Genomic DNA, 141879 nt, shown 5'->3' on the forward strand with positions numbered 1-141879 from the left:
TCTGCACCATCTTTTACAGTAGAGGGATGTATTACTAAGAAGGAAAATGGGATTTTTTTCCCATGGCAAATGTTTAAGGTTTGTCAAAAACATGAACATTGAAAACCTGAAGATTGAGCTGACTTTCTTCTTCTTGTTGTTTTTAGCCAAATGTTTTCAGTTTTTGGCAACTGAAAGCCAAAACGTTTCCTCCGAAAATGGAAACGTATTTGGCTGAAAACTGGAAAAACTTGGGTTTTGGGTTTCTGATCAAAAGTTGTCAAGGAAAGCAGATACTGTCTGTAAACGTTTTTATTTAGTTGAAAATGCATATTCCATCAAAATGTTTTGACCAGCTCTACTAACTAGCAAAAATAATTTTGCTGAAAGATTTCGGGGAAAGACTATTATGGCCTGATCACAGTGGTCTCTTCTGGCCTTAGAAACTATGGATCTACATTTCTATTTCTGCATTTCTTAAGGTGCAAGATCAGAAAGAGACATTCACTGCGTTTTTTGGTAGCTTTGGGGGAAATAACTCGAATTCAAGTTGTGCGGCTGTGGGGTTCTTTTGCTGGAACAGAACATAAAACACCTAGATGCATTGGTAGACGTGGAGGGTAGAATATTTTAGGGCAGTGGTTCTCCACCAGGGGTACACGTACCCCTGGAGGTACGCAGAGGTCCTCCAGGGGGTACATCCACTCATCTAGACGTTTGCCTAGTTTTACAACAGGCAACATAAAAAGCACTAGCAAAGTCCGTACAAACGACAATTGCATACAGAGAATGACTTGTTTATACTGCCCCATATACTATGCACTGAAATGTAATTACAATATATATATTCCAGTTGGTTTATTTTATAATTATATGATAAAAGTGAGAAAGGAAGCAATTTGTCAGTAACAGTGCTCTGTGACACTTCTGTATTTTTATGTCTGAATGTGGAAGCAAGTAGCTTTTAACTGAGGTGTAACGTGGGGGCACGCGAGACAAATCAGACTCGTGAAAGGGGAACAGTGGTCTGGAAAGGTTGAGAGACACTGTTCTAGGGAACCTAAAGCAAGCATTAATCCCCGATTTACGTAACTTCCGAATTTAGGGTTTTAAATGACAGCATTTTTAGAGTGCTTCATGTAGCAAGAAAACACATGATTGTAAAACTATTTTAGAAATGTTTCAGAGTAGCAGCCGTGTTAGTCTGTATTCGCAAAAAGAACAGGAGGACTTGTGGCACCTTAGAGACTAACAAATTTATTTGAGCATAAGCTTTCATGAGCTACAGCTCACATCATGGGATGCATTCAGAAATGTTCACCTAGGATTTCTTCCTTGCACTTTTGTAATAACTGTTCACAGAGTGGATTGATGCTGTTGTGTTAGGCTTATCTTAAAGGAAGCTCAGGCCTTTATTTATTGATTTCCCCAACTAATTATAATTCTGACAATCACAGTTTCAATCCTAGTCCTTCTAAGTGGCGTAGCTTGAAGATGATGTGGATTAAGGATTGACTCGGTTTCGGTCTAACTTAAATCCAGTCATTACCAAAATCACAGGTGTCAGATGCTAATCTCAGTTACACCCATGTATATAAAATGTAACCCCATTATGATTTCACTAGTTGTTGTTGTTATTCCTACAACATGATGTAGAGATCCTGGCTGAGCTCCAGGTTCCATTGTAACAGACCACACCCTACAACCACATAATAAACAAGAAAGAGAGTAAACATAGGCACAAAGACAGAACACGAATGCCCAGGGTCACACAGCAGGTGAGTGGCAGAGTGAAGAATAAAACCTGTGTCTCCTGAATCCCAGTTTAATGCCCTAGTTATTAGCCCACAATACCTCTTAATGATCTGGTCCAGTGTCTCTCTGTCAATTGAGAAATGCCTTATATAGAGACATTGGGCCAAATTCATCCCTGATTTACACCAGTGCAAATACAGATTAACTCATTTGAAGTCAGGTTTCAGAGTAACAACCGTGTCAGTCTGTATTCGCAAAAAGAAAAGGAGTACTAGTGGCACTTTAGAGACTAACCAATTTATTTGAGCATGAGCTTTCGTGAGCTACTGCTCACTCCAGATTTAACTGATGGCAGAATCGGTCCAGTTTTCCGGTGAATACACAATGTTGCTAGAACGCATAAATGTTCAGAAGCAGAAGACGACAAATTAACTCTGTGCACAGCCTCTTTGCAAAATAGGCTTCTTTGAGAATAAATCACCTTGACATACAACAATCGCGAAAGAAACCTGTATCCCAGCAGCACAAACAACCCCGCAGGGCTGGGAGACACTGGAATTCACTGTCTTTCCAGGAGAGCTTTCCTCTGAACACGAGAGCAAGATCTCAGACTGGGAGGAAATTCTACTGAACTAGAAACCTGATTTGGATGTTATAATGTTACAGAGAAAAAAACCCCAGTCATTTTGCTCAGCCCAGAAATCTGAAAAGTGTAAGAATCCCCGCTCAGCGTAGACAAAATCTGAGATGTATTTGCATATAAAGGGGGTGCAGCATAAGACAAACAGGAAGGGAAAAGTTGCTGGGAGAAAGGCATGCCAGGATTCCAGTCTCAGCTGCCACTTCTTTGCCATATAGGACAGGGTAGGGCACAACTTTGATGGGCCTCAGTTTCTCCCACGTGTAAAATGAAGATCACGATCGTGTACTTTGCAGAGGTGTTGCAAGGATTCATTGCAGTGGTTAACATGCCCCACCCTGGGAGGCGCAGTGCATTTTTATCTCCCTTTAAAGCTAACGGGAGCTGAGAACACATGGCCCCTTGCAGATTTGGGGGTAGATCCACCAGCTGGTGGCAATTGTCGTGACCAGCTGAGGAGCTGCCCTTGGGACTTTACATTTGCAAAGTGCTTTTGAGGGTTTAAAGTGCTATATAAATGCCAAGCAAATTCAATTTTCTTGCAAACTGAAATATAAACCCAGGGCTAAATTTTCATACCCAGGTGCCTGAAGTCAGTCCCCTAAAGCCAGATTTAGGCACCTAAATAAAACGACCTGATTTTCAGAGGTCTGACTTCAAGCTCCCATTGAAATCAGTGATTGGTGTCAGGCAGAGTGAGCTCTTGCATTTTTAAAAGGACCACCTAAGAAAACCTTACTTAGACTCTAAAATATTTTTGGACTGGAAGCATCTTTTTGTTCTATATATGTACAGAGCCTAGCACGCTGGGGTGCTGAGCCATGGATGTGCTGTTGGAACACAAACTATTAGTTTATTATTAATACTGGAATGCCATCAAACAATGACTAAAGCAAATAAACAAAAGGCATAAAACCAGGACAAGATATTTTCAAGTCTTTTTTTTTTTCCTGCCAGAAGCCTAAAAGTATTAGGACCGATTCTTCTCTCCCTTAAAGAGGTGTCAGTGACTTCATTGACGTCAAAGGAGCTACAGAGGTGTCAAAAGAGAACTAGACCTATTGCTCCTTGTTAGGATGTACCACACTTGATGTCTGATGCAAAAACAACACCACAGACAGAAATGGAAGTAGAAGCAACCAGCTGCCCTTCTGGATGACATCACTTCCTGCTGTGTGCCTCTGTTTCCCTAAATGTAAAAAGAGGATAATGATACTGCCCTCCTTTGTAAAGTGCTTTGTGAGCTATAAGCTTGGAAGGACTAGATTTTTATCAGTAAATGTCGGTAACAGTCGACCTCACAGTACACACGCCAACCAACAAAATAATATTTTGATTGATAACCATCAGAATTCACAGACAGGCAGAGGAAGAAAAATGCAGCTTGAGAACTTATTAGAGTTTGATTTAAGGATAGTTACGTTGCATATTTAACCATGATAACGTTTTAACTTTTTGAATCTCAATGTCATTAAAAAAATATTGTGTGTGTCCCCCCCTACACGCACTCTCTGACCTCCACACAACTTCCTGCAATTTCTAAAATGTAAATAGATAAAAATAAAAACATGCTTAAAATCCATAATTTTGTGCAACTGAACATTTAAATTGAGAAACATTTTAAAAATGCCTAAAAATAGACATTGATATTGGTCAGATTTATATAAAAAAAATAGAAATCAAAGTCTGCCAAGCCTAGCTATAGAAAGGCCAGGTATTAATAGTATTATTATGAGGCAAACCGACACTTCTGATCTTTTAGTACCATGCCCTGGTAGCCTGATTTATGCAATCAGCCTCGCTCCTGATCATGCAGATGACAAAATGTGAGTAGAGGTTGACCCTCTGCAAAACAGCTGGACAATTCATGTTGGAAAGAAGGAGTGTACATTGCATTCTTTGCTCATGCAAACGTCCCACTGCTAGGTCAAACCCAACTCATGCTGGTGACTCAATTTACCTCAACAGGATTACTCAAGCGAGTAAAATGAGCAAGCTTTGGCCCTCAATCCATGACAATATTGCCCAAGAGAGGACTTAGTAGACACTGCGCGACCTTTCCATGCCTTAGTGTCTCATGCCGCCAGTTGTTTTACATTTTGATACTCTTCGTAATGACCCAGTGAATGAACATTATTTGGTGGTCACATGCATACTTACACGTTCCAGTGTAGTCATTCATTCATTAAAATAAAAATGAACATTTTATACTTTTTAATTCAAACTTTTCATGAATACTCACACTGTGGTCCTGCTGGCATAACTTGCTCCACTGGAATAAATGGGGCCAGATTCCCACCTGGTGTAAATGAAGGTAGCTCCATTGAAGTCAATAGATATACGCCAATTTACACTTGCTGAAAATGTGTCCCTTGCTGTTATGGGAAGGTATCTATTAATCTAAGACACTTTGGGCCTGATTCTCCTCTCCCTTTTACATCAGTATCGGTCCACTGAGGTCAGGAGACTCACAGCTTATGTCGATATCAATGAGAGGAGGATTGAAGTCTTGATATCGTCCATAAAGCCAATGCATGTTGGAATGGAATGCATGTTGCTATGGCAATGTCTGGACAGATCACATGGGAGCTGATGTCATTATCTTTGTCATAGATAACGTTACATTTTTAAATGTAACCTCCAGATATGTAAGCAACCAAGCTCTTTCTAAACTCTACACTCCCGTGATTAGAGCACCCCCTTGCTACAACTCAGCCTTATCCCTACCATTGGAGGTTTAATTAAATGATTAATTTCCTGATTTCTTACCTGAATGAGCTTCAGTTGTTAATGACTCACATAACTGGCAATAAGTGGCAACAGGAATGCTGGGGGAACATACATTGTGCAAGCATCAGGTTTTCTGACTGCAATAAAAAAAATCTGTTTTAATTCAGATTCTTTCAAGTTCTTAGGCAAAGGAAACTAGTTTTGGAAAGTTACCAACAGAAAACAAGCTACGATACGATGATGATGCCCCTAAGCCTCTAATTCTGGATCCATTATCTGTGCTGGCTGCTCATGCACCTAACTCTGCAAAAATCCAGCTCAAGACAAGGTCTCAGCTGCCTGCTTTCCTTATGCAGAGCAGTATCCCATTGAAGTTAATGGAACTAACTGCATAGCGAAGTACCATTCAAGGCAGACATGGCTGGCAGAATCTGGCTTATGAGTAATTCCACTGGCCAAGATTTTCAAAAGATTTTCTTGTGATTTTCAGGGGTTTTCACAATTTGCGATACCTTCCAGGGGACCGCTTTTCAAGAAACTGCTCTCTGAGAATCAGAGCCCCCTTAAACTGGCTCAAGTAGGGCACCCAAAAGCCAAAGTGACCAAAATCACCAGAAACTTCTGAAAATCTTGACCAGTGCGGTAAGCGCAATGAGAGCATTAACCTGAGTGAGGAGGTGCAGCATTGGACCTAAAACCAGAACGCTGTGAATTCCACTAGCAAATGTCACTACTGTGCATTGATGACTGGAAACCTCCTGTTGAATATTGTAATGTTGCAGATCAGCAGGTGAAAAACAAGCACAACAAAAACGCACCTTCACTCCTTTACTTTTAGGATTGACCCTGACTGAGAAGTCCAATAGAAATGAATAGGAAATGCTACCCTTTCTATACGTTTTTTTAAAAAAAAGATTCCTATAGAATTGAATAGATAATTCCATCCCTCCTGTATCATTTCATAGGGTGGCTCAAACAGACTGTAGACTTCTCCTTATGTACCAAATGCCATAGACCGTATCCTCCGCTGGTGTAGCTCCAATAACTTCAAGGCTGAAGAGTCTGTCTGACCCCATAAAAACAATGAGGAGTCCGGTGGTACCTTAAAGACCCTGTAGAATTTAAGTCATTTCTATAGACCCCTATTGATTTCATTCCAGTTCAAATCTACAGCGCTCTTCCTTAGGGAGCATTCACATATGATAATGCTTCCTAATGTAGTATCAGGTTTCAGAGTAACAGCCGTGTTAGTCTGTATTCGCAAAAAGAAAAGGAGGACTTGTGGCACCTTAGAGACTAACCAATTTATTTGAGCATAAGCTTTCGTGAGCTACAGCTCACTTCATCGGATGCATACTGTGGAAAGTGTAGAAAATCGTGTATAAAAAGATCTTCTACACTTTCCACAGTATGCATCCGATGAAGTGAGCTGTAGCTCACGAAAGCTTATGCTCAAATAAATTGGTTAGTCTCTAAGGTGCCACAAGTCCTCCTTTTCTTTTTCCTAATGTAGTATCGATTTTTTTTTTGGAATGAACGTGATGAACGTGGCTTCATCTTTGAAAGCCATTTCAACAGTCAATTGCAGCTCTGTTTGCCATAGCTAAAAAAAAAAAAAAATGAATTAAAGCTAAAAAAGCTTAAAGCTAAGCCTTTCAAAATTGCCTCGAGGATTTGCACACCCAACTCCCACTAAAATGATCAAGAGTTGGTCGTCTAAATTCCCAAGGAGCCTTTGAAAAATCTCTCTCTCACATACACACACATATATGCACACCAGTGCTGTAATAGCCGAAACTGGCATTATTGGTGTCTTTAGGTATGCAGATTTCTAAGCAGATTGTGTATCATGTCCTCTGCAATAAGAACGTGCAGCCCCTTTGCAATGTAAGAACCATCCCCCAAGCCCTGCAAAGACTTTGAGCATGGAAGTAACTTTACCGGTTAAAGTCAATTGTATTGTTCACGTTAATAGAGCAGCTGGTGTGGTCGTTTACAGACGCTAGCTCTGTGATAGTGGATGATCCAGCGACTAGTCCTGACACACAGGAGTAGCCTCTTCATGCCAAATCTCATGAGTCAGAGTTTCAGAATCAGGCCTACAATCTTGTTTAATTAAAAAAACAACAACCCTGCTGTGCAAGGGCAAGTAAGTGCACTCCGTTACTTTCTTGCCCACAAACAATGCATTTTTCAGAGCCAGGCGGCTACCTAGGTGTGTTTGACAAGACAAGTCGCTGCAAGGTATGTCAAGCCCATGAATGCAGCGGCTCAGCTCTGCATCCCATGCCAAGTGCTCCGAGCGGATAAAAGAAGCGGCTCCCAGCTCTCACCTCAGAGGGGTTCCATCTCCTTCGCTCTCTGCTCTTCTCCCTGCAGCACAGCTTCTATTCCTGCACTTTGCTCCCCACTCGTTTCGTTCTCAATTGAACGAGCCACCATGAGTCGAATCTCCATGAGAAAATCAACGAGCGGGGGTGGAAGCAAGACCTTCAGCTCAGGTTCTGCTGGCTTAGGTGGAGGTTTTGGTGGCGGCGGTGGTGGTGGCAGAAGCAGCTTCAGCTCGGTCTCTGTCTCTCGGGTCGGAGGAGGAAGAGCTGGCAGCTTTGGAGGTGGTGGCGGTGGCGGTTTTGGAAGCAGAAGCCTATATAGCCTAGGTGGAAATAAAAGAGTTTCCTACAGTACCGTCAGCGGAGGTCTCCGGAGTGGATTTGGTGGTGGTGGATACAGTTTTGGTGGAGGAGCAGGCTCTGGCTTTGGTTTCGGTGCTGGAGCAGGCGGTGGTTTTGCTCTCGGTGGAGGTGGTGGGTATGGGTTGGGTGGTGCTGGCGGTGGCTATGGGTTGGGTGGCCCTGGGTTCGGTGGAAGGGGTGGCCCTGGGTTTCCCATTTGCCCACCCGCTGGCATCCACGAAGTGACCGTCAACCAGAGCCTCTTGGCGCCGCTCCACCTGGATATCGACCCGGAGGTCCAGAAAGTGAAAGTGCAGGAGAGGGAACAGATCAAGACCCTCAACAACAAATTTGCTGGCTTCATTGACAAGGTGAGCACCTGTCCTGAATCCACAGGCTGCAAAGTATCTTCTCTGGATTGTTCAGTGTCTTCAAGAAAAAAAATTGAATGCTATCCTTTTCCATGAGCATGTGTTGCCTGGGCAATTTCTGTATTCACCATGGTTTATCCACAGGCGGTGGATTATTAGTATTAGGAGAAATCGCTGATTTAAAAACCAGGAATTTTTCTTAAATCTCCATTTCACGCTGCGGGGACAATAAACTGTTGTTTTTTAAAAATCCTTCTCAGCCTTTCACTTGATGATAAACTCTCCGCTAGTGTAATTCGGTGGAGCTCCATTGGATTCAATGGGGTTACATTGATTTGAAGTAGTTGTGAATCTGGGGCCAGATTTTCAAAGATATTTAGGCACCTAAAGATAGGCCCCTAGTGGGCTTTACAAAAGTACCCAAGTAGGTAAGTGCCTAACCTGCTTAAGTTCTTTTGAAAATCCCGCTTGCATCTTTAGGTTTCTAAATGCCATTGAAAATCTGGCACCTGGTCCCAAAATGCCTACATGAAAAGTACCTGTCATATCCTCCCTACTCCCATCTCTCTCTCTCTCTTTCTCGCTCTCTGCCCTGAACTGAACAAATCAACTTTTTTCTCCTCAATGGTTTTGTGAATTGTTTGAATGGGTTTAAGCACCTGCCCATGGGTTCTGTTTTTCCCCCAGGTCCGATTCTTGGAGCAACAGAACAAAGTATTGGAGACCAAATGGACTCTACTGCAGGAACAGGGCCAGACGACCATCAAACGGAGCCTGGAGCCTCTTTTTGACGCCTATATTAATAACCTCAGGAGGCAGCTAGATAACCTCTTGGGGGAGAGAGGAAGGCTGGATTCAGAACTGAGGAACATGCAAGACATGGTGGAGGATTTTAAGAACAAGTAAGAAAGTCTGCATTAAAATCTAGGCTATTGGCATGCATGAAAAACCAAGCCAGGCATTTCATACTGTACTGAGTATCAAAATGCCTTACATGGGCATCATGTGGCATTTGCTGCTACTCAAAGCAGATGCATACACTGAGCCAGATTCTGATCTTGGAGCATCTGGCTCTAGCTCCATTGAAGGTCAGTGGAATTACTCTAGCGTAACTGAGATCAGAATTTGACCCACTGATTTGTTAAAAATTAAACAGCAGAGGCTTTTAAAATTCATATTCACAAGTATAGTTGATGTGCAAAAATTTCAAAAGCACCGTAAGTGACTTAGAAGCTTAAGTCCCATTTTCAAAAAGTGACCTAGCACTTAGAACTAAGACCCATTGACTTCTGATTTTCAAAAGTGACAGGTACTTAGGTGCCTAAATCCTACTGGCTTTCAGTAGGACTTAGGCGCTTTTGAACATTTTACCCCATATCTAAAATGCCTTCTCTCCATCGCTCATATATACAAGACACTCTTAACCTTTGCATCCTATAAAGCATTAGGTAGCAAGACTGGCAAAGTGCCGATCTGAGAAAATTACACTTGAGGATCAGAAAAGTTTAAATAGATAGATGTGTTTTTAGGAATCTGCACATAATGTTGGCATGGTGGAATGGAATGAATTGGCTTCTAGTATTCATTTGTGTTTTTTGTATTTGTATCTTTCATTGGCTTTTTTAATGGTCCAAAATAATACAGTCTATTTTACTCATTATACTATGGTTTCTGGAGGATGGAAATACTGCATGGGAAATAGACTGTGTCTTATTTCAAATCCCACTTCGTTGCCTCTTTCATCTCATTCCCATGCCAAAATCGGATACAGAGTTGGCAAAAGCCTTCTGGAGACATCCAGATCACCTTTGCCGCAGCACGGTCAAGATAATGCTTCCTTTCTCCTATCTTTCCAAGACCCACCCTGCCTCTTTGATTTAGCCCTAAGCCATGAAGTTTCACAGAAGCATATTTTTAGCTTAACGAAGTGCTTTTGCAAAACTCCAGCTAAAAGATCTTGGAATAAATTGTACAGTTAGGTAGACAGGCTGATTTATGATGTATTTACAGGCATTTCCATGGCAGTTGCATCTAAAGCAATTAGTGACACTTGATAATGGGCCCTAATCCTGCAAAGATTTTAACCACATGCTTAACTTGATGCCTGGTGGGTAGCTCCACGGGTTTCAGCTGGGACTAATAAGAATGCAGAAAGTTAACCATGTGGGTAATTCTGTGCAGGTTTCGGGTGAGTAACCAACCAGTAGGTACCCTTACATCTGGGGCTAGATTTTAAGCAAGTGTGTCAGTTCTGATCTCTGTACTATTTTTCAAATGTAGACCCCTTCTTTCAGCAAGCCACAGCTAAAGAAAATTGGTGGTACTTATATGGCCCCAGGCTGCACAGCATCTGAGCAGCTCGCAGTTGTGAACGTGTTTATCTTAACACCCCTTCACTAGCAGTGCTAGTGTCCTTCTTAAAGATGGGGAATGGAGGCATGGAGCCATGAAGGATAACATTTTCCCAGTGCTTAAGTCACTTTAAAATGTATGATTCCATCAAAGTCCAAGGGAAGTTTGTAGCAGAGCAAGGATTTGAACTTAGGTTTCTGACCTCATGTGCCTGCACCCGACACACTGGACCATTTCCCTCTCAGGCAGTTGTAGGCGAAATGCTACAATTAGCCACTTCACGATGTGGATTCTGCTACCACCAGACCTGGTACCACTAGCTAAGCTTGGAGACACAGTGGTGAGATTTTCATAGGCACAGGTTGCATCTAGGCACCCAACGCCCATTGATTTTCAGTGGCAGTTGGGCCCCTAACAGCTCTGGATTTAAAATCCTTCCCCCTCTCCCCATGGCCCCTATCATTTGGAATAGGAGCGGCTTGCATCATAGAAATGTAGGACTGGAAGGGACCTTGAGAGATCTTCTAGTCCAGTCCCCTGCACTCAAGGCAGGGTCTGTGCCTTCTCCACTAGTCACTCAAGCTGATGGGTCCTGATCGAGCACTCTCTCTCAACAGATATGAAGATGAAATCAACCGGCGCACAGCTGCAGAGAATGACTTTGTAGTGCTCAAGAAGGTGAGTAGAGCAGCGTCACTCATGGGCCTGAGTCCGAGAGGCGTGTGGTACCCACAGAGTCCAACCAGCACCAGTGGGAGCTGTGGACCCCCCCAGCCCCTGCTCGACTGGGACCTGTCTGGGAATTACAGCTCAAACTGGCATTGGAATGTTTAGCAATACATTGTGGACGAGGTCCTCAGCTGGAGTAAATTGGTATGGTGTAATTCACCTTGGAAATGAAACCCCTTCAGGGCTGAGAGGAAGAAAGCCTCTTCCCTACTGGCTGCATGCTTGTTACACGGAAAACAGTGGCTGGTGGCTATGCCTAGTGGTAAATCTAGTAGCCCCGCCCTTACCCTCTTGCACCCTAAACCTTTGCCACCCCCAAATCCAGGGTCTCCGGGGCTGAGAAGGGCTGGCACAAGGCACTTGGCACCAGCTACCCAGAAACTGCTGTAGGAACTGCAGTCAGAACTACCAGGATGTCCCTTTCCAGCCTGAGAGCTGGCTGCCCTACCCCCGTAACTCTCCTTGCTCACCCTCCTATCCCTCTGCCCACACCACACCCCTAACATCCCCGCACCGATTGGCACAACACTGCCCCTCCCGCACCAAGTGGTACTACCTCAGTTCTGCTCACCTAGGACCATCCCTGGCCACAAAAGAAGGGACCGGCCTTGCCCTTTAATCACACACTTTAAAAGCACTTGTACATCACGATAGAGTGACTTCTCAGGCAATAACACTCTGCTAAGGCTGATGACAGCGGACAGGTGGTTTTTTTGCTGTTGTCACCAGCGCCCTTTGGCTGACTCTGTAGCTCGTCAGGATGTCCGTGACCTTTGTCTTCTTTCCTTTAGGATGTAGATGGCTCCTACATGAACAAGGTCGAGTTGCAGGCGAAAGCAGACGCGCTGGCAGATGAAATTAATTTCCTGAGAGCTCTGTATGAAGCGGTAAGCAGCTGCCCCCCACTGTTTTAGAAACTTAGAGAGTTCCCCACCCTACCGCACCAGGCACTGATGCCAATCTATGGTATTTGTATGGTCCCCTTTAACATGGGACCTGGCACCTCGTAGTCATCAGTGTATTTATCAAAATTTTCAATGGTAAAATTTCCAAACATTTTTGTTGGTTTCATTCTGCTTTTCGAGTTCGGTTTTTGAAAAGCCCCAAAAAGGAATGTTGGTTTTAATTCAAATTAAATCAAAATGGACCAAAAAAACCCAAAAAACCTTGGTTTTATTAGAGGTTGAAATTGTCCACACCAAAAAAATCAAAACATTTTGAATGAAAAATTGTTGCTTAACATTGTTTATGACTACTTATTACCTGCATTACGGTAGCACCTAGGAGCCACAGTCACGGACCATGACCCCACTGCGCTAGGTGCAGTACAAATGCAGAACAAAAAGAGATCCCCTGCCCCAAAGAACTTGCAATCTAAGTATAAAAAAAGAGGGGAAAGGCGGAGACTGACAGACAGACAGGGGAGCCCAAGGAAACAGAGAGACACAAGTAGTCAGCAGAATGGGCAGGGATCTCAGGGCACCAGCTGCCTCATGGGTGTCAGCTCTACATACAATGCAAATGACCCAGGCTTTGCATATCTTCTAGGAACTGAGCCAGATGCAGCAGCAGGTCTCCGACACCTCCGTCATCCTGTCTATGGACAACAACCGAAGCCTGGACCTGGACAGTATCATCAGGGAGGTCAAAGCGCAGTACGAGGAGATTGCCAACAGGAGCAGAGCTGAGGCGGAGTCTTGGTACCAGTCCAAGGTGAGTAACCAGGATCATGAGTGGGACTGAAGGCCAATAATGTTCTGGGCTTTTTTTATTCCTCTTATTGCATTCAGTTCCTCACATAGCACCATGGTAGCCAATGGGAGCTTTATCCTTGACTCTGACGGGTACAGGATCACATTTTAGAATGATCAAGTTTGCCAGAAGCTGGGAGTAGAGGACAGGGGATGGATCACTCAATGATTGTCTGTTCTGTTTATTCCCTCTCAAGTACCTGCCATTGGCCACTGTTGGCAGACAGGATACTGGGCTAGACAGACCTTTGGTCTGACCCAGTACGGCCGTTCTTAAGTTACATCAGGAATGGATTTGGCTCATTGCACACAGTAATAACAATAGTAAATGACTCTGCAGAGATTTTCATCATTAGTTCTCAAAACACTTAACAGTGGTGGATAAGTATAGTTTTAAATATGGGGAAACTGAGGCAAGTACCGTTTAAGTGATTTGACACTGGTTGCCCAAAGAGTCAGTGGCAGAGCCAGCACTAGAAGCCAGGTCTCGTGACTCCCACATTACTGTTTTAACCACTAGGCCACAGTGTCTATAGTCCTTGGGGTGCAAGGCTGGGAATGCTTTCTTTATCGTAGTAATTACAAGTGTGTCTTTGCTCTAGACGCAACATTAAGAATAAGTGGAAACACATTTGGGTTCCAAGTCCTGTGATTACTAACGCTAGATGAACACACAAGGCCCAGCTGTATACATACACCTTTGCCCTGCTAGTGTCTGGAGGCTTCTGAAGTACAAGACATAGGGCTCCCAAGCTATTTAAATGGATACTATCCAGTTCCTCAAGCTGCAGTAAGTAATGGGTCGTGTTCTCCCTCCCCCGCACCCTTATGTCTGAATATTTAGTTTGAGGAGCTGCAGATCTCCGTCGGGCGGCACGGTGATGACTTGCGCAACACAAAGGTCGAAATTTCCGAGATCAACCGGGTGATCCACAGGCTGCGGAATGAAATCGACAATGTGAAGAAGCAGGTACGGTGGAGCATCTCGTGACCTGGGGCCAGCTAGTGGTTGGGCGTGGAGCACAGGCCGGGGGCAGGAGGGAGCGTGTGCGCTGAACAACGGTTCGGCTGATGGGTTCGGAGCAGGGAGGTGGTTGAGGGTCATCTCGTTTTGTAAGAAATGGTGATGCCAGCCTGAAGGAAGTGTGCACGGGACGCTGTGCATTGCATACCAAGCACTCACACTTGCAAGGCCTCCATTACCGTGATAGCTCATGTCTCTCCCGAATCTCTAGCCACTGGCCCCTCCTTTCACTCAACTCTTCTAACTCTCAGTGGTAATTTTCTGGTGGTCCATGGAGCAGTTCTAGGCTAGTGCTCTAACCACTGGGCCATCCTTCCTCTTTCTTCCTCTATTAAAAACAGTAAAGCAGCTCTAGTTTACACCAGCTGAGGATCTGGCCACATCATGGCCAGAGGGACTCTACCCAAGATGCAATACACACTGCCGATAAGCTTGAGAACCACTGATATTGAGTACATATCTGTTTGCCCCTTACTTACACAAATTTGATTCACGTTAATGGAGGGGCTGCTGATTTACACCACTGTAAGTGAAAGGGGTCTCATGCCCATTCCATTCAGTGAAATTACTCCTGGTTTACAGTACTGTAAGCAAAAGAGGAATGACACCCAGTGGAGTTACTCCCAATTTACACTGGAGCATGCAAAAGAGAATCATACCCATTGACTTCAGTGCAGTGACTCCTGACTTACACTGTCACATGCGAAAGAGAATCGTATCCATTGACTTCAGTGGAGTGACTCCTGATTTGCATCTGTGCATGCGAAAGAGAATCATATCCATTGACTTCAGTGGAGTGACTCCTGATTTGCACAAAGGGGACTCATGCTAATGATTTCAGTGATCTGTTTATTACTCCAGGCTTACATGGGCTTACATGCCCAGAGTGAGCTTTCACTCTCACATTTGGTTACCCCATTAAATAATAACCACACTTCAATGTTCCCGGTTCGCAGTGCGCCAACCTACAAGCGGCCATTACCGAGGCCGAGGAGCGCGGCGAACTGGCCCTCAAGGACGCCCGAGCAAAACTGGCTGAGCTGGAGGACGCCCTGCAGAAGGCCAAGTCAGACTTGGCCCGCCAGCTGCGGGAGTACCAGGACCTGATGAACGTCAAGCTGGCCCTGGATATCGAGATCGCCACCTACAGGAAGCTGCTGGAAGGAGAGGAGAGCAGGTGGGTGCACGATGCAATGCCACCACAGCCCTGAGGCAAGTGAGCAGCCCAATTGCTCCCCTGAGCGCAGGATGCGAGATTGGAACCCTATAATTCCGGGTATGTCTACCCAGCAACGGCGAGGTGTGACCGCAGAACCCGTGCTAGCCCTGACTGGGCAGTGACACAGGCTCCCCACGTGGGTACGCACCCAGGCTTGGACTCAAGCGGCTAGTCTGTACTGCTGTGGCTTTGCTGCTATTTTTAATGAGCTGGGCTGATCAAAGCTGCCTTGGGTATGTCTATCACACATGCAGCATTGACACCTCCCAACTGCAGCGTAGACATACACCCAACGAGGGACGGAACAAAGGCTAAATTTTTGTGTGAGCAAATAAGGTGCCTTCCTTCATGTTTGCACAGCTCCTAGCGAACTGCGAGTGGCACCGGAAATATGTCCCAGTAATTAGAAGAAGATAGGTAAAATGCCGCTGTAATTGGAGCAGAGATGGGATAAGGTGCTGCAAATGCAATCCCATGACTGTGAGTACTGTGAGCTAGATTAGATGAGACTGATGTGTGATGCTTGACTGATGTTCAGAGTTTAAAGATGGGAATCCTAGTGCTGGAAGCTTTCATAAGGCTGAAAATCTAGCTGACAAAACTATATGTGTGAGGTGGGCTGGTGACTAGTCCCTCCTTTTTCATTGTTTTCATCCGCACTCTAAATGTTTTACCTAAACATCTCATCCGGACATTGGGCACATTTCAGCTGGCTCCAAAGCTGGCTGAACAACGGGAGAGGGAAAATTCACCAAAATTCAGAAAACTTCCAGTCTTCCCCCTTTCATTTTTCCATGGCCTTAAAAAAAGTTTTTCCCTGAAATTTCCAATCCGGTTGGCTCTAATAAGTAATGGAGCTGGAATTTTCAAAGGGAGTAGGTAAGGCCTTTTTGAAAATTCCAGCCTATGCTCCTAAATCAATTCAGACTCGAAATAAGGTGCAACTTACCTAGGGCCAGGGTAGATTCTCCATCGCTATAGGTCTTTAAGTCAAGACTGGGGGCCTTTCTAAAAGATATGTGCTGGCTCAACCAGGACTTATGGGTGCAGGAATCCCTACAGGAGATTCTCAGGCATGGGTTATCAGAGTAGATGAGCACAATGGTCCCTTCTGGCCTTAATGTCTGCAAATCTGTCTGTATCGGTCATTGGCTGCCTGTGAGTTGAGGGCGCCACTTACATCCTTTCCTTCCTGTCTCTCTCTTCCCTAACAGGCTGGCAGGAGAGGGAGTTGGACCCGTGAGCATCTGTAAGTGATTCGAACTCTGACCTATCATTGGCTTTTCCAAATGAAGTGGATGTCTGGGTTTGGTTTCCCTCTGGAAAGCACAGAGGTCTCAGCTGTTGTGCTTGTCGTTTTGCAGCGGTGGTCAGCTCCTCAACTGGATACAGCGCTGGAAGCAGCCTAGGAGGAGGATACGGAGGTGGGCTTTCCATGGGAGGTGCCGGAGGAGGTGGCAGCTACGGTCTCAGCATGGGAGGCGGAGGTGGCAGCTACGGTCTCAGCATGGGAGGCGGCAGCGGATTCAGCGTTGGCGGCGGTGGCGGTGGCGGATTTGGCTACGGAGGTGGGCTCGGCGTTGGAGTGGGCAGCAGTTTCAGCTCTGGAAGCGGAAGAGGCCTGGGTGGAAGTCTGAGCTCCGGCGGGAAGAGCAGCTCCAGCGTGAAAATCGTATCCAAGACCACTTCCAGCAAAAAATCCATCAGATAAAGATGAGGCCCCCAGCGATCCCTGCATGAATGAAAACACGTTTCCTAACTACTGAAAGCAAGTGCAGCCCTTAGAAATCCATTGTGTAAATAGCTGAGCTAAGCCCCTCACTCATGTCCTTTCACCTTTTCCCCGTGGATTGGGTTCAGCCAGGATCTTACCATGGAAATCAGGAAGGTTGTTGGCCAAAGCATTGGTTGCAATCTGTTTCACATGTGGGGTTCTGACCAGCACAGAGGCCAGACCGTATTCCTGATTCGGCACGTGCTTTATCGTTAATTCCCATGGGAATCGTGAACTTAAAGATGAGCTGAAGCGCTTTGCTGAATCAGGACCTGTCTGATCACCACGCCCAGTTAAATCCATCACTCACAGCTGATGGGAAGGGGGATTTCCATTTTCATGCTGTGCAAACGTGCCTAGATATATGTTGCCTGAAATCCCTTTCCTGTTTGGGCGTGTTCATTTAATTCACAGTAAAAAGAAAATTTGTAGCGGCAGCCTCACGAAATTCCAATCCGTCTGTTCTAGCCAAAGATAATAGTTACACGACACTATAATACGGTAAGATCTGTGCCCCAACATGCGTTCTAAGATGCGGGTGTCCTCCTTGCAACCAAAAACTATCTTCAGCGCTGTCATTTTCATGTGTGATCCGGAGGAAAAGGTGATTGCTTTTTTGGTGTATAAACTGAAGCACTGATTTCTAATTCTTTGTCCTCATGGCTACCGCCCCTTGACTTTCGGGCGTATGGTACCGTATGTCCAATAAACAGCATGTGTCATTTTTAAACTGTCGTTTTCCTGTTTTTTCCTCCCCAAAATATTCTGAGGTGTATTATCATAGCAACAAGAGGACCCCAATTGAGAGCAGGTCTCCATAGTAGGAGCGTCGCCAGCAGATCGAGGGAAGTGGTTATTCCCCTCTCTTCGTCACTGGTGAGGCCACACTTGGAGTATTGCATCCAGTTTTGGTCCCCCCCACTACAGAAAGGATGTGGACAAATTGGAGAGAGCCCAGCGGAGGGCAACGAAAATTATCAGGGGGCTGGGGCACATGACTTATGAGGAGAGGCTGAGGGAACTGGGCTTATTTAGTCTGCAGAAGAGAAGAGTGAGGCGGGATTTGATAGCAGCCTTCAATTACCTGAAGGGGGGTTCCAAAGAGGATGGAGCTTGGCTGTTCTCAGTGGTGGCAGATGACAGAACAAGAAGCAATGGTCTCAAATTGCAGTGGGGGAGGTCAAGGTTGAATATTAGGAAACACTATTTCACTAGGAGGGTGGTGAAGCACTGGAATGGGTTAGCTAGGGAGGTGGTGGAATCTCCATCCTTAGAGGTTTTTAAGGCTCGGCTTGACAAAGCCCTGGCTGGGATGATTTAGTGGGTGTTGGTCCTGCTTTGAGCAGGGGGTTGGACTAGATGACCTCCTGAGGTCTCTTCCAACCCTAATCTGCTATAATTCTATGAGCTCAGGCCTGCTGAATTTCAGGCCAGGACATTAACCAGAAAAAATCCTCCTTTTCCCCTGAAGCTGCACACATTTGAAGAAGTGGACAAAGAGGAGTGGGGCGGATAGCAGGCGCCAAATGTTTAGCAAGGTTTCATGCCTCAATGTTTATTGGCAGTGTCTAAACCATTATAACACCTCTCCCCCCCCCCCAAATCCTTATTTAACTGTGGAAATGCTGAAATACACCAATGAAACTCAGTGCGTTCAGAATAAGAATTTGTGGAATACAGTGGGAACAGGTGACATCCCCAAACTGGCCCTACCCTAGCAGACACATGCAATGGGTACTGTGGCTGGTCCTTCACAATGGGTACAACCCACCCCTTACCTTTCTGGAGTTTAACTTTATTTTTACTGAAGGCTGAGATTTTCAACTGGTCTTAGAGAAACTGGATTCCTACCCAGATCCCTCAGGTGGCCAGAAATCTCAGCTTAAAAACCTACAACATGGCTTCACAAATGTCTCTTTGTCCCCAAGCGCCCTCTAGTGGTGGCTTCTCAAGCTTTCGCTCTGCTCTTCCCTCTAGATCTCTCTTACCCCAGAAACACACTCCTCCTTTTAATGGTGCGAATGAGACCCACCCAGTCTGAGTACCAGGCTGACCAGTACAATAGCTCTGCAATCTGACTCCCAGTGACAACCAGAGAAGCAACAGAATTAGAAATGTTTGTTAAGAAGGAAACACTGTCCATATTTCATGAACATAACTGTATAAATGATCCATGGAGGGTAATTCAACCCTGTTGTCTGTGATCAGACACCATAGCCAACAACTTGGCTGTGGGACAGACCAAGGGGAAATTCCAACTCCACCAGGTATTGTTTACATTGCAATGGCAGGGTGCTTTCCAGCAGCATGGTTTCTAGGGCTTTGTTTTGTTAAGCGGAATAAGAGAATTACCCTCCTTCCAGGAGAAATGAAGAGATGTTAGACTATTGATGAACTAAGTGTTGCAAGAGCATATGGTCTGCCTTAAGTTGGAACCAGATCTCTTAGTCCTGTCGGCACCCCTGATCAATTAAGGTGGGGAATTTCTAAAGGGGCCTCCAATGGAAGCTGGATGCTTAATAGCCTTTAGGTGTCTTTGGAAACCTCAGCTTACACACAGAACGATTCCCATGTAGCTTTTTGCTTCTTCAACCCACCGCTAAATAGCAGGGATACCAAAACTGAGGGGGGGGCTCTTAGTGGAAATACCATGGAGGCTCCTTCCCTATGTAAACACACATGTGCTGGGATTGGGGGAGGTGACAATGGGACCCAGAGAGTCTGGAGCAGGTGCAATGGGGCCCAAAGGTGTTGGGATGCAGGTAGGAACCCCCAGGACCTGCCTGCCTCCCTCCTGCCCACTGAACCTCAGAACTTATCTTCACTCCCCTCCTATCCTCCCAAACCCTGGCCCCATTCACAGGGAGCTTTCACCCCGCCCCCAGCTAAATAGGTCCTGTTCATAGAAAGGAGGCAACAGTACTCCACGATGTATTTAGATTCCTGCCTCTAGAGCCTTCAGTCCTATGCAGAGCTGGCTTAAGAGAACAAATCCACCTTAAACTGGATAGTGAAGACATCGGGTTTTGATGGCCCCTAATAGCCACAGAACATGGTTCTGGAGATGAATTAACAGTTCCCTAAACTCTACAGAGATGTTCTAGAGGAGCGTTAACAAATGCTCCCACAAGAATCACCCCCTGTGACGCCCACTGGATCTGTGACGGACAGTCCACGGGCTCAGCTGTCATTGACACATTTGATCTCTTAAGGAAATACAGCCCCTTTTAAAAGTGGACCCAAGAGGAGTTTCCTTCCGGCTGAAATGCAGGTCAAACCCAGCCAAGAATCTCCTAGGGCTGAATTCTAGATGCTTAGGGCCTGATCCTTCATTGTCCTGCTCCTTGTGCAGTGATTTACAAAAGTGTGAAGTGAGTGTGATAACTGCAGTGAGACCCAGATTGCACGCTTCCCTGCAGAGCCCCCTAGCCTGCAAACAAGACCAGGAAAACCCCAGAGGATTTAGAGAGCCGGGAACCAAGCCGAGAATCATTTCTAATTCTGTTATTTTTCTGGTTGTCACTGGGAGTCAGAAGCCGGGAATCAAGCCCGTAGAGTCTAATACATTGTACACATACTAGGATAATGGGAACACTCAGTTAATCGCTATACAGGCTTCTAGATGCATAGATTCCAAGGCCAGAAGTCCCTGTGATCATCCAGTCTGACCTCCTGCATAACCCAGGCCAGAAAAATCCCCGCAAATAATTCTTAGAGCAGATCAATGGAGGTGGTTCAAAGGAGCCTCTGAAATATTACAATCTACGAAGGAGGAACTGAGACTGCAGATCTGCAGTATGGTGGCCATGAATAAAACCTGTGGTTCTGAAGAGGGGCAAAGAGACAGAGGCAAGTTACACCACAGAAGGCTAAGTGCCAGCGAAGATTGCTGCCTCAGGAGAAGATGTCGTGGAGAGAGCAAGTCACACCTACACTTCAAAGCAATCTAAGAGCATGAGTGGCCTCCGGGTACCGCTGGCGGGCGGGGACATGCTAGCAAAGGAGTGGATCGCCCTGTTCCATGGTAACGCCCTGGTGGATTTCATCCCAGTTTGTTCCTTCAGGGAAGGAGGTTTTTTGGTCCTATGCCCCTCTGAGGTCATGTGCATCCTCCAGCTGCTCAGGAGCTTGTCACACAGTCCTCCCACGCCTAGGCAGTACCGATGGCTTGGAGACCTGGCCTCCTGCCATGATTGCCCCTGGCCAGGTCCCTACCACCTTTAAAGGGCTCTTCCCCAGTTAAAGGGAGCCCCCCAGGCTGTATTCCCTTCTCTCTCTAATTGCTACAGGGAAAGCAGGAGGGGGCAATGCGTGTCTCACTGCCCAAACCCAGCCCAACCCCTCTTCCATCTCCCTTCCGATCCATGCAACCCTGACCCAACGGAGAACGCCCTTCAAGGCATGAGGCAGAGGGAGGTTGTACTGTGAAATTGTCTGACCTCCCTTTCCCTGCAGGAGGGGTAAGATCCATGCTTGGATGAACGGATTCGTACCTGGATTTTGGAGGCATGATCTGTCCTGGAGCAAGGGTGGCGTCTCACAGACAGACTTGATCGCTGAGCTTCTGTGATGCAAAGAAACAGAAGGCAAGACTGACACACACACTTGTATGGCAACTGTCAGTAGTTTAGCCATTGACCCATCTCTGCTGTCGCTATGAAATTCCTAGGTGTGGCCTCTGACGGAGAGCTGCATTAGACCAGTCATCTTTCCTTTGATCTTCTCTTGCATGTCTATTAAACTTTGCTTCATTTAAGACACTTTTGAAAGAAGCTGGGTTGGGAAATGACATTTTTCGAGAGGACATAAAAAAATAATTTTCCAGCCAAATCTGAAAAAAAAAAAAAAGTTTAAATGAAGCAAAGCTTATTAGAAACGTTTTGTCACTTTCTTTGAAAACCCCCAAACTCCACATTGTTCGGCTTTGGAAATTTTTCTAGGAAAACTGAACTTCAAAAAGGAACTCGATAAGTTCATGGAGGATCGGTCCATCAATGGCTATTAGCCAGGATGGGCAGGGATGGTGTCCCTAGCCTCTGTTTGCCAGAAGCTGGGAATGGGCGACAGGGGATGGATCACTTGATGATTACCTGGCATCAAGTGTTTTGTTCATTCCCTCTGGGGCACCTGGCACTGGCTACTGTTAGAAGACAGATACTGGGTTAGATGGACCATTGGTCTGACCCAGTATGGCCGTTCTTATGTTCTCATGAACTTGCTTTGGTAGAAATTTCCATTACATTGAAAAGGCATTTTCTATCCAAAAAATATTTAAATGGAACATTTTCAACCAGTTCTAATTCTTTCATCTTAGTCTGCTCCAGGGACAGTCACCCTGCTCTATTCTCAATGGCTAAGACAACAAATTTCTTCTCCGTGACAAAAAGGGGGAAGGACTCGAATAGTCCTTGATGCTAAGTAGTTGGTCCAAAATATTGCCCATCCCCAAAAGGTGCTTGCTCCAGCCAATGAGAAGCCATGAAAGACTAGTTGAATATTAGTGATGGGAATGGGGGCCCCAAGGTTACCAGTCAAAGTGGTCAGGGATTTTTTGACAAAACATATTTTATAGAAAAATGCTGATCTGGTGGAACCAAACCTTTTCACAGAAAAGCATTGGATTCAAATCATTAAAGATAGAATATGATACATTTATGAATGGGATTCGTGACAGGGTTTTCTACGATAGCAAGGGGCTGGGCTCAATGCTCCTGGAGGTCCTTTCCAGTCCTCCATTCTGCATTCCTCTGAATTTTCTCAGCTAAAATTTTTTTTGAAAAAACATTTCTACATCATCACAATGTTCCAGCTGGACATTTCTGAAATGGAAACTCAGCTGTTTGGTGGCATAGGAAGCTCCGGGAGGGACGTGGGAGGAGTGGGAACGTGGCGTGCTCAGGGGAGGAGGCGGGAAAGAGGCAGGGCTGCGGCAGGGATTTGGGGAAGGAGTCTGAATAGGGGCAGGGAGGGGACGGAGTTAGGGCGGGGACTTTGGGGAAGGCGTTGGAATGGGGGTCGGGGCAGGGGAGGAGTCTGGGTGGGGCCAGGGGCCGAGTGGGGGTCAAGCACACACCGGCGTGAGCAGAAGTCGGCACCTCTGCTCTGGTTTCACCCCTCCGCTGGGGCTGAGAGGCAGAAGTGGTGGAGAAACCAGCAGGCCAGCGCTGCTTCAACTTAGACTTCCCCCGTGTAAGAGGAATTCTCAGCCGGTGGGATCGGACCAGTCTCTGCTCCCTTTGTATGGATAGTTTGGGACTAAGGTTACATCTACACTTGGAGCTAGGGGTGAGATTCCCAGCTGGCACAGACATATTTGCTCTAGTTCTCATTGAGCTAGCAGGCTAAAAAAGTATGCTAGATGCCTGAGTATGTACCCAAGGGATCCAGGTGGGTTTGCTCTCAGGGCGGCTAGCCTGTGCGGCCGCTCCCTGCAACCGCAGCTACATTACTATCTTCGGCACACTAGCTCGATGAGAGCTGGCGTATGTGTACACAAGTGGGGAATCACACCCCTAGCTCCAAGTGTAGATGTAGCCACAGAGGTTGGAGCAGGCCAGGGGAGGGTGAGGAGAACCTCACCTCTAAGACCAGATGAGCTCAATGGCAAAACAGATATCTGCTTCTGAAAGGTGGATTCGTTCATGTGGTGTGCATAATAAATTTCTCCAGCCAGCTACTAAGAAACACAATGTTTCGACAACAGTCTAGGGTGGGGGCTGCATTGTCATGATCAGTCACCCCAAACCTGTGGCTGCGGCTCCTTGCACATTACTTTTGCCTTTTGTCTGTGGCTTCTTCTTGGAATTCCTTTCTGATGAGTGACAGCCACACCATCCCCGCCCTATGGTAAATGCTGAATGGAAAGTTTCATTTATTTCCTTTTAAGTTGGTTAGAAGAGTTTTCTTTTGCAATAGTCTCCACCCCAGCTAGTATGTTCTTTGGCTAGAAAGACATGTTGCAAAAGTAAAAGGGGGTAACCAGTGAGTTTTGAAGTGCAGCTTGGTATCGAGGGCTGTGATTTTCAAAGAAGTCTATGGGATTTCAGTAGGTGATTGACAGATGCATAGGTACAGGGGGACTGGATGCAGTCACAAACTACTTCGGGCTCCTTATTTTTCACTCATCAGGGGAGGAAACCATTTAAACCTGAGGTCTTGATTCTCCACTGTTGTGCTGTTTGTGTGGTCATTCACAGTTGTGCAAAGTGACTACAATGAGGGACCAATACGCTGTCAGCAGCATACGTGAACAGAGAACTGATCTGGTATCATTCTATATCTATCAAGTGATGGGCGCTGTCTTTGCTGAAGCACTGGGGACCCTACAGAGCTAAAAGGATGAGCTGTTTCGCACACAAGCTGCTGTGATGATAGACTCATATCATAGAATCATAGAATCTCAGGGTTGGAAGAGACCTCAGGAGGTCAGCTGATCCAACCCCCTGCTCAAAGCAGGACCAACACCAACTTGATCCTGTGTGGATCAAGCAAAGAGGGGGATCTGTAACATGCTCACCAGTGGGTTACATCTGCACAGGTGCAACAGATGACCCTCAGTGCAAGTCAGATGAGAATCCGGCCCAGAATATTGTCTGCAAATCAAATATCCTTTGGGCTTGATCCTGCATTCTCTTACTTATGGGACTATCCCTTACTCATGATTTCTGGGACTATGAATAAGTCTACTCAGATGAGTAAAGGTTTGCAGGACTGGGCCTCAGAGCTGCAACGCCCGATTGAGCCACCTGCATTGCTATCCTGGCATACTCATTGGCGATATTAGTGCAAAGGCAAGTCTATGAGATAACATACCAATATGAGGGCTAGTCTGCATGGAGACTCAGTGCACGGCAAATTAGGGTGTCAATCTACAGCGCACTAGCTTGCCATGCACTAACTGGCCACATGGACCCTGCTACAGTGCACTAAAGTTCTGTTGTGTGCTTTGATCTACAGCTGCTTTCGGGATCTGGGCTAAGGGAATAACAGCTCTGGGGCCATGTCCTGCAATCGTCCTGGAACTCAAGGAGCCTGCTTCTCCTCTCACACCAGTTTTACATGGCTGTAACTCCACTGACTGCAACTGACTGGTACAAAGAGGCTGGAACAGGCCAGGGGAATGGGAGGGGAGACCCTATCTTAAAACGAGATTCACTCAATATCAAACAGGCATCTCCCTCTGAAAGGCGCAATTGTTCACATGCCCAGAAGCGCATCATGTGTAAATGTAAAAAGAATCAGGCGCCAGTGGGCTGCTCACATGAGTAAAGGTTGCAGAATCTGTCCCTTGCTTAACTTAAAAGTCCACTTTTATAGTATAAGAGGTGCAAAAAACGGACCTCATCCAGTGCACCAAACGCCCCAACGACAATGTGGGTGGAACGAGACAGTCGCTACACTCTCGAATGAACTCACACAGTAAAATGATAAAAGACAAAAACACCCTGTCACTGGTGGGTGACGACTTTTCACAAAGCGATCACTCCATATCTGACCTCTCAGTCCTCGTCCTCAAAGGAAGCCTGCCCAATACCTTCAAAAGACAAGCCTGGGAGCTGAAATTCAGGGTTCAAAAAAGAACTAGATAAGTTCATGGAGGATCGGTCCATCAATGGCTATTAGCCAGAATGGGCAAGGATGCTGTCCCTAGCCTCTGTTTGCCAGCAGCTGGGAATGGGCGACAGGGGATGGATCACTTGATGATCACCTGTTCTGTTCATTCCCTCTGGGGCACCTGGCACTGGCCACTGTTGGAAGACAGGATACTGGGCTGGTGGACCATTGGTCTGACCCAGTGTGGATGTTCTTATGTTCATAATTCTGGTAAACACCAAAAATGATGGACTCAGTAGAAACCCTGGTTTTATGTCTCATTACAACAATTTGTAACCCACAAAGGCTTTTGTCTAGCACTTTTGTCAGTAAAATTTTTGTCAGTCACAGGTGTGAAAAAAAACAGGCTCACGAGGGGCGGTTCAGTTATGCCGGAGGGAGAGCTCTGTAAGGTCTGGAGTTTAGCTCTAGCCTAAGGGTATGGCTACACTTGCAGCGTTTTTGCACTCTACGTTTCATCGATGACAGGAAACCGGTGAAAGAAAAGCGTTGGTTTGTGTACTCACTTAATTCCTCCGGCGTCAGAGCGTGTTTGCACCAGCAGCACTTCCATCGCCGATAAGAGCAGGGTTGTAGGGCAGCTACCCCACAGTGCAGCTCTCTCGCTAGGTCTTGTGGAAAGAAGGGGATGAGCGGAAGGCATTCTGGGTCCCTGCTCAATGCCCCGTGGTGCACTGCTTCCTAGCCCAGCCGCCCCATTACTTCCTTGTTTCTTTCGTGGCATGTTTAAAAAAGAAAACCCTGCTGTCTGGCTGCTTTCCCCGCCACATCTACCAGCAAAGGAAAAGGGAGTTTCAAACTTCCTGGGGCTTACAGCGGGAGGGGCGGACATCCCTTTACCTGGCGTCAGAGCAGCGGAGATGCTGGGCAGAGTGGTCACTTTTGGAACTGTGGGATATCCTCCGAAGGCCAAAAGGTGTTTACACAGGTAGAACGTATCTTCACTTTCACAACAGCGCAAAAAGAACAGCGGAAAGAGCTGTATGCCTCTTGTGAAGGTGGTTTTCTTTTTGTGGTGAAACTTCTGAGTTTCACCGCAAAAATGTCGTTAACAAGTATAGACGCTCCCATGGTTTTAGCGCAAAAAAGGGACTTTTTGCGCTTTAAATGGCAAGTGTAGACATTGCCTTACTCTTTGCCCTATGACTGCAGAGCTGTTAATTGCCCAGTTCGTTTTGAATGGTTTCTTGCAACATATGTTAACTCCTTATACTTAACAGTCTGCTCCACCTTGTATTTAGCTGTGATTACCTTTCCCAGACCCGAAGAAGAGCTCTGTATAGCTCAAAACCTTGTCTCTTCCACCAACAGAAACTGGTCCAATAAAAGATATTACCTCACCCGCCTTGTCTCTCATAAAAAAAAAATTAGACATTTAGCATTTCATTTCATTTTTCAAATAATATTTCACGCAATAGGTTTCAGATAAACAAAGATGAACATACATCAATATAGAACACAAACTCTTTCTGGGACTACAGGTGTCCCCCCACTGCAAGTTAGTGGGAGATCAGGGTGTTCACTACCATTCAGGACTCATCCCTAATTGTTGCACAATCCCATTATTACAGTTTGCAGATACTTAGCCATGTTAACAATAGAACTGGAGGTTTCCCAGGGGTATGTGCTTGTGAGATCACTCTGCCTGTATAAACAGATTTGGCATGAATCATATACTTCTTGAATTAGCTGGAATGCACATACTGTCTAAAAACACTGCCCCCGCCCCCCATGAATGTCAGCTTGAAACTGGACAAAACCCAGATTAATTATTTTTTCAATTTACCAGCTGAATCCACTGTGAATCCAAAAGCAAAGCAGGTGGCTTGCAGGAAGAGGAGCCTGGAGCAAAAAGCTGAGAAAGAGGTTTTCCATTGCTAAACCTCCTTATCATGTGCACTGAAAATCTAGATTAAAAGAGCCAAAGAGAACTGGTAACAATTGACTACACCCAAGTATAAAATATCAGCAGGTTGCATTCTAGCAGCTGCCATAAATAATGTTGCAAACCGATTTCAGTTCCAACCCCCTTGTCTTCACAAAGCATTCACCGCCTTTCAAAATGAGCCCCTTTTTCGCTTTCTGCTGCATGGTGACGCCCCAGCTACATCCCAGAAAATGCCAATTAAAGGTCTTCAGTTGTTTTTTGAGATTAAAAATATCCCAATTAGGCAAAGCTACAGCAAAACTGGCTGCAGTTTGAATGGCAAAATTAGGAAAGGTGTTTGTCCTAATTAAGGACTAGTGTCTTTGATTGATTGCGTGGCGGAGTAATGGTTTTAATTTAACAGGGACATGACTAGTTGAAAATGGCCTATTAAACACACTCAATAGACGATTTCCTTAATTTTACAGGTATGGCAATGCAATACAGGTGCACTTAACACACAGGCATAGCTCGTTATGGCCCAACCCTGTAAAACGCTGAGCAGCCACAACTCCCATTAAAGTCAATGGAAGAGGAAGGTGCTTAGTCAATGCCATACAAGTTCAAGCATCGGGGTGGCCAACCTGGGGCTCTTCAGAAGTTAATATGCGGCTCCTTGTCTAGGCCCTGACTCCGGGGCTGGAGCTGCAGGTGCCAACTTTCCAGTGTGCCGAGGGGTGCTCACTGCTCAACCCCTGGCCCTGCCTCCACTACACCCCTTCCCACCCCCTCCCCTGAGCCTGCCATGCCCTTGCTTCTCTCCGCTCCCCGCCAGAGCCTCCTGCACGCCAGGAAACAGCTGATTGGGAGGTGTGGGGAGGGAGTGGGGGGGGGCACTGATCGGCAGGGCTGCCGGTGGGCGAGAGGCGCAGGGAGCTGATGCGGGGTTGCTGACGTGATACTGTGGCTCTTTGGCAATGTACATTGGTAAATTCTGGCTCCTTCTCAGGCTCAGGGTGGCCACCCTGATCTATGTGTGTAGCACCTGGTTTAAAGGGTTTACAAATTCTTCTGGAAAACCCATCAGAGTTTATACGCTGTGCAATGAGAATAGCAGCAGATAAGAGAGTTTTTCGAGTTCCACAGAGCCAGCAAAGTGTCAAAGCAGCGTCAATTGCCAGGCGAGTTTCTCCTTCTTTGTTCCCGCTAAAGAAACAAAGACTGTACTATTTCAAAGCAAGCTAGGGGACATGTGCACCCGGTTTCCATTGATTTTAATGGCAGCTGTGGAAAATCTCAGCCTAAATACATATAAAATATCCCGAATGGAGTAACCAAGCTGCGAGATCAAAATGCAGTGTAGTTGTAGCCGTACGGGTCCCAGGATATTAGCGAGGCAAGGTGGGTGAGGTAATACATTACTTCACCTGCCTTGTCACTCAAAACTCAGGGCATTCAAGGCTGTCTCAGCAACATTATCTCAACCATTCTCCACTTATGGGCCCAGATGGGCGGCGAGTGCAAATCACCGTAGCTCCACTGACTTCAGGGAAGCTACGCCAATTTTCCCCCGCTGAAGTTGTGACCCACTGATTTCAGCGGGGCTACACGGATTTACACCAGTGGAGGGGTGTGGCCCATTGATGGCAGTGGTGCAACACCAGTTTACATCAGCTGGGGTTCTGGCATGTGTAGAATTTTCTATTCCTTTTATTTCTTTATTTTTTGCACATCAGAGAAATAACATAATGCAGCGGCTCGCAACCTGGGATGGGTGCGGGGGGGGTGGGGATGTCATGACTCCCAGGGAGATGGCGAACACTTGTGTCAACGATTGACACCATCCTACTATTCTCATACTCCTAAAAGGGAGAGAGCTCCTGGGTCAATCTTTGCTATACGGGAGGAAGTTCTTGCACTGTGACCCCATGGAAAGCATTGAGACATAGAGCCCCTTCGTGTATTCTTCGTCTCTGTTTTGAACGCATACTATAAAATACACTGTAATGCTGGGTTACCATTGCTGGAGTGGTATTACCTTCTGGAATTCCCTGACTTCTTTTCAGTTGCTTGATTTAGCACCCCGAACATTGCACCAATGTTATCTACCTGCCAGTAGGGCTGGGGGTTTTCAATCCCATACAGTTTTCCCAGCTTTTGAAACATTTTCTCTTCCCAAAGCGAAACCAAAAAGCCCAAGTCCCAACAATGTTTGTGAACTGGGGGGGGGGGGGGGGGGCATTGGGGGGCAGGTTATCCGTTCAGGTCCTTTCATTTCATTTGAAAATTTTGAATCTTTTTGTTTTGATTTTTGACATTTTGTTCTTTTCTTTTGAGTAGAATTTAAGTGAAATTTGAAAGAAAAACCTCCCCCTCCAGAAAACATTTATTTTCCACACTGTCCAAAAGGGCCATTTCCACACGTTGACCCTTTTTTAAAAAAAGCCATTATTATAATTTTGACAAGTCAACAATGTTGGGGCACAAACCCTTTCGGTGATAAATTCTCCACCAGCGGTACCTGCCACGTCTACCCTTCCACCATATCCCTCGGTTTTATGGTTTTTATATATGGACACATTTTCAAAAGAGCTCAGCATTATGGGTGCTCAGTCTTTTTGGAACTCTGGCTTTTATTTAGGCCGTCCGTGGGAATGAGCGCATTTGAAAATCTAGTTCCATGGTGCCAAGCACCAGGGTAACATGTAAGTCTCATGTAAAATGACAGGATTAAAAAATCTAGAACAGAACGTTTTATTCTCTCTCTCTCTGCTGCAGTGAATGGAGGAAATCCATTTTGCGTATGGAACATATTGTTTATCTTATAAATAAATTTAAATCTTATAAATTTATCTTATAAAATGCTAGCTTTGTGCCTTGAATAATACAGGTGAAAACACCTTGCTTTTAAGGTAGAGACGGGAGTGCAGGGTCTAGGCTTAGAAATGGCAAAGCATAAGGGCTGAACCAGTAGTATTAGAGCAAGGCATGTCAGCAGTTTGCTCTCTGGGCCCCAAATGACTAGCACATGCCGTGAACTCTTTGACACTGCCTTTCTTGTTGCCTACGCAGAGGCCAAAAGGCGACAGTTATTTCCAAACAACAGGAATGTTGCTCAGAAATGCAACTATTCCATTGCACAGGGGCGTGTCGGTGGAGTGAGCTCACTGTACAGAACGCTGCAGGGCACACCAAGCCCAATTAATCAGGAAGATCATTCACATCAGGAAGCCAATCCCAGTTCCTCAAGCACATAAAAGAGGTCACCTCAGCCCTTGAAGAACAGAGGTTCATCCTTCTCTTCTGTGTTCTGTTCTCTTCTCCAGAAACCTCACTCCTTCCTTCCTTCCACTACTTCCATTTTACCCAGGCCAGCTATAATGTCTCGCCAATCCACTGTAAGGTGCCAGAGTGGGAAACTGGGCTTTAGTGCCTCTTCTGCCATCATCCCAAACAGCTGCCGCACCAGCTACAGCTCACATTCTGTATCCCGGGCCGGAGGTTGCGGCGCTGGTGCTGGAAGGGTTGGTGGTGATGGCAATTGCTTTGGCAGCAGAAGCCTCTACAATGTGGGTGGATCTAAAAGAATCTCCATGGCTGGCAGCAGTGGTGGCTTTCTGTGTGGCGCTCCAGGCCCAGTTGGTTTTGCTGGCGGCGCTGGCTACGGATTCGGTTTCGGTGGTGGAATAGGCAGGGGCTATGGGTTAGCTGGAGCTGGGTTTGGTGGAGGAAGAGTTGGCCTCGGGTTCCCTGTTTACCCACCCGGCGGGATCCAAGAAGTGACCATCAACCAGAGCCTTCTAACACCTCTCAACTTGGAAGTCGACCCCACCATCCAGAGGGTGCGTAAAGAGGAGAAGGAGCAAATCAAGACCCTCAACAACCAATTCGCCTCCTTCATTGACAAGGTGAGCTATAAGATTTCATAGATATCTTGTCCTGATTGTTCAGTGGGGAGGAAAAACAATTGCATTTCCTTATCGGCATTGTCTGTTCATCCACAAACAGAGCCGGGGGGCGAATCTGGCATAACCCCACTCATTTGGGGCAGATCTATCAGTCCACTGCAGCTGATATCAGCATCTGGCCTGTAGAGGCTGTTACTGACTATCATCTTGTGTTGTTAATCAATGAGCTGTCAAATGGCCAATCACTGCCCATTTAAGCTATCAGGGAACCAGACCTCCAGACTTGAATTTTCCTATTAAGTTGGAAAGGTAACATTGAAACAATGCAATTACATGTAGGTGGTTCTTTTAAAGTCAAGGTATTTTGAGGACTTACTTACCTGACGGCATCCTGTTCATCTCTTTGTTGATTGCATCAGATTTGCCAGAACAAGCAGAACAGGACTATAACAAGAACCTTTACGTTTTTGTTGACCAATCAGCATGCATCTGTGGTCAAAGCAAATGTTAAACTGTCTTGTGGACCTTTCTGTACTCAGCCCAGTGAAGGGAAATAATAAATATTTTAGATTTATTTTCCACTTAAGGCATTAATTTTCCCCTGCCTTGTCCCATGTGTCATCATTTGCACCTATGCAAAATATGTGCAAAATGCAACTCATCTCTCCTGAGAATATAAGATTTTATAGCTATCTTGTCCTGATTGTTCAGTAGGCAGGAATATGGTATAAGGAACAGGGGAATCGGCTTCTAATTAGATTGCAATATGGGCAAGATCCTTGAAGTCAAATTTGCTACACCCATTTACACCAGCTGAGGATCTGGCCCTGACTATCTTCCTTGCGACTGCCAGTCTTGCTCACTAGTTCGTAAGAGCACAGTGAGAGCGGAGGGCACTCAGCATCTCTCAGCAAATGCTCAGTACCTTGCAGAATTGGACCCTAAACATGCATGGGAATTAACCTGGATTAGGGTTACCAGATGGCAACTGTGAAAAAACGGGACGGGGGTGGGGGGTAATAAGCGCCTATATAAGAAAAAGTGCCAAAAAACGGGACTGTCCCTTTAAAAATGGGACATCTGGTCATCCTAATCTGGATGATCCATATTATTGTAATACTTTTATGGAACCATTTAAGCATCTTCTGGATCCTTGTGATTTTCAGGTCCAATTCCTCGAGCAGCAAAATAGGGTGCTGGAAACCAAATGGAGCCTGCTGCAGGAACAGGAACAAAAAACCGTGAAAAACAACATTGAACCCCTCTTTGAAAATTACATTGGTAATCTCAGGAGGCAGCTGAACAACCTGATGAATGAGAGAGGAAGACTTGAAGGGGACCTGAACAACATGCAGAATGTGGTGGAGGATTTCAAGAACAAGTAAGTCCATCTCTCTAGCTGCTCCCCATCACCACAGGGTCAGGGATGCTTAAAAAAAAAAGTACATTTGCACTGTAATATCAATCCGATAAGGAAGGGACAAGACTAACAAATCACCAACTGCAAGTTCACTAGAGAGATACATCTTATAATGTGTGGATGCTATCACTTTCCCATGGTTAAATTGACAGGTAAAAATCTCTCTACAGAGTGAAGGGACAAGAGGCCCAGGTAAAAAAAGAAAAGGAGGACTTGTGGCACACTTGTGCTACAGCTCACAAAAGCTCATGCTCAAATAAATTGGTTAGTCTCTCAGGTGCCACAAGTACTCCTTTTCTTTTTGCAAATACAGACTAACATGGCTGCTCCTCTGAAACCAGGTAAAAAAGTATTTTGTGGATGACACATTAGGTGCAGAATCTACAAAGATTTATGAATGCAATTATTGGTCTGAGTAAAATAACTCACGTGAATTAGACTTCGGGAGACTGCATCCTGAAACTGTAAGGGAAGAAGCAGTGAGAAGGACTGACTGCCAGGAAGAGAGAAAGAGAACAGAAGGTTTTATCGAGAGCAGTAGTTCTCAGCCAGGGGTACATGTACTCCTGGGGGCACGCAGAGGTCTTCCAGGGGGGACATCAATTCATCTAAATATGTGCCTAGTTTCACACCAGGCTACATAAAAAGCACTAGCGAAGTCGGAACAAGCTAAAATTTCATACAGACAATGATTTGTTTATGCCACTCTATATACCATACACTGAAATGTAAGTACAATATTTATATTTCAATCGATTTGTTTTATAATTATGTAGGAAAAATGAGACAGTCATCAATTTTTCAGTACTACTGTGCTGGGACTCTTTTGTGGGTTGATGTCTGATTTTGTAAGCAAGTGTTTTTTAAGTGAGGTGAAACTTGGGGGTTCGCAAGACAAATCAGACTCCGGAAAGGGCTACAGTCGTCTGGAAAGGTTGAGAGCCACTGATCTAGAGTACTTTTCTATAGACATCAGTTTGCACGTTTTAACTGGTTTAGCATAGACATGCGGATCATTGCCTGAGTTATCCTGAAAACTAACATTCATGCTTAGCACGCACACAAAATGCTCTCGGGGAAGTGTATTCTATCAGGCTGCAATTATCTCCATCAGTTACTTGCCTACACAAACATTCCCTCTGCCCCATTCCATTAGGTATGAAGATGAAATCAACAGGCGCACAACTGCCGAGAATGACTTTGTGACACTCAAGAAGGTTAGTGGTGTTTGTATAATGCAAGCGTTATTATTGTTTGTCTTTCAGCAACACCTAGAGATCATTGTGCTAGACGCTGTACAGACACACAGAGAGAGGCAGACCTTTCCCCCAGAGAGCTTGCAATAGAGAAGACAGAAAAAGGGTGGGAGAAAGGGAGGATTATTAGCCCTATGGAACTTAGTCAGATCTGAGGGACTTGCCCACCATTACATAGGGAATCTGTGGCACACCTGGGAACTGAGCCTAGCTCTTCAAAGCATCAGCCCAATGCTTTAACCACAAAACCTCTCAGGTCAGCCATTCAGCCACAACACTATTAACAGCCATTAGAAAATCCTTTACATTTTTTCTCCTCTAGAAAATGAGTTTGGAGCCAATCATGTTGCCAGCCTGCTAATGAAAGTGCTTCGCTCATTGCAATCCATTACTGTCTTTCAGGATGTGGACAGTGCCTACATGAACAAGGTGGAGCTGGATACCAAGGTGGACTCCCTGACTGATGAGATCAATTTCTTGAGAGCCCTGTACGAAATGGTAAGTGCTAGCAACCCGAGGTCTCTTTCAGGGGGTTCCAAATTAGTTTTCCCAGCGATGTGCAAAATTCTGAAGCTTTTTTTTTTGGCAATGACATGGTCTGTCTTGACCGTTCCTGACAGTTGTTTGAGTGACAGCCCCTTACCGTAGGCTGGAGCCTCTGCTTATGGTACACAGTGAAAAGTTCAGTTGTCTACTCATGAGGAAAAGTCTCTTTGACTCACAGTTCACCCGAATATTGGCATGAATTGCAGGAACTGGCTCAGATGCAGCAGCAGGTCTCCAACACCTCCGTCATTCTGTCTATGGACAACAACCGAGACCTGGACCTGGATGGCATCATTGCTGAAGTCAAAGCGCAGTACGAGGAGATTGCTAACAGGAGCCGAGCTGAGGCTGAATCTTGGTACCAAACTAAGGTGAGTCACCATACAACAACAGAGGGTTGAGTTCCAATTAGCTGCACATTCGGCTGTCTACCACTATTGTTGTGCTTCTTGACTTGTGTCGCTGAGCATTCAGAGGTACCAATCAGGGGTGAAGTGGCGACCGATTGTGCACACACGTAATAGCATGCAACGCCTGCCCCCAAAGAGCATGGACTTTAACGTGACTTGTGTCGCTGAGCATTCAGAGGTACCAATCAGGGGTGAAGTGGCGACCGATTGTGCACACACATAATAGCATGCAACACCTGCCCCCCAAAGAGCATGGACTTTAACGTGACTTGTGTCGCTGAGCATTCAGAGGTACCAATCGGGGGTGAAGTGGTGACTGATAGTGCTAGACACTGCACACACGTAATAGCATGCAACACCTGCCCCCCAAAAGGATGGACTTTAACGTGATTTGTGTGACCCTTTGTATATGGCAGTATGAAGAGCTGCAGGTTACTGCTGGCAGACACGGGGATGACCTCCGCAACACCAAGCATGAAATCTCAGAGCTGAACCGAGTCATCCAGAGACTGAGGAATGAAATTGACAATGTGAAAAGACAGGTAGGGCACTGCGGAAAACACAGGAGGGTATTTTGTGTGCGGGTGCTTCATTATGGCAGTACCAAGCCTTAGGCCAACCTAACTCCTAAGATGGATGCAAATGCAACCCCATTAATTTCTGCTGTACCAGGACTGAATGTGGCCCCTTTGGTCTCAAAGTAAAAATGTCACTAGGATTTGACCAGACTTTTCTGCTCATAAATAAAATGAATCAATAATATAGGGTCAGAACCTCAGTGTCAATGAAGTCGATGCACTTTACACCAGCTGGCAATCTGGACTTCAAAGGGTTAAGCTGCATGATACTATCCCTAATGTTTCCCCTGGAAATGATTGCAAACATGTTAGATTGAAACACAGAGAGCCAAATTTTCAGAGGTGTCCATCAGCCACGTTCTGCTAAAGTTAATGGAGCTAGGAAGATTTACACCAGTTGATGATCTGTCCCAAACTGTAGAAAAGCTGATGGGAAGAGATGAGATGCTCATAGATTATTCCAGCTTGATCTGCACCCAGGCTGGATCAGGCAACTGCATACTAGGAAGGCAGAACAGTTTGACGTTTCCTATGGATCGCTGTTCTTCTCTACCGTAGTGCGCCAACCTGCAAGCGGCCATTGCTGAGGCGGAGGAGCGCGGCGAACTGGCCCTCAAGGATGCCAAGGGCAAACTGGCTGAGCTGGAGGATGCCCTGCAGAAGGCCAAGGGAGATTTGGCACTTCAGCTGCGGGAGTACCAGGAGCTGATGAACGTCAAGCTGGCCCTGGATATCGAGATCGCCACCTACAGGAAGTTGCTGGAAGGAGAGGAGAGCAGGTGGGTGAAATGCAGCACATTTATGTCCGGATTTTAACAGATGCTGAGCGCCCAATTGTCCAACTGAGGTCAATGGGAACTCCAGGTGCTCAGCATTTCTGAAAACTCCCCCCTGGAGCAACTTGTCTTTATGCTGGAATCAATTTAAATGTTAACGAAAAACTTGGTCAAAAAGTTTTGAAATCTGGATGAAATATATTTGCTATTTTTTTGGGGAATATTTTATGAAATTAGTTTTCTCTTTGTCAGCCAGTGTGTAGAGAGGTTTTGATTATTTTGAAATGTCAAAAAAAAAAAATTAAAAAACCCTGAAGGCTGGTCAAAAGGCTTCTGTCAAAACTTTTTTTTTTAGTTGGAAAACTGGGGGTTTTGGCTAACTGAAAATTTTCCTAGAAAGTGTCTGCTTTCCGCACAAAAATTCAACGACTTGAGGAAAAATTTCATGGACATTTTTCTGCTTATTTCAAGACTGTCTCTTGTCAGTGGACATCACCTGAATTCTTACTTTCCTCTCTTCTCTTCCCCAACAGGCTGTGTGGAGAAGGTGTTGGTGCAATGAATATCTGTAAGTCACTTGAATGCATATATTGTACAAACTTCCTTGCTTTAGACTCTGTAACAGTGCGGGACTCACCCAGCGGTGCCTCCTGCTGGTCCCTCAGGCAATTAGCTCTCCAGCCATTGGAGCGCCCTCTGCTGGTCGCCATCCCGCTCACCCCCGTGTCCCTCCTGGACCCTGGTGCCGTTTTACCAGGGGTGTTGCCCCCTTGCAATACGCCCACACGCTTCCTGGGTCTCCCCTCCCTGGGGAACCCCCACCCTCTATCCCCACCTTGCCTCAGCCTATGGGCTACTTCCAGTCACCATCTAGCCCCCTTTCACTGAGACCAACTGCAGTCTGTACAAGCCAGTCATCATAGGCAAGGGAGGTTTGGACCTGCTGCCTTCCTCTGCAACCCAGTACCTCTGTGGGGCCTTGAACAAAGGCATGCAGCCTGGGGAGTTGCTGGTCTGGAGCTCTGCAGCCCCTCTGGCCTTTCCCCAGCCCTGCCTCACTCTAGGTACCCTTAGGCTTCCCTGGCAGCTAGGCCCATCTCCCTCCTCAGCTAGAGGGAGACTGCCTGAGCGCCTGGTTCACAGCCCCTTTATACAGGCCAGCTGTGGCCTGGTTGAGGCGTGCCCCAGCTGTAGCTGCCTCCCCAATCAGCCAGCTTACTAGCTCTCAGCCCCAGCCCTCCCCAAGGGCTGTCTTTTGACCCTTTCAGGGCCGGAGCGGCTGACCACCCCGCTACAGTCTCCATTTGCCACTCGGTGGCCACCATTCCGTGAGATCTAAACACACAGTGCTTTCTTTTTGCAGCTGTGGTCACCTCAACTGTTGGTGGTGGGTCTGGAAACAGAAGTGGTGTCTGCATTGGAGGTGGAAGCGGTCTCGGCATTGGAGGTGGAAGCGCTGTCTGCATTGGAGGTGGAAGTGGTCTCGGCATTGGAGGTGGAAGCGGTGTCTGCATTGGAGGTGGAAGTGGTCTCGGCATTGGAGGTGGAAGTGGTGTCTGCATTGGAGATGGAAGCGGTCTTGGCATGGGAGGTGGGCTCAGTGTTGGAGGAAGCAGCTTCAGCTCTGGAAGCGGAAGAGGCATCGGCGGGTTGAGCCTTGGAGGCGGAAGTGGCTCTAGCGTGAAATTTGTCTCAACTACCTCTTCCACCAGAAGAAGCTACAAAAGCTAAAGCTCAGAATTCAAAGTCCTCACTCCGCGAATGAAATATCTCCATGGTTTCCTGATGCTGACACATTACTGACCTACGAATGGGACCACCATAATGAATAAGAGCAACGTTTTCTAACCTTCACTTTAGAAACCAAGCTTAAAAAATGTTGGCCTATATCTAAATTTTCCAAACGTTGCCTTGAATCAGTTCTTTTTTCAATCTTGCTATCTATTATCTCTCACGTAGAAACCTATCACCTCTATCCAACAAGAAGAGAAAGTACATATTTCTCCAAACAGCAGGACATGTGTGCTTTCCTCAAAAACTTTGAATTTTTGAAAGCTGAAAAGATGATGTTTTTGACAAACCCAAACATTTCTGTTAATTTTCACCCAAAAGTTTTCAGCCAAACATGCCAAAATCTCCCCCCAAAATGCGGAAAATTTGGTTTTCCTCCAAAAATGTTCAGTTTAGGGGCTACCTTTTTTCCCGTGAAATATTGAATTTTTCTGGATAAAAAGATGTCCCCATTTTCTGAACATCTCTGGTGATTACATAGCCTCGACAAGTCCTAGTGCAACTAATAAAACCACCTTCCCTTTCTCATGTATTTTTCTTTTTCTCCATACCAAGGAGTAGCTCATGGATTTGGATATTTTTTACGCCAAAGCTCAGTTGTGTAAGTTTTAGAATGGCAAGAGAACCGTTATGTTAAGCACTTTCTGAATAATGTTAGAACCAAGCACCTGATTATTATTGCTTGTCCAGATCTAATGTACATTTCAAAATGAGGTCTCTGAGTCCATTACAGGACACAATGGACATGGCTCTCTCTCTCCATAGCTTGGACACCTATTTATGTTACCCAGGTTATTTCATTATTCAGTTGTACAAACAGTTCCTTGTCTAGAAATTTACAACACAATGTGCTTTAGCTCATCCAAATTGTATTGAGTTCTGTGTGCAACGGGTGTTCCCAACTTGTTCGGCATTTGCCACATTTGTATTTCACATTGCACATAATTCCCACTGTTTTATTTCCAATGGACTTTGAATTGAAAGTTATCTGGCCTTATGTTGTATATAAAATGTGTCGCACTATTGTTTGTTCTTTGGGCTCAGGAGCTCGTATTGTTGGAAACTTCTCGTCACTTTCCAGTGTTTGTCTAATAAAATGCATATGTAACTTATTCTGCTGTCCAGACCTTTAATTAATGTTTAAGGCAAGGGTGGCCAACCTGAGCCAGAATTTACCAATGTACATTGCCAAAGAGCCACAGTAATACATCAGCAGCCCCCCATCAGCTCCATCCCCCTGCTCCCAGCGCCTCCCAACCACCAGCAGCCCAGCTGATCAGTGCCCCCCACCCGTGCCTCCTGATCAGCTGGTTCGTGGCATGCATGAGGCTCTGGGATGGAGGGGAAGAGCGAGGGCATGGCAGACTCCTGGGCAGGAAGAGGTGGAGTGGGGACAGGGCCTATGGCAGCGCCAGGGGTTGAGCAGTGAGCACCCCCTGGCACATTGGAAACTTGGCGCCTGTAGCTCCAGCCCCCGAGTCGGGGCCTAGACAAGGAGCCGCATATTAACTTCTGAAGAGCCGCATGTGGCTCTGGAGCCCCAGGTTGGCCCCCCCTGGTTTAAGGGAAATGGACACACATTTGTAAGGCAGTTTGCTGAGGGGCATACACATCAGGGCCAAATTTTGCTCTCCATTTACACTCTGTGAAATTCCATTGACGCCAATGTTTTGTGTATAGCAACAGAGTCGTCTCCTTTTAATTACTTTGGGAGTCCTCTAGTGGCACTCACTGTGTTCTATGGTTTTGAAGCCACCTGAAACCCGTTAACAAAGGACACCCCCCCCCCCCCGCTGCAGTGGAGCAGCATGAATGTAACGGAGGGTGATTTCGTTCAAACCGTTGGGTGTGGAGGAAAACTAAGAATTGGACAGGAAAAAGAACTTTGAGTTCCTTTGGTGTGAAAATGAGTTCCCAGCCCTGGAGGGCTTTGCTTGGTTTAGGTAAGATACAAATCTCTTTCAGCACTGGAGCTATATTGAGTGATCTCCAAATCCGTCCAGATGCTGGGTAAAATCTTGGCCTCATTGAAGTCAAGGGAATTTTACTACTGACTTCTATTTGTTCAGGATTCCTCTCATTGGGTATTAAGTAGTTTGAAGCTGAAAGGCTTGATTTGCCAGGGAAGGGCGAGGTGTCAGGGTGGTAAAGATTTCTAATCTTTCTCTTCATTTCATCTTCTGCCAATGGAGCTTCCCTCCCAATTGGTTCTCACGGGTCTGAAAAAACTTAAGACCAGATTTTCAAATAACCAACTGTTTTCCTGAGGAATTTCAACTCAGCATGTCCACGCTCCAGTCCAGTTTCATGTTTTGGGTTTTTTTTTTTTTTTTTTTAGTGAATCAGATTCAAAATGTTTATTCTCTAGTGTTTTGCAACTTTGGGTGAAGAATCAGGGTGAAGAATTTGGGTGAAGAATCAGAGCTCCCTGCTCTATCTGATTTACATTCACCCCGGTGCAAAGGCCCAGCAAAAAGCCCACGAGCAATTTAAATCCCCTTCATAATAGGTCTCGTGCTCTTCCTCTGTCAACGAGAATGGTCAGACAAAGAGAATTACCATCCTGCGGGAAATTCTGGCATTTCCATATTTGTTTTCATGCCCCAACAGTCCAAATGTAGGAACTTTTCATGGAACTAAAAGTTCTGAAAACGTTTCAATTTGAAAACGTTTCCATTCAACATTTTCAATAAAAACATTTAGTTTCCGGTCAGGTCAACATTAATCTCTGTGTCCACTTGAACCATTGTGGTGCCTCATGGGAGTTGTGGTTCCAAACCACTCATGACCCCTTTCTCCTATATGGGCCTTGCTTGCTGGCCAGACTATATCTCTCATGAGGCACTACAGTCTTTCCCTGATGCTGAGCCATTTTGAAATTTGTTGACCAACCCATATTCTACCCTCTGTGAGCCTGAATCCCTCCCCTTTGTTTGAGGAGAAGAGTAAGAAGAAGAGTCTCCAACAGACGTTTCCCTCTCCCATGGGTTTTTCCACAAGGAGAGACATGATCTAGCCCTGAGACAGAAATAAGTGTCAGCCAACACAGGTTGGAAGAGCGGCTAGGGATGAATGGGAGGAACTGGCAATGGGAAACTTCCTTTATAATTTGGTGAGGACACAAAATGAAATGAGAAACCTACTCAGTGAGAAAACTGACTGGCACATGCAGTGCAAGAGAAAGGAGGCCCATGTGCTGTTAATTGACAAATTCCAAAAGCTTGACTCCCTTGGGATAATTAACTCTGCTTTTATTCATTATTTTTAAAGGATGGGAAAAGGGACCTCGTGTCAAAAATAGCTATCTTAGTAAGATAACAATAACAACACCTAGTCCTTATGCAGTGCTTTTTCATCAATACACTGCAAAGCACTATGCAAAGGAGGTCAGGATCACCATCCCTATTTTTCAGATGGGGAAACTGAGGCACAGAAAGGCAGACAGTTGCCAAAAAGTCACGCAGTGGGCCAGAAATAGAACGGAGGTCCTCTGAGTCCCTGTCCAGGGTGCTATCTACCAGGCCATGTTGCAAAGACAAGGTAGTATACTTCTGGAGCTAAATTTATATCTCCGAGTTTAAAGTACATTTTAGCCTTAGATGTTTGGAATAGAAGAGGCTGATATTTTCAATCAGCTGGAGAAACTATCTGTCTAGTGTTTTACACTGCAATATTGCAGCGTCTGTCAACATCTCAGCGGTACACCACGCTTCATTGCTTCAGTTTTCAAAATAGTATCACCTTTATAGATTTTATGCTATGAGTAACACAGGGATATAAATCTAGTTGCCTCGTGCAAACAGATTTTATGGTTCACCCTATCGTGTAGATACAATAGCTGCAGGGGTTAGTAAAAATGTAATTCACTAACCTCATAGTAATTAGAAATGGAAAAGACCTATTAAAACACCAAGTTCAGCCTCTTGCAAAGGAAGAAGAGACTCCCCTGATGGAGACTGTGTGAGATGTTCATAGAATCCAAGATTTTAAAACTCAAAGGGAGCATTCTGGTCACCTAGGCGGCTCTCCTGCATAATGCAGGCCAGAGAATTTCACCCAGAAATTCGAGCATCAAGCCCATATTAAAACCCATATTAAAAACGGATATTACATCAGGGACACCCTAGCAAATCATGCTGGTCATGGGGACTGTCCTGGTTAAGGCCCTGATTCATTCAAACACTTAAATATGCACTTAAGTCCCTCAATAGGGCTTAAGCATATGCTTAAAGCTAAGTGTGTTAAGTGTTTTGCAGAATTGGGGCCTAAGAGAAGACACCATTTAAAGAGGTATATTGAATCCCCCAAATTTAAATGAAAATTACATGCTGGCCTGAATTAAAGGGCAAGAACTGAAATAACACTTTTCAGAGTAACAGCCGTGTTAGTCTGTATTCGCAAAAAGAAAAGGAGTACTTGTGGCACCTTAGAGACTAACCAATTTATTTGAGCATGAGCTTTCGTGAGCTTTCGTGAGCTCCGATGAAGTGAGCTGTAGCTCACGAAAGCTCATGCTCAAATAAATTGGTTAGTCTCTAAGGGTGCCACAAGTACTCCTTTTCTTTTTTTGAAATAACACTCTTTACTTCTCAGTTGTATTTCTTCTTTGTTTGGCACTGGAGGGCCAAACTCTGTTGCGACTTGAAGTCAAGGCCCAAACTCCAAGATTCAGCCCTTAACAAAAACGCAGGAACTCAGAATTTCCCACTTATTTAAAACCTAGTTAAATACCAGTTATTGGCTGGCAGCAGGGCTCAGTAAATTACACATTCCGCTTGGAGTCAGATGATCTAGGTTCTGTTCCCCAGCTCTGGCTGCGAGATTTTGGACAAGTTGCAAACTCTCTGTCCTTCATCGGGCCCCTCTGAAAAATAAGCATAACATCAGTGCCTCTTATCATTTCCCTTTTAAATATATTGATGCAAAATGCCAAGTACGACCAATTATTATTAACACTATCTGAACAGCTCACCATTAAGCCGAATGTATGACCATTCCCTCCTGGCATATCCACAGTCGTCATTATTTAGGATTATGAAGCTTTATGGACACCTAAACGAGCTAAATTGGTTCTCTGGGAGATTTCCCAAAAATATAGACATTCCAATGAAGTGCACCATAATTAAGAGGAGTTCATGTTACTACTAAGGAGAATTGAAGTGTGTGTGGGAAGCCACTGTCCTTGCTTCTGAAAAGGCTTAAGATGCCCTTTCACCTCAATGCACTAGGATATTTACTGGCATATTTGCCTTTATTGTACAAGGCCGTGAAAAGCTGTGCCCTAATAGTAGTTGGGGAACGGTTGTACAATATCATACCAAGAGATCTTATGAACAAAATTGTTGAGTGAAGTTCTACGGCCTGTGTTATGCAAGATGTCAGCCTAGATTATCATGGAATCATAGAATCATAGGACTGGAAGGGACCTCGAGAGGTTATCTAGTCCAGTCCCCTGCACTCAGGGCAGGACTAAATATTATCTAGACCATCCCTGACCGGCGTTTGTCTAACCTGCTCTTAAAAATCCCCAGTGATGGAGATTCCACAACCTCCCTCGGTAATTTATTCCAGTGCTTAACCACCCTGACAGGAAGTTTTTCCTAATGTCCAACCTAAACCGTCCTTGCTACAATTTAAGCCCATTGCTTCGTGTCCTATCTTCAGAGGTTAAGAAGAACAATTTTTCTCCTTCCTCTTTGTAACAACCTTTTATGTACTTGAAAACTGCTATCATATCCCCCCTCAGTCTTCTCTTCTCCAAACAAACCCAATTTTTTCAATCTTCCCTCATAGGTCATGTTTTCGAGACCTTTCATCATTTTTGTTGCTCTTCTCTGAACTTTCTCCAATTTGTCCACCTCTTTCCTGAAATGTGGTGCCCAGAACTGGACACAATACTCCAGCTGAGGCCTAATCAGCATGGAGTAGAGCGGAAGAATTACTTTTCGTACCTTGCTTACAAGACTCCTCCTAATACAGCCCAGAATGATGTTTGCTTTTTTTGCAACAGTATTACACTGTTGATTCATAGTTAGCTTGTGATCCACTACTGCAGTTGTCCCTTTGGCCCTTAAAATATCCGAAGCTACAAGCTGTTGAATTCACTGGAGTTGCTTCAGATTTATACCCAAGTGTAAACAGGGTCAGAATCTGAACATTATGAACAACTTGTCTTTCAAAACTTAAGAACACCATTCATCTGACCCTACTCAGGCATGACACACTTTGACTTCATGGTGGTAGCGATGCCTAAGGACTGGACAAGGACGGTGATCCCTGGAAGCAGAAGGGTGGCGAAGCCGGTCCGTTCTGAAGCAAAAAATGCTAATGGTGCTGTCTCAGCAGCTACAACTTTCCTACTTAATTCCCCTCAGCTTGGAAAATGAAAGGCTGTTTGTGCAAAGTTAAAAGCAAACCCTGAGGGAGCCTTTGGAAAAAAAAAATTTAATAATCTCTGTGGTGAAAAGTACAGGTTGGAAAATTCTGGTTAGCTTATGAGTTTATAGGTTGCGAGGATATTATGTTCCAGGTCAGCCCAGTGATTAGCGGGTTGGGAAAGATGGGCCACTGCCAGGCATACCAAACTGATTCATTCAGCCAAATGATCTGAGATCTTCTGTGACCAAGCCCAGCTCTTCAAACAGATAAAAAGGGGGAACACTCCAGACCCGAGCACAGAAGGATCTCTCTCCTCCTTTGCATCTCATCCCAACAGCTCCTCACGCCTTGCGATTGGAAGCCATGGCTCAGAAAACCGTCAGCATTAGGTCAGGTGGAGCCACTAGGAATTTTAGTGCCTCCTCTGCCGTTATCCCAGGTAGCCGAACCAGCTTCAGCTCCATTTCTGTTTCCCGGGGAGGTAGCGGAGGTCTGGGACGGGTCAGTGCTGGTGGTTTCGGCAGCAGGAGCTTCCATGGTCTAGGTGGAAGCAACAGAATTTCCGTTAGCGGAGGCTATCACGCTGTTAGATCTGGATATGGTTATGGATTAGGTTACGGTGGGGCTGGGTATAGGATTGGTGGAGCTGAATATGGGTTCGGTGGTGGATTCGCACCCGGAGCTGGTGGCATCCATGAAGTCACTGTCAACCAGAACCTCCTGGCGCCCCTCAACCTGGAGATCGACCCCACCATCCAGAAGGTGCGGAAGGAGGAGAAGGAGCAGATCAAGACCCTCAACAATAAATTTGCCTCCTTCATCGACAAGGTAAGGCATGATCAGCTTCATCCATGAAGCCTATCCCTGGCATGCATGCCATTGGCTAGTCAAGATGTGTTAAATGTTCTATGATTCATATTGTTCTCCATTATGAGTGACAAAATCTTCACAGTCAGTTCATATCTGGGTTTTCACTCTGCACCCTGGTCAGATCCAGGGCATTAGTTCCACCTGCTACAAGGATACAGTCCAGCCATGAAATATGGATTTCAATCCTTCATCATCCCGTCTCTCAGAGTTCTGTAACATTTGCATATGAAGTGCAAGATTCTTGACATTTTTTACTCGCACAATTAGCTGGGGAAAATACTTTTGTTCTTTAAAACGGACAAGTTAAAATAGCATTACCCTCTTTGTGAAAGCAGGCAAGGAGATTTTGTGCCATGGCTGGTCAATTTCCATTATGCATTTGCATGAGCATCTCTCTGAGCCTGTTTTCTTGCCAAAAAAAAATAGATTGTCTAACAATTTGCATAAGAGTATTGGTTGAACATGAAGTTTAAAACAAATTGTAGTGCCTCTCTTTTAAGTCCCACCTCAAATAACATCTGTTTATCACTTATTAAGCACCCAACAATGTGAATAAGATGTAAAGGAAGGTATGGTCTCAGTCCCAAGAGCTTAAAATGTAAAATGTTTACTGATGCTACAATGTTGTTGTCGCTGTGTTGGTCCCAGGATATTACCTCACCCACCTTGTCTCTCTGCTGGCACCAGAATATACACGCGTTTATCTAGACAGATGGCAGCAACTGACTATTAGCCCCCATTTTTCTGACTTGTGTGGTTGTGTATTAGATGTACATGCCCATTTAAAGCCATAATGCACGTAAGACAAAGTCCCGGACCAGGAGACCTTCACATCTAGTTCATAAGAAGTGCGGCTGAGGTGTTGTCTTTTTCCTGGTAAGTTGATGAGGCTACTTCAAATGCTTCAGTATTTTGTCTGATGGGATTTAGGTCCGGTTCCTGGAGCAGCAGAATAAGGTGCTGGAGACCAAATGGTGCCTGTTGCAGGAGCAAAAAACCACGAAAAGTAATATTGAACCCATGTTTGAGGCTTACATCAATAACTTGAGGAGGCAACTAGAAGCTCTTGGAGGTGAAAGGCTTCAGCTGGATGGAGAGCTGAAGAACATGCAGAACACAGTAGAAGATTTCAGGATCAGGTAAGCAAAACTGGAAGGAATTCTATTCTGCTACGCAATGCTCTGCTATTGTACTCAAATTCTTATGCCATACCCATCGGTGTAGTACTGAAAAACGAAGGCCAGGTCTGCACTACAAACTTACATCGGCATCAGTACGTCATTCAGGGGCGTGAAAATCCATCCCTGAGCGATGTATTTATACTGACCTAATCCCCGGTGTGGACAGCGCTATGTCAACAGGAGAGCTTCTCCCGTCCACACAGCTACCACCTCTTGCAGAGGTGGATTATCCATGCAGACGGGAGAAGCCCGACACACCTGCCCTGGAGCAGCTACACTGCTGCAGTGCTGTACATGAAGACAAGCCAAGAGGAAATAAAATGACACAATGTGCAGAACTGCGTATTCATGCACCCTGACTGTTATACCCTCAGCAGGTCAGTGGCAAAACTCTCACCGATTTCAATGGGGCAGGGTTTTTTCCCTGACTTTCAGAAGTCCCCAAAATTCCAGTTTAGGGACCCAATGCAGAAAAGCACTTAAGAACATGCTTGAAGTTAAGCTCTCTTCCTGAATCATGATGCTTTTCTGAATCAGGGACTGAGAGTGTGTTGTTATGAAGTCTGCTGGGGTCAATGCAGGAATTACTGTGTGAAATTCTATGGTTTGTGTGACTCAGAAAGTTTAACTTAATCATCACCATGATCCCTTCAAGCCTTGAAATCTATGACTCTCGGGATCTGTTTCCAGGGATGGACCGCACAGCCCCAAGGGTTCACTCTGGCCTCAAGCACACTCAGTGCTTCTGCTGAACCCAGCTGCCCTCACGCCCCCAGTATCGGCAGGCACGGGTTGTCTCTGAGGAAAGCACGTGCATAAGTGCTCTGCTGAACAGGGATGAATTGGAGCCGCTGTCCTGAAATTATCCCCCAGAATCTCTAATTGGCTAATGGGAAAAGCCTGTGGCTTGTTTCATGGTTGTACATGGAGGCGGGGAGTTGAAAGGAGCATGGGAGATGCTTGCTCTCCTTGTCAATTTTATTTTAGTGGGTTTTGGGGGGGGCGTTGTTCCGTTGACTTTTTAAACAAATTTGTCCCACAACAAGAAATACATACTCAGTTTGGCTTTTACAGAAATAGGCACACGCTGAATGAATTTTCCCTCTGTAGCAGCTAAGATACATACAAACCTATGCAGGCTGCCACTTTGTTCCATCATAACGCCCTCTAATGGCTGTTGTATTCCCGAGGCGGAGGTGTCTGAAATCTTTCCTTCCATGAAGAGTCAGGCCGGCCTGACTTGTTTTATTAGCTGCACAAAATCTCTCTTTAAATTGTAGCTCTTAATCTCCCCCTCAATGAATTAACTTATGATGGGCTGGGCAGCAGTCTGTGTTTAGTGTAAGCCTTTATACTCCCGCAAGTGCTCAGTGGTATCGCTATGTACTACCAAGCAGGAGAGTCAAATCCTGGACTCAGACTCTGGATTCTTCATGTACCAGAAACAAGCACTGGGCCAGAGTCTGCCCTCAGACCCCCTGCATTTGCGGCTCCACTGAAGTCAACAGAACGAAAGGCATCAGTGCAGAATCCAGCCCCTACTGACTAACGCAGGTGTGGCACGGATGAGCTCAACCAGGTCTCCTCCCACCCCTTCCAGCCTGAGAAAAGTTACAGGGATTACAAGACTTCTTTCATGCAGGATGGAAAATTAGAGGAGGATAAAACATGCCTTTAATGAAGGCTTGTAGGTTCTCTGATGACATCCTTCCATTGTCTGGCCCCGGGGTACCGTATTTGTAACTAGACTGGTCACATATGCCTGCCACAATACAGGCAGAAGATACACAACATCATCCTGCTGCTCCTTCTGATGTCCAAGGAGGCCTGTGCCCAGCTGGTAAATGGTCTATCAGAACAGGCTCTGTCAATTTCCTTGATAGCCACTGTAAATATATTGGCCATTAGTAGCAACAGCCCAGGGTATGCAAGGAAAACCACATGGCAAGGGCTTGGAGAGTGCAGGCAATGGCTACTAAACAGTTATACTTACACCAGCCGTAACAAGGCTCCTGTCTACCCTTCTTCCTGCCCAGGTACGAAGATGAGATCAGCAAGCGCACGGCTGCAGAGAATGAGTTTGTGGTGCTCAAGAAGGCAAGTGATCTCGATAAAAAAGGAACAGGGGACTTATTTTTTTAAAAAAGAATCGTTTGTATTTGTTTTACACTTACAAGCCTGAGAGATCAAAGGGCGCAGCTCTCCCCCCAATCCTCGCTGGAACCCTTCTTGTAGGTAGAGCTGGCGGACCGGTCTGCCTCTCCTTCTGCCATCCAGCCAGGATAATGATGGGCCTCTGGATCAGCCAGCAGCACCAGAACTTCCTCTCCTAGGGCCTGGCCCAAAGCCCAGGGGACCAGCTCCCAAGGGACACTGAGTCAGCCCCAGCTGTTAACCTCTACCCTGGCTGTTCTGCCACTTCTCAGGTTGACACTACTCTCATCTCTCCATGCATATTTAGAGCATTTACCCACTCCCATCCAGCCTGCCATGCGCTCCCCATCTCACACAGCCCCTGCCCAGCAATAGCTAGAAGTTAGCCCAGGAGCTGGGAGACCCAGCTTCAATTCCCTGCTCTGTTGCTTGGGTAAGTCCCCTAGGCCCAAATGTGCAAAAGGAGTTAGGTGTCTTAGGACCAGTTTGGGGACGACAAAACTCCCACCGAGCCCCGTAGGTGCCGAAACTCACTCTGCGCCGAAACGTTTGCTGTGAAAGTTAACAGATGTTCACTCCCGCTGGCCGCCTATCTCCCACCTAAGACCCAGAGCGATTCACAGTTCATTACCAAATAGCTGGGAAGGGAGACCTCCCTCCTAGCTTTTAGCCCACTGGTTAAGGGATGTGGGAGATCCCCAGTTCAGGTCCTCTCTCATCTGAGGGGGAGAAGTGATTTGAAGAGGGAACTGCTGCCTCTGAGGTGAGTGCCATAACCACTGAGTTACAGGATATTCTGACCTAGGACTCCCTTACTCTCTCCTGGTGAAGCTCTTGCACACTGGATTAAATAATTAGAGTCATGGGAGCAGGGCAACTGGCTCCTGGGGCATTCACCTCCCAGGTGAGTCCTCTACCCAGCAGGCTAGAGTCATCTACCTTGCAATTTATACCTGTGCTGGGGGAGAGGGGGGCAGATGGGATGTGGCGTGTACATACTCTAAGTGCCGCCAAAAGTAGGATGCAGTGTAAATACACTTTCAAAGAGTCAGCCGGGGCAGAGTCATCTGAGCACCACAATGGCTAACTCCTTTTGTGCCTTCAGGCCTTAGTGGCTCTGTGCCTCAATTTTCCAGCTGTGAAATGGGTATAGTGCTTCCCCATCTCATAGGGACACTGTGAGGATAACTCCATTCAAAGACTGCGAGGTGCTCCGTAACCTTGGTAACGGTGGCCATGTAAGTCCCTTAGGTCCTGAACAATCCAGGGGGCAATAGACAAAGGTGTGTAAGGAAGTTCAGTGCCCAGCGCCCATGGGATTTGGGTGTCTAACGCCCTCAGATTGCTTTGGAAATTCCATTCAATAGCTACAGGGAAGATCATGGGGGAAAGAGACTGTTTAGAGCCACTCTACATTTTGTCCACCGAAAGCTTTTTCATCCAAAAACCACAGAGATCAGATAGCCCATACATCTGGGTTGTTCTCCGGCAGCTTGTGTTTGGCCATGCTGGCCCTCATAGGGGAACACAGCTGTGCAGTGTTTGGCTAGACAGTCTCTGTTCCTATGTTTTCAGGATGTGGACATTGCCTACATGAACAAGGTGGAGCTGGAGGCTAAAGTGGATGCCCTAACTGACGAGATCAACTTCCTGAGAGCTCTCTATGAAGCAGTAAGGACCATTCTAATTTTCCCAAGTCTCCTGGGGCAAACCTAATGCCATTTTTCACCCCACCCACCCCAGAAGCCAACTTTACATCAGAGAGAATCAAACCACTCAGAGATACATGCTCATAGCCATGCATGGAGTTTACAGGGCTGTGGTTCCCTTTATGTTGGTGTTTTACCATGCAACGTTTCTGTGAAGAAGGCTCAAAACAGGAGAGGAGGAGAGATCCAGATCCCAAAATGTCATTTTTCTTTGATTTCCAGGAATTAGCTCATTTGCAGTCACAAATCTCAGACACGTCTGTCGTCCTTTCAATGGACAACAGCCGAAATCTGAACCTGGATGGCATCATCGCAGAGGTCAAAGCTCAGTACGAGGATATTGCTAACAGGAGCCGAACTGAGGCGGAGTCTTGGTACCAAACCAAGGTGAGTGGCACTGGAGTTCTGAGAGTTTGAACTAGGATATTCATCACTAGGTTTGGTGGAGAGAAGTTCGTCAAACCAGTTTTCTGTGGAAAAGTGTCGTTCCAACCAAAGCGAAAATTTCCGCAGAATTGTTATCGATCCAGACAACATTTTAAAAAAAGAATTGGAGGGGAAAGTTTCAACATTATCAGAACATGTTTTGCTTTTGAAATGACTTGTTGTTTCAAATTTATTTCATTTTCTTTCTTTAAAAATAATTTTAAAAGGGGTCAAAATGGAAACAAAACATTGAATTCATCGAAGCTGAACCGAAACACAATTTGCAGGGAGGGGGGAGAATTTCAGTTTATGAAAATTTTTGAAATTTTGACTCTTTGCCCCAATTCAGGACAATTTTGTTGTGGTTGTTTTTTATCTCAAAAGTTTTTGCAGGATGGAAAAGTACGCCCCAAGAACAGACCTAGAGTTTCACATGGGGTTGTACACATGAAGGCTATCCCATACTGCCTTTCATACCGTCACCGTTATACTGATATTTTCAGTATGCTAACTTGATCAGAGCTAGAGCAGGTATATCTACCTGAGCTGGAAACTACACCCCCAGTGTAGATACACCCTTAGAAATGCATTTCACCTCCTTGCCATATGGACCTTGAATTTCTTACTGAGGCAGGGGAACGGTGAAATGCGTTATAGTTTCTAAGCAAGAGCTGAATTTTAGGATATGTCTACATTTGGGTCTGGGTTGTGATTCCCAGCTCATGTAGACATACTAACCCACCTCGAACCTGTTGGTCCATATTCAGGGCAGCTAGCCCGTGCCACCGTTGCCACTGCCCATGTGATCACAACTACACTCCTATTTTTAGCACACCAGCTCAAGGAGAGCTAGCGCAAGTATGTCTATGCAAGATGGGAATCACACCCCTAGCTCTGAGCATCAATGTAGCTACCCACAAAGGAAGAGGTGGAAGAAATCGGTTCCCTTTAATAGTTTCCCGTGGCTCACTGTGATCCCCTATGTTGCCCATTTCACCCTCCTCTCCATGTCTGACTGTGTCACCTCTATCCCACCCCTCCCTTCTATCACAGTATGAGGAGCTACAGCTGACCGCTGGCAAACATGGGGTCGACCTGCACAACACCAAGATCGAGCTCTCTGAGATGAACCGCATGATTCAGAGGCTCCACTCTGAAATTGACAATGTGAAGAAGCAGGCAAGTTACATGCTGGGACGTGGGCGAAGGGGAAGGAGGGATCTCAGAATTTCAGGACTGGAAACCCCCTAGGAATTCAGGACTGCCTTAGCAGCAGCTCCATGCTACCAAAAGTATGAGAGGCAATGGCTGGAGCATGCTGTACTCCAGCAATAACGGGCAGTGTGGAGAGATGGGTTCAAATCCTGGCTCTGCCACTGGCCTGCGGATGACCTTGGGCAAGTCACGTCACCTTTCTGCTTCACTTTCCCCTTCTGTAAAACGGAGATAACTACACTGAGCTCCTGTTGTAAAGAACTTTTTGAGAACTACTGAGAAAAAGCACAATATAAGAGGTAGGGATTATTATGATGATGGTGCCAAGAGGGCTGAATAAGTTACACAGCCCTGAGGTTGTTTTAGGGGGCAGGGGCTGGAGGGGGTGTCAAGCTTAGAGATCTAGGGAGTGCAGAGGTGGCTTAAAGGCACCAAATGGAGATCTGGGCCAATCTCTATAACCCTGAGTTTCATATTGAGTCAAGAAATACATACAGACTCCCCCCGACTTACACAATCGTTCCGTTCTGGAAAGCCTTGCATAACTCGAATTTTGCATAAGTCGGAAACATATACCCGTACGTTGTGCAAAAATTTACGCAACTCGAAAATCCTATTTCTGGCTTATAGAACTTTTTCTGTAAGTGCAAATCTGTGTAAGACGGGTCTTGCGTAACCCGGGGAGTGTCTGTACACACAGTTCAGTGATACGGGCCACAAGCTTGCAACCTTTCTGCTAGCATCCTTGCCACCCCTGATTGGTCCCACTGAAATGCTCAGTCTAGTAGATTGCAAATGCACATGCGCTCCCAATGGGATTCATTCATCATACTCATTTCCTGCCTTCGCAGTGCGCCAATCTGCAGACAGCCATTGCCGATGCTGAGCAGCGCGGCGAACTAGCCCTTAAAGATGCCCAGGCAAAACTAGCTGAGCTGGAGGAAGCCCTGCAGAAGGCCAAGGCAGACATGGCGCGCCAGCTGCGGGAGTACCAGGAGCTGATGAACGTCAAGCTGGCGCTGGATATCGAGATCGCCACCTACAGGAAGCTGCTGGAAGGAGAGGAGAGCAGGTGGGTGGGCTATACATTAGAGCTGGCTGAAAAAAATACCTTAAAACAGTTCTGGACAAAAAATGGCTTCTTGGTTTAAATTGTTGCAAAAAAATAAAAATAAAAAATCAGTTTTTGTCAAAAAAAACCCCAAAGTCCAAAAATTTCAATTGCCGAAAAGGAAATATTTTCACATTCCCACTGAAAACTCCAAAAATATTCAGCCAGGGGGAGGGGTTGAGGGGAGGAAGATTGATCTGGGGGTGAAGTAAGCAAAAGCCTGAAGAGTTTCAAAGACATTTTTTAATAAAATGGGAAAAGGGTTCGTTTTAGTTGAATTTTGTGCAGGGAAAAAGAAATACACAGAAATTGGAGTTATTAAGGCCTGTGAATATGGGACACAATTCGATGCTCAGAGGATGAAATTGAATCCAGATCAGATGGCCAAAAATATTACATGTGCACCACTTAAGAGACTCAGGGTATGTCTACACAGCAATTAGGCACCTGTGGGTGGCCCATGCCAGTTGACTCAGGCTCATGGGGCTCGGGCTGTGGGACTGTTTTGTTGCTGGTTAGACATCTGGGTTCAGGCTGAAGCCCGGGCTTTAGGACCCTGCGAGGTGGGAGGCAATGAAACAGCCCCGCAGCCCAAGCCCCGTGAACCCAAGTCAGCTGGCCTGGGCTGGCCACAAGTTTTTCTTTGCTATGTAGATGTACCCTTAGGTGTTACATAGGTCTTTTGCACTGGCCTTCTGCCCAGTGGTGAATTTCAGGGACAGATCTTCCACTGATGTAAACGTTGGTATCACTTCACTGACATTGACAGGGCTAGGCTAGCGTACATCAGCTGAGGTTCGGGTCCTAAAACTGTATTTCAAATTTCAAACATAGAACGTATTGATCTTCCTACAAGTTAATGGGTATTGTTTCAATTTCGCATCTGAACTTCACCAAGGAAGACTGGTCTTACTGTAGTGCTAAATGTTTTAGCCTTCTAAATTACTCAGTACCACAATCCTGGGCGGCAAATTGCTTATAACAATCATAACAACACCTTCCTTTTTTCCCCCCTCTAACAGGCTAGCTGGAGAAGGTGTTGGTGCAGTGAACATCTGTAAGTATTCTGGCTCCCAAATGCTAGATGCTCAATGAGATGACAACTCAAAGAGAGTCATTATTCCTAGGAAGAGCTAGGGTTTGCTGATACTGCAGAGCAACTGAAATACAAAGGGATAGCGATCAATTGTTCTCCATGTCCATTGAAAGTAGGACAAGAATTAACGGGCTTAATTTGCAGCAAGAGAGATTGAGGTTAGACATTAGGAAAAACTTTCTGATTATAAGGGTAGTTAAGCTCTGGAATAGCTTTCCAAGGGAGGATGTGGAATCCCCGTCATTGGAAGTTTTGAAGAACAAGTTGGACAAACCCCTGACAGGGATGGTCTGGGGTTTCTTTGGTCCTGCCTCAGCGCGGGGGGCTGGACTTGATAACCTCTCGAGGTCCCTTCCTGCCCTACATTTTTATGATGTTATTTGAGGCTGCAATAAATTATGGTAGTAGATATCAGAGGGGTAACCATGTTAGAATTCACAAAAACAAATTGTAAGGTAAATTGTAAATGCAAGGTAGCAAATTGTAAATGCAAGGTAGCAGATATGTAATGCATTCGGGGTTTTGAAGCTCTGTATGGCACAGTTGAGACAGCAGTACCCCGAATATTTCTCTTAGGTCAGATCTTGAACATGAGAACGTCTCATCATGTATTTGGGGTGCAAATCACCCTTGTGCAAAGGGGCAAGCACAAGGCATGTGAACCTCCTAAATCCCACAAAAGTGGCGCAGAGTCTCTGTGTGTCGGAGTCTGAACAATAGTGATTTCCACCCTTGGGCCTACGGAAGGCAGTGAGAATACTCGTGTGAGAAAGGGCTATTGTCAGTGGAACGGAATGCAAGGGTCTTTCCCCGAGAGCACCTTTTGTGACCAGAAAGACATCAACAAACCAACAAGAATCCAGAATTAGACCCAAGGTCTGGAGGGTAAAGATTGAAAGACCTAAATGGGTCCTATTCTGCTCTCAGTGACAGCGGGAGTAACGCCATTGAGGTTGGCAAAGTCATAAAATCAGTATAAATGGGAAGAATTGGGGCCGTACTACATAGTTTGGCCCAATAAATGATAAGGAGAAAAAGCATATGGGTCCATCTCTGAGAGACAGGTACTTGTAGACCAGGAAAGGAGAAGGGTTAAATTAAATGAGCAAAGGGGAAACTTTAAGGGAAGCCAAAATTAGGCAGCCTGATTTCAATGGGATTTAGTAACCTGCCCCCTGCAGGGGAAGAATAGAAACTCTGCATGAGTATTAGGCAACTGCATGGTGATGAAATATACTAGACAGCAGGAGGATCTCCAAGGGACCTGGTGGAAACCGTTTGAATCCCCAGGTTCAGCCATTTGAAACAAAAGGTTTGCCTTTCCTTCTGTGACTGGCAGGCTGCTGCTCCGTGCCATCTAAACCTCTGCTTTCTTCCGCTTCACAGCTGTGGTCAGCTCGGCCGGTGGAAGCAGCTATGGCGCTGGGGGTGGGCTGGGCCTGGGGGTCGGGCTGGGAAATGCGGCCGGACTCGGCTACGGCATTGGAGGAAGCAGCTTCAGCGCCAGCAGCGGGAGAGGTCTGATGGGAGGATTCGGAGCTGGAGGGGGAAGCAGCTCCAGCATGAAGATCGTCTCGAAAACCACCTCGACCAAAAAGAGCATCCGCAGCTAAAGCGCCAACCAAGCCCGCAATTCACCCCAGCCTGAAGAGAAGAAATATGACACGGCCTCCTTGTGGCAGCACAGCCCAAACCATCTCCAAGGCACAGGCTTGCAGGGGAGGAAAAGCTCCCAGTAAATACCATTTAAGAGCTGCATGAATCACCTTCCCATTAGGTGAGGCATTTATTGGCTTAAGGAAGACAAGCCTTTTCTCCACCCCGCTTAACTCGCAGGCGTAGCGCATCAAACCCCAGCCAGTGCCTTAACGGCTTCATGCGAATCCTGAATGAATAATTGGCCCTGCTGGTTAACGAGTTCCGGGGTGGCAGAACTTGGCTCATCGAAATTAACAGATTTTGATCTTCTCGCTGCTCTTGCTTGGATCAGTGTAAATCCGGAGTAACACCAAATCCAGATTTACACCAGCGTAACCGAGAGCTGAAGCTGGCCCTATGCATGGCTACATGTAAATGTTTTTTCTCTAAATAAACATCAGGCTTGCCTAGTGAGTCATGTTCCCATCTTTGTGTTCCACATTAGTCAACTAACAGAGGCCTCTCTCTCCCCCTAGTGCTTGGGAGGTGCAATATCTCTCACCAGCGGGTTTGGCGAACAGGTGTGTTACATCCAATAAGAGGCGGCCTTAATATTTCTGAATTCATCTTGGTCCTACCATATCCCCTTTCTCTCTGGGGTATTTTTCTCACACTACCTGCGTCATATAATATAGTCTTCGTTGCCACTGGTTCGTCTTCTATACTAGACTACCGCTTGCTTAATAGTCAGTGGATTCGCTACTCAGACCCTCGTAACTCACGCCTATATCCAATGGGGCATTAGCACCCACATAGCCACAGGTTTCTAGATCCTGTGCAAACCTCACAATTGAACCAAGCTCCTCTCTGTCAGCCAGGAGAGCATGAACATGAAGTAGAGATAACACAAGATCTATGGCTTATATGTGCACAGTAACAAATACACAGAAACGAAAGGGTGAACATTATGCTTTGATGACCGTTACGAGCCGTATCACATGTAAAAAATGTCTGTATCTCATTGCCTGTGTTCTTCGCTTGTGTTTTTATCTGGGGGGGCCGAGGGGGGGGGAGGTTCCGAGCTTTTATGTACCACGATTCCCATTACCACAGTTCCTATTACTTTATGCTTGTGTTGAAGTATCCTGATTTCATGAAACTTCTTCAGTAAACTGCAATCAACCTATCTGTCTGCAATGTGGCCTTATGGTCTGTTATGCAATTTACTCAAAAGCCTAACTTTATAACACGTTTTATAAGACTGGCCCTATGCACAGATGGAATTATTCATTACTTCCCATATTTTCCTCCTAGTTATTGCAGTCTGAGAGACAGAGTTAAGTCGAAGGTAGCATTTAAAATATTTGGTGGGAATTTTCCCTCTCTGCATATGCTGCCTTGTCTACTTCTCAATTCAAGGCCACGCAGCTGTTTGCTTTTTTCTTTTCGATTTTTTTTTAACGTGCCATTAAATTCACATTGAGCACTTTTAGTGATGATCATCTTTGCTCCCTGGCTGTGTTCAGCTTCATGAATGTTCTGATCTGCATAAGAGTTAATTACCCAGAAGGACTCCTTCAATAGTTTGCCTTCTAGCAGAAGAGGAAGGGGTCCTGCAGGAGTCCCTAAAATCCCAGCTGCAGCAATGAAGGTCCTGATTCTGATCTCACATTAGTTTTACACCAGTCTATCTCCATTGACTTCAACAGAGTTATTCCTGAGGCAAATCGGTGTCATGTATCAGTGTCACTCCACTGACTTTCATGGAGTCACTCTTGGTTCACATACGTGTAAATGGGCTATGACTTCACTGGAGTTACTCCTGATTTACATTAGTGAGTTCAGTAGCAGGACTCGCTACCTGTACACAAATGCGAAACGTGAGTTGTGTGGTTAACACAGAGAGCAAAATCAAACGATGTACAGTGTGGTCTGGGGACTATGGTGTGACAACACGATCCCTGCCTTGATATAAATGTCTATGTAGATGGTCCCTATTTGGGTTCACTCATTTGTGAAAGAGAGGAAATGAGAGCACACAAGAAAAATGGAAGGAAGCAGGAGCAATGTGGGGAAATGACAAATAAGAAAGAAATAGGGATGAAGCGAGAGAAAACAGTTGCAGAACCCCCAGCCCTCCCTGCCGCCCAGCCCCTGACTGGGGAAAAAGGGGGGGAATGAAAATATTGGGGGCCCATTTTAAACACTGTATAAGTGAGACAAAAGAAGCCTGATCTCTTGTTCCTATGTCCCACATGGACTGATCTGAAAATAATTAATTAGAGCTGAGCAGAGGATGGAAATTCCATTTCAGGGAGAATTTCGAGATTTCAAAATTTGTTTTTGATTCAATTAGGAATGAAACTGGAACATTTCTAAATTTGCCACTAAAGCAAAATTGTGGGGGAAAACCCTGGATCGATCAAAAGGTTTCCGCGTTTTAATTTTATATCATAATACAGAGTGCAAAAAGTTTTAAATTTCAAAATGCGAAAGTCACTTAAAAACTAAAAAATCAAAACATGTCCCTTTGTAAATGTCAAAATGGAACATTTCAATATTGTCTCCAGAGCCCAGGATCTGGAACATTTTATCACTTTGGAGAGATTCAATCTAGTTTCCAAACTTTACCACTGAACAGAGCAAATTGGAAAACCTCCCAACATTGGGAAAACATGACTCTAGATCTGACCCCTAAATCCCAGCTCTATAGCTTGTGTTGAGAGGTAAAGTCCACATAACATTTTCCTCTTTAAGGCTCAAATCCGGAGATCTGTACTCTGTGTCAGCCTGTGCTTTATCACTGCATGGGTACACCATGTGGAACAAGGAGGCTTCCACACCACCCATCGCACAGCTTCCAGACACAGCTCCTGTACCTGAGCACAGGGACTGCTCCCTGCTAACGCCCCCATAAGGGGTAGGCAAGGGGAGAACGGAGGTGGGACCAAATTTCTGTCCCTATCCTCACTAGCCAATGGAGCTTCAGGCCAAGATGGGCAAACTCATGCTGACGGGTGGCATCCTAGCGTGCCATCATGCTGCCAAGTCTGCTAAGAACAGAGCTCACAAGTTTGTGTTGGTTCAGCAGACTTGAACAAGGCTGGTTCACACAAGCTGATTAGCCTGAGCTCTTTCCATGTCTACAGTTATAAACCTGAAAGAAAGAAAGAAAGAAAGAAAGAAAGAAAGAAAGAAAGAAAGAAAGAAAGAAAGTTAATTTCATGTCTTTAGTTTTACAGCAGATGCCAACAGACTAATACGTGTCTCAGATGTTTCTCAGTATCTTGGGTCCAAACCTGAGAGATGCTGAGCTCTCACAATTCCTGTTGGGCTAAATCACCAGAGGTGTTAATCACATGTACCTCCCATTCAACCTCAGCCAGCAAAGGTGCTGAGTAGGAAGGTGTGGAACAGTTCCCTAGTTTGTGCACGTCAGTTTCAGGAGTCAAAACTGTGACCCTGCCTGCTAATAATTGAGACCTCCTGTGAATGTCAGAAGAATCAGGCCAGGGTTGAACCAGCAGCTGCAGATACATAAAAGCCTGAGACTTCATGGCCAGATCCTCAGCAGGTGTGAATCACTGAAGTCAATGGAGATTTTTCACCTGCTGATAATCCAGCACAGTCGATACTGAAACAAAGACCCAACACAAAAAGATCTGTCCATTTTACTTGTGAAGACTTGACCAAACTTTCTTGTTCTCTCACGCTCTTAAATTCAGATCTCAGTGCAGACAAGCCATCCCAAGCACAAGGATGATTCAACATTAATGTTACAAAGGTTTGTTTAAAGAAATCCACGAGAAAGCAAATTATGGACCCAATTCTCCTCTCACACACCCCAGGTTTACCCTGGTGTATTCCCTCTGGGCCTGAATTTGCTCTCTTATACTAATGTAAACGGTGAACAGCTCCACAGATTCCAAGGGAGTTACAGCTGTATAAAACCAGCGCAAAGGAGAGGACAATCGGGCCTACTGGTGGAGTTACACCAGATTTACTCTCATCTAATTGAGATCAGAATCGGACCATATGATCAAATCACCAGAGTGTTCCCAAGCCTGTGCGGGCAACTTAATAAACAAGATACTTTTTTTCCCACAAGACAATTACTCCTTTCCTAATTCGCTGTATGCTAAGCCCATCAAAAGATGGTTTTTGCTTCTCTTTAATCCCTATTATAAAAAAAGGGAGTTTTAAGGGAGTTTACAAGCACAGTTTTTATAGAGCTGGGATTCCCTGCAATGAAACTAGACCGTCTCCTATAACTTATGATAGATGTGTTTAAGTATAGCTCAAGTTGCTGCTCAGCAAAATGTGCAGTGGGGCTAACACCCCAAGCTCATAAACCTCATGATTATCCAGCCAAGGCCCATTCTCCTAACAGATAAAAAGGTGAAAGCATCAGTTCTGATTTCAGAGGGATCCACGCTTGGCTACTTTTCACTCTGCTGCCCTGCTCAAGCATTTCTTAACTTCGCCATCTGCCTTCATTCCTCCTCTAACCAGCTACAATGTCTTGCCGATCCTATCACATTAGCTCTGGAGGCGGTGGTGTCCGGAATTTCAGTTCTTGCTCGGCTCTCATACCAAGAAGCATGAAGCAATACAGTTTCAGCACTGTCTCATCTCGGGGAGGCGGTGGCGTGGGCTATAGAGGGCTAGGATACTTTGGCAGCAGAAGTCTCAGCGGCGTAGCCTCTGGCAAACCCAGAATGGCTGTTGGTAGCTGTCATTCTGCAAGATATGGGTATGGGAATGCTGATCTTGCATATGGCTACGGCAGTGCTGGCTTTGGCTACAGAGTGGGTGGGATCGGTGGGCCTTGTCCACCCACTATCACAAATGTCCAAGTCAACCCGCTCCTGCTCCAACCTCTCAACCTGGAGATCGACCCCAATGTTCAGTCGGTGAAATACCAGGAGAAGGAGCAGATCAAGTGCCTCAACAACAAATTTGCTTCTTTCATTGACCAGGTGAGATGGGCGATCGCAATCTTCACTAGCGGTTCGCCATGGGAATGTCAGACACAACTCGCACAGACACTTCAGAGATGAAGCCTGAGATTTTCTATAGTTTTTAGAGGTTCAAAATGTCTAGGGGATTTGGAGTTCCCAAATAGCCTAAAATTACAGTGAAGGTCTGATTCTCATTCACCCTAAGGCCACTTTATGGCACTCCAGCAGTGCAAAAGGGCCTTAATGGGGGGTATAAATACACTATCATAGTGGGGTAAAGTGGTTTTAATGTAAATGAGAATCAGGCTCCAAGTTTCTAATGTTATATTCAGAGAGCTCCTTGTTTTCCTCCCACGCCAGCATAAGTGCTGATTTCAGTGGAGTTACTTCTGATTTACATGGGTGTGAGAGACTGTCTAGGATCTGCACTGTTTCAACCATAAATAGTATAAACCAGAGGAACGCTTCGCTTTCTCTGTAACTGATTGATCCTTTTCTCATGTATACCAGTATGTTTCTGAATAACCTCATTATAAAGAGATGAGCTCAGAATTTTACATTTCTGTTATCTCCATTCTTCTGAAAATACATGCATGACTTGTGTCTTTTGTTTCTAATTTTGCCGATTCTGGGGAATCCCTTCTGGCAGTAGAGATTTCATAGATTATAAAGCCAGAAGGGACCACTGTGATCATCTAGCCTGACCTCTGTACAATCCAAGCCATAGGACTTCCCTGAATTAATTCCTTGTTTGAACTATTGCTCCTATTTGTTACGAGTCTAATGCATTGATACGTTTTGAAAGCTTCAAAAGTGAACTTTCTTCCTGTTGGGATTCAGGTCCGATTCCTGGAGCAGGAGAACAAGGTGCTGGAGACCAAATGGAGCCTTTTGCGGGAACAAAAACTCTACCGGAATAACATGGAGCCCATGTTTGAAGCTTATATCAGTAACTTGAAGAGGCAGCTGGAGAACCTGGGATGCGACCGAGCTAATCTGGAGACAGAACTGAACAACATGCAGGACATTTTGGAGGATTACAAGAGAAAGTAAGTGTGAAAAGATGCAGTTTAATAATAGGTTGTTAAACAAAATGTCTCCAAACATGTACATAGCTGCATGCATTGTTGACTCACCACTATTCAAGAGGGTGGAGAAGCTTCTAATTATAGGTAGGCAGTTTCAGATATATCTTGACTAACTAAATAACTGCCCGGCTTTTCAAAGATGCTGAGTGCTCAAAAATCATAAGAACATCAGAACGGCCACACTTGGTCAAACCAATGGTCCATCTAGCCCAGTATCCTGTCTTCCAACAGTGGCTGGTACCAGATGCTTCAGAGGGAAAGAACAGACCAGGGTAATTATTGAGTGATCCATTCCATCATCCAGTGCCAGCTCCTGGCAGTCAGAGGTTTAGGGACACTCAGAGCATGGGGTTGTGTCCCTGACCATCTTGGTTAATAGCCGTTGATGGACCTATCCTCCGTCAACTTAGCTAATTCTTTTTTGAACTCTGTTATACTTTTGGCGTTCACAACATCCCCTGGCAATGAGTTCCACAGGTTGACTGTGTGAGGAAGTACTTCCTTTTGTTTGTTTTTGTTTGCCTATTAATTTCACTGGGTGACCATAGGTTCTTGTGTTATGGGAAGGGGTAAATAACTCCTCCTTATTCACTTTCTCCTCACCATTCATGATTTTATACACCTCTTCATAACCCCACTTAGTAAGCTAAAAAGTCCCAGTCCTTTTAGTCCCTCCTCATATAGAAGCTGTTCCATACCCCTAATCATTTTTGTTGCTCTTCTCCATACTTTTTCCAATTTTAATATATCTTTTTTGAGAACTGGCAACCAGAACAGAACACAGTATTCAAGGTGTGGGAATACCATGGATTTATATATTGGCATTATGATATTCTCTGTTTTATTATCTATCCCTCATCACTACTGATCTTGGCCTTGGGTGCTACCTCTAGGCAGCCAAGTTTGTAAATGTGTTATTTATTCCACAAATATACTATAGCTACAGCATAGGGTTGCCAATTTTGGTTGGACATATTCCTGGAGGTTTCATCACATGACATAATCTTTAATTAAAGATTAATCTTCAATTCCTGAAGACTCCAGGACAATCCTGGGAGGTTGGCAACCATACTACAGCTCCTGGTACAATGTAATCTTTCTCCATGGGCCTGCTGGGTGCTACTGGGATATAAGTAATAAATAATAATATACTAGGACATTATCACTTTGGGAGAGCTATACATTACACCAGTTATGGGTTTACACTATTCATTAAATAATCTGCTTGAAGAGAACTTTACAACATTTTAGTTAAGTAGAGCTCTTGGCAGATACTGTGAATGTGAATACGTACAACCAGGCTTGGAAGGATTAGATTTTTATGAGTAAACGTCAGTAAATGTCAATTTCACCATAAACACACGAACAGATGAAAAAATATTCCCCTCGATTTACAGGTTGGCAAAGTAAGAGAAATGCTGCTTGAGACCTCATTAGAGGTTGATTTAATTATATTTATTTTGTGCCTTTTGATTTGTGATGGTGACAATTTCTTTCTAGTGATTATAAATCTTTACGGTTTTGAACCACAACATCTACTGTCATTAAATAATTTCTGTCTGACCCCCGCCCCATTCTCTGAGCCCCCCGCATAATTTCCTGCAACTATGAAAATGTAAATAGATAACAATAAAAAAAACTGCTTAAAACCTAGAATGGTGCACAATTGTGAATATTTAAGTCAATACAAATTTCAAAATATCCTCAAATAAATGTCAACATTCTCTGTTGAAATGACAAAAATATCAAATTCTGAAAACATATAACATAAGGCACATACAACATATGGTACATCAACTGACTGAGTGTACAGTTGTTCTGGAATTCCAAAATGCACCACAATTTTTGTTCCTTGGCAGGGGAGTGTGTGTGAGATCCATATTTTTTTCTCAGCTGAATAGTTAAACAAAAAATAATCGTCTATTCCCCATCAGGTATGAAGAGGAATGCAATCGTCGAACCTGTGCCGAGAACGAGTTTGTAGTACTTAAGAAGGTGAGCAACGCGCAGATAGGCTACAACCTTATCAAACACCTGCTGCCCAGATGTTAATAGAATGCTGATGGGATATAGTGATTTTAAACTCATCTGAAGGAAAAATAATGCAAAGTTCATACTTACATAAATAGAACAGGCTGAAATTATTTGAAATGCCAACCACTTTTTCCTGAAAAATGTAAAAAAAAAAAAATCACTTTATTTTGCCATTTTAACCACTTGAAATAATAATTTGTGAAATGATGGTTAGAGGTGAAAAAATTCCAACATGCATATGTGACGTTAGAGACGAATATTTTTAAAGATATTTAGGCACTAATATTTAGGCAGTAATATTTTTAAAGATATTTGGGTATTGCTCCCATGAAACTCACCTAGATGCTTTTGAAAATCCCACTAGGCATCTATCTGTATCTCCAGGTATCTAAATACATTTGTAAATCTAGCCTTTGGTCTCACTGAAAGTCAGCAGGATTTAGATTTCTAAGTGCCTGAGTTACTTTTGAAAATGACGCATGTGCTTCTAAACCACTCAAGTGTTTTGAAAATATTATCCTGTGGTCTTTGTCCATTAGAACTTTTGAGGATGCGTGCTTCCTGGAAACTCTAATTCCTCTTATCAGAGACATTTAGGGCCAGATTTTCCAAAGTACTCAGAACTAGATTTGTATGAATAACAGAATTGTTGATTCATTGGCAATTCTGAAAACTCCAATGGGAGTTAGATGCCCTTTGAGCCTTTTAAAATCTCCCAGTAGCCACCTAGCCTTACCCTGGTTTGGTCCTTCTGGCTGTTGATACAACAGACCATTAGGCTGGTCTATGGAGATGACCTATTTATCTTCCTTTCTCCTGTATATTAATTATTTTGCATGTGAAACTATAAAGATGGAAAGAATGAAATAATATGGAAAAATTAAACTGCTTAGAAGTGACAATCCAGGTGATGAAGTTATTAACCCAATTTTGTTCTAGCATTAACAGAAATGTCTTATAATCAATTAGAAGTGCTTTCACTGTATTTCTGATTCTCTGCAGGATGTGGACTGCGCTTACATGAACAAGGCAGAACTAGACGTCAAAGTGAAATCCCTCATAGATGAGATCACCTTCCTGAGACACGTGTATGAAGAGGTAATTACATTTCCTACTCCAGTCAGGCTTTTATGAGGAGAAGAATACAATGAATGCTGGTATTTTCCAAAGGGCTTTATGGGAGTTAACCTCCCCAACTCCCGCTGGCGAAATTCATGAGGTGTTTGGTGCCAGACTCCTTTAGTCTAAGAATCAGAGAGTTTGCAGCCAGAAGGGACCACCAGGTCATCTAGTGGGACCTCCTATGCAACACAGGCCACTAAACTCTACCCAGCTTCCCCTGTATTGAGCCCAATAATCTGGATAAGGCTAAAGTATTACAGACCTGAGGAGACTAAACTACTGTGTGCCACAAGCAGGGGACAGCAGGGACCAAGATGCACCAGTGCCTGAGACCCCTTCAATGGCAGAGAATTGAAATTTGGAAATCCTTTTTAAAACCCCTACCTGAAGCGAATAATAACGCCTGGTGGCAGATGATCTGTTAGAGGAAGGAAAGAGACAAAGGCCTGGTTGGTGTAAATGGGCACATTTGAATGTGCCCATTTACCTCAGAGGAGGATCTGGCCCTGTTAGTCAGATGAATCTATATCGAGCCGAAGGGACTAGTTCCATGGCGCGATCCTCGGTAAGACCCACAGGCCCAGATCCTCAAAGGTATTTTGGTGCCTAACTCTGATTGAAATCAATGGGAATTAGGTGCCTAGCTACCTTTGAAGATCAGGGCCTTAAGGCCTGATTTTCATTTACACTCTGGTCTTTCTTACACCTTTCTTACACCACTCTGGCAGTGTAAAGGGGCCTGACAGTAATTTACCGTGGGGCGACATTTGCACTTGGTTTAAGGCCTCTTTCCACTGCTAAGCCCTTAGGGCCAGTTTTTTCTTTCACTTGCTCTGTGCTGACACCAGCTTAGCTCTACTGATTTCAGAGGGCTCCTTCTTTGTGAAAGACGAAGATGTCTGCCTCAGGCCTGGTCTATGCTTTAAAATTTGGGTTGCCATAGCTACAGTGTTCAGGGATGTGAAAATCCAGACCCCTGCCACCACAGCCTGGTGCAGAAGAAAACTTCCACCAACCTAGCTCCCATCACACCAGCCAGAGGAGTTCCTACAGTGACGCACAGACTTACATTATGGGCTTACAGGGACATAGCTACAGTGCTGTAGCACCCACCGTATAGACATGGCCTCAACCAACCTTGCTGGAAAGAGAGATTAATGGACACATTTAACTGAAAACCAGGTGCATTCAAATCAAAAATCCCTCTCCTCCATTTTGGATTAAATGTGAATCTGCAAAATATGTAGGAAGTATCTTGTTACCTGTGAACAGAGGACCAAAGCCAGGAAAGCACCTAGAAGCAAATGACTGATGAATGTAATGTCTCCTGCAGGAAATTGCTTACCTCCAAGCGTCCATTTTGGACACCTCCATTATTGTGCAAATGGACAACAGCCGAGGACTGAACATGGATGACATCATCGCTGATGTCAAAGCTCAGTACGAGGACATCGCCAACAGGAGCCGAGCTGAGGCAGAGTCCTGGTACCAGTGCAAGGTGAGAAAGAGATTATGGATGGCTCTGACACTGATCTCATCAAAGGAATAGTTCAATCCACATGAATGAGAGCGCATACAGACAGGACACTTTCCGTAATTCAAGAGATGCATGACATGACAGACAGGCTATGTCTACACTACTGTGTTAAGTCGACCTACGCTACGCAACTCCAGCTACGTGAATAACATAGTTGGAGTCGACGTACCTTAGGTCGAGTTACCGCGGGGTCCACACAGCAGGAGTTTCTCCCGTCGACTTACCTTACTCTTCTCGTCAGGGGTGGAGTACAGGGGTCGACTGGAGAGCGATCTGCTGTCGATTGGGCGGGTCTTCACTAGACCCACTAAATCGACCCCGGTGGATCGATCTCAAAACGTTGATCCTGGCTGTAGTGTAAACCTGCCCACAGTGTATGAAATCTCCCAAAACTGTGTTAGGATTTAGTCTCAGTGAAAAATTATCAAGATATAGGCTATATCCTCAGCTGTTCACACTTAACTTCACTGGAGTTACACCAGTTTATTTCTGCAGAGGATCTGGTTTTACGGAAATGTTATATCTTCCCATTCAGATTTAAGGCACTTTTTAAAACTCGGGTTCCTTCTCTTAATAATAATAATAAATAATAATAATAATAATAAAAGCAGCAAAGAGTCCTTTGGCACCTTATTGACTAACAGAGGTATTGGAGCATAAGCTTTCGTGGGTGAATACCCACTTTGTGGGATGCATGTGACGATGCATGTGACATGCATGTTAATAATACCAACTTCTTCTATAGCATATCATTTTCTTTGATATATCTCAAAGTGTTTTACAAAAGGGGTCAGTAGCATTACCCCATTTGACAGATGGGGAAATAAAGGCACAGAGAAGGAAGGGACTTGCCCAAGGTCACCCAAAGCAGTGGCAGAGCCAAAAATTGAACCCTGTTTTTCTGAGGCCCAGCCCAGTGCCTGCTCCATAGGCCAGTCTTGGCTAGACAAGAATGCTATGAAACATGTTTTCACAATCTGTGTTGCACCTTCAGCCATTACCCACATAGAGGACAATAGTCTCCTACAGCTGACCTCTTAAGGAGCTCCTCTTTCAGCTCAAGTAGTAGAGATCTGTGCTTTAGTGCTCAAGATATAGCATTCAAACTCTGCCAGTGACCCATGAGTAGCTCATCATAGTTACACTGCAGCTTTTGGTACTTTGTAACTGGTCTGTTTATTATAATTGCATCTTCTCTCTCACCTAAGTATGAGGAGCTGAAGGTAACCGCTAGCAAACACTGCGACAACCTGCACAGCACAAGGAACGAGATTATGGAGCTGAACCGGGTGATTCAGAGACTGCATGGAGAACTTGAAAATGTTAAAGCCCAGGTGAGTGTGACACACTGGCATAGTGTGTATAATGTATCAATAACAACACACAAATGCTATGTATAGGATCCAGTGCTACGTGATAACTAAAAACTGTCCCATTATAACAGCTCAGCAGTAAAAAAAAATCTTAATTAAAAATTAGGTTGCACCCCTTGACCGTTCTGAAGAACTGCTGGTGCCTAGACTAGTGACCAAGCCATGAAAGGGTAATAGTTTACTACTGCTACCAGCTAACAGAGTTACTCCTTAACTCAAGTGGTAGAGGCCTGTATTGTGAAGGTGACACACTCAGCAGAAGTCTAAAGTTAAGCAAAAAGAGTTAACAGTTTTGGATGTATAACCAACTCGAAAGAAAGAAAGAAAGAAAGAAAGAAAGAAAGAAACTAGCAGAATCAATGGTTGGGTTTTTCAAAGCCCATTCAAATTAGTGAGTTGTGTGCCTAAATCTTCTAGTCAGCTTTGAAACTCTCAACCAGTGGCCCTATCTCTGGTAAGCCGTTTATAAAGCAAAACAAGATAACTAGAATAGCTGGTCTGTCACCAGAGGCCCATGTCATGGCAGCTAGTCTGTAAGATCTAAATCTAGGGACTCAGTGCCCCAGTCTGTGTGCTGGGTACCTCAATGGGAAGGCATCCTCCATCCCTCAGATGGCAAAGTGGTCGTGAATTTACTCCAAGGAGCATACCTCAGCCTGATCAGTTTTTCAGACCGAATCCAAAATGTGAGCATTCAATTTATAACAAATGAGAGGCTATCAGAAAAAGAGTCTCTTAAAGTGAGTCACACGGAGTGCATTTATCTCCTGCCTCTGCAGCGATGCAAACTGGAAGGAGCCATAGCAGAAGCCGAGGAGCAGGGAGAGATGGCTCTCAAAGATGCCAAGTGTAAACTGGCTGACCTGGAGGCTGCACTAACAAAAGCCAAGCAGGACCTGGCTTGCCAGCTGCGGGAGTACCAGGAGCTGATGAACGTCAAGCTGGCCTTGGATATCGAGATCGCCACCTACAGGAAGCTGCTGGAAGGAGAGGAGAGCAGGTGGGTTCATAGCACAATTCTGCAAATCACTGCTCAGGGAAGAATAACGATTAATTTAAAATGCCCATCAAAACAGAGGGTCCAATCCTGCAACCCTTTCTTCAAGTTATAGTCCATGTACTTGCAAGTCAGCTCATTGCAAACAGCGGGGGAAATTATCAGAAGCACATAACTGATGTAGAAGTAAAGCTGAGTGAAATTCAGCTGAAACGTTTTTACAATGAAAAAATGCAGATGCAGGTCAATTGAAGCATTTTATGAATTCATGCTGAATTCACCCAATTATTGCTGAATTCACTGAATTATTACACTTAAAAAATCCCCATGGACCAAAAATAAAAAGTCTCATTTTGGTTCCTTTTAAACGAAAGGGTTTGATTTTTTTTTCCATCTGAAATGACTTTTCACTTCAAAATTTAGTTCACTTTCATTAAAACAAACTTTAAAAAAATTAGAACAGAACAAGACAAATGAAACTAAAGATGAATGAGACATTTTGTTCAACCTAAAAGGATTTTTTCCCCTGATATATATATATATTTTTTGGTACTCTGAAAAATTTTGTTTCAGGTAGACCCAAAATATTTTTGTTTCTTCAGTTCGGTCATTGTCTCAGAAAATCAGTTATTTGCACAGCTCTACTTACGATATTAAATCCCTTTTGAAGTCGATAGCACTTAGGGTGACCAGATGTCCCAATTTTATAGGCACTCTCCCGATATTTGTGGGTTTTTCTTATATAGGCGCCTATTACCCATGATCCCCTGCCCTGATTTTTCACACTTGCTCTCTGGTCACCTTAATAGCACTTAGGAGCCCAATGCACCTATGCACTTTTGATAAATTTACCCAATAGGTCTACTGGAATGAGTAAGTACTGCCCATGTGCAGGATCGGGGCCTATCGGAAAAAAAATTAACAATGTTTGTGTGTATTGGACAGTCAAATCACATATTTCCAAACCACAGTCTGAGTCTGCTGCGAACATCACCTGATCTCAAGGCTTACAGCTAATTAATTATATAGGTAATGATAATAAGCAGGTAGCTAAAACATAAGAACATAAGAATGGCTAGACTGGGTCAGACCAAAGGTCCATCTAGCCCAGTATCCTGTCTTCTGACAGTGGCCAGTGTCACGTGCTTCAGAGGGAATGAACAGAACAGGTCATCATCAAGTGATCCATCCCCTGTCGCCCAATTCCCAGCTTCTGGCAAACCCTGTTTCTTACATTTTAAACCTTTCTTCATTTTCCCCTTCTAATAGGTTGTGTGGAGAAGGTGTCTGCCCTGTCAATATTTGTAAGTACCAGGAGTGTTCTCCTTCTTAGAAGTCCTATGTGATTCATCTTTTACAGCAAAAGTCATAACCTGAGCTGCAATCACTTGCTTTTTTTATTTGCAGCTGTGTGCAGATCCCAAGGGGGGGTTGTGTGTGACGGCGACCCCTGCTTCGGAGGCAACTATTCTTCCAGCAGCAGAACGCTACTCAAAACGGGAGGTGTTCTTAGCAGCGGAGGTCTATGCGACGCTAGAAGTGGAAGAAGCATCGTCACAAACTTGGGAGACGTATGTGCACCGTGCAGTCCTACCGGCGGGTACAGCACTAGCAGCGGAAGGAGTTCTAATGTCAAATGCGTATCAACTACCAGCTCCTACAGAACAAAATATTAAAGGAGAACTTTAGAAAGTCCTCCCTTCACTGCCTAGTGACAGCAATACCTGCTACCAGCACTAACGTCATTAGGGGATTTTAAAGATTACAGCCCATTCTACATTGCTTGCTACATGAAGCATCTTTAATTTCTGGAGTAGCTACTGTTACGAGGCAGCTGCCTGACCTTTAGTTTTACAAAGCTGCTCTTCTGAAATTTTCCTTTTCCTCCTGGGTTACTGAGGTCTAGCTTGTCTGGCATTATAACACCATGTGATTAGGGTATATTGTTAGGGCGCTGTATGTACTAAGGAATCGAATCATTTGTGAAGATATGTGGCTCAAAAGGAGGTCTCAGTGATAGAGGGAAATTCAGAGTCTCACTGTTCAATGCCTTTCCTCAAACGAGTATGAACCAAATACGAAAATGAAGATCTATCATTTTGCAGCTCCTACAGTGTATTCCATATTATTAGCTAACTGCACCAGTTCACCACGACACGATGATTTGCAAAGAGCAAACCACTGATGTGCAGATAGTATCTTGTTCATAATTTCCTGCCACCATGCCTGTTTTGTTCCATTTTTCTTTGTTTTATTCCATTTTTCCAATAAACTGACATAGCAGATCAACACTTGCAGTCGGGTGATTTCCAGTTTTGAAGTTTTAATTAGGCAACAAGGCACGTCTCCTTATCGAGACACTTAAAAAAAATTCAGTTCTAACGAGTGAATTGCTCCCAGAACTCACTGGCCTTTCGAAAATGTACGGGTAATCTTCTAATAGCGGTAAGAAAAGATGGAAAACCCATCAGGTGCTGAGAAGCACATTGATAGCACCTTGAGAAGTGCCAGATAAATGCAGAGAGATCCCTACAAAGATAGATAGATAGATCATGAACAATAAAATCAACCAGAGACAGCAAATGTGAAACTGGATCCAGTACACAGCAGTGAATAAAAATGATAAATACAGTTGTTCTAAGAGAGGGACTCTCAAATATTTCACCATCATCCCCCATTTTTATCCAAGCAAATGGCCTCTGGCAACCTCCATCCCATGTGCTGATCACATTCCTAGAGATCAGCAACTAATGAAATACGAGAATACTTGAAATACAGGCAGTTGTAGTAATTGACTTACTGTGACATGTCCCAGTGACCTTGTTTCTGCACACACATGGCGTATCCAAGAAGGCAAAGGCTGAGCCAAATTGCAGTGCAGTGGCCTGCCAGTCCCCCAAGTGTGGCGGGGGTCCCCAAAGGCGACGGGTGTTCAAGGGAGGAGGGGCGCTCAAGACAAGGGAGGGGGGCAAGAGTTCCAGGGAGAACAGGTTGAAGGGGCCTAGGGAAGTTGGCTGGGGAGAGTGGGACTCCCATTGGACTCCTGTTCCCCCAGTTCTGAAAGGGACAAGGGGAAGATGATGGGGAAATAAAATTAAGGGAACAGGCACTAAAGGGGAGGCAGGCCGGCAGGCAAAGGAGTCCCAGCGTCCCTCATTGCACCACCTCAGTCAGTCACCCCTGGAGCCCTCCATCCTGCCCCCTCGCGTCCCTGCCAGCAAGGTCTCAACGCCTGCAGCTCTGGCCGATACCTCTTCTGCTAGGAGTTCCCTACTGGCTAGGAACCAGCAGGGGGAGCACTGGAAATGCCCCAGTGCCAGATTCACAGCAATCCCCCCCGCCCCCCGCAGTGGTGGGAAAGAGTCACTGCAGGGCACACCATAGTCTGTCCACAGGCGATCTGGCAATTACAGGCCAGTGCGCCTAACTTCAGTACCAGGCAAATTGGTTGAAACGATAGCAAAGAACAGAACTGTCAGACACCTAGATGAACACGATATGTTGGGGCAGAGTCAAGACCGCTTTTGTCAAAGCTCGAGGTGGAGGGTCCCGGTCAGTCCCGGCGAGAAAGCTGGACTCAAGGAAGACCACAAGAGGCCCAAGGCAGCGAAGAGGCGGGGAGCCTGTTGGGGCTGCCATGAACCAGGCCACATTAAGAGGCACAGCCCTCTCATGGGAAGAGAGGGGCCGCAGAAGGAGGTGCCTGGGGGCCTGGAAGGGTCAAAAATGAACAGGGTCGATGCCGCAGTGATAATGGCACATCGGCCGTCAGGCCACCACCGGGAGGGGGTGGAGGCAGCGACGGGGACGGAGGGGACCCAGCGGGAGTTCGGGACCCAGACCATCACCGGGCAGGTCTCAGACAAGGGAACTGGGACAGAGTGGGCCCAGCAAGAGGCCGGGACCCGGGTGGTCATGGAGCAGACCACAAAATGGACCCAGACCCTAAAGGTGGAGGGTCTGGGGGATGCTGACCTGCGTGCGAAGCTGGAGGCAGTGGAGCAGGCCCACCGAAAGGCGGAGACAAACCCCCGGGAAATGGCCAAAGGATGGGAGGCGGCAGAAAAGAAGCGGGCTGCCCTGGAGGTACAGCTTCGGGGAGCCCAAGGGAGGAGTCCCCCCTCCAGGGTGGGGATTTTGAGGGGGGCTGTGTGTAGTGGGGGCAGTTACCCCGCTCCTGGGGGAAAAGGTAGGCTGATTGGGGAAGCGGCCACAACTGTGTCCACACCCAATCAGGCCACAGCTGGCCCTGATATAAGGGTTCAGGGAGGAACTGGGTCAGTCTCACTCCAGCTTTGGAGTGAGAAGGACCTGGCTGCCCGGGAGCTCAGGGTACCTGAAGCAGAGCGGTACTCAAAGTGTCACAGCTAAATACAAGGTGGAACTGATTATTCAGCATAAATAATTAACATATTCTAAGGGACTAGTCAAGGTGAAGTGGCCCATTAACACCTCCGCGATCACAGGACAAAAAAGGGGGGAAGGTGGTTAGTGGATTACAGATTGTTGTAATAAGATGTAAATGTCTGTATTAAGATCAGGTTTCAGAGTAACAGCCGTGTTAGTCTGTACTCGCAAAAAGAAAAGGAGGACTTGTGGCACCTTAGAGACTAACCAATTTATTTGAGCATAAGCTTTCGTGAGCTACAGCTGAGCTGTAGCTCACGAAAGCTCATGCTCAAATAAATTGGTTAGTCTCTAAGGTGCCACAAGTCCTCCTTTTCTTTTTGTATTAAGATCATGATTTTTCGTGTCTAGCAAAATTATGAATTTAAGCTCCCAAGTTCATCTTTTGAGGATGTTGTGCAGGTTTCCTTTGAGGACAAGGACTGAAAGGTTAGCTATGGAGTGATCAGTCTGTGAAAGTGTTTGCCCATACGTGACACAGTGTTCCTCTCTCTTAACATTTTCCTGCGTGAGTTCATGCAAGAGTGTGGTGACGGTCTGTTTCATGCTGGAAAGGTCTGACCCCTAGTGGTTATAATGAATGGCTACAGTGCATGCTGAAATGAACATGGGGAATGTAGGGTAGCAGGACTGAAGGCAGGGTTGGCAGCCTCCTTAGTAAAAGCTAATCAAACTAAATAGTATTACATTATTTCCAGATGATATGTATATTATCTGTCCGGAGTCTACACGTGGCTACCAAGCTTTGAGATGCTCCTCCAGGGGCATTTGTTGCCCTGGGAGGTGTTGGGCATGACTGAAAAAGGGGGGATTGAAGAGGGTTGGGTGTGTTTGAGGAATATTGGGTGTCCTGGGGCAGGGCAGGGTGTGGGGTGTGCCTGAGGAGAGTTATGAGTCCCCCATGGAGTGTGAGGTACACCGGAGGGGGTATTGATTCCCTTAGGGAGTAGTGGCTGGCTGTGTTCAAAGGGGTGTTGAGTCTCCTGGGTGTTGGTTGGGGGGCTATTGGGGGAGAGTTGAGGGGGTGGAGTCCTCTGGGGGGTGTTGGCTGTGTCTGATAGGGTATTATGTCCCTGGAGTGGGTCTAGGGTGTCAGGTGTATGAGATGTCTAAGGGGGTGTTGTGTCCCCTGAGGAGAGCAGGTTGTGTCCCCTAGGAAGGGAGGGTACCCAAGGCGGTGTTGTGTCCCCTGGGGAGGGAGGGTTCCTGAGAGGGTGTTGTGTCCCCTAGGAAGGGAGGGTCTCTGAGGGGGGTGCTGATTTCCCTGGGGAGGGCGGTTGGCTGTGTCCCCTTGGGAATGTTCAAGACCCCTTCACGAGGCTGTATGAGCAGGAGTCTGGGCAGGGAGGGGATGGGACTGCTGGGTATGTGGGGTGGAGTCTGAGAAGCCTGTAGAAATCTAGGGAAGGAAGAGTCACCGTCTCCTCACCTCCTTCCCTGTAGCTCTGTTGCTCCTTCAAGCCAGCAAAGGGAGCAGCAAGAGGGGAAGCCGAGAGGCCTGGTCTCCACATTGGCTGCATGCAGCAGCCCACCTGGATGCTTGTAATTCCAGTGCCATTTTTGCACAACAGGTGCCCTGAATGAGGCCTATTCCTCACATAAGCACCCTCGAGTTCCCAGCTGCTATTCTGGTCTAGGTTATACCTGGCAACAAAGCGGCGAATGAGCGGGACAGCAAGAACCAGGCACCTGGCTAAAAAAATAGATGTCCTTCAGAAAGGCAGTGGTGATCCAGTGGATAGAGTGCTAGATTTGGGTCTGGACCCCTGCGATCTGTTCCCAGCTCTGCCACTGGCCTGCTGTATGATCTTGGACACTTCACTTCTCTGTGATTTTGCATCCCTTCCTTCACCTTGCCTGATTAGGCTATCAGTGCTACAGAGCAAGGCCCATAGCCTATTATGTGTTTCTACCAAGCCTACCAAAATACAATCCTGATCCGGACAGGGGCCTTTAAATCAGCGTTGCTAGTTCTAAAGATTTGATTGTGAATCTTGGAATAGTTTGTTTTTTCTTAAAGCTCCCAACTCCTAGAATCAAATGATTATATGAGAATCTTGGCTTTTCCTTAAACAAAAACAAAGCAAAAATCAAGTTTCTAGCCCACGTGGTTGCTTGGAAAGCTTGACAATGTGACCTCAGTGCACCCTACTGTTGCAAACAACCCGGCAGGGAAACAAAAAGAACCCCACGTTTATTATTATTTTTAAACTCATGATTTTTAAGCCAATCAAATGGTTTTGGGGGAGCCAGACACCTTGAACATTTTGGGTTGGCAACACCGCATAATACAAATAATAAGCTTGTGCCTGGCGATAAGTCACAAAAGGAAATATTTCTTCACACAACACACAGTCAACCCGTGGAACTCTTTGCCAGAGGAGGTTGTGAAGGCCAAGACTATAACAGGGTTCAAAAAAGAACTAGATAAGTTCATGGAGGACAGATCCATCAATGGCTATTTGCCAGGATGGGCAGGGATGGTGTACCTAGCCTCTGTTTGCCATAAGCTGGGAATGGGTGACAGGGGATGGATCACTTGATGATTCCCTGTTCTGTTCATTCACTCTGGGGCACCTGGCATTGGCCACTGTTGGAAGACAGGATACTGGGCTAGATGGCCCTTTGGTCTGACCCGGTATGACCATTCTTATGATCTTAAGTAGAGCTCAGGGAAAATTTTCAACCAAAACTTTTTTTCTGGTGAAAAACGCAGATTCAGCCACACCGGAAACGTTTTGCAAATTGCCCATTGTTTCGCATGTGATACACTTTTCTTCCAACCACGAACGGAATGGATGTTTGCTGCAATGACGGCACTTCATAAATTCAAATAGCAGCCTCACGTAGGCAATGGTTCATCTATTCTTAACTTTTCTATTGGTAAATGATACCTGCCATTTGGCCAGGTCAACCAGAACCTGGAGGCTGATTTCGCACAATGAAGCCTTATTGTAAACACCGCATGGGAGGAATCTTTCCTATGAATTCTCAGCCTCATTTAACTCTGCATTTTTCATGCTTTGTTGGTAGAGGTATAAAGAAGCAGGCCGGGTGCCACAGCGCTATAATAACATCGCCATGCCAAGCAGATTAACATCGCCATGCCAAGCATGCCCACCGTATCCAGCAATTATGAGGCTATAGAACAGTAAGGCCTTGGGGCCATGCTGTGTGTGGTAGAAGAGTCCCTGGATTATTTCCATGTGGCAGCTACAGAAACGGGACTTTGGGAAGGGTCACGTCTAAAGCTAGGTCTTTGTGCACCCTACATCTCTCTGAACCGTAATCCACCAATAAGCCACCTGAGAACAGGCCCTTGCCAGTGTCAGGAATGTATCAGCCTTGCCCTGCTCCCATGGCCTGCAAAGGGAGCAGTTTCTCATTTTCTGGGCTAGACTGGGTCTCTTATGCCACACCCCTGCCTACAGTCACACTGCCCCAGAAGAAGCACTGGGTGGCGGAGTGTATTTCAGGCATTGTCTCTCCTGGAATTGCCTCCTCCCCATGGGGAGTGAACAATCTTTAAGGATAAGTAGATTGCTCTGCAGAGTTGTCCAGCCGTGTGTGGATGGGTCTGGTCCCACCTCCTTTTTGGCCCCTTTCCAGCATCTTGCTCGCCACAGGAGGAAGCAGGAACATGCAGTGCACCCAGACACAGGAAGTTGCGCGACCGCTGTTGCGTACAACAAAGTTTTTTTCCATCTCTTGCAAAAAGTTTCGACAAAAACGTTTTCTCCGTTTTTGCCAACATTTTTCTACAAAACTTATTTCAGGAGTTTGTCAAAAAAACTAAAAACACCCAGTATGCAATTTTTGTTTTGGTTTTTGGTTGGCTGGTCGGTGTGTTTTCAGCAACTGAACGCCTACAACTTTCAGCCAGGCACGCAAAAACAAGAACTCATCATCTCTCCGGATCAGGCCTATACTGAGTAGTTAACGTGCACATGGGAAAGCTGCTCTCTATTAGAGCTGGGGGAATGACCGATTTTTCAGTTCAGTGGCAATTCTGAAAAATTGGGGCAGGGGCGAAGCGTTTTGACTCAATAACAAATTTTTTCAAACCTTTTGGTGAATCAAAAAGTCGGGGAGAAACCCTGTGTGGGGTCTGTCTCAGTTGGCTGGAACCAAAATGTTTCATTTAGATTTCAAGCTTTTAAAAAAAATATCATTTACCATCTTTTATATCACTCTCAGGGCTATAGTTTAGTTTGAGAATAACCGTGCCTAGTTCTTATATAGCCGCTTTTATCTATCCATCTCAGAGTGCTTTACAAAAGAGTTGCATATCAAGATCCATAGTTTGCAGATGAAGAAACTGAGATTCGCTGAGGTGAAGTGACTTGCCAGCTGGCCAGTGTTAGAGCCAATAATAACACATGTGTCTCCTGAGTCCCAGTCTAGTGCTCCATCCACTACATCACACTGCCTCCCCTAGTCAGTGACTATGAATCCAGTGCTCTAATACTCCAGGGACAAGGATGCTATAAAGGGAGCCCAAATAGATAATAAGACATGCCATTTTTTAGAAGCTCCCAGGCTTTCCTGCCCCCAACTTCAGTATGCAGAATTCCACAGGCAAGGAAACCAACTGTGATTGCAAATGACTACAATGGGTTAACTTTATTAAAGGCATGATGCACACTCCCATATCACAAACTCAGGAAACTTCAACCGCAGCTACATTGCAGAGAAGATATGGTTGATAATGCAACACAAAATTCTTTGCAGGGATTTTTGTTTTGTCTCTCATACAGTCACAACAACAACAAATGTGAATGGGGTAATTAGTTATTTCCATGAGACATTTAAACCTAAAGACCTGTCTTGACTGGCATAGCCAGTTATTGTAATGAAATAAGAACACACCTAGCCCAGTATCCTGTCTGCAACAGTGACCAGTACCAGAGCTTCAGGGGGAGTGTACAGAACAGACGTGGACAGATCCACCTCTTTCTTTTTCCCCTCCCAGCTTCTGGCAGTCAGAGGTTTAGGATTGCCTCAAGCACGGAATTGCATCCCTGACCATCTTGGCTAAAAGCCATGGATGGACCTATCCTCCGTTAACTTCTTTAGCTCTTTGTTGAACCCAGTTACACTTTTGGCCATCACAACATCTCCTGGCAACAAGTTCCACAGGTTTCAGAGTAACAGCTGTGTTAGTCTGTATTCGCAAAAAGAAAAGGAGGACTTGTGGCACCTTAGAGACTAACCAATTTATTTGAGCATGAGCTTTCATGAGCTACAGCTCACTTCATCGGATGCATGCCGTGGAAACTGCAGAAGACATTATATACACACAGAGACCATGAAACAATACCTCCTCCCACCCCACTGTCTTGCTGGTAATAGCTTATCTAAAGTGATCAAGTTGGGTCATTTCCAGCACAAATCCAGGTTTTCTCACCCTCCGCCGCCCCACACACAAACTCACTCTCCTGCTGGTAATAGCCCATCCAAAGTGACCACTCTCTTCACAATAAGAAAAGGAGGACTTGTAGCACCTTAGAGACTAACCAATTTATTTGAGCATGAGCTTTCGTGAGCTACATACATCTGATGAAGTGAGCTGTAGCTCACGAAAGCTCATGCTCAAATAAATTGGTTAGTCTCTAAGGTGCTACAAGTACTCCTTTTCTTTTTGCGAATACAGACTAACACGGCTGCTACTCTGAAACATCTCTTCACAATGTGTATGATAATCAAGGTGGGCCATTTCCTGCACAAATCCAGGTTCTCTCACTCCCTCACCCCCCTCCAAAAACCACACACACAAACTCACTCTCCTGCTGGTAATAGCTTATCCAAAGTGACCACTCTCCCTACAATGTGCAGGATAATTGTGCATTGGGTGAAAAACTATTTGCTCTTGTTTGCGTTAAACCTTCTGCCAATTCATTTCACTGGGTGATCCTGAGTTTTTGTATTATGGGAAGGGGCAAAAAACACGCCCCTACTCACTTTTCCTGCACCATTCATGATTTTATAGTCTATCATATCCCCCCTCTTAAACAAGGGCAGAGCATGATCTTCCTTAGCTCTGGCAGAGACCTCAGAATCAAGGAAACAATTCTCACTCCTCGGGCCAGTTTTTTAATACTTTCTAATGCTTTGGTGGAGGCATTGTGGTATTGTATTGGTGTCAATGAGATCAATACCAGCCCTATTACTATCTTAAGCATCTGAACCCAAAGATAGAATAAGTATAGCACTGATAGTAACCTAAAGATATCTGAGCAATTTCTAGCCGCACTCCGGCTTCTTTTATGGCAATCAGGGACAGTCAAGCAGGTCTCTGTTCTTCATTACAATTCCCAACCCATAAGCTTTTTATTCATTCTTTCTTACACTGCAGCCACAAAGCCCTCTGGGCCAAATGACATCACCCATGTTGTAGCAAAACCACAAAAGAACTGGGAAGACAAGGCATTCGCTGTATAAACTGCAGAGTAACAAAAGAGGAAGAGCGTGGGAAAAATCTGCATCGGAAAGCGACGACAACTAGACTTTTAGTGGCAGATCCTCAGCTGGAGTAAGTAGCACACCTCCTCTGAAGTTAATAAAGTGACATCGATTTATACCAGCTGATGGGTTGGGTGCTTGGATGAAAATGAATTCAGTCAGACTTAGGAAAATCAAGCATATCTCTGCTGAAGTCAACAGACTAGCACTTTGTGTGTGAGAGGAATCTGAAGCCCTCCTTGGGCCAGAATTTCAGCCGGTATAAATGAGTATAACTCCACTGAAGCCAATGCTATGCTGATTTACACCAGAAGTGTATCTGGTCCATTGTCTGCTGCATGTGATATTAAAGGTGTATGGAGTAAGATCCCAGTGTTTGCGACTTATGTCATCATTTACAATTAAGCAAAGGAGTTGCAGAGTGTCAAACACCACCTGTCTGATTGACAGCACTTTGCACCCATATAAATGACAATACAAGCTTCAAGAGTCCCTAAATATTTCTACCATAGATAAACTCTTTGGGCTTGGTTCTCCTCTCACTTGCCTCACTTTTATGTCTATACAATTCCAGAGGCTTTTATGGAGTCACTCCTGATTTGCACCATTGTAAGTGAGAACAGAATGTAGTAACCGTATTGCTTACATTTTGTGGTGAAACAAATTAATTCCCACTCTCTGCACGCTTTTAAAAGAAGATTGTCAATGCAGTTTGTACTGAAATAACAAAGTAAACTCTTATGGGCCATGGCACCATGTATTCTCTTGGAATGGTGGAAATAAACGGAAGCTATTTATTTTTGATCCAGCATACCAGATTGAAAAAAGAGTGGCCAGAAGAGAGGCCCAAGGCTGAAGAATGTACTGCAAAATTTAAAGTAATTTTTTGGACATTTAGTTTTGGGCAATTTTATGCCCTTCAAACTTCACTGTGTGTGCGTGAATTTCTGCATTCTAAAAAGCCAAATTTAAATGTCTGCATTTTTTTCTGTAGAAAGAAAGAAAGAAAGAAAGAAGCCAACTTCTTTTTTAACAAAACATTTTTGGATTCTTAACTAAGAGCTGGGGTTTTCAAAACAGCCTAGGGGGTTTAGGTGCCCAAATCCTATTCAGAGGGAGTTCAGCACCTTATTCGCTTGGGCTCATTTGAAAAATCCCAGCAGAAATTTAGAAAAACTTGATGTTCAAATGGTTTTGCCTTTGGGTGGGTGAAATTCACCTTCATGCAAAGAGCCAGACAAAGGGCTATAGTAGGACTTAAGTCACGTGTAGGCATTATCCTGCCCTCTGCACAGCGGTGAATTTCACCCTAGATCCTGCTCTTGGTGGCAAAGCTCAATGGGGCAGAGTCAAGCCCTGGGCTGTCTGCGGTGGGGTCATGCACTGTGATGTATCTTACTGGCATTTCATTCATCACTGCACAATTTTGCAACCAGTTTGGCTGTTAGGAGACAATAAAACCTTTGTCTTTCTATGCCATTTATTTATTTTTGTACTCATATTCTGGCAGTGATGAGCTTGGTTTTTGGAGCTTAGTTCCTGTCACTTCTTCTTCTGAAAGAGGTCGTCCTCAGAGAGTACGCTTTCATACCACCAGGACTCCCTCCGGAGGAAAAGGAGAGTCCCCCGCTGCCCATTCCGCTTCCCAGGCCAGTTCCTCCTCCAAAGCCATACCCACTCGCGCTGCTGTATCCGCCTCCAGCACTAGAATTGACCACAGCTATAGTGCAAAAACAAAACCATCATAAATGCCTGGGTTTGCAGATCCACTCCAGTCAGGAGAGCACAATGCAATTGCAGCTGTGCCCAGCTGGCGCAGAGAGGGCCTGATTCTCCATCGCCCTGCACCTTGTGTCATGATTCACCCCAGTTCAAAGAGACTGCCAAGTGTACAAAGCAGCCATTTTGTGTGTACTTTGCACTGATTTTGCACTGGTGTAAATCACAACAAAGGGTGCAGAACAATGGAGAATCAGGCCAAGATGGTGTCATGGGAACAGAAGCATGACCTGGCAACGAGGCCCCAGTCCTGCATTAAGAAGCACTTCTGCCCACCCCTGTACCCATGCAGACTCCCATTCACAATGGGACTCCCACAAGGAAGCAGGAGTCTGCACTAGTGTATCTCATTGCAGGATCAGGACCTAAGGGTGGCCAGTGCATGGCAAATGGTGCATTTTTGGTGCTAGCTAGAGCTGTGTGGCAACTGGATTTTTCCTTTTCACAGGAAATTCCATGCATCCAAAAAACATTCTGTTCCAGAATAGAATGAAAAACAAATTTGAAATTTTAGTTGAAATAATTTTTAAAAACAACTGTTTCAGATTGATCGAAACGTTTCTTTTCAGCTTTGGTTTTTGAAAAAGAATTAACGTGCATATTATCAAATAAAAGAAATTAAGCGAAAAGTCTTTTTGAAATGTACAATTGGAACGCTCCATTCAGATTTTTTAAATGACATTTCATTGAAATCGACACATTTCTGCAAAACCCTTTGGTTTCAACAAAATGGCATTTTCCGATGGAGAAATGTTCAGTCAGAAAATTTCTGACCAGGTTTAGTGCTAACATCGCACAGACAGAACATCTGGTGGATGAGTATTTTTGACTTCAATGGGATTATTGATGTACTTAAATTTAAGCATGGGCTAAAGTGATTTGCTGGGGCTAGAATATTCAAAATAAATAAATACATGAATAACCATTATGGAAAAATCCCGTCAAATTTGATAGAAAGTTATCCGTTTTCATACACACTCTCATATGAAGCTGCCGTTTATAAAGGGTTCAATAAATGATCAATAGGTACTAGAAGCATGTCACAGTCAAGAGCGGTATGTGTCATAAACAATTATAACTGCACAGCCTGGCCCAATAGAAGTGTCGCACAGGGAGTGGAACCAATTTTTGCCCCTTTACACAGGCTACGTCTGCACTACATGCCAGGGCTGTGAGACCCAGCTCCTGTAGCTCATCTGAGCTAGCATGCCAAACACAGCAGCACAGCTGCGGCAGCTCTGGTGGTGGGGTTCAGGAAGGTTTGTACGTGGGGCAGCCACCATGGCTGCGCTCGTGATTTTAAAGCCCTAACTCAAGTGAGCGTTGGCGTGAGTATGGCTACTCAAGCTGGGAATCGCACCCCTAGCTCCTAGCCATGTCAATGAGAATCAGGCTCTGTAGGTTTGGAGGGCGCGCGAAAGGTCTATAGCAGGGGTGGGGACCCTACAGCTGGCGGGCCGGATCCGGCCTGCTGCTTCATTTCATACCGCCCGGGGCAAGTCTCTGTGCCGTGGGCCGGAAGCCCCGACGCTCCCGGGCCTGTGGAGCTGGAGCTGTGAGCGCTGGCTCACCAGAAGTCCGGTCGGCTCTGCGCAGTGACCAGCAGCGACCGGCATGTCCCTGCAGCCCCTAGGAGCAGGGGCAATCAGGGAAGCTCCACGCGCTGCCCCCGCCCCCTGTGCCGGCTTCGCAGCTCCCATTGGCCGGGGGAACCGCAGCCAATGGGAGCTGCGGGAGCAGCGCCTGCAGGCACGGGCAGCACGCGCCGCGCAGAGCCTCCTGGCCCCTCTGCCTGGGGGCCGGACATGGCGGCCGCTTCTGGGAGCAGTGCAGAGCCAGGGCAGGCAGGAAGCCTGCCTTAGTCCCGCTGCGCAGCTGACTGCGAGCCACCTGAGGTAAGCGCCACTCAGAGCCCACACCCTGAACCCCCTGCCCCAGGTCAGAACCCACTCCCGCACCCGAACTCCCTCCCAGACCCCCTCACCCACACCCCTGCCCCAGCCCTGAGCCACCTCCCACACCCAAACTCCCTCCCAGAGCCCACACCCCAACCCTCCTCCCGCACCCCAACCCCCTGCCCCAGCCCTGAGCCACCTCCCGCACTCCAAACCACTTGGCCCCAGCCCGGAGGCCACTCCTGCACCCTAGACCCTTCATCCCCAGCCCCACACCAGCACCCGCGCCCCCAGATGGAGCCCTCACCACCTCCTGCACCCCAAACCTCTGCCCCAGCTTGGAGCCCCCTCCTGCACCCTGAACCCCTCATTTCTGGCCCCACCCCGGAGCCTAGGGAAGCCCTGAACCTTTCCCCCTCCTCTCCCCCGTGGGGCTTTGTGTATCCCATGACTGATTTTTTCGGTGGGTCAGTGGCCCTTGATAGAAGAAAGGTTCCCCACCCCTGGTCTATAGGATACCATTGGGGTCTTCCTCATTCATTTTCTCTAGGGATCCAATAAAATCAAATCAATGGCCTGTGAACTCTGAAGCACGTTTTCTCCAACTTCTCTAGGGAAGGAATTAATTGTAAAGCCAACTCACAGATGCTGACACTGCCAACGTGGTCCCCAGCCAACCTGTGGAGGGAGGAAAACAAAGGCAAGAAAGAAGAAGTTTGGTTAGACTTCTCATCAGATATGGTACCCAGAGGCTTTTGGCTTTGAAGACCAGCACAATGGGAATGTATTATGATTGCTATTATAAATAATGAATACGAGACAGCTGTATCATCAGGTACTTTGTCCTTTACTAACAAACGTGCTTCATCCCTTCAAGACATGCATTGTTAATGGCACGTCCGACTCTGACAGGAGCTGATGGGGTAAATCTGGTTGAAAATTTTCCATCTACATGAGTTATTTTTAATAGAAAACCATTTTGTTGGGTTTTTTTTTTTTTGACAAAATGGATGTTTCCATGGAAAATGTCACTTTGGTCAAAACAATTTTGGAATTTGGGTTAAAAAAAAATGAAAATTTTCCCATGCCCAATAATCTGTTTCTACACTGAATTTTTTTTTGCCAGCAAGAGAAAACAGAACATGCTTTGAGCAGGGGGTGGGACTAGATGACCTCCTGAGGTCCCTTCCAACCCTGAGATTCTACGATTCTATGATTTATTTAAAAAAATGAAACGTTTCGAAGAAAAATCCCGTCAAAACTAAAAAAAATAATTCATTTTCATTGAAATTTTTCACCGGGGAAAAAATCAGCTCGAAATGGGATTTTTGCCATTGATGTCCATGAGAACGCAGCAGGGCACTGAAATCTGTTCTGGGCTCGCGTGGGACTGATGTGGTGCATTCGCTTTTCCCTGCCTCTGGGGTTAACTTTTCTCCCACCTCCACGAATATTCCCAATCGACAGACACACCGTTGCATTAATGCCCCAATTCAGAGAGGAGCTGAGAACTTGCCTCTCCCATTGATGATGACGGTCATTGAATCCCATCTCTCAGGATCAGGTCCTGTAAGTCATTTACCTTTATGGAGCAGTTTTAAAGCCCTGAATCCTGCTCCAGTTAAGACAGTGGTAAAACTCGTTGACATCAAAGGAAGTAGGACTGAGCCCCGGATACAGCAAATGATGTCTCATGGGAAACTGTGAACAACACTGGATCTGATTCCTCACCGCCTGGTGCCTGTCACCATTCACCCCCACGTGCAAAACTGGTGTAATGCCCCCGTTCTGATGTGGGAGCATCACACATCTTCTTTGCACAGGTGTAAATAACCATTCAAAGTGTAGGACAACGGAGAAATGGGTCCTTCTTTCTAGAAACGATTTTGCGTGCTGCGCACACCATGGGTCAGACCCTCTGGGGTAAATTGGCCTAGTTCTGATGAACTATGCCAATGATTTTAGGCCTGTATATTGCACCCACCTGCTCTCTTCTCCCTCCAGCAGCTTTCTGTAGGTGGCGATCTCGATATCCAGGGCCAGCTTGACGTTCATCAGATCTTGGTACTCCCGCAGCTGGCGGGCCATGTCCTGCTTGGCTTTATTCAGGGCAGCCTCCAGCTCCTCCTGTTTTGCCATGGCGTCTTTGATGGCCCTCTCGCCACGTTCCTCGGCCTCAGCAATGGCTGCCTCCAGCTTGGCACGCTACAAGTGCACAACACGGGACTTCAGTGTGTGTTTCAGCCCCTTGGTGTGGTATTTCTGTTCTACTATCTAGCTATGCCCTCTATGGTATCCATCCATCCCTCTATGCCATTTATGGTATTCATCCATGCATGACATCTATAGTATCCATCCATCCCTCTATGCCATCTACGGTATTCATCCATGCATGACATCTATAGTATCCATCCATCCCTCTATGCCATCTACGGTATTCATCCATCCATCTTTGTACTGGATGGATAGACACACAAATAGCTAGACCTATCCATCTATCTATCCATCCATCTATCTGTCGATGACATCTTTGTATCAGAGAGAGATATACACAGAGAGAGATGGACTATCTATCTATTTATCTATGTATCTAATCTAGGCATTCCCAATGCACAATGAGTTAGTTGACTTCTTCTTAGAAGTCACTCCAGCTGGAGCTGCCATTCTAGATTGGACCTTGGGTCCATCTATGGTAGTTGGGCAATGAGCAAGACCTGACCTTCCAGAGGAGGACAAAAAACTCCCAGTGCAATCTGCCTGTCTACAGATGGATTGTATTTCTAGTGCACCCTTTACTGTAGGATCAACATTACATACATCTGTAGAATAATACAACTGTTGGGATGGAAGGCTTGCTTTTAAACTGCCATTCATTATTCAAAAGCAGCTTTACTGGCTCACACTATTTGCTTATGAATGTGTGTTCCAGCCACCCTGCCCTGAAACCAAATAAACACCGCTGAGTGATTTACAATAGCTTATCTCCCCACTTTTTGTGCACTCTGGTTATTCATTGTAAATATCCACGCCTTGCAGGCAGTGAGCCATCAACTTTGCAGGAGTTTTAAACATCCCTTTGATGCACTGATTAAAGCGGCAGGATGAAGTGAAGAAAAACCCCAGCCTGGCTGAATGAGCCGATCGTGTGCACACCTGGCTCTTCCCTGATACAGAAAGGGAGTGGAGAAGTTAGGTGGATGGATCATAGAAGTCAGAGATGGCAAAGAATTGAAGTGTCATGTCCCTCTCCGTAACCCATGCAGGATTGCTCCCTATTGCACTGAAATTAAAAACCCTGGACGGCTCGTGGCAGCTGACTTGGGCTTGTGGGTCTCAGGCTGTGGGGCTGTAAAACTGCATTGTAGACCTTGGGGTAGAGTGGCCATTTGTCCCGTTTTGGCTGGGACAGTCCCTTTGTGGCAAAGGTGGGCATTTGTCAAAAAAGTGGGGGGTGAAAGAACATGCGGGGGGTGAGTGGGGATGCCAGCCCCGTGCAGAGTGGGAGGCAGGGCTCAGGCAGGGGGCAGACAGGGCTTAAGCAAACAGCTACGCCAGCCCCAGCCTTGCGTGGGGGGCAGGCAGGGCTCGGGGGACCAGCGATGCCAGCCCTGCATGGGGGGGCTCGGGCGAGCAGCTCAGGACAACCCTGTGTGGGGGGAGGCAGGGGAAGGTCTCAGGCTAGCCCCACACAGTGTCTCTTTTTCCCTTTGGGAAATATGGTCACCCTACATTGAGGCTCAGGTTGGACCCTGGGATCTGAGATCCTCCCCCATCGCGGAATCCACCTTGAATTGTCCCTTAGAGTATATACTAACTACCTATGCTAAACAATGTGTTCCACCTTGAATTTAGCTGTGACACTCAAAGTTCCTTTCCCAGACCTGAAGAAGAGCTCTGTGTTGTTTCTCTCACCAACAGAAGTTGGTCCAATAAAAGATATTATCTCCCCTGCATTGTCTCGCTATTAACCTGTGTGTCAAGCGCATCTGCTGCAGTGCTTCATGGGAGTTGTAGTCCCATGTTCCTCATGGCCCCATTCTTTTTTATGGGCCCGGCTCGCCAGTCAGACTCCATCCTCCATGATGCACTGGAGTGCCTCGCTGTGGCTGAGCCATCATGACATAGAGCCAGGAATAGAAACCACGTTTCCCGACTCCTACAATAGTGCCCTATCCACTAGACCATGACTGTAATGGAAGTACTCCCAGAGTAAAGCACTGGCCAGTGGAAGTCATGGTGGCAGAACTGGGATCAATATAACAACGGACACCTGGACATTTGGCTGTTGCCTTCCCTCGCAAGATCTTCCTCTTCTGACATTATAACTGCAGCTTTCTCCAAGTGCTTTTAATAGGCACTGACCTTAAGACCTCTTACTGTATTTATGAACCTTCTTTCTATTAAACTCATGACTCAACACACTCTGGAAGAAGCAGCAGGAAAACCAGGCCAACGCCTCACCTGGCTTTTCACGTTGTCAATTTCAGCCTGCAGTCTGTGGATCATGCGGTTAATCTCCGTGATCTCGGTCTTGGTGTTGCGCAGTTCATCGCCGTGTTTCCCCGCAGTGGCCTGCAGCGTCTCAAACTGTGGTACACAACAACAGCTCCATAAAGGACAGCCATCATGGTAGCTCTCAATGGCCCCTCACAGACTAGCCTCTCCAGACACAGATTAAATAGCAGAAACTCCGAGTTCCCCTATTTCCATCATCGCTCACCTTGGTTTGGTACCAGGACTCAGCTTCCATTCGGCTCTTGTTGGCCATTTCCTCGTACTGCGCTTTGACCTCAGCGATGATGCTGTCCATATCCAGGTTTCGGCTGTTGTCCATGGTGAGGACCACAGAGGTGTCAGAGACCTGTGCCTGCAGTTCACGAAGTTCCTGCGAATTACATTAAACACATTATAATCTCAATTGGCTAATTTTCTATCTCAGCTGAGCTTCAGGGTTGCCAACTTTCTATTTGCAGAAAATCGAATACCCTTGCCCCGCTCCCTGCCCCACTCCTTTTCCAAGGCCATGTGCCCCTGCTCACGCCATGTCCCTCCCTCTGTCGCTCGCTCTCCCCCACCCTCACTCACTCACTCATTTTCATCGGGCTGGGGTAGGTGTTTGGGGTGCGGGGGGTGGCGAGTGGTGGTGAGGGCTATGGGTATGGGCTCTGGGGTGGGGCTGAGGATGAGGGGTTTGAGGTGCAGGAGAGGGCGCTGGGCTGAGGCAGGGGGTTGGGGTATGGGAGGGGGTATGGGATCTAGGCTGGGGGGTGTGGGCTCTGGGGTGGGGCCATAAATGAGGGGTTCAGAGTGCAGGAGGGGGATCCAGGGTGGGGCAGGGGGTTGGGGTGTGGGGGGGTAAAGGCTCCAGCTGCAGGTACAGGCTCTGGGGTGGGACCAGGGGTTTGGGGTGCAGGAGAGGGCTCCGGGCTGAGGCAGGGGGTTGGGGTGTGGGAGGGGGTATGGCCTATGGTCTGGGGGGTGCAGGCTCTGGGGTGGGGCATAAATGAGGGGTTCAGGGTGCAGGAGAGAGATCCGGGCTGGAACAGGGGGTTGGGGTGTGGGAGGAGTGAGAGTTCTGGCTGGGGTGTGGGCTCTGGGGTGGGGCCGGGGTTTGAGGTGCAAGAGGGGGCTCTGGGCTGGGGGAGGGGGCTGGGGAGCAGGATGGGATGCGGGCTCTGAGCGGCGCTTACCTCAGGGGGCTCCTGGGAAGCTGCCAGCATCTCCCTCCGGCTCCTAAGCGGAGGCACGACCACGTGTCTCTCTGCACTGCCTGCACCTGCAGGCACCGCCCCCTCAGCTCCCACTGTCCAGGGTTCCTGGCCAATGGAAGCAGCTGAGCTGGTGCTGGGGGCGGGGGCAGCGCACAGAGCCCCCGTGGCCACCCCTCTGCCTAGGAGCCAGAGGGAGATGCCGGCAGCTTTCCGGGAGTCACACAGGAGCTTGACTTTTAACGTCAGTGGTGCTGACCCGCAGCCGCCAGGGTCTCTGGGTTCCAAAACCAGACACCTGACAACCCTAGCTGAACTGTTTGATCTCTCTCTTCTGTTCTAAGGTGTTACTTGTAGAAACCAATTAAGATCAGAAAAGAGAAGCAAAGGAAAGGAAAGGAGATAAGAAGAAACTTGTCAAATAAATCATTAGCCAGGAAGGAATCCAACTAAGTGTCGCAATACAGTAGCTGCCAAAACAGATCATTCTGATGCTGCAAGGTGAAGAAAAAAAGCAGAGATGTACCTGACACCTGTATCCAAACTCACCCAAAGTTTAAGGGGGGTCAAGGAGCTTTGCCCCTCTGTAGAGAAAGGAGCCCAGCTGTGATGTGAAGGGCCAGATCCAAATTCATTCAAAGTTTGGATCCAGAGTTTTGGATCAGGCCCAACTTTACTACAAAGTTAGGGCCAGATTCTACCACTCTTAGCCAAGGATGTAAAGAGACTATCTCGCCATCTGAGCAAGCCAGGTTTAAAGTAAGAGGGCAGGGAGGGATAAATTAGAGATGGCTGCTCCTACTCTCCCTAGCAAAGGCAGTGAGAGCTCCTGCAATGGGGTGACCACCCCACACGGGACTGAAAGGGTTAAGGTGGCCAGGCAGGCCAATGAACTCCAGAGGCTGGAGGAAGAGCCAGGAGCAGGGAACTAATTGGAAGCAGGTTCAGCTGGGCAGGAACAGGTGGGGCCTGTAGAAAGCCAGGTAGCTGGCAAAAGTTGAGGAGTGCTGGGAAAGGCTGCAGGAAGGCAGGCAGCAGTCACTCCCTGGGAAGCGGGAGAAGGTTTGGAGCTGGTACACCCAGAGAGAGAAGGGGAACCAGGTGTGGTAGGAAGCAGTCTAGGGAAGGAGCAGTGAGGACGGAGAGAGGAAAGCCCAGAATGGCTGAGCTGGGGGGGGGTCCCTGGACTGGAACCTGGAATTGAGGGCAGGTCTGGATTCCCCTGCCAGCCACTGAGGGAGTGAATGGGAAGACTGCCTAGGACGGCTGGACAGGAAAGACTGGAAGGGGGAAAGTGCTGAGTGATCTAGCCGGAAGGAAGAAGACGCTGTGGTTCCTGGAGTGAGAGTGTGGCTGCAGACCAGAGGGAGAAGCGGAGCAATGGCATGCAAACTGCAGAAGGGGCGTCAACCTCAAGAGCTAATCCCCAGAGTGACCAGGAGGAGGCGCCAGACCAGAGGGGAGTGGTGCCCTCTGTGACAATTTGGTGGAGAACGCAGGCACACGGTTGCTCCTGCTACAAGGGGAGGTTGAGAGACTGTGGTGGACTGTGAAAGACTGTATAAGGCAGTTACCCTGATGCAAGGGGAGCAGGACAGACTATAATAGAGACACTTGAGGCAAAGTGGCAATGGAGCCGCAGTGCATGGAAGCTTTCTTTGCAGAAGGCATTTAGACCCTCCCAGGAAGGACTCCAGAATCCCCCCACCCCCTGCAGAAGTTGGGGGGATGACAAACAGCAGGGATGGATCCAGGCCCTGCTGCAGCAGGTGCTGGAGAACCAGCAGAGACAGTGGGAGACACGTTGGTATGTGCAGAATTATTTGGCGCAGCTGGCCAAACTGCAGCAGGCTCTAGTTATAAGCTCCTGCAGGAAGAAATTAGTAGAGGCCTCAGGGAGCAAGATAGGAAGGAAGATATCGGAGCTAGGAGGCTGGAGGCCTGGGCACCAGGAGTGTTACGCCTGTGAGTGAGGAGAACACCAGAAAAGGGAATGCCCCTGCTAGGATGGGGAAGAGAGGAAAGCCCCAAAGAGTGCGTCCTGTGGGGAGAACAGGAAAAGGAGGGGCATGTTTTGCCTGTGGTCAGTGGGGGCACCTTTGGAGGAGATGCCCATACATGAGCTGTGAGGTGAAGGCAAGCCCAGGGGAAGGGGCTGCGCAAGAGAAGGCCAAAAGGAAGCCTTGCTGACAAGGCAAAGAAAAGGGTTTGCTTTGGGTGCCATGAGGCTGGCCATGTAAAAAGGCATTGCCCACTTAAGAGAGGGTGTGGTAGCAAAGGGGAAGTATGGGTCCCAGTGAGGCAGGAAAAAAGGGGTTATGAGATAGAACAATTGGGACAGAGAGGGCCCAGGTGAACGTAGGAACGACCGCAGAAGGGCAGCAGACTACGGTGGGGACTCAGACCCTGATGGAAAGGGTATTGGAGGCTTTCCAATCGGAACTGGAGGGAGACCCAAGGTGGAGTCTTCAGGCATCATGACCAGGACTCAGTGAACTTCTTTTGCCACCAGAAAATCAATATTAATTTTTTTTTAGCTTGCACCACTTGCATCTTCTGCAGTAAACTCGCTTCAGAAGGAAACCTGTGATCCCCTGGCTCCCGAGTCTGTTTAAATACAAAGTTCACATGGAACAAAGAGCCGGATTTGCTAAACGGTGATTTGAGTCGTCTATGCAAATTACGATCAACCAGGGGGCCTACACGTGTTGCCACAGGCAGAGCTCCATTGTCAACTGTCCAGGACCCAAAGGGAAAATTTCGAAGTGGGGTATAAATTAAGGCTAGTTGAAAATTTTCCACTGAAACTGAAAATTGGATTTTTGACTAAGCAAAATAAAATTTTGTGAGAAGTGTCTGCTTTCCAGGGCAAATTTCAATTTTTGGCCAGAAAATGGAAAGTCTGAAAACGAAAATATTTTGATGATTAAATGCCACGGTGGTGCCTCATGAGTAATTGAAGTGCCTTGTGCCCCCATTCTCCTGTATAGACCAGGGTCCCCAGTTGGACTTCATCTTCCATGGTGCACCACTGCTTTGTGAGTGCCGTACTACACTGCTTTCCCCTACTGTAAGGAAGGACTGTGGTGCATCATGGGAGACGTAGTCTGACTAGGGAATCTGGTCTATAGAAGAGAATGAGGTCCTGGAAGTACAACTCACAGGAGGCACAAGGATGGCATTTCACAATCAAAATATGTGGGGTTTTCGCCAAAATATTTTGTCTAAAACACACACACACACATGCGTTTTCCAATTAGCTCTATTAGAAATGCAGTCACAAAATAAATTCACAACACTAGAGTTCTTCTTCAGCTCTTGTGTCTTTCATCACGGATGACAAGAAATCATTGCATGAGATCACAGGGACTGCAAACTTCATTTGATCTGTTTTACCCTCAAGCTGTTGCTTGGGTGGCCATGGGCTGTATTTTATGACACCGGGGGACTGGGACAAATATAGCACTTTAGGGCTTCATTTTTGAGCATCACTGAACAGATCCCCACAGTCTGAACCTCTTGCTCATATGCATAGGACCTGATTCTCCTCCTTACAAAAGTATAACTCTATAATCTTTCCGGAAGCTATTCCTGATTCTCACTTGTTTAAGTGAGAGAAAAATCAAGGTCTATCCATCCAACCATCCATAATACTTACATACCATAGCCACAAATCACGAAGCATCTCCTTGGAAACGTCAATCACTGATGGAGTTACACATCATCAATCTGTCTATGATAGAGGGAAAGGGCACTTACTGCTTCGTAGAGAGACCTCAGGAAGTTGATCTCATCGGTCAAGGCATCTACCTTGGCCTCCAGCTCCACCTTGTTCATGTAGGAAGCATCGACATCCTGAAGAATAATCAAGACACCAAGTTTGGCTTCTGTGGAGGTCAGGGGTGCTCACTGTCTCTGAAAATCAGGGTGTTTATTCAGGTTCCCAGATAAGGATTCGGGTGTTGCCTACATCCAGGGCTAGTCTATACTAGAAACGTTACCGCGCCTCTGCCCCTTTGAAACTCAACTTCTGCGATTTCGTTCAAAGATCGTGCCACTCACCTTTTTGAGAACGACAAACTCATTCTCTGCTGTCGTGCGCTTGTTGATTTCATCTTCATACCTGATGGGAGGAAAGGAAGCGGCGTGCGTGAGAGTGAAAGCTGGTCAGGAGTTTTTAGACAAAACATTTTCTCGTCGTAAAACGCCCGTTTGTGGAAACGGACACTGTCGGTTTGGATAAATCTCCCGATTTGAGAAAAATGGGTTTTTTTTTTTTCATTTTGAAATTGTACAAACAGGACTGTTTTACGTTTTAGACACAAAGCTTCGTTTTTCGGTTCCAAGTGACTTTTTTGTTTTGAACTTTCACTTCATTTTCTTGACCTTAAAAATAGCCTTAAAAATGTTAAAACGTTGAAATTGAAACACAACATTTCAGTTGGGCCCAATCTGATCTTTTCCCAGATTATCAGTTTACACATATCTGGGGGATTTTGACTTTTTGTTTTGATATGGGGTGGGGAAAAAGTCAAATCTCAGAAACTCTCATGGAATGGGAAAGCACCCACCTCTAGCTAGACCCCAGCCAAAAATTCACAATGAATAATTTAGCTGATCAATTTAACCTCTTGATCCATTTGAGAATCATCTCCAGTCAGAGTATGATTTCCCATGATGTGTTTGTCATTTGAAATTGTTTGCTGCAGGTTCTGCAGAGTGCTATTTAAAGTGGGGGGGCCACATAGATTTGCCCCCTCCCTCATTTTACCCTCCTTTTCCCTTCTTAGGGCTCCCCCGAGCCGCCTGAGCTCCCAGCCTATGAGCAGCCCCTACACTCACACCCTCCAAATTTAAGAAAATAATCCTTAGTCCTAGATCCTCAGCTGGTGTAAATCAGTAATGGTACTACTACTATTTACATCAGCTGAGGGCCTGACCCTTGGTCTGCCCAAACAGCTCATTGCAAGTGTCTAATATTTGAAATTCATGCTGTGTTATTTGTCTTTGATTGGACACATAAGTCACATGCTATTGTTTAGGCTGCCTGTTTGGATGAGCGGTAACTCATGGAATCAGGTTCCTGGTGCAAAGAGTCACAACTTCCTCCCCAGGATACCCACCAAAAACGAATGCTGGTCCAAAAAGGGTGTGAACAGTTACAGCAAATTCATCCAAACATCTTCCAAACTTGTCTGGCAGTATTTCCTCCTCCTCGTTATCATTGCTATTGTTATGCATATCTTTATACCAGGATTTCAAAGCATTTTGCAGGCATTGATTAAGCCTCAAAATACCAGTAGAAGGTAAGCAAGTCTAATTAGCCCCTTTCACAAATGGGGAAACTGAGTCACAGAGAGGCTATGGCTCAAATTTTCCAGTGCTCTCTAATTTGGGCTACATCAGTTTCTGGTTATCCATTTTTATCACGAGCTGTTTGTACTACAGTCGCATCTAGGAGCCCGGGTGACGGACCAGGACCCCATTATGCGACGCACTGTACAATCACAGAGCAAAAAGACCCATCTTTAGATGCAATGGGCTAGATCCTTTACATCATTCCACAGTCTTAACTGGAGCCACACTAATTTACACCCCCAAGGATCTGGCTCATAAACCCTGATTTTTAAGAATGCTGAACATTCATAACTCCAGCTGAAATTAACAGGCACTATTGGAGCCCAGCGGCACCTCTGAAATGCAGGTCTGCACGTAAGTCACTTGCCCAAGTGAATCCACAGCAGAGTGGAAAATGCAACCTGGAACAACCTGAAACTCAGTACAACAGCCCCTGAAATCCCCAGCAGAGCAACTCCGTGTTTTTCATTCTAGCTGAGCAGAGCTGTCTGTGAGATACTATTGTTGGGATCATAATAGCTGCTCTGTTTGCTTACACGGCTGCTGCACAGCTGGTACGAAACCTGTTGCTTTCCAAAGTGCTTTGAGGAACCTTGAGTTCAACAGGCACCCTGTAGGCTGCAGTTCTGGTTTATGTTGCCTGCAGCAGAACGGTGCGTTGCATATACAGAGTCAGGTCTTCAGCTCGTAAAACTCAATGCGACTCCATTGAAATCAATGGAGCTGCACGAATTTATAGGAGCTGAGGATCTGGCATTCGTGAGCAAATTGCATACCCTGACATTGACACTGGCATGCTCTGCACACAGAACCTGTAGTATGGAGAGAAAGGGAATGAAATAAGTGAACAGATGTCAAAGGAAAAGGAGTACTTGTGGCACCTTAGAGACTAACCAATTTATTTGAGCATGAGCTTTCGTGAGCTACAGCTCACTTCATCTGATGAAGTGAGCTGTAGCTCACGAAAGCTCATGCTCAAATAAATTGGTTAGTCTCTAAGGTGCCACAAGTACTCCTTTTCTTTTTGCAAATACAGACTAACACGGCTGTTCCTCTGAAAGATGTCAAAGGAGTTACCTGCCTCACCCCAAATAAGGGTATGTCTTCGGTGCACGTAGGTCTGAGCCCAAGCCCCTTCCATCCCCATACAAATCGTTCTGACTTGGGTCAGCAAGCATCCCGGTCCCAGAACCTTGCTTGGCCAGAGGGTCAGAGGCCGAGTCCCGCTCAGCGGATGGGTCCAAGCCCTGTCATTTTGCAGTGTGGATGCAGCTCAAGCACAGACCCGAGTCAGAAGGACTGCGTCGTACACTATGAATGTATCAGCACAGCTGGGAGACCCGGGTCCAGCAATTGTAAGCCCCAGTTTACAATGCAGTGTGGATGGTCAAGCGCAGACGTGGAAACACCAAGTCCACAAGTCTGGGTCCCACAGACCCGGGTTTACAATGCAGTCTTGGCACGCCCGTTATCGGTGTCAATCCAGGTACCGAATTCAGTATGACTCGCACCTGATCGGACGTATAGTGGTGTAAATCAGGAGCAACTCCACTGATGTTACTGGTGTAAAACTGATATGAGTGAGAGAAGAATCACAACCATCTTGATTAGCTTCATGCTTCAAAATGCTTAGGGCCCGATTCTTATTTACACTTTGACCCTTTTTTACACTGCTCTGCCTTTGTAAAGGGGCCTTGCAGTGGGGGTTAATTACAGGCACACTCAATTTAAGACCCCTTCACCTTGCCAGAGCTTTGAAGTCCCTGTACTTGATTCTCTACTGCCTTTGCACCTGGGCAGGCATTTACACCCATTTTGCACGGCACCAGAGAAGCTACACTTACGCCAGCTGAGGATCCTGGGCTGAGGAATGGAAGCTTTTTAAACCCTCTTCGCACAGGTGTAAAGCACTGCTCCATAGGTGAGATATTAATAACCCAAGCAATGGGGGACATCCGTTAGGCAGGAGATAATGCAGCCCCCAACAGTCTTTGTTTTGTTTCATCTACACGCCCCTCAGCTGCACCTGTGCAGGGATTACCGGTTATTGACTTTTCTCCTGACACTCCCTGGGGTTTATCTGCGCTATTTACAGTTCCTGTCTGCTCCAGTTTGCCAACTCAGATGGGCGCGGCCTGGGATGAAAGGAGTGAGGAGTGGTTTGAGTTGGACTTTCCCAAAGGAGTTGGTTAAGATTGAGAAGCCCCTTGTTAGATCACAAGTCATTTCCCCCCCCCATTGTTTCCATGGGTCTATGTCAACGACAGGTAGGCAGCATTATGAATCATAGGGACCTACACTATAGGCAGCGTTGCCTACTGGATAGTTTTAGCACTGAAAGTGGCAGTGTGGACACAGCTTTGGGAGACCTGTCTCTGCCACTGGCCTGCTGAGTGACCTTAAGCAAGTCATTTCACTGCCCTGTGCCTCAGTTTCCCCACCGGTAAAAGTGTTGTAAAGTGCATTGAGACCTACTGACAAACTGTGCTGTATAAGAGCTAGGTGTTATTATCTTTAATAGCTGTGATATATGTAATTTAGCATTTTATATGATGATGTTGTGACATTACCAAACCAGAACATGGTGATGTTTTCAGGAAGAACTATTTTGAAAGCGCCATTCCACACACAAAAAATTGAAAAAATTCCTCTTGTCTGTTACAATTCAGAACCAAAACACATTCTGAAATGTCAGCATTTCCCCCCGGGAGTGGAAATGCTGTTTCCCAGCCGTCTCTAGTACAAAGTCTCTGTTTGCAAACAAAGCTTTCTCCCTGGCTGCAATCGATCTGTCTTTCCTTCTGGAGAGGGTTTCCGTTCCCTCTTCCAATACTGTAACTGTAAGTCAGCCAAAGGTCAGCCACTGACTACAGGGTTGGAAATCTCTTCTGAATGAGCCATCTAAATTGCCTTAGCACATACAGATCACGTCCCTTAGAAGTTTAGATAGATTCTACAGAACTGTGTTGCTAGACGCACGTGTGTACAAATGTAACACCGGCAGACCCTGGTCGTCGGTGGGCGGGATCGAACCTGGGACCTCAGTGCATGAGCCTCTACTGCATGAACTAAAAGCTATTTGGGGACACACACAAACACACCCCCATGTGGCCCTTAGCTAAGGCTGTAGAGCAGACTCATTAATATAACACACACACACACGTCTCGGTGCAACTAGATGGGACAGAACACCACACCAAGAGGTGTGGCGGGATACACAAGCAATAGCAAGCAATTACTGTGCTGGCGTGTAAGCTATTTTCTGCAGGGGGTCATAGTCCCCTGCCTTAGAAAGGATCCCCCATTGAAGAGCCTGAGCCACCTTTGCAAGGATGTCAGACAGCTCTCCCGGGATCAGCATACCGTTAGACAACTAGATGATACATTACTTGTTCCTGAAATCCTCCACAAGATCCTGCATGTTCTTCAACTCGCCCTCCAGGCGCCCTTTGTCATTCAGCCACCCGTCGAGCTGCCTCCGCAGGTTGTTGATGTAGGCCTCAAACATGGGAGCAATGTTGCTGCGGGTGGTCTTTTGGTCCTGCAGGAGGCTCCATTTGGTCTCCAGTATTTTGTTTTGCTGCTCCAGGAAGCGGACCTGCAAGCCAGGAGGGGAACCAGACCTTGTTAGCGAGCCAGCTATAACGGCACAAAGCTAGGAGAATAGTCTATCACTGCAAGGACATGCATGTTGTACGAGATGTGGGGGAAGGGAAAGGCATCTGAACTATTCAGGGAGAGAGTTTGAGATTCTGAAATGAGATAACACCCCAGATTTCTTACTACTGGTTCACTAGGCAAATGCAGCTTTTTCTTGTTAGAGAGGGACAGATTTGGCTTCCCCTGGGAATCTGCCTAATGACTTTGAGGGTAACTGGATCATAGAGCTGAACGCCCGTCACCCTTCGAGGGGATTTAAAAACTCCCAGCCTGGATTCCCATCCAAATTTTACAAATGGGTCAGTTGCCCAACTGGGGTAAAACAGTGGAGCTAAATGGGTGTCAATTAACTTCAGTAGAGCCACACCGATTTACAGCAAGCCTTGAGAACAGGTCAACTCAAAGCCCCAGATCCAAGCACCGCCTTGAATTTGGTGGTGTTGGATTGGCACCCAGATCTGACCTTTTGGGGCTTCTGAAATCCCTGGGATTTTTACAGCGTAGCCTAGGTTCCCTGAATGGCCCCAGCTTAATCAACAGGGAGCAAGCACCAAGGCCTTCACTGAAGCAAAAATTGTTGTGGAAGTCAACATGAGTAAGAATTCAATAAGAGCTACAGGATAATTTTACCATCCATCTTTAGAACTACGGGGCCTGATCCAAAGTCTAGGGAAAGTCCCCCGCTGGTTTCACTGGGGTTTGGATCATCTCCTGAGTTGCCACCCGTTCCTGCATCTCACCTTGTCGATGAAGGAGGCGAATTTGTTGTTGAGGGTCTTGATCTGCTCCTTCTCCTCTTTACGGACCATCTGGAGGGTGGGGTCGATCTGCACGTTGAGGGGCGTCAGGAGGCTCTGGTTGATGGTCACCTCTTGGATGCTGGCAGGTGTGAACCCACCACCGGCTCCTGCGCCAAACCCAGCGCCCAGCCCATATCCAGAGTGGATGCTGTAGGAGCTGCCTCCTCCAGCGCCCAGCGAAATCCTCTTGTTGGCAGAGCCTAGGCTATAGAGACTGGAGCTGCCAAAGCCACCTGCCCTTCCCAAGCTGGCACCCCCGCCCAAGGCACGGGTCGAGGAGACAGTGCTGACTCGGACCTGTCTAAAGCCCCCTGGGGGAGCAGCCGAGCGAGAACTGAAACTTACAGCCCTCGACATGGTTACTGGGCTGGGTTCTGTCCTTCCCCTCCCGAGAAAGCTCAGGCAGGCTACAGGGGAGATCAGGAGAGATCAAGTGCGTCCCTCTGAGCCTCCCTCTCCTTTTATCCGTTAGAAGAGCAGGGCTTGGTTTGAGGGCAGAGAAAGGATCATTTTACGGAGGGGTGGGTGTGTCTGGCAGCTGTCCTACCTCTTTCAATCTGCTGAAGGCGGACCGTTGACATAGTATCTCTGCTCTCCTCTCACAGATGTTAGCAGAGGGTTCTTTTACTCCTGAACCTTTCTTTGTTTCCTTGCGGCTTAGAGAGAACTTTCACAGCCTCGAGACATTGGCATTATTTTGGATATTTCCTCTAGGTTCACACAAGCAAAAATAAAAGGCAGCCATCCCTTAGCAGTAATTTCAAACATAGGGGGACCTGATTCTCATTTACACAAAGCCCCTTTACACTGCTCTCGCTCTGCACAGGAGCCTTAAAAATGCACGTGACGTTGCCAGGGCTGTTCTCCATGACACAGCCAGAATGGGGGGAAGGGGCCTTTTGAGAATCAAGCCCAGACAATCTGACATAAATCAAGAAATCTATAGCAACCACCTTACTTCCTCCACAAGAAACAATACAGTAGAACCTCAGAGTTACAAACACCTTGATAACGGAAGTTGTTCAGAACTCTGAAATATTCGTAACTCTGAACAAAACATTAGGGTGGTTCTTTCAAACGTTTACAGCTGAATATTGACTTAATACAGCTTTGAGACTTTACTATGCAGGAAAAAATGCCACTTTCCCTTGATATTTATTAGTTTACATTTAACACAGTACGGTCCCGTATTTGCGTTTGTTTTTGGTTGTTTTTCTCTGCTGCTGCCTGATTGTGCATTTCTGGTTCCAAATGCGGTGTGTGGTTGACTGGTCAGTTCCTAACTCTGGTGTTTGTAATGCTCAGGTTCTACTGTATATGGCAGATCCCAGTTAAACTTCACAGAGCAGGAGAAATAAGGAAAGGCACTCAGTGAGCGCTCCTCTGAACGGAGCTGCAGCCTATATTATAGACGAGCCACGCAGTGTGCCTGGCATCTTTCCGTTTCTTCTGACTTGTTTCCCTTCTTGATCTAAAATAAAAGCCAGCTGAGCCTGGAAGTGCATGTTTTGCACTCTGGGCAAGGAAATGTGCACCTGTGTAGCTCTGTGGTCAAAACAAGGAAGGTCAGCTTCTGGGGTAATCCATCTGACTCCCGCACAGAAGGATGCACAAAGTAAAAATATTTTTGAAAGCCTCTCCCACTTCTGAATGTCTGCAACAAGAAAGGGTATATCCCTGCTAGGCTCTTTAAGTCCTGCCCTGATATTTGAAAATCGTGCATGGATATTTAACCCCCTGTGCTCTTCTGCAGGGCAGAATGGGGTGGGGGGGGGTGAGGGGGAGGCAGAGAATGATGGTACAATGTTCTGGCTAAATCACTTTCAAAATATTTGCCCTCCCCTGTGTGGGCAAAGTGGCAGGCAGCTGGAGTGGATCTCAGCCGTTCCAAGCAGGATCCTCTATGTTAACCATGTAGGAGAAATAGCCATGAGCTTTATTGACTGACAGACACATTGGATCTGCTGCTTTCTTTCTTTGCACCAGCGCTCAGGTTGGATTCAGTTAACACATGCTAGCAAAGCCCAGCCCCAGCATAACCTTTTGCCTAGCATACAACTGGCTCTTGGTTTTTAGCTGATTGAGCTTGACCGTTGACTTCTTTGTATTGTCATTTACATGAGTGCAAAATGGGGATAAAATGCAGCCAAGAAAATCTGGGTGTGTTTCACATTCAGTTTGCACAAAGAGAAAAGGACAACATAAATTGCAAGGCAGGAGGGAATCAGACCCATTAAAAGGTAACCTTGATCTCAGTTAAATTCATATAAATCCAGACTTACGCTAATGAAGCCAATGGCCCGCCCTAATTCAGATGTCACTTATACCAGTTCTAACCCACGGTAACTCTATTTATCACAGTGGACTTAGTCCTGATTTACATCAGCAAGAGAGAAGAATCAGGTCCATTAAAAACCAGTTTCTACTCTCATTTACACTCAAATAACTTCACTGATTTCAACTGAGTTAACTCCGGATTTAGACCAGGGAAAGTGAGAGCAGGGTTCGGCTCTGCATGTTTTCTCTGGCAGTCCCAGCAGATTAGAAGCAAAGTTTCTTTTTGTTGTTGTGGACACCATGGTAACTCTGCATAGTTTTGCACCTGGATGGACTAATGAATACTTACAAATCAATGTGAATGGCCCTTAGTGACTCTGCAACAAGACACAGTATGAACCTGTTAAACACCTTCCCTTTGGGAAGCAAAAGCGTTGGAGTTCTGGATAGAGCTGGGGTAACATTTCCCCAAAAAGTCAAAATGTTTCATTTCACCTTTTTTCAAAACAAAAAGTTTGGACTTTTTGATTCAAACTGAATTTTCATTTTGAATTTGATTTAAATTTTGTTTTTAAAACATTTTTAAAGGTGGTGGTGGAGAACCTTCCAAATGAAACAATGTTGCATTTGACCGGAAACAAAAAACCCCCACCTTTTTCGGTTTGCTGAAATTTTCAAAAAATGTTCGTTTCAGATCGAGGCAAAACTATTTCCCCTGATTTTATGGTTCAGCCATAAATGGTTCAATTATTTGAACAGCCCAGGTTCAGGTTGTTTGTTTCCAAGCTTAATCTTTCTCTTTGTTGAGTCACGCCACCCATCCGATGCAAGTCTGAGAGCAGTCCCTTTTCTGCGTGCACACAGAGGAAGCAATGGAATGAGTCATAACAGAGAAAATACAAAGTAAATACGAAGTCCTTATATAAACACATGGGCATACACAAGGAGGTGCGGCCTCATTTCTGCAGGTCCTTGCACAGCAAGAGCTAGCTGCTGCACTCTGGTGTCTAAACACAACCCTCTGCATTAAGCAGCAGTGAATCTAGCCCCGTGTGAACCTGAGTTGTTAATGTCGAGAGTGCGGGGCAGGAAAGAGAGTCTGAGTTGGCAGGAAACGGACATGATTCTCATCATGAAAACAAGGTGCTTATGTACCACAGATTCGTAAATTTTCATAGAATCATAGAACTGGAAGGGACCTCGAGAGGTCATCTAATCCAGTCCCCTGCACTCAAGGCAGGACTAAGTATTATCTAGACCATCCCTGACAGGTGTTCGTCCAACCTGCTCTTAAACATCCCCAATGATGGAGATTCCACAACCTCCCTAGGCAATTTAGTCCAGTGCTTAGCCACCCTGACAGTTAGGAAGATTTTCCTAATGTCCAACCTAAACCGCCCTTGCTGCAATTTAAGCCCATTTTACAGCCAGACGGGACCATTAGGTCATCTAATCTGGCCTCTTGTATAGCGTAGGCCATAGAAGTTCAGCCAGCTACCCCTCCATTGAGCCCAGTAATTTACGTTTAGGTTTGGCAGAAATAAATTTCTATTTTTTCTTCATTTCGGTGGATAATATCGATTCTTATTTTTAAGCATTTTTCACAGCTGCACAAAATTATGGGGTTTAAGCAATTTTTTTTATTGATTTAAATTTTCACCATTTCGGGACATGATAGGAGGCTCGGACAATAGGAGGGGTCAGACGACAATTATTTCATGACAGGCGACACTGAGATTCGGAAAGTGAAAGCGTTATCGCCGTTGAAACACCGATTGCCAACGTCACGTGCAAATAGCCTTTGATCAAACTTTAATACGTTCTCAAGCAGCATTTCTCGTATTTTGCCTATCTGTGAGTTTTGATTATTCCCAGTGGAACTGTCTTTTGATCAGTTTCCGTGTGCTGCGGTGAAATCAGCATTTACCTGCAACCCTTTGTAGTGTAGACATACCCAGAATGGCCTGGGTAGGATGATGATCCCTTCCCCAAATGGTGCATCTGAGCAGTATCTGGCTAGTGATTAAACACAGGCATGGGTTAGAGTTTGCCCTCCTATGGAGGTTCCCCGGTGCCTCCGTTAGTAGGCTGTGCTGGTGAATATGGAGCTGAGGAAGAGCAGTCGTAAGTGTGTCTGATGACGGAGCCAGGAGGAAAGAGAAGATCCGCACTGCAGACCCAATTGTAAAGCAGCAAGCTCTGCAGTAACTTGACCCCGGCCAGCCTCTGCGTGACTGAGAATCTCTTGCAGAAGTGCTGGTTATGCAGGTTAAGCCTGCTCGGGGCGGAGGCTGGGGGCTGTTTTGATCCACAAATTCTCCACGATTGTCAGTAAGTGAGAAACTTGTTTGGGTCAGTTCCATCCTCTCTTCGGTCACCTTGAAATAGGCACCTCTCCCTCCTCTGCCTCTTGCATCTAGCGGCCACGCAGTTGTGTACATCAAGACAGCATACTTTAAAAAAGAGACCAGCATTACATCACCACCTTGTCATTGAGGGCCTGATCCAGGCAAAGAACTGACTCCCTTTGAATTCAGTGGGAGTTGGCTCAGATCAGAACACACAGGGGCTTGAACCAGGGACCCCCAGAGATTTAAAAAAAAAATGGCTTACTACAGTTTGAGCAAATCCAGGCTCTGCAGAGTGGGCATATGTAACAGACCCTCATTGCACCATGACTTCAGTTACTACAAATACCAACAGAGCACACCATAGGGTTCTTGTGGCTCCATTCATTCAAAGAACACTTCAAAGGCAGCTTTCTTCTCTTGTGTTTGGTTCGTAGATTGCCTCTGGATTTGCAACTGCATACAGTTCTGATGCAGACTGGGTACACAAGACACCACCCATGCTCTCTCCTGGAAACTTTGTTCTTTCTCATTTGCCATCCTTTAGATCCCATCCATATGGCCAGAATTCTTATGTTTTGAGCAAACCTTACACTTTCAATACAGATGGCTTCTATTTTAGAGTAAGAAAAATAATAAAGAAGAGATTAAAGTCTGTGGGAGAGAGCACAGTGTGTTTGCCTCTGCAACAGGCTGCAGCGGAGCTGTGCACAAAATGGTCCCTATCTCCGGCAGACTCTTAGGGCTTGTCTACATGGGGACGCTCAGGAAAGTTAATCCAAATTAACTAAAGGTGTGAATTTAAAGTGGAATATGTAGAGCACATTAAACTCCTTTGTGGACAGTCTTACTCTGAATAAAAGTGGCTTTAATTCAGGTTAGCTGAATTCATTTTCTAAGCAACGATTTGAATCATAGAATCATAGAATATCAGGGTTGGAAGGGACCTCAGGAGGTCATCTAGTCCAACCCCCTGCTCAAAGCAGGACAGATCCCCAATTAAATCATCCCAGCCAGGGCTTTGTCAAGCCTGATCTTAAAAACTTCTAAGGAAGGAGATTCTACCACCTCCCTAGGTAACGCATTCCAGTGTTTCACCACCCTCCTAGTGAAAAAGTTTTTCCTAATATCCAAGCTAAACCTCCCCCACTGCAACTTGAGACCATTACTCCTTGCCCTGTCCTCTTCTACCAATGAGAATAGTCTAGAACCATCCTCTCTGGAACCACCTCTCAGGTAGTTGAAAGCAGCTATCAAATCCCCCCTCATTCTTCTCTTCTGCAGACTAAACAATCCCAGTTCCCTCAGCCTCTCCTCATAACTCATGTGTTCCAGACCCCTAATCATTTTTGTTGCCCTTCTCTGGACTCTCTCCAATTTATCCACATCCTTCTTGTAGTGTGGGGCCCAAAACTGGACACAGGACTCCAGATGAGGCCTCACCAATGTCGAATAGAGGGGAACGATCACGTCCCTCGATCTCTGGCAATGCCCCTACTTATACATCCCAAAATGCCATTGGCCTTCTTGGCTACAAGGGCACACTGCTGACTCATATCCAGCTTCTCGTTCACTGTCACCCCTAGGTCCTTTTCCGCAGAACTGCTGCCTAGCCATTCGGTCCCTAGTCTGTAGCTGTGCATTGGGTTCTTCCGTCCTAAGTGCAGGACCCTACACTTATCTTATTGAACCTCATCAGATTTCTTTTGGCCCAATCCTCCAATTTGTCTAGGTCCCTCTGTATCCTATCCCTGCCCTCCAGCGTATCTACCACTCCTCCCAGTTTAGTATCATCCGCAAATTTGCTGAGAGTGCAATCCACACCATCCTCCAGATCATTTATGAAGATATTGAACAAAACCGGCCCCAGGACCGACCCCTGGGGCACTCCACTTGACACCGGCTGCCAACTAGACATGGAGCCATTGATCACTACCCGTTGAGCCCGACAATCTAGCCAACTTTCTACCCACCTTATAGTGCATTCATCCAGCCCATACTTCCTTAACTTGCTGACAAGAATACTGTGGGAGACCGTGTCAAAAGCTTTGCTAAAGTCAAGAAACAATACATCCACTGCTTTCCCTTCATCCACAGAACCAGTAATCTCATCATAGAAGGCGATTAGATTAGTCAGGCATGACCTTCCCTTGGTGAATCCATGCTGACTGTTCCTGATCACTTTCCTCTCATGTAAGTGCTTCAGGATTGATTCTTTGAGGACCTGCTCCATGATTTTTCCGGGGACTGAGGTGAGGCTGACTGGCCTGTAGTTCCCAGGATCCTCCTTCTTCCCTTTTTTAAAGATTGGCACTACATTAGCCTTTTTCAAGTCATCTGGGACTTCCCCCATTCGCCACGAGTTTTCAAAGATAATGGCCAATGGCTCTGCAATCACAGCCGCCAATTCCTTTAGCACTCTCGGATGCAAGTCGTCCGGCCCCATGGACTTGTGCACGTCCAGCTTTTCTAAATAGTCCCGAACCACCTCTTTCTCCACAGAGGGCTGGCCATCTATTCCCCATGTTGTGATGCCCAGCGCAGCAGTCTGGGAGCTGACCTTGTTAGTGAAGACAGAGGCAAAAAAAGCACTGAGTACATTAGCTTTTTCCACATCCTCTGTCACTAGGTTGCCTCCCTCATTCAGTAAGGGGCCCACACTTTCCTTGGCTTTCTTCTTGTTGCCAACATACCTGAAGAAACCCTTCTTGTTACTCTTGACATCTCTCGCTAGCTGCAGCTCCAGGTGCGATTTGGCTTTCCTGATTTCATTCCTACATGCCCGAGCAATATTTTTATACTCTTCCCTGGTCATATGTCCAACCTTCCACTTCTTGTAAGCTTCTTTTTTATGTTTAAGATCCGCTAGGATTTCACCGTTAAGCCAAGCTGGTCGCCTGCCATATTTACTATTCTTTCGACACATGGGGATGGTTTGTCCCTGTCACCTCAACAGGGATTCCTTGAAATACAGCCAGCTCTCCTGGACTCCTTTCCCCTTCATGTTAGTCCCCCAGGGGATCCTACCCATCCGTTCCCTGAGGGAGTCGAAGTCTGCTTTCCTGAAGTCCAGGGTCCGTATCCTGCTGCTTATCTTTCTTCCCTGTGTCAGGATCCTGAACTCAACCAACTCATGGTCACTGCCTCCCAGATTCCCATCCACTTTTGCTTCCCCCACTAATTCTTCCTGGTTTGTGAGCAGCAGGTCAAGAAAAGCTCCCCCCAGTTGGCTCCTCTAGCACTTGCACCAGGAAATTGTCCCCTACGCTTTCCAAAAACTTCCTGGATTGTCTATGCACCGCTGTATTGCTCTCCCAGCAGATATTAGGAAAATTAAAGTCACCCATGAGAACCAGGGCGTGCGATCTAGTAGCTTCTGCGAGCTGCCGGAAGAAAGCCTCATCCACCTCATCCCCCTGGTCCGGTGGTCTATAGCAGACTCCCACCACTACATCACTCTTGTTGCTCACACTTCTAAACTTAATCCAGAGACACTCATGTTTTTCTGCAGTTTCGTACCGGAGCTCTGAGCAGTCATACTGCTCCCTTACATTTGGCCGCATGGGTCTGAGTATCCACTGCTCTGCACTTTGTGATGCTATTTACAGCTGTGTAAAGGGAGGGGTGATGTGCCACCCGATCGCGGGTGCCAATGACACCACTTTACAATGGAAAATTAGGCTGTGTGAGTGGGATGAGAAGGGGGCCAGTAATAATACATAAGGAGTTTTAATATACCAACACCCAGGCCTTTCCTTAACGAAAGACAAAACACGTAATTAATCACAGCCTTCCCAAAGGCGTCTGAAAATAGGCGCTAATCATGACATGGCTAACACAAGCAACTCCCCTCCTGGTATTACCCACAATCCCTGTGTACAATAAACAACCCAACAGCAAATGACTCAGGGCATGTCTACACTGCAGTGTAAACCCAGGATTTGAACTCAAACCTAATCCCCCCTACCATCTACACACAAATCACGCTAACCTAGGGCTCGGATCTGGGGTGCAGAGTCTGAGCCTGAGTCAAGCTGGGATGCAGGCTTCAAACCCTGTTGCTTTGCAGTGTAGACACAGCCTCGCTGGACTCATGCTTTGGGAGTCCACCATGAGTACCCCACAAGCCGACTTCCTTTGTCCTCTGGTTGGTTGAGTTTTCCCACATTGCACCATGAGCCAAGGGCTAGAGAGGCCATGTTTTGGGAGGGCGCTAGGAAGTCTGGGATTGGGGTGGTTGGATTTAGGCCCACATAATGCAGTGTAGATGCTGCAGTCCCAGGTTGGGACTCAGAATGCAACAATTCCTTCGAGGTTTTTAAGGCCTGGCTTGAGAAAGCCCTGGCTGGGATTATTTAGTTGGGGTTGGTCCTGCTTTGAGCAGGGGGTTGGACTAGATGACCTCCTGAGGTCTCTTCCAACCCTGATCTTCTATGATTCTATAAATTCCTAACCTAGGGTTACAAATGAGTGTAGACACTCAAGCCCTAGCGTAACAAACCCAGGGCCTGCTAACTCGAGTTCTACTAACCCAGGGCTTGCATGGCAGTGTAGACATACCTTCAAGGGCCGATGGCCTCCTTGCCCTGGGGGGATGCTACAGATGGGTTATGGGGAACAGCTGCAACAGCTCATCTGCAACTGTCTGCACTACAGTTTGAAGAGGCACATGCAGTGATGGGGCCAGATCCATGCAAGGGGGCACAGACTCTCTGCGAGGTCTACGCCACAGCATGCTGGAAATAGATTTTAAGGCCAGAAGTGACCATTGGATCACCAGTGGTCTCCAACCTTTTCACACCCAAGATCACTTTTTGAATGTAAGGGCAACCCAGGATCTACCCCGCCTCTTCCCCGAGGCCCCGCCCCTTCCCCAAAGCCCTGCCCCACTCACTCCATCCCCACCTCTCGCTGTCGCTCGCTCTCCCCCACCCTCACTCACTTTCACCAGGCTTTGGTAGGGGGTTGGGATTTGGGAGGGGGTGTGGGCTCTGGGCTGGGGCAAGGGGTTCGCGGTGTGGGAGGGGGCTCTAGGCTGAGCCTGGGGCAGGGGGTTGGGGTGCGGGGGGGGGGAGAGGCGCAAGCTCTGGGAGGGAGTTTGGGTGCAGCAGGGGGCTCCAGGCTGGGGCAGGGGGTTGGGGTGCAGGAGGGGGTACAGGGTGCTGGCTCTGGGAATGGGGTCAGGGATGAGGGTTGGGGAGTGTCCTCCCACCACTTACCTCTGGCGGCTCCCGGTTGATGGTGGAGCGTGGCTGCTGCTAAGTCAGGCTCCCTGCCTACCCCGGCCCCACACCACTCCCAGAAGGGGCCGACGTGCCCCTGCGGCCCCTGGATGGGACGGGGGGCACATGGCTCCGTCTGCTGCCATCTCTGCAAGCACCACCCCCGCAGCTCCCATTGGCCGGGAACGGGGAGCTGTGGCCAATGGGAGCTGAGGGGTGGTGCTTGCAGAGATGGCAGCACACATAGCCACTTGCCCCCTGCCCCGTCCAGGGGACTCAGGGGCACGTCGGCCCCTTCTGGGAGTGGTGTGGGGCCGGGGTAGGCAGGGAGCCTGACTTAGCAGCAGCCCCACTGCACCACCAGAGATCGCGATCAACTGGGAGATCCTCTAGGATCTCCCAGTCGATTGTGATTGACCGGTTGGTGACCACTGAGTCAGTCTGACTTGTGAATCACAGGTCACAAAATTTCACCCCTGTGTTGAGCCCAGTAACTTGTGTTTGGCTACAGCGTCTCTTCCAGAAAGGCCTCCGGTCTGGCTCTGAAGTAATGTGCAATTGTGCAAGTCCAGATACGTCCTGTAGAATACACCTGCACAGCTGGGTGGATGCCAGGGTGCGTAGAGCATAAAGTGTTTATATAAACAGTGTAATATGATTGCATGTATACAGTGGCGCATGGGTGAGGTAGGAGAGTCATCCAATTGGGGCACACGACTAGCCAGCAGATCACGATACTGTGTGACCTCGGGCAAGTACCTCCCTGCCTCGGTTTCCCCCTTCTGTAGAATGGGCATCGTGAAACAAGGAAGCTCAGGAGGCTTCATCCATTAAAGTTTCTGGGATTCCTGGATATTACACTGAACAACGCCACAGCAAAGCCTCTAAATAAACAAGGAGCGTCTCAATGACACAACGCCAGTGGGCGTTAGGCACCCAAGTGCTACTTGTGCCTTTGAAAATGTCACCCTACGAAGCTACCAGTGAATATTGTCTCTGGGCCAGATCCTCACCGGCTGTTTATACCTTGTATTGTGGCTGCTGCCTTGGTAACTGTTTGTCCGGTACGTGCAGATGAACGGTGCAGCTGAATGGTGCTCACTGAAGTGACTCATTAAGGAGTCCACCTTGGGACCCAGCAAGGTGCTGCATGTCGCAAGATCCTTAAACATCTGTTTGTAAGCAGTGAGTTTTCCCTTCCTGGGTTTTCCTTCCTTTTTGTGAGTGACTCTCTTGGGTGTAACTAATTATATATTTCCTTCTGTGTCCTACACCTTTAAATCTCTATGAAGGGTGCAGAGACAGGCAGTCATTTTGAGTTCATTTCAGTGCAGACCATCTCCTGGAAGACTTTACCATAGGTTCCCCTAGCGTTCCTCTATTTTTGGATGCCTAACACAAGACACCTTAAAGGGCCTTCCTTTTTTGCCAACCCCAAACATTCAAAAATCGCGAGTCAGGTCTCCAGAAAACACGAGACGGGCTTAAAAATATGGGGTTTTCTTTTTCAAATGAAAGCTGCGATTTTTCACGCAATATCATGATTCCGGCAGCTGAAGCTTTAAGAAAAATGCTAAAAATCACAAGACTTGTGATGAGATCTTGAAAGTTGGGCACCCTTGGTTCGGTGCTTTCTGAAAATCACGTGTCTCGAGAAGAGAGCTGAAAATTCAAGGCACCCAAAAATTACTAGTCTTTCTGAAAATAAAGATCTTTAATTATTGACGTCAGTGGATCTACGGCAAATTACACCAGTTGGGAATCTGACCCACTGTCTTCAGTGAATCCATGTTGATTTATACCAGCTGAGGGTCCAGCCCAATGCATATATGTTTTAATTAATTAATCAGATTGCATAATGTGCCAGATCCAAAGCTGGTCTAAATTGGCATTGCTCCATTGAAGTCAAGAAAGTAACACTGCTTTACACCAGCTGAGGATAATTGCATTTCTATGGTACTTTATGGGCGTGATACAACACTGTGTTACTCTAGTGTTACTCCAGGCTCAGTTGAAATGAATGGAGTTACACCAGGATAAATACGAAGCTAACACAATAGGTAACCAGAACCAATCTGCCTTATCTTCATCTGGTGTAAACGGGTGTAGCTCCACTGAACTCAATGGCGCTGTGCCAGTTTACACCAATTGACCCCGCACGTTTAAAGCGGTGTAAAGGCATTTGAAACTTGAGTTTCAAAAAGACTTAGCCCCCAACATGTGGGACACTTTAGAGAATCTCATAGACCTTAAGGTCAGAAGGGACCATCATGATCATCTACCCTGACTTCCTGTGCATCACAGGCCACAGAACCTCACCCACCCACGCCTGGAATAGACCCCTCACCTCTGGCTGAGTTACTGAAGTCCTCAAATCATAGTTTAAAGACTTCAAGTTACAGAGACTCCACCATTTACAGTAGTGTTTGTGTTTGTACAGTGCCTGGCACATCGGTGTCCTGGTCCAGGATTTAGCCCCTTAGGAGGTCCAACAGCAATAGGAATGGTAACTATAACCATTCTGCTGCCTAAACGGGAGCTGAGCTCTCCTGAAAATCTCGGCCCAATTGTGAGCGCCGAGATCTTTTGCAGATCAAAACCGTCAACGCAAATTTTTTGCTTAAAAGTCTGAAGGAATGTTCATGGGCAAGTTGCAGGGGGAAGGGAGAGACAATTTGCTGCATTTGCCCTGGTAACTCAGCACCGAGGATGCCTTAGCTGGATTCCTGAGTCTAGTTCTTGGCACTGCTCTTTAGGAACGATGTAGACAAATTGGAGAGACTCCAGAGCAGAGCCACAAAAATGGTGAAAGGTTTAGAAAACCTGACCCGTGAGGAAAGGTTAAAAAAAACTAGTCAAGTGTAGTCTTGAGAAGAGAAAACTGAGAAGGGACCTGATAACAGCCTTCAAATATTTCAAGGGTTGTTATACAGCAGACAGTGATCAATTATTCCATAGGCTCAACACTCACCAGCCACCTGCCGATCAGCTGTCCGACTGTGGGCTGGAGGTGCTTGGTAGAGGGGGCGGAGCTGGGATGGGAAGAGGTGGAGCGAGGGTGGGACCTTGGGCGAAGGGCGAAGTAGGGGCGGAGCGGGGGGGTGGAGCACCCATAAAGAAGTAGTGGACTTAATCTGCAGCAAGGGAAATGTAAGTTAGATATTAGGGAAAACTTTCCAACTGTACCAGTAGTTAAGTCCTAGAACAGGTTTCCAAGGGAGGTTATGTAATCCCTGTCATTGGAGATTTTGAAGAATAGGTTGGCTGTCGGGGTGATCTAGGTATGCTTGGTCCTGCCTCAGTGCAGGGGACTGGACTGGACAACCTCTCAAGGTCCCTTCCAGCCCTGCATTTCTATGATTCTAGGATATTATCTAAGAAAGGAGACTTTTTCAAAGCAGGAAGGAAAGAGGCAAAATTCCTTCACACTGCTCCGTTCCCAGCCTGCATCCTTGTATCAAATTGAAGGGCTGATGTTGGCAGCAGCGTAGGGTGGATTTGATCTCTGACAGGCACAGGGTTAATAATGACAATCTTTCTTACACCAATGTCATCAGGAATTCAGTTACTCCAACCATGTCTATGGGGGTTATGTGAGTGTGAGAACAGTGTAAGATCACAATCAGGTCCTTGAGTGTGCGGGGCCCAATTTTCCACTGCACCTGGTGTTAGTCATTCCGACCTGGGCAAAGTGTTCGTGCTTTCCACAGGGGTAAGCGACGGCACGAGATCCTATGTGTGCATGGAGGTGTTAACACCATCAAAATTGCCCTGGAAGAACAGATTCACCAGCGCTGCCTAGGGTGTGAAACACCAGCATGGAATTTGGCCCTGGGAATTAAAACTAGGATGAATCAGATTATGTATCACAAACAAAGAGGATTAAATACTCTCCTGAGAGTTTTTGTTTGGAATTTTCTCTTTCTCTCTCTCTCTCAGACACACACACACGTAAACTCTGCAAGCAAGAAGATAATTCCTCTGTCCCCCTCAAGGGGAAGTGCACTGACTCAGAGGAAAAGTTACTGCCTGGTGTAAACTTGTGCAATGCGCTACAGGGCATGCGATTTGCTGCCAAAGTTTCCCATCCAGACCAACTAGGACAGCAGGCGGCACTGTTCCAAAACAAAAAGAACAGGAGGACTTGTGGCACCTTAGAGACTAAGAAATTTATTTGAGCATAAGCTTTCGTGAGCTACAGCTCACTTCACGAAAGCTTATGCTCAAATAAATTTCTTAGTCTCTAAGGTGCCACAAGTCCTCCTTTTCTTTTTGCGGATACAGACTAACACGGCTGCTACTCTGAAACCTGTTCCAAAACAGGTGATACTAGGAGTTAGTTGCCCAAACAGCATTAGCTCATGCCTACAGCACCACTGACAAGAGCCCATTAAACGCTTGACCTCAACACTGACCAACATGCGCGAGTTGCATAACCCAACCAGCTCTGCAGCTGGCTGGGTTGTATCATTTACAAGGTGGTTCACAGTGTGGAGCCATACAGCCCTGAGGAGGGAGCTTTGGGAGGCATCTAACCCCTGCTTCGCGCTCATTCTGAGCAGCTGCTAACAATGGAACACGGTAGCGGAGAATCCTCAGCCGTAAGTGGCAGGAAATCAGGCCCTTTGCCTTATAAAATATCTTTTTAAAAATCAGATTTTTGACTGTTTGAACTTTCAGATATTTGAAATGTTGGATTTTCTAATTTGTGACTTTTGTAATGTTCAAAAATTTCAGTTTTTATTCCCCCCACCCCTTTTCCCCCTTTTTCTCTTCCTTTTTTGCCACTGAGTGCCATGAAATGAATAATTTCTGGGGTCCTTTCTCCTCAAGCACTTTTCCCACTCTGTACCTTTCTTAGACTTCACCAATTTGGAAAACGTTACCGAGTGGAGAATAACAGAATTTCATTTTTCCTGGTGCGTGGAAAAAGGAAAAGGTGGTGTGTGTTTGAGTGTGTGTGTGGGTGGGGGACGACAAAACAAAACGGGGCTTCATTCGTGTGGTTACATTCTGTGGTAAAAAGTGGGGGGGGGGGAGACCTGAAAACTGAAGTGAAACAAATTTCAATTTGAAGCAAAACTAAACGGAACATTCGGTTTCACAGCGTCCCGCTGAAAAATTTAGTTGAAAACCTTTTCCTATGAAAAATTCCACACTCGACAAACCTTTATTTTTCATCATTTTCAAGTAATGGCTCTAGCTAGCCACTCTGTCTAGTGTCTTCCTCCCTCTTTATGACTCCTCCTTCCTCTGATTTCTCTTTCCAACACAAGGCTCCCTTCTTAGCCCTGCTCGGGCTCAGCATATCGCTACAGTTGTTTTCCAGTACCACCCTGGAACAAAACTGCCCTTTACCAGAAAATAAGGAGGTGGTTGTTTTGTTTTGTTTTGTTTTCAAACAAAGGTTGCAGGGCATTCTAACCTCACGATCCATCTAGTGCAAGCAGGTACGCAATCGTATAAATACCCACGTTGCTTCATAAACCGCTAGCTTTGAAATGTTTGCAGCGCCCACTGTAACAGAATACACCATGACTGATGCCATAAACAATGAGTTAATGAGACATAATATAAAACCACAGGGCATCGTTAAAAAAGATGATGCAACAAAGCAAGCCAGATCCTAATCTCATTTACAGCGGTGTAATATGGTGTACTGTAACTGCATTGAATTACTTTATTGTGGATTGGATTATATTTAGCAGCATATGTCAGAGCACTTTGCAAAGACAGGTATGTATCACTTATGCCCAATGGGGAAACTAAGGCACTAAACAGCCATTTCACTTGCTCAAAGTAACACAACAGGGAATAACAGTAATACCTAGCTCTTATATAGCACTTTTCATCAGGAGATCTCAAGCCACTTAACAATCTTTAATATTTTTAGCCTCACAACACCCCTACCAGGTAGAGAAGTATTATCCAAAATTTACAGCTAGGGAACTGAGGGGCTACATACAACCCACAGGGCCGAGAACAAAAAACAAGATTTTGGGGGTCCCATGGTAGCATGTTAGCCACAGAACCATGCAGTTTCCCTGTGCATAAGGGTAACTGAAAGTTCACACTAGGCAGCTGGTTTAAAACAAACAAAAGGAAGTATTTCTTCACACAACGCACAAGTGGAACTCTGGAACTCTTTGCCGGAGGATGTTGTGAAGGCCAAGCTAAAAAACAGGGATCAAAAAAGAACTAGATAAATTCATGGAGGATAGGTCCATCAATGGCTATTAGCCAGGATGGGCAGGGATGGTGTCCCTAGCCTCTGTTTGCCAGAAGCTGGGAATGGGCAACAGGGGATGGATCCTTGATGATTTATCTGTTCTGTTCATTCCCTCTGGGGCACCTGGCATTGGCCACTGTCGGAAGACAGGATATTGGGCTAAATGGACCTTTGGTCTGACCCAGTATGGCTGTTCTTACGTTCTTACATTATGTTCTAATTTTGCTGTGTTTTTTGTTATTGCTGTGTTCGTGGCATGCAAACAGATGTTAGATAAGAACACAAACAATTCTTTGTCGAAGATTGCAACATTAACCCTACTTTATGTCTTCAAATCCGGAATGTAGATTCATAGATACTAAGGTCAGAAGGGACCATTACAATCATCTAGTCTGACCTCCTGCACAATGCAGGCCACTGAATCTCACCCACCCACTCCTGCGATAAACCTCTCACCTATGTCTGAGCTATTGAATGTAAACACACAAGACCCAAAAACAGAGAGAGAAAAAGCAGGCTGCTCACTAATTCAACTTAGACAGCTCACCCGGCCTTATTCAAGGCTGGCTCTTAGAAGGTTGGCTGTGGTAGATGACCCAGAGCTCATGCATCCCTATGGAGCCCACGTAGCCTACAAGCAGTCAAGAAAAGAACCCTGATTGTTTAAAGTAATAGCACACAATTTGAATATGGTTTTCAATGCACCACAGTTATTACCGAAGTTGTCTATCCTGGCCTATGTTCACCACTGCTGAAACTCCATTGAGGTCACTGATGTTAAATCAGGGACGAAGCTGGCCCAGGATAGAAGGGAATTATCCACAATTACGCCTAATTTGGAACCATCTTGTACACTGCAGGTTTGAAAGACCTCAAACAGTATCAGCTTCTTGTTACACTTGGATGAGGAGAGACTGAAAACCAAAAAAGGAACAGAGAGGGAGAGAAATAAAAAGAAACCAACCAATGCCAGGTTTGAAAACAGAGCCGAGAGCAGCACGGAGTAAAACACACAGAGAGATTTCCCTGGGTAGCTAAGCCCTTAGTCTGATGCAGTTAATGTGGCCTGGTGGATATTAAATTAGGACTAAGAAGAGCTGGGCTCCTCGTGTTGTGCCTCAGTTTCCCCATCTGTAAAATGCAGATAATGATACAGCCCTCCTCTGTCAAGCACTTTGAGAGCTACTGATGATCAGGGCTATGTAAGAGCCAGGTATTCTCATCTCACTCAACATTGCACTGGAGCAGCTTGTGAGATTTTAGCATTGCCGAGTTGGAAATTAGCCCCTGGTCTGCCTTGAACTCCCTCATTCCAGCCTAAGCATAACCCAGAAGCTGATGTGAACTTTGCCCTTTGGATAAGTGAGTCTGTCTGTGTCCCTCTGTTGCCTCTTGTCTTATACTTAGATTGGAAGCTCTTTGAGGTAGGCACCTAACATAATGGGGACCTCCTGGTCCATAACTACTGGTAGGCAGTGTGATTTAGTGGTTAGAGCACTGGGTTGGGATTCAGGAGACCTGCGTTCTATTCCCAGCTCTGCTACTATCCTACTAGTTGACCTTGAGCAAGTTTCTTCACCTCCCCATGCCTCAGTTTCCCTGTCTATAAAATGCAGATAATGAGACTGACTTCCTTTGTAAAGTGCTTCGTGAGCTACTGGTGAAAGTGTTATGCAAGAGGGAGCTACTATTATTGTCACTGCAATACAACTAATAAATACATCATTAAAAAAAAATAACAGCATGCAAGAGCAAGCTAAGCCACACAAGCCAAAGTCAGGCTTGTACCTGCCCCTAACCCCAACACCCGTCCACACACAAAGCCCTCTCTCCTGAGCTCACAGTCACAAACTTGCGATGGTCAGAAGTGTGAAGAAGCAGATGCTGAACCAAAGGCAGGGTGGCATGTGGAGACCAGAGAGGCATATTCAGGGAGCTGGGCACAGACACTGTGTTTACACTAGAGAACTGAACCAGCTTCAGGTGAACCCGTTTAAACACAAATGGGCTGAAATTTTCCAAGTGGTTTAGTGGATTTAGACACACAGCCCTCTTAATTTCAGTTTGCATCTAAAGCTCTTAGGTGGCTTGACAATCTCAGTGACATGCCTCAATACGTCCACAATAGCAATGCTGAACTGGTTTGAGTTTTGCCTCATAGGCGTTATTCTAAGGGTCTAACTCTGCAGTGAAGATAACTTGGGTGATCGGCACCTGGGTCTACCAAGCCCAGGTCTGAGCCACCACACTGGAAAGCCCTCTCCATAGTAATGTGTCCTCACTGGTGCCGTGCTACATGGGGGTGTGTCCCCCTTGGACTTTCCGGGGTTATGTCCCATGGGTCCTTGGAGCGTCTTGTGGGAAGGCATTGGAGGGTTATCAGCATCAGAGTGATTTAGCCTTCACTGCAAAGTGGTTTAAGTGGGCAGGATACCAGAGCAACAGAAGAACGAGTCTCTAACCCACCCCCCAGCCAGGCCAGCTAGCCCAAGTTGAAAGCACCACTAAACTGGGGAGAGAGGGTTTTGTGTGTGGCCAGGTGTTGGGGTTAGGGGCAGGTACAAGCCTGAGTTAACTTGGCAGTGAAGACAGACCCTAAACCATTTCAGCTGCAGTGCTTTCTGGATACCTATCCCACAGTTCTCAGCACAGCTCCAAGAAGCAGTGCATTTTGGGAGATTTTTGCAAGACCACCAGTGCAGCAGTGACTAGGACAAGTTGACCTGTTTTAGCTTATCTGCGTCCAAACTGGTACTAAACAAGGTTGGACTGAGCCAGTTTAACTTTGAACCAATTTAACCGCTATTCTAGGTAGCTATTGGACCAGCATTTGTGTGTGCGTGTGAATACAAAGCGTTCCATCACAGTCTGAGCCTTTAACTGGGATTTTTAAAAGAGACCAAAGGAGTTAGGCACGCAAATCCCATTAAAAGTCAAATAACTCCTTTGAAATTCTTTTAGAGTAGACCAGAACAACAAGACAGGGAGTAGAAATGGGTGTGGAATACGTTCCCCCCCCAATCCTGTTTTGCATTGGGACTAAACTGACACCACTCAAAATTCTTTGTGAAAAAATAAGGGAGTGCCCCACAGCCCTGATAGTCAATGGGCCGGTAGTTAGGGTGCTCACCTTGTAGACTGGTGACTCCGGTTCAACGCCTTGCTCTCCCTAATTCAGACCAGACACTTCAGTCTGTTAGAGCGCTGATTGCAGGGGAGTGACCTAACCACTGAGGTGTGGGTCTCTCTGGATCTGAGCAGAAAAATTCCATCCTGAACCTGATAAACTGCTCCTGGCTAACATGACTTTTGATTTCGATGAACTGGCATTTTCAGATGAAAAATGGTTTAGTCGGAAAATTTGCAACCAGAGCCAGCGGGGGTGGTGGGGGGGGAGGGGGGTCGTTCCAGAGGTGCTGGGGAGTGTGGGAGTTTCTCTCGGCCTTCCCCTGCAGGGCAGAGGGAAAGAGACCTGGTGTCCACCAAGGAAGGCGGGCAGGAGAACAGGAAGAGACAAATGATTCTGTCACCGCTTAATTGATGTTGTTGTTACTTATTATTTAGTGCCTGAAATTCCCAGGAGCTTACGTGGGCAGTGAATGGGTTGAAATCATCCTTGCGTGTGAAATTGGAAGTATCGTGCTGGCCTGTCCCGTCCTGCCTTTTACAACTCTTTGTAAAATTCTCTTTGGGTGATGTCTTTATTTATTTATTTTTAGCATCGCTGTTAGATTTGGCAGCAGAAATCTGGGTGAGAGGGGAAAGGAAGGAAGGGGGCAGTGGGGTGCTAGGAGGAGTGGTGGGGTGGGGATGGATTTGGGGGAGCAGATAACAAAGGGAAGAGAGAAAGGAAGAATGAACTGAGACAAAAAAGGGGGAAGGACCAGGAATAAATGAGAAAAAAGAGGGAATAGATGAATAAATAACAGGGGAGCAGAATAGTGTTGGAAGAGAGCTGGGATGGGGAAGGAGCCAGGGAAGAAAACTGGAGCAGTGGGACCCAGACTGGGACCCTTTTTTTTCCATACAGAGCAACCCCTACTCCGATGCTCCCCAGCCCCAGCTTGCTGAGGTCAGGCCAGATTCCCCCTCCCATTTAGCAATATGGGAAGCAATATGCAACCCACCGGACACCCATATGTGAGCTTCCAGGTTGAGAACCCTTGGACTAGAGCAGCCGTTTTCAAACTTTAGCAACCCGAGGACCCCCGTTTTGATTTTAAAATGTTCACGGACCCACACCCCCCACCCCACTCAGCCCCAGGCACCGCACCCACTCCACCCCTTCCCCCAAGGACCCACCTCTTCCCACCCCTGCTCCAACCCTGCCCCTCCTTTTCCCCACCTCTTTCCGCCCCCTCCCCCAAGCGTACCCCCTCCCCGCTCCTCCCCCTCCCTGCCAGCGCCTCCTGCACACCGCTGAACAGCTGTTCCCCAGCGTGCAGGAGGCGCTGGTAGGGCGGGGGAGGAGCTGAGGTAGGAAAGGGGAGGAGTTGATCAGTGGGGCCCGCAGGGGTCCATGGTCCCCAGTTTGAGAAATGCTGTACTAGAGGGATAAGCTGAACAGAATGACAGAAGGGAAAGGAGAGAACTAAGACAGGAAGGCTAGTTAAAGCACTAGCCTGGGAGTTGGGAAACCCAGCATCCATTCCCTGCTCTGCCACAGATTTTCTATGTGACCTTGGGCTAGTCACTTAGGCCCTGATCCTGGGAGGTTTTTAGCCTTCTAGCGTCCATTTAGTTTCGCTAGGAGTTAGCAGCCTAACTATCTCGGAGGCTCTGGGCCTTAGTCTCTCTCTGCCTCAGTTCCCCACCTGTAAAAGGAGGCTAATAGCACTTGTGAGAATTAAAGATTATGAGGTGCCCAGATACTCCAGGGAAGGGGGCCAGATAAGTAACAGCGTGACAGCATACAAAGAGCAGGAATGGACAGAGACCCAAATAGAGGAAAGAGAAAGGAACTGCTCCCCTGGTATTTACACAGCTGAAAATCAGGAATGAGGCCGGGGGAGTTATTCCTGTTTTATGCTGCTGTGAGGGAGAGCTGAATAAAGGGATTGATTGTCTCACATACTTGGAAAGGTGGGGTTGAAAAAAGTAGCCCAGCCAGACTTCCCCCAGGCTTCCCTTCTGGGACCTTCCCCCTCACCCCCTCGAGGAGTCCCAGAGCCCAGGCTCCGGCCCGAGCCCGAAGGTCTACACAGCAATTAAACAGCCCCATAGCCCAAGCCCCACGAGCCTGAGTCAGCTGACATGGGCCAGCCCTGTGTAGACAGGTCCTTAGGGAGAGAATTGGCCTCCAAAGCACACCAGTGTTTGCTTTTGCACACACCCGTGCAGCCTTCTCCAATACAGTGGGGTCTGAGGGGTGTTAGTGAGGACACAGCTTGGACCTCTGTCCTTATTATGGTGGCATCTGCCATCTCTGGGAGGGAGAGCTAAACACTTACACAGCGCAAGTCAGGGCTTAACCCACAGGAACAATTTGAGCTTTACATGAGACCTCCCCGGGGGGAGAGGGAGGGTCGGTTGTCCCACATCTGCCCGCTGGGGGGTTCTAAACCTTCCTCTGCGCCACCCGGCCCCCACCTGTGTCACAGACAGGCTACTGCACGGCATGGTCCTGGGTCTGATCCCAGTGCCCTATCCACCACCCATCCTAGTCGCATTTGCCCGCCCCGAGATAGATCTGTGATATCGGGCCATTCCCGTATGCCTGCGTTGATTAACCTCCTGCGGTCCCACTTCACATACGCCTCACAGGCCTGAACTGGTTTCAATGAACCCTGTTGACCCAGGCCATTATAAAGCCAAGACTACAATAGCATTCAAAAAAGAACTAGATACATTCATGGAGGATAGGTCCATCGATGGCTATTAGCCAGGATGTGCAGGGATGGTGTCCCTAGCCTCTGTTTGCCAGAATCTGGGAATGGGAGCCAGGGGATGGATCACTTGATGATGACCTGCTCTGTTCATAACCTCTGGGGCACCTGGCATTGGCCATTGTTGGAAGAAAGGATACTGGGCTAGATGGACCTTTGGTCTGACCCAGTCTGGCCGTTCTTATGTTATGTTCATGCCCATTCCCCTCTCTGGGTCTTCCATTCCTCTCTTGCCTGCCCTTTGTTGTTCAGACTCCGTGGGGCAGGGCTGGCTTCTTTATTTGTGACACGCAGGGAACCTGCCTATAGCCCAATAAACAGCGTTGAATGAACTAAGAAATAACCCCACTAGGCAGGAGAAACCTGTGTCAATAACCGGAGGAGGTCAGTTTTGGGGTGGTGGGGGTGAATCACGGCAAGGTTTCTAGGAAACCCGTGGTTCGTCTGAACTAGCTGGATTGTCACGTCTTGCAGTGACACAAGGGCTGGGTTTTTGTTTGTCAACCTTCCCCCACCCCCCACTCCGCGGCCCAGAAAGCGCCAAGTGTTATAGACGGGAACTGCAGATTGCAGCCTTCAGAGACCAGCCCATTTTCACTTGCTCCAAATACCTTGCCCAGGCGGGTATTTTCAATTGCTCCAAATACCACCGGCCGGAAGGGAAGGAACACCCTGAGACAGAACGGCTGCCTCTCCCAGAGGGCAGGGGAGAGATACAAACACAAAGCAGGATTCATGCTGGTGGCACTCAGGGTACCCACCCCCTCCATCCCTGCAGTAAGATCACACAGTGATGCCAATTCCTGCTGCCGGATTGGTAGGTGCGGAGTGGCTGCGGGCTTCCCAGCGGCAGTGCCATGCCAATGCCGGGTCAGACTGGCAGGCGCTTCCACATAGCAGTGCCCTGGCTGGATGCTCCCCGTATCAGCCTTGCAAATAGCTCCACCAGAGAGGACACCAGCGGTGTGAGCTCTCCTACAGCAGTGCCGTCTCTTAAAGGGCCAGACTGGGCCCCCTCTTACACAGCCATATAGGGCAGAGTGAAGGGAGGAAGGAGCCTGTACCTTGCAGTTCCTGCTCAGAACAGCACTCCCTGCCCAAGCTGGAGAGAAGAGGCCCTTACCAAATTGCATCTCCTCCCTCCGACCCCCTGCTTGCCCCACATGAAGCTGGGAGGGGGTCGGGGGGTGGACAGAGCTCACAGGTGCTGCAGAGGGAAACAGGGGGTAGCAGAGCATTCTGGCACTCCTTAAAGGGCTATACCTCTCTGCCCGGCGCAACCAGAGAGCTCTAGGGGACGTGTCTACTCTGCAGCTGGAAGTGAGCCTTCCGGCCTGAGCAGACACAGCCGCTAGCGGGGTTCAAGCTAGCGTGCTAAAAATAGGGCGGACACAGCAGCTCGAGATGGAGCGCGGGGTCTGAAGCCCGCCTGCCCCCTTCGGCTCGGGAGCCCAAGCCGCAGTGTCCACACTTGCCGTTTTTAGGACACGGGCTCGAGCATTCTAATGCAAGTCCATTCACCCAGGCTGGGCAGGGTCCAAGGCCCCCATCATCATTGTGATCACCTAGGCTGACCTCCTGTATAACACAGGCCCGAGAACTTCCCTAAAATAATTCCTTTTGAACTAGAGCAAAGCTTGTAAAAAACAAACAAACTCCAGTCTTGATTTAAAAATTGTCAGTGAGGGAGAATCCACCATGATGTCTTGGCAAAATGTTCCAGTAGTTAATTCTCCTCACCGATATTGATGCTCTCGCTATAATTAAACCATGAATGAGCAGCCCACAATGCAGGCTGGGTAATCTTGCCTTGTCTTTCAAGAGACATGAGTTTCTCCATTTCCTACGTCTGGATTTTGCTTTGAACCTTTGTGTTATTTTTTTAATTATTTGTATTCCGAAAAGCCCTCGTGTGAACTTGTTGACCCATCGTGCGAGGCACCGTAAAAACGCTCGCAATGGTTGAAAGTTGTTCAACGAAACGTTTGTCGCCCTTTGAAAATGCCGTTTCGTCAAAAGCAAAACGGAAAATTGAAACTGGCCGCAGAACTGTGTCGCTTTCGATAAAAGTTCGTTTTTTTAAAAAAAAAGTCACAGACTTCTCGCAATGGAACCTTTTGATTTTTCCTTTCAAAGGTTCTTTGATTTGGTATTAATTGTAAATTATAATAGACATTTAAAAAATAGGAATGACACGTTCAGATGGACCAAAAATTTTCAAACTTTTTGTTGAGTCGGAAATTTGGAATGGTTTTGGTTTCGTTCCAGTTTGGAATGAAAACAAATTTCAAAATGTCAACATTTCCCGCAGAATGGACATTGTGAGCTTCAGCCAACTCGAACCACCTCAGCGTAAGGGCTAATCTCTTCCCCCAAGAGTTTCTCATCTAAACAGACAAAGGGTGGAAGACAGGCTGTAGCACTTTAGCCTCATGAGGAACAAGAACCATAGATGGTAAAATTGTCAAAAATGACTCACAGTGACTTAGGCGCTTACGTTTCATTGAAAGACAATGGGACTTAGGCTCTTGGGGCCAGATTTTAAAAGATTTTTAGGCACCTAACGATGCAGGGACATGCCTTGTGGGGTTTTCAAAAGTACCTGGGTGACGAACTCCTACTGGGTGCTTTGGTGCTTTCAAAAATCCCACTAGGCACCTCTCTGTGTATTCAGGTGCCTAAACACCTTTAATAATTTGGCCATAAGGGCTCGAGCCACTTTTGTAAATGGGACTGAAATTCCTAAGTCACTTAGGGTACATCTACACTGCATCATAAGCCCACATCTGTGGGACCCCGGTCTGTGGACTCAGTATTGCCGAGCACGCACTTGAGCATCCACACTGCATTGTTAACCTGAACCCGGGTCTCACAGCTGTAACGTGTCCACACTGTGCTACCCAGATGGTCTATTTGTCTGCAGCTTCAGTTGCCTCCCCACTGCAAAATGACAGGGCTTGGGCCGGCGTGACAGCAGGACTTGGGCTCTGACCCATCCCCTTCGCAAAGTCCTAGGACCTAGATCCTGAGCGTTTGCTGATCCAAGTCACAGTGATCTGTGTGAGGATGGAAACAGGGCTGGGGCTCAAACCCGAGTGAGAGCGAGGGCATAGTGTGCAGATATATCCTTAGATGATTCTGAAAATTGTATTCATACCCAGCGTCACAGAGGGGGCTATGACTTTCTCTGATGACTAGTGATTTTGCATGCCTTAAATTTTAGGTGCCTGACCTAAGACGACTTAAAAGGGCCTCATTTTTAGAAAGTGCTCAGCACCTGCCCTCTGAAAACCAGACCCTTGTAGGGAGCGATAGCTCAGTGGTTTGAACATTGGCCTGCTAAATCCAGGGTTGTGAGTTTAATCCTTGAGGGGGCCATTTAGGGATCTGGGGCAAAAATTGGGGATTGGTCCTGCTTTGAGCAGGGGGTTGGACTAGATGACCTCCTGAGGCCCCTTCCAACCGTGGTATTCTATGATACCTCCAGCCAGCCACCCAAAATTGCTGGTCTCCTCTGAAAGCCCAGGGTAGAGTCAGGAATTGAATCACCACCTTGTGAATCATTGCCCATTACCTTAATGACATACCTATCCACTTTGTATGAGGGAGGCAGATCCTTGTGCCACTGGCTCGTTTCTTCACCATTTAAGGATGAGGAAGTCGGCTGCTCAGGGCACGTGGGTGCGAGCGATTTCATTTCCCTGTGAGTATCAGGGCCTGTGTGCTCGCTCCCCAATCAAACAAGCTGCACATGAAAGGCGGGAACGTAAACAAACAAAAAAGAGGCCAACAGGTTGATCTGGATTACCTCAACGGTCACGCCCTTCTCATTTTATGAACATAGCAGCGCAGGTGTTTGTAATGCATTAGCTAACCCCAGCTCAGTGGAGGCAGGAATTAAACAGACCATATTCCCCAAGGTGACACTTCTCTTTCCCGGCAGCAGCGGGTGGCTTAGTTCATACACCTTCCCCTACCTCCCCACCACCTGCCGAGCCAGGATGACCAGCCACTCCAATGAATTCAGCAGCCTCAGCAGCAGTTCCCTCTCATCTTGGCAGGCATCATGGAATCAGACCAGGGGGAGCTCAGTCGTGACGTCCTCCGAATACTACGGCTGCAGCAGTCCTGGCGGTCCAGCCAGCAGAAGCTTCAGCACCTCGAGTCTTGGTGGACACACGTCTTCCTCTTGCCCATCCGTCTTCAGCAAGGAGAAGCTCTGGACCCCACTGAACCTAGACATGGACCCCACATTCCAGCAGAGGAGGAAGCAGGAGAAAGAGGAGATGAAGATCCTCAACGACCAATTTGCATCCTTAATCGGGAAGGTAAGAGGAGCGCCAGGTTCTAGTGACCACAGAGGCCAGCAGGGGATGGGCTGTGAAGTGCCTGTGGCAGGAGAGATTCGCAAGGATAGCCATTCCCTGGTGCTAAATATTAGCTAATTTCCCCAGTTGGGGGGATAGTTCTTTCCTTCCGTGCTGTCTATTTTACCAAAAGTTTGCATGATTATTAGCTAACTATGGTAAGTAGCCCAGTCCACCGCTTCCAAGACCCTGCCCATCCCCATCGGCTAGTAATCTCCCTGGGTGATCCCTGGGAAAAGGGAAACTCGGCCACTGACAGAAGTAGGAATGGGGTAAGCAGCAAAGACAGGGGCTGTGAGGACAAAGGATAGAGCAGAAGGAGTTTCATACCTGTAGCTAGGCAGAGAACCAGTACAGAAGCTGCGATCAGTAAACTAGCCTATGGTTCCTGCTCGTCTTGTTGTCTAATGGCTAAAATGAGAGAAAACTAACCAGCCAACAATGTGGCGGATGATGGGGGGTTGGGAGGAAGGGTGGCTGGATCGGCTAAGCAAAGCTCTCCTGCAGAGAGTCTTTCATCTGCTAAGATCCAGGGGAAGGTAGAAGATTTCTCAAAGCAAAACAGTTCACCTACTTGAGGCAGGTTCCTGCAAAGCTCTTATACTCTGTAATCAGATGGTAATCTCCCGAAAGGGTTGCTTCACTGAAGTATATTATGTAGGCAGTTAATGCCAAGCTACTATTATTTAAAAAAACAAAACAAAAAAAACACAGTGCTAATATGGGTCTGAACTAGTACCGTGGGGCTCTGTTTTCAACAGCATCTGCCCAAACTGCACCTACACAGGGTTCCGCATTTCTGCGTGCATAAACAAGCATCCAGGCAGGCCCAGCTGCCCCCTGGAGTGTGCAAATGTGACCATCTGTGCATTGCACTTTTTCAGATGCCAGCCCTGAGAATGAAATCTAGGGTGTATGAAATTCACCCCTGGGCAGAGGCCAACATGAGACCCAGGCCCCACTTAAACCCTCAAAACTGGCCTTAAGTGGCGCATACGAATCCCACTGGTGAGTGTGTATTACAGGGCCTCTTCTGTGTCTGACCCACAAAGCGTCTGGTACAACCCTAGCTAGGGTGGGTTGGCTCTTTAGCTCAAGGGCTTCTAGCTCTGGAGATCTCTGGTGTGTCAGCCAAGATGGCGCCCATCTCCCACTGGCCTCCTACACAGGGGTGAATTTCAACCCATTGGCAGAGAAACGTAACAGACACTTGCGAATGTGCCACTGGACAGGGAGTGTGTCTTTTTATCAGGAATTCACATGACCTCAGTCAAATGCCACACAAGCCATAAACCCCCAGGGAAGTAGCTATGGCCATAGCTGGGAGGTAGGGGTTGACCATTCCCAGTCAGAAGGCCACGCACCTTTGGGATCTGCCACGCGGCTGAGGATGAGGAGTCCTGGTCAAGCTCTTACTGACTCTGGGTTTCTTTTTGATGTGGCTCACATGTGTTTGGAGAGGAGGCAGAAATGGCTGGCTAGTGGGTTCTCAGTTCTGACCTCTTCTGCAGGCTAACGAATGCAGGAACACAGGACACTGGACTGGAAGAGATCTCCTGGGTCATCGAGACCAGTCCCTGCTATCTCAGGCAACCCTGGCTTCTCATCCTGTTCATACTTAGCAAACTAGAAACAAGAGACCTCCAGGGACAACGTGTATGGCAGGTTCTCCCATTCTGTGCTCAGTGATGATTATCTAAGGCCCATAGGTCAAATCTTGGGTCCCCCTATGAATAGCCCCAGTAACTTTGGAAGGAGGGGAGTGGCATGCTCTCCCCTCAATCAAGGCTTAGGGACCAGAACACCCAGGCTGCAAGGTCTCAGCCATCCCTGCAGCCTCTGAGCAGGAGTAGCAGCAACCACCAGCTATGCCCCTTTCACACTGGTGTTTGGGGTCCCTGTGTTGTGCAGGGACCTGGTAGCCACTTCCCTAGCCCACCAGCCACCCCCCTGTCCATGACTCCTCCTCACTGAGCTCTGCCACTGAGCACTTGTTCGGTGGCACTTTGCAGGTTGGCTCTCCATGCCCTGCTGCCTTGTACCTCCGAAACAGGGCCTTTCCTAGTGCATCCTGGAGGATCTTTCACACAGGCCCGGGGTGGACTTGGCTCAGTGTTTGTGCCGGCCGTTTCCAGTGGTGCCTCTGTAAGCTTCTCTGTTTAGGTGTAGGCGCATCAGGGTAGGGGTTGCCTCTTATTTTATTTATTATTTGTATTACGGTAGCACCTACGGGCCCTAGTCATGGAGCAGGACCCCATTGCGCTAGGTAGTGACCCCTGTTGTGCTAGGTGTTGTTATCTTATTGATTAGGTGTACTATGTTAGCAGCTAGCCACTTACAATCTAAGCATATGACAAGAGATAGCAGATGGATGCAGACAGGGCTGGGGAGGGACACTAGGAAACAATAAGCTAATATTGGTCAGAGGCAGAGATGTCAGCAAAGCAACTGCCTAACCATTGTCCAGCCTTCCTTGTAGGCTGCATGGCAAAGGAGAGTTTTAAGCTGGGGGTTGGAAGGTGGGTCACGAGGGGGCTTTGCAGACGTTCACAGGGAGTTCCTCCAAAGCATGGGGGAGGGGGCATCATGGGAGAAGGCAGGATGGTTCTCCTTGTGTGAACAGTGCTTCGCACAATGGGGTCCTGATCACAGCTGGAGCCTCGAGGCACTACTGTAACCTAATGAAGAAGGCAGATCAGGAGGGTCGTTCTGTGACTGCTGACAGACGCCAGACCAGGGACAAACTAAGCCGATAAAACACACTCTATTAGAGGGTCTTCTCCCAGGGGCCAGTGCAATTTTCTACCCCTGGGCAAAGGAAGTTAGATCAGTCCTCACCTGCTCAATGTCTTGGATGGGCAGGAGCAGGCAGCTTTGCACAGGTGATGCTGTTACCATCCTTCAGAGAGGATGCACGGTGTCTCATGAGTGAACCATCCCCTCAGTTGACTTATGGCCGCTTTACAGCATTTAGCAGCTGTCACCTGCCAAATTAAGTGCAATTAAAGCAATTTGTTTTGTGCGTGGAGAGGAGAGCTGGCAATTAAATCATTACTGGAAGCACTTTGAGGCTGAGCCGTATGGCTATCGCTGTGAATATGGGAGTGTGCCAAGTTAGACTGGAGGGTGGACGACCTCCTGCATGTACCAAAAAAAACCATGCCCGCACACACACACAGACAGGATACAGCGTCTGTAATTCTTGCGGTGATTGTATGTCGTTCCATAGGGGTGCACGGCCCTTGGCAGTGCAAACGTTGGAACCTGATTCACACGACGTTACTCCAGTTTTGCCCCAGCGTCGGCCTACAATTATTTATTTATTGTATGGCTGTAGTCCCGAGCAGCAATAGTCACAGCCCAGTACAGCTCTAGTTGTACAAACACAGATCAAAAAGACAGTCCCTTCCCTGAGGGGCTAATAATCTAAGTCACCCTTCTGATTTCAGTGGAGTGACACTGGAATACGCTGCAAGGACGCAGCAGCGAATCAGGCCCATATTTATGTTTTAGGACCAACAGTTATTACTGATACTTGCAGGGAAGTGAATATCATGCTGGCCCAACTGGGCTGAGGAATTGTCTTATCATAGTGTTATCATTTGTAGTATTGTAGCAAGATGGAGGCCCCTGTTGTGCCAGGAGCTGCACAAACACATAGCAAGAGACAGTTCCGCTCCTAAAGAGCGTACAGTCTTAAGGGGAAGAGGCTGGCGGGGGGGGGGGGGGGGGCCACAGGAAGGATGGTCCAGTGGCTAGGACATGAGTCTGACGCTCAGGAGATCCCAGTTCATTTCCCTGCTCTACCTCGGATTTCCTCTGTGACCTTGGGCAAGACACTTCTCGCAGTGCCTCACTCCCCTGACTGTAAAATGGGTTTAATAGCAGCACCCTACCTCACAGGGGTGTCGTGAGGATAAATGCATCAGAGATTGAGGCGTGCTCAGATACTACAGTAATGGGGGGCCAAATAAGTACTTTAAATAGAGGGGAAACTGAGGCACAGAGAGGTGAGTCACTGGCAGAGCTCAGGTCTTCTGCAGCCCAGGGTGGTGTGCTACTCGCTGGACCATGTTCCCTCAAACCAATCCCCAGCTGCATGAAGCCGGCTGGACGCAGCCCATACAGAAATCAAAGCACTGCCAGCATATGTAACAGAGATGCTGCCAGACAGACTGCAGGCTGAAATGGGGGTGGGGGGTGTGTGTGGAAGCCCTAGCAGATGAAAAGGCAAGTTGTTACTTGTAAAGAAAGACTGCAAAGATGGACAGAGAACAGAAGGATCAGGCAATCAAATAGGGATGGCGCCTATAAATGGGTGGATGGATAGATTCAATGCATGGGCCGATGAAGAGTGTATCTCTGTTAGCTCACAGGAATGTTATCCATGCTTCAGATTCATATTGAGAAGGGGTGTTTACACAGAGGAGATAGTGCCCTGTATTGTTTATGCCCCAATCACATCCGATGGTGTGGGAAAGATTCCAATACAGATTAGTATTATTCTGTCCATGAGACCTTGCCTTGGGATTCTCCTACCAGCCTCTTCTCTCCACTCCTACTCATTTCCAGGGGTTGGTTTTGCTAGTTGAACCCTGATCTGCCACATTCTCTAGAGGGTGCTCTCAGCAGCCATCCACACTTGCTCCCCTCTATCCTGGGCCGCTCTTTGCATGTCCTCTATGTTGTTCATTCCCATAAGTTTACCCTCTTTAACGTTCAATGGAGGGGTTCTATTGGTTGGCCTTTTGTGTGTTCCTTCAGCTGCCCAATGGCATGGTAGAAGCTCTGGCTTCAGTCTTTATGCACGTCCTAGATATTTTCCACTGCTTTTGTATAAAGCTTTGGCACTTAGGGGTCGAACTCTGACAAATCTCAGCATTCATTGTAAAGTCATTCCATTTAATAACTAGTATTTTTCTAAGGCTTTTGTTCTTGACGGCATTGAGATGATTGTCCGTCCCCTTGGTAGATCTCCAGCTTTTCACATCCATATGTGAAGACGGAAATAACCTTTGAGTTGGAGCTTCATAGCTTGGTCTTTAAGTTGTCGGGTTTTGATGCCATGTCCAATAGGATGCGCTAATCAGCTGTGATTTGACTTGAGTGATGGTCTGTCGAGAAACCACTGAGTATGTAAAGCAAAGCCTCCATATGTCAATGTAATGCCCTTCTGTGCCTGATCTGCGTGGGATGGAATTTTTTTACCGCTCCTTGCTTGAGAGCCTAGTTGGGTCCCCCAAGATATAAAGGTTCATGCATTTATTTCTGGGGTTCCCTATCTAGTGTGTTGGCTGAGAGGTGGACATCAGCCTTCCACCATCAACCTTCCTAATGTCTCCGGATTCCGTTCTGCAGGTCCAATGGCTGGAGCGGCAGAACAAGATTCTCACGATCAAGTGGAGCTTCCTGAAAGATCAGGACAATTCCCGTTCTGAATCAGACATCAAACTCCTCTACGACCAGTACATGAGCAAACTGAAGCAAGAGATAAGGGCTATCGGCCACGAGAGAGAACAGCTGGAGTCGGAGTTGACTGAGGTGTTGAAGTCCATGGATAACATACGAAGCAGGTGCCAGTTGTCCTAGTTTGTTGGGGGTCTTTGGAAATAAAGGGATTAATTTCAGCCTATTGTTAGGTACTGTTTCAAAAGTATGGACTGTGGATAACTAAAATAATAACATGGAGTTCTTCTCTTGTTGTCCATACTCAAAACCCTCAAGGGTCTGATTTTGGGGGGGGATGATGAGCTTTCAACAAGAACTGCAGGTTCTGAAAATAAGGCTCACACTTTTTTCATGCTTAATGAACTTAGACAAGTAGACAAATAGAAATCCATGGAGAGTGAGAGAGAGAGAGAGAGACACTAAGGGCTTGTCTACCCAATTTACATGCACAAAATCACATTTGCATGAACAGTGGTGGGATTTTTGAATGCACAAGTGCCCTGTTTGCACAAGTCAATGATTGTATTTTGACACAGAAATGAATACCTCACTCATTTCAAGAGAGTGCTCTCTGAGCCCCTATGAAATGTGCCCCCTTCTGTCATGTTCTCCCAATCTGTGACTTTAGAAAGTGTGACTTTACCCCTGGCTTAACTGTTGTATTGTCCAGTTATTAGGGGTTTACAACTATTAATGAGCCTGATTCTTCTTTCACTTATGCAAATTTTACACCAGTGTAACTGCATGAACTACAGTGGAGTTACTTCTGATTTACACTAGTGTAGACTGAAGAAGAATCAGGTATAATATTCATTATGAGTCTGACTCTTAAACCCTTTACACCACTTTGGCAGTTGAGGTAGTGTTGCCTAGTGGTTACAGTATGGGACAGAGACTCAGCAGTCCTAGGATCTATCCTTGGCTCTGCCAGTGGCCTATCTGATAACCTTGACCAAGTCACTTTACCGCCTTGTGCCTCGGTTTCCCCATCTGTGCAATGACGATAACAATGCTGTTTGTTTGTAAAGCATTTTGAGATCTACTGATAAGTGCTATAGAAGAGCACAGATGTAAAAATTAGTATTACTTAAGTGGTTGTAATTATTTAATCTAATTTATGTAGAATTTAAGCCCACACTGTCAGAGTGGTGCAAAGGAGCCTTAGTTGCAGTTAGAATCATGCCCCTCTGAATTCAGCCCCTTTGTTAATTGACAAATCATCCCCAACCATTACGGGTTTTGAACATATTGGTTATTTGTACCTTTTCAGCCAACACTGTGAACAAACCATTTTCACACAATGGCCTGACCGCTCACCTTGCTTAATTCGATCTGTTCCCTCATTGGGATGGTTCATGGAACTGGTGAATAATTAACAGTGAATGTGCTTCACAGAGCAAATTCAGACCAAACAAACCACTGGAGTAAAAATTCATGGCATTTTGGGGCATTCGTGAAAAGTTTCTTGAATGAATGGTAATCATGCAAATTTGTGCTTAGCTATTTGACCCAACAAATCATAGTGAAGCCAGCTCCCTGCTTTTATTCCGGGCTGGTTCCTCAGCAGATGAAAACAAATGTAGCTCCTGGATGATTCACCAGCTGAGCATCTGGCCTCAAAGCCTGGACTTTCCTTTACTCTTCAACCAGCACTTGATTTTGCACAGAAGGTTTTTTCTCAAGCATTTAGAAAATGTTATTCTTTATCTCATATTTCCCCAGGCTGCTATAATAATACTTACCTTTTATCATCCAGAGATCTCAGGGCACCCTTTACAAAGATGGGTAAATATCATGATCCCCATTTTACAGATGGAGAAACTAAGACACAGAGAGGTATCACTAGACAACAGCAGAGCAGGGATTAGAACCTAGGTTTCCTGATGCGGAAACAGAATTGAAAAACAGAATTTCTGTCCCCTGGGAAATTCTGATGTTTTGACATTTTGCTCGGTCCTGCATTGGAATAAAATGTTGAAACTTTTCATGGACCAAAAATGTCCAAAGAATTTCAATTTAGAAATATTGTAACGTTTCATGACCAAGACATAGGGAGAGATAGAGAGGGGTGCATCATGGGAAATGTAGTCTGGCCAGGTAGCAGGCCCCATACGGGACAATAGAGGCATGAGGGGTCCAAAAGTACGACTCCCATCTGGCACCATGGTGCTCAGGCGGACTCAGCGATCAATGTCAAATCAATCACTCAACGAAATATTTTGTTTTGCTTTTCCCAACAGAAAACTCCCTCAAAACCAACTTTTCCCCACAGAGAATTTGCTGATGGGAAAATGCCTGGTTTGAAATCAGCCAAGCAGTCCCTAGCTAACTCCCAGGCCACTGACTCAGACAGGAGGGCCTTGTACAGTGCGGTTTTGCAATTGTGCACCCTGCTGCGTTGCTACTCAATAGCCAGACCAGTTACCCTTAAAGCTACACACTGCCCCACAGGTCCTCAGGATCGGCCTGAAGGAGAAAGTGAGCCGTGATCCGTTTGTGCTCTGAAAGGGTTGCTCAACCCCCTCACGAGTCACCTCCCTGCTCCCAGGCCCTCCACATCTGAAGGCGCGTCTCTGCCACCCGTCTCCAGCCAAAAGCTGGCTAAGCCGGACGGGAGGGGGGGGGTTGGGGGATGAGCATCGGTTGCGGACAAGCCCGGCTGCCATCCGGTCAGGATTGTTGTTTGCGCAGTAGGTGACATGATGTCAATGCTCTGCAATGAGTGAAGCGTTTTCAGCAGGGATTGGGGTGAGGATGGCGCGGGAGAGAGGCAGGCTGTAATTAAGAACAACATACGTGTGCTGGCACCAAGTCAGACATTCCAGTTAAGAAGCAGAAAAACCAGAAGAACCAACCACTTCTCCCATTCGCCTCCCGATCAGGGCTTATGAAACAGTTAAATACCAGGGTGAGGCAGAAACAATGGCATCACCTGTCATTGTCATTTTTTTCCCCTGTTCTCCTCCCTTGTGCCCTTCCCCTAGACCCGGCTACTTTAGCACTCAGATTGTAAGCTCTCAGGGACAGGGATCATCTTCCTGGGTGGTAACTGGCGCTCTGACCGCAATGCAAATGATTATTACGAACGATCAATGATTAAGAAGAGCCACAGTAACTGTGGGATGAGTTTGGGTTCTCTATTCCCATGTAGATTGGTCTCCTTTGCAAGGGTTACACTCACTTGGGATCCGGCACGTTTCAGTTAGTTGTCAGATGGAGGCTACATTTATATGCAGGTTATAAAGGGTTAGTGGCCAAGCAAGTCACAAGCGAGAGTAGCACGTCCCACGCACTCCCCATAAAGCACATCACTACAGGTGTGGAAGCCTGGTTATGAGCCAGGGTTAAGAGCGACTGATTGACTCCGTAACAATTGATTAGCCAGGTCTTAAAACCGCTAGGAAGCGTTTATTAACCCTTTGCAAACTCTTTATGCAGGTAACCCTCAATATAAAGGTGTAACGATGCTGCCTCTGGAGGGACACAACTGAGAGTATCAATTCAGGACAAATTGCTTAGAGCAGGGCAGTCACAGCCCAAGGCTGGGGTCCTTTACTATTAAGGCACATCAAACCAGCCATACAGAGAGGGCTTCGGTCTCACCCCACTGGCTAACCAGAAGTCATACAAGCAATTCCCTTAGACCAGTGGTCCCCAACGCGGTGCCCGCAGGCGCCATGCCATGCCCGCCGGGGCATTTCTGTGCACCCGCCTACTGACAAGGGAGTGCGGCCACTGGACAACCCGCCGCCGAGGAGTGCGGCCGCCAGACAACCCGCCGCCGAGGATTGGCAACGCCGCTGCATTCAGCGGCATTATGGCAGCGACGCTTCTTGACGACACCCCTTCTCGGCGGCTGGTCATCCGGCACCTGCCACGCTCTTCTGGGAACATGAATACGCTACTGCAACAGAAAGGTTGGGGACCACTGCCTTAGACAGTCCAGTTTCCCAGTATCACCACCAACGCCACTCGTTACGGGGAGGAATGGTTATGAAAACCAATACCCCAGTAAAACAAAAAAGGTTCTCTTGGTCCCAAAGGCCCAAGCCCCAGACCCAGGTCAATATACTCATTAGACTCAGACTATCAGGGTTGGAAGGGACCTCAGGAGGTCATCTTGTCCAACCCCCTGCTCAAAGTAGGCACAATCCCCAATTTTTTCTGCCCCAGATCCCTAAATGGCCCCCTCAAGGATTGAGCTCACAACCCTGGGTTTAGCGGGCTCAATGCTCAAACCACTGAGCTATCCCTCCCCCCACAAATCTTACCCACAAATCACACTGTTGCCAATCCTTTAGACTCTAAAATCTAAAGGTTTTTATTCATAACAAGAAAGAAATATAGATGAGAGCTAGGATTGGTTACATGGAGTCAATCACATACAGGAATGGCAAAGTTCTTGGTTCAGGCTTGTAGCAGTGATGGAATAAACTGCAGGTTCAAATCAAGTCTCTAGAATACACCCACAGCTGGGTCATTCAGTCCTTTGTTTAGAGCTTCAGTTTGTTGCAAGGTTCCTCCAGAGGTAAGAAGCAGGATTGAAGACAAAATGGAGGTGCTGCAGCTGCCTTTTCTAGTCCTTTTGCCATGTGGCTTGTGCTTCCTTTGTTCCAAACACAAGCCACCCAGCACATGGCATGAAAAAAAACTTTAGAGTTTGGTCCATAGGCACATCCCTGCACACCTTGCTGAGTCACAAGGTGTATCTGCCTTCTCTCAATGGATCAATTGTATAGCTGATGGTCCTTAATGGGCCATCAAGCAGGCTAGGCAGTGGTGACGCCCCATTGTCTGGGGTGTCACCCAGAAGCATTGCACAAGTTTGAAATACAGACAGTACAGAGCCAACACTTATAACTTTAAATACAACATGATACATGCATTCAGATAGCATAATCATAACCAGCAAATCATAACCTTGGTTGCACCAATGATCTATACAGTCACTGTTCACGTCAATAACTTCAAAAAAGGGTTACCATCTTTTCCTTTAAAATGGCCCTTTCCCACTCTGATGGAAGTTGAAGGAAAGCTGCCACTGTTGGGCTGGGTTGGGTTGTTCCCTTTTGAGAGCGGCAAATGGGGAATTTGGTCCCCTGGATGCAGGGTGGTCCAATGAGGAGACCATTGGCCTTGGGTTCAGAAGACCTTGGTTCTATTTCTAGCTGGACCAGCAACTTCCCCTCCCACAGTTTGTCTGTTCCAATTATAAAAACTGTCTGGGGATCACTGTGACTCTTATTGATATATTGGTACAAGCGGTGTTAAACAAAGTGACCTGCAAAATCTCCAGTACAGGATTTAGCTAAGCCTTGCCGGGTTTCACACCAACCTGCTTCTCTCTCCGTAGATACGAGGATGAAATACATAAACGGAGTGGCATGGAATTCACCTTCACGGAGCTGAAAAGGGTAAGAGGCCATTCATCTTCACAGCGGTATAAAGGGCTGCGTGCCCATCTATGGAGAAGATGCACCTGCAGTGGAAGGAGTGTCTAGTGGTTAGGGTCCTAGCCTGGGCTCAGGAGATCTGGATTTGCATCTCTGCTCTGCCACAGACTTGCTGAGTGGCCTTGAGCAAGTCACATCGTCTTTCTCGTGCAGGGCCTCAAAGATGCTGTATTTAGGTGCTTAACTTCCTTTGATATCAGTGGGTGTTAGATGGCCAGATTTCTTTGAGGACCTGGGCCTCAGATCTCTGTGAAATGGGAATAGTAGAAGCATGGTGAGGTGCAGAGATACTACATTCACGGGGTCAGGTAAGCACCAAGAAGAGGGTTGGGTTGGCTCTGTATTCGTATGAGAGACCTGCCCCTATAGGAAATCTAGAGCATGGCTACCCAGCACAAAGAGACCAGCAGCCACGAGTTGCAGAGCCCAGGTCAACTGTCTGCAGAGCTAAAACAGACGTTCAAGCCTCGGCTCTGAAACCTGGAAACGGGGGAGGGACTCAGGGCCCAGGCTCCAGCCCAAACCTGAATATCTACATGGCCGTTTTTAGCCCCACAGCCTGAGCCCCACAAGCCCTAGCCAGTTGACCTGGGCTCTCTTGCTGTGTAGCCATTCCCTTACAGTGCTAAAGGCAGGGGGGTTATAGGCTCAGTAGATGGCAACCTGGGCCAGGAGGACCACAGACTGGTGGAGGTGATGTATTTTGAAATGAACCATAGACAAATGAGGACCTGAGCACCTGTGGTTGCTAAAGATCCTGTGCTTTTGCACCAAATGCTGTGGAGTATTATCTGCCAGGTCTTGGCCAAGTTCTATCAGGCAAGATTCCTATGCAGTTTCAGTTGCATACACCATGGGGTCTCAGCCTGGGGTCATGATCCAGTAGGGTCACAAGGACGGGTCGTAACCACCTTCCCTTCAGGGGCGCCCTGAAACATTTCTCTACATGCGGTCACAGTATGCCAAGGTTGAAAACCAGTGGCAGACAGTATTCTCCTTCACTCCCTGTGAAATGTAGTGCAGGCAGGCTCTGTTAAACAGCCACCTTGTTCCATCCCAGAGGAAGCTGCACTTGTGATGAGTGAATGGAAATCAGTTGTTGTGTATGTGGGTTTGGAATCTTTGGCAAGGAAAGCTAGGGTGTCATGAGCTGTGGGGAATGCTCACCATAAATGATTGTTATGGTTAATTACAAGTTGTTCCCAAGCATGCTCATGGCCTGGTAAGGGCAGTTTGTGCGATTTTTGTTTATTGCATCAGTGTTTTCAACAATCTCTGCTTTTCCTTATGATTAAAAGATGACTGTTTATGGGCCAGTCCTGCTTGTTTCCTTTTATGGAATGGTTATTAGCCAGGATGGGCAGGGATGGCGTCTCTAGTCTCTGTTTGCCAGCAGCTGGGAATGGGCAACAGGGGATGGATCACTTGATGATTCCCTGATCTGTTCATGGCATTGGTCACTGTCAGAATACAGGATCCTGGGCTAGACAGACCTTTGGTCTGACCCAATATGGTCATTCTTATGTTCTATGCCCCACCTCCTTTCATGCACTCAAGCTCTAACAAAAAGAAATTCTATCTAGAGGTCTTCTTCTCATATCACCCAACCTCAATGGAAACAGCAAAACAGGGTCCCACCAGCAACATCCACCATCCTGCAGAATGGATGGATAGTATCCCCAAAGGACACTGCTTTCTCCTGGGACTGGGTAATCAGTGCACAATGGAGAAGATCTCTAGCCCCAACAGAGCCCAACGTACAGACCATTTGTTAGCAGCGCTGATATGTCTTCTTTGCCCCACAGGATTTAGACGCTGGTTGCATGCATAGAACCGAGCTTGAGGTCAAACTGCACGGGCTTCAAGAGTTGATGGAGTTAAAGAAAGCCGTATACGAGCAGGTAAGAAGCAACAATAAGACCAGATGCCTAAGCGTGTGCAATGAGGCTGGTGGAGCTGGGCGAAATGTTTCAGCTAAATACTTTCTTTCTGGGGAAAAAATGCAGTTTTGGCAGCACCAAAGAGTCAGGTGAATTTGTGTCCATTGTGCCAAATTGTTGGGTTTGGGGGGGAGGGGGCAGAAGGGGGGGGGAAAATGCAAAAAAAAAGAATTCTGAAAAAATTTGACAGATTTCACGGCTGTGTTTGTGAACTCATTGGGATTTTCCCCGTTTGAAATTACTTTCTTTCAAAATTTCCTTTCGTTTGATGTTTTCAGGGTCCACTGAATAGAACAAACTACCTCTGTGCATACGTCTGCAATAAAAAACTCATGGCACTAAGTCTTAGAACCCGGGAGAGCTGACTCGGGCTCCGGGAGCTACCAGTTGCCGTGTAGATGTTCGGCCTCAGGTTGGAGCTGGGGGTCTGAGACCCTCCGCACTCCCAGGGTCTGAGAGCCCGGGCTCCAGCCCAAGCCCAAAAGTCTACACCAGTATTCCCTCTACTTTTTGACAGGCCATATGCTCAAAAAATTTCTGCTGTGCAAATTTTTGTGCGTGCGGTGTTTTGCCGTGTGCATGGGGTTTAGGATCTGTGTACACAGCTTAGAAGGAACAGTGGTCTACACTGCAATTCTATAGCCCCGCAGCCCAAGGCAGCTGCCCCGGGCCAGCCCCGGCCATGCCATGGGTCTCTTATCACAGTGTAGATGTAGCCTGTGTCATTTTCGTAACAGGGTGTTGTTAAGGGAAATAGCTTAGCGAGATTCAAAGGAAGGGGATTAAGGCATATTAGGATCAGAAGAACGGCATCAGCAGTTGAGCTAGCTAGGATGATTTTACCAGCTCAGTGCTGCAAGGCATACACTTGTCTCCAGCTGGGATCGGGATGGAATCCTCAACCAGCACCCTTATCTGCCGCTCCTCTATGGTATATTTTAACAGAACAGGTGCCCTCTAACCGTGTTCTACCTTCCTCCAAAACACCTGGAACAGGCCGCTCTCCAAGGAACGGGCCCGGCCGTTCCGTTTTGGAAGCGAGCTGAGCGACAGTCGCCTTCAGACTCACACCGGGCGCGAGGCACCCATCAGCCTCCTGCCGAAACAGCTGCTCGGCAGCTGTTGGGAGGCGTCGGGGGGGAGAGGGAAGAGCGGGGGTGGGAAGAGGCGGAGCAAGGGCAGGGCATGTGCAGCGAAGGAGGGGCAGGGCGGGAAGAGGCGGAGCAAGGGCGGAAGAGATGGAGTGGGAACCAGGCCTCGGGGCAGAGCAGGGGTGGAGCACCCACCCACAAAGAAGAAAGTCAGCACCGTAATATCAATGAATTGACCCAGAGAGTGCAGCCGATTTCCAATGGTGCATCAGGCACCATGCAACTGAGAAAGGCCATGCTTTTCAACAGTAAAGCTCCAATTGCTTTACAAAGCAGGCCAGTATAATTATCCCTGTTTTATAGGTGGGGTGCACTGGGACTAAACCCCAGGTTTCCGGAGGGTTAGACCTGTGTCCTAGCCACTAGACCATACTGCCTTCTGAATGACTTTATAAGCTGCCAGGCTGTCTCCCTGTGCTGACTGCACTGCTGGAAAAGGACGCACTAGAGATGGGAGGAAGCCATCCCTATGCGCTGCAGCACCTACTGGCCTGGCTGTATGTGCCCCTCGCTATGTTCCCAGCTTCCTCTTGGATTAGTTTCTGTTGGGATTCACACTGTTGACTTTGGCAACCTGTTGTATTCTTTAATCCATCCTTCGCGCAAAGAAATTATACCTGCCCCGGCTATTCCTCAGACTGAGCCTGTATTCAGCTTAAGCCACTTTCCTAGCAACCCTTATAGAGCTATTTGACATCAAGGATCTTGTTTCCTGGATCCCTCGCTTTGTCTCCTCTTTTCCAAAGCTACAGGGGCCAAGGGAACTAGTCTTTCTTCTATGGCAAGAGATATGGGGGAAGGTCTCTAAGGGTATGTCTACACTGCATTGTAAACTTGGGTCTGGAGGACCGGGATTGTGTTTCCAAGCCCACGCTTGAGTGTCCACAATGAATTGTAAACCTGGGTTTACAATTGCTGGATCCAGCTCTCACAGTCATGTTAACACATCCACACTACTCTGCGTAGACCTTCTGCCTTGAGTCTTCAGCTAGAGTTGTGTCCACACTGAAGAATGACAGGACTTGGACCTGAGCTCCAGCTGGACTTGGGCTCTGATCTATACCCCTAGCAGGGTCATAGGACATGGGTCATAAGTGCTTGCTGACGCAAGTCAGACTGATTTGTGTGTGGACAGGAGGAGGACTTGGGCTCACACCTACAGGAGAACTTGGGCTTAGTGTGTGGTTTAGACATACCCTAACCATATTATACATCTGTTGTGCATAGTTTTTCCCTGGTACAATTCAAAATTGATAGTGAAAGGTCCCTTTAACATCATAACGTTTTCTGGGACTTCCATCATAATTTACAGAGGTTTTTTGTTGGTCTTGCTGTTCTGGTAAATCTGGATTAGTGGTTAGAGCAAGGGGAAGTCAGGATTTCTGGATTCTTTCCCCAGCCGTGGGAATAGAGCCTAGAGCGAGTGGGACTTGGGAGGCAAGATTCCTGCGTTCTATTTCAGCCTCCGGGAGTGTACTCTACTGGAAGAGAAAAACTTGGTTCTCTTCTAAATGAAAAACTTTCCTTTGCAATTGATTTGTCAAAAGGTCAGGAAAATCTACACAAAAAATTGAACATGAAATAATCCCCTTTTTTGAACCACCCCTAGTCCTCCCTGAGGTAACTGATACACCACCTAGCTCCTAGTTTGAATTGGTTTCCTCCATTATTCCGTAACGACAGCCGTACTAGAAGAAAAGTTCTTGGGCACGATTCTGCTCTCATGTCTGTTTCACAGACTTGTAACTCCACGTACCTGATTCTGCTCATCCTTATAACAGTGGCAATCACAAGTAACACCGCTGAGTTACTCCTGATTTATACTGGCATGAATGTGAAAAGGCCCTCTATGCATGGAAACTGCTCCAGCATATGAAATTTACATGTGTTCGTCCACATTAACCTTTCCTCTAACAACCCCTATAAATTTACCTGGGGATCAAGTCTCAACGGGGAAGAAATACATTTAAAATCCTGTTTAATGGAAAGAGATTTGTCATCGGTAACAGATGAATCATCCATCCAGTCCCAATCATTGTTCCCCCAGTCAGGGAGAGGTAACGCAAACAAAGCCATAAGTACCCTACCTTCTTGCAAAGCCTTCCATACAAAGGGCCACAAAAGCGTGGAATAAAAGAACGTTAATGGAGACAAAAGGCCAAAAATGCTGAGTCTTATTGTAAAGGGGTAAATCAGGAGTAATCCCATTGAAGTCAGTCATGTTACGCCAGCATAAAAGGGGAATGAGACCTACAGCGAGATGCAGCGTGAAAGAGGATTATCAGGCATTCCATTAGTTTACAATCCCTTCAGGTTTGGTCTTGTCTGAGTACCAATGGCACAGGAGTGTGGTTTCCTAGCATCGATTAGGGTGTCTTTTTTGATTTGCTGAGCCATGTCTGTATCCGTTCTCACTTCCCCTTAGTCATCAAGAACAAA

The 141879-nt window shown here is 46.7% G+C and overlaps 6 protein-coding genes across 6 annotated transcripts in view; 5 read left to right on the forward strand and 1 right to left on the reverse strand.

Moving 5' to 3' along the window:
• The first annotated feature begins 7429 nt into the window (after positions 1–7429).
• Positions 7430–17726, forward strand: LOC125629331 (keratin, type II cytoskeletal 5-like). Its single transcript, XM_075121623.1, has 9 exons — positions 7430–8147; positions 8835–9049; positions 11117–11177; positions 12020–12115; positions 12777–12941; positions 13824–13949; positions 14960–15180; positions 16437–16471; positions 16587–17726. The coding sequence occupies exons 1-9, from the start codon at positions 7545–7547 to the stop codon at positions 16931–16933; spliced, it is 1869 nt and encodes a 622-aa protein (XP_074977724.1). The 5' UTR covers positions 7430–7544; the 3' UTR covers positions 16934–17726.
• Positions 17727–30793: 13067 nt separating this feature from the next.
• Positions 30794–39273, forward strand: LOC125629360 (keratin, type II cytoskeletal 75-like). Its single transcript, XM_048834786.2, has 9 exons — positions 30794–31384; positions 32551–32765; positions 33961–34021; positions 34463–34558; positions 34813–34977; positions 35433–35558; positions 36153–36373; positions 36904–36938; positions 37734–39273. The coding sequence occupies exons 1-9, from the start codon at positions 30857–30859 to the stop codon at positions 38099–38101; spliced, it is 1815 nt and encodes a 604-aa protein (XP_048690743.2). The 5' UTR covers positions 30794–30856; the 3' UTR covers positions 38102–39273.
• Positions 39274–44902: 5629 nt separating this feature from the next.
• Positions 44903–56287, forward strand: LOC125629343 (keratin, type II cytoskeletal cochleal-like). The gene is made up of 9 exons (XM_048834755.2): positions 44903–45367; positions 46340–46548; positions 48627–48687; positions 50320–50415; positions 50676–50840; positions 51933–52058; positions 52946–53166; positions 54228–54262; positions 55688–56287. Exons 1-9 carry the CDS (start codon positions 44903–44905, stop codon positions 55912–55914), a joined length of 1605 nt encoding a protein of 534 aa, XP_048690712.2. The 3' UTR covers positions 55915–56287.
• A 4169-nt stretch (positions 56288–60456) lies between these two features.
• On the forward strand, positions 60457–71272 carry LOC125629358 (keratin, type II cytoskeletal cochleal-like). The gene is made up of 9 exons (XM_075121417.1): positions 60457–60918; positions 61741–61949; positions 63923–63983; positions 65025–65120; positions 66478–66642; positions 67890–68015; positions 68834–69054; positions 70321–70355; positions 70459–71272. Exons 1-9 carry the CDS (start codon positions 60457–60459, stop codon positions 70725–70727), a joined length of 1644 nt encoding a protein of 547 aa, XP_074977518.1. The 3' UTR covers positions 70728–71272.
• A 6783-nt stretch (positions 71273–78055) lies between these two features.
• Positions 78056–99586, reverse strand: LOC125629359 (keratin, type II cytoskeletal cochleal-like). Its single transcript, XM_048834785.2, has 9 exons — positions 99061–99586; positions 98050–98258; positions 93365–93425; positions 93062–93157; positions 88315–88479; positions 88056–88181; positions 85579–85799; positions 84238–84272; positions 78056–81640 (listed from the first exon to the last, which is right to left on the reverse strand). The coding sequence occupies exons 1-9, from the start codon at positions 99475–99477 to the stop codon at positions 81453–81455; spliced, it is 1518 nt and encodes a 505-aa protein (XP_048690742.2). The 5' UTR covers positions 99478–99586; the 3' UTR covers positions 78056–81452.
• Positions 99587–124928: 25342 nt separating this feature from the next.
• Positions 124929–141879, forward strand: part of KRT80 (keratin 80) — a 22327-nt gene continuing 5376 nt past the window's right edge. The window contains exons 1-4 of the mRNA XM_048834801.2: positions 124929–125409; positions 130807–131021; positions 136250–136310; positions 138155–138250. Coding sequence (XP_048690758.2) covers positions 125083–125409; positions 130807–131021; positions 136250–136310; positions 138155–138250 — 699 coding nt within the window. The 5' untranslated portion in view covers positions 124929–125082. The remainder of the gene's footprint in view (positions 125410–130806; positions 131022–136249; positions 136311–138154; positions 138251–141879) is intronic.

This window comes from Caretta caretta, chromosome 20 (assembly GCF_965140235.1).
Source record: "Caretta caretta isolate rCarCar2 chromosome 20, rCarCar1.hap1, whole genome shotgun sequence".
Classification (NCBI taxonomy): Eukaryota; Metazoa; Chordata; order Testudines; family Cheloniidae; genus Caretta; species Caretta caretta.

Excerpts from the sequence above, each read along its gene's own strand:
- LOC125629358 (XM_075121417.1), top strand. The coding sequence starts at position 60,457 with ATGTCTTGCCGATCCTATCACATTAGCTCTGGAGGCGGTGGTGTCCGG. Across the intron at positions 63,984-65,024 it reads AGTTTGTAGTACTTAAGAAG|GATGTGGACTGCGCTTACAT; the intron begins GTGAGCAACGCG and ends GATTCTCTGCAG. Across the intron at positions 66,643-67,889 it reads AGTCCTGGTACCAGTGCAAG|TATGAGGAGCTGAAGGTAAC; the intron begins GTGAGAAAGAGA and ends CTCTCACCTAAG.
- LOC125629343 (XM_048834755.2), top strand. The coding sequence starts at position 44,903 with ATGGCTCAGAAAACCGTCAGCATTAGGTCAGGTGGAGCCACTAGGAAT. Across the intron at positions 48,688-50,319 it reads AGTTTGTGGTGCTCAAGAAG|GATGTGGACATTGCCTACAT; the intron begins GCAAGTGATCTC and ends CTATGTTTTCAG. Across the intron at positions 50,841-51,932 it reads AGTCTTGGTACCAAACCAAG|TATGAGGAGCTACAGCTGAC; the intron begins GTGAGTGGCACT and ends CTTCTATCACAG.
- LOC125629331 (XM_075121623.1), top strand. The coding sequence starts at position 7,545 with ATGAGTCGAATCTCCATGAGAAAATCAACGAGCGGGGGTGGAAGCAAG. Across the intron at positions 13,950-14,959 it reads TCGACAATGTGAAGAAGCAG|TGCGCCAACCTACAAGCGGC; the intron begins GTACGGTGGAGC and ends CCCGGTTCGCAG. Across the intron at positions 15,181-16,436 it reads CTGGAAGGAGAGGAGAGCAG|GCTGGCAGGAGAGGGAGTTG; the intron begins GTGGGTGCACGA and ends CTTCCCTAACAG.
- LOC125629360 (XM_048834786.2), top strand. The coding sequence starts at position 30,857 with ATGTCTCGCCAATCCACTGTAAGGTGCCAGAGTGGGAAACTGGGCTTT. Across the intron at positions 31,385-32,550 it reads TCGCCTCCTTCATTGACAAG|GTCCAATTCCTCGAGCAGCA; the intron begins GTGAGCTATAAG and ends TGTGATTTTCAG. Across the intron at positions 36,939-37,733 it reads TGTTGGTGCAATGAATATCT|CTGTGGTCACCTCAACTGTT; the intron begins GTAAGTCACTTG and ends TTCTTTTTGCAG.
- LOC125629359 (XM_048834785.2), bottom strand. The coding sequence starts at position 99,477 with ATGTCGAGGGCTGTAAGTTTCAGTTCTCGCTCGGCTGCTCCCCCAGGG. Across the intron at positions 93,426-98,049 it reads GTGGAGGATTTCAGGAACAA|GTATGAAGATGAAATCAACA; the intron begins GTAATGTATCAT and ends TCCTCCCATCAG. Across the intron at positions 88,182-88,314 it reads AGTCCTGGTACCAAACCAAG|TTTGAGACGCTGCAGGCCAC; the intron begins GTGAGCGATGAT and ends TGTGTACCACAG.